Source organism: Opisthocomus hoazin, chromosome 35, assembly GCF_030867145.1.
Source record: "Opisthocomus hoazin isolate bOpiHoa1 chromosome 35, bOpiHoa1.hap1, whole genome shotgun sequence".
NCBI lineage: Eukaryota > Metazoa > Chordata > Aves > Opisthocomiformes > Opisthocomidae > Opisthocomus > Opisthocomus hoazin.
The window spans coordinates 3516913-3652539 of record NC_134448.1 but is presented as its reverse complement, the minus strand read 5'-3'; the positions used below and the strand labels follow the sequence as shown (position 1 = coordinate 3652539).

At 54.2% G+C, this 135627-nt stretch overlaps 8 protein-coding genes across 14 annotated transcripts in view; 6 read left to right on the top strand and 2 right to left on the bottom strand.

Annotated features, from left to right (window-relative positions):
- Positions 1–20472, top strand: part of GMIP (GEM interacting protein) — a 29307-nt gene extending 8835 nt beyond the window's left edge. For 2 of the 6 annotated variants that reach the window (XM_075445927.1, XM_009940844.2), the window contains 20 exons: positions 4969–5062; positions 5156–5231; positions 6217–6280; positions 7130–7255; positions 8177–8241; positions 8703–8813; positions 9057–9137; positions 9742–9930; positions 10049–10186; positions 11384–11574; positions 12116–12237; positions 12912–12998; positions 13124–13222; positions 13308–13447; positions 13740–13928; positions 14005–14142; positions 14250–14446; positions 14983–15277; positions 17757–17877; positions 18371–20472. In XM_075445927.1, the coding sequence (XP_075302042.1) occupies positions 4969–5062; positions 5156–5231; positions 6217–6280; positions 7130–7255; positions 8177–8241; positions 8703–8813; positions 9057–9137; positions 9742–9930; positions 10049–10186; positions 11384–11574; positions 12116–12237; positions 12912–12998; positions 13124–13222; positions 13308–13447; positions 13740–13928; positions 14005–14142; positions 14250–14446; positions 14983–15277; positions 17757–17877; positions 18371–18867 (3020 nt within the window). In that variant the 3' untranslated portion in view covers positions 18868–20472. Of the gene's footprint in view, positions 1–4968; positions 5063–5155; positions 5232–6213; positions 6281–7129; positions 7256–8176; positions 8242–8702; positions 8814–9056; positions 9138–9741; positions 9931–10048; positions 10187–11383; positions 11575–12115; positions 12238–12911; positions 12999–13123; positions 13223–13307; positions 13448–13739; positions 13929–14004; positions 14143–14249; positions 14447–14982; positions 15278–15350; positions 16706–17756; positions 17878–18370 lie in introns of those variants that run through there. The other 4 variants (XM_075445926.1, XM_075445928.1, XM_075445929.1 and 1 more) reach the window with 3 other exon arrangements.
- A 15165-nt stretch (positions 20473–35637) lies between these two features.
- Positions 35638–41078, top strand: LPAR2 (lysophosphatidic acid receptor 2). Its single transcript, XM_009940838.2, has 2 exons — positions 35638–36380; positions 40777–41078. The coding sequence occupies exons 1-2, from the start codon at positions 35648–35650 to the stop codon at positions 41076–41078; spliced, it is 1035 nt and encodes a 344-aa protein (XP_009939140.2). The 5' UTR covers positions 35638–35647.
- A 9813-nt stretch (positions 41079–50891) lies between these two features.
- On the top strand, positions 50892–67028 carry PBX4 (PBX homeobox 4). Of its 2 annotated transcripts, none has more exons than XM_075446042.1 (9): positions 50892–51178; positions 55371–55444; positions 62198–62439; positions 62799–62989; positions 63274–63409; positions 63666–63822; positions 64064–64170; positions 64767–64868; positions 66172–67028. In XM_075446042.1, exons 1-9 carry the CDS (start codon positions 50967–50969, stop codon positions 66262–66264), a joined length of 1314 nt encoding a protein of 437 aa, XP_075302157.1. In that variant the 5' UTR covers positions 50892–50966; the 3' UTR covers positions 66265–67028. The 2 variants fall into 2 exon arrangements, with proteins under 2 accessions (XP_075302157.1, XP_075302158.1); XM_075446043.1 differs by having other exon boundaries at positions 50894–51178; positions 64767–64853.
- Positions 67029–67295: 267 nt separating this feature from the next.
- DSN1 (DSN1 component of MIS12 kinetochore complex) lies at positions 67296–73833 on the top strand. The gene is made up of 11 exons (XM_075445989.1): positions 67296–67402; positions 67488–67533; positions 69692–70024; positions 70464–70537; positions 70741–70813; positions 71194–71281; positions 72870–72929; positions 73058–73129; positions 73211–73358; positions 73457–73544; positions 73651–73833. The coding sequence occupies exons 1-11, from the start codon at positions 67316–67318 to the stop codon at positions 73737–73739; spliced, it is 1158 nt and encodes a 385-aa protein (XP_075302104.1). The 5' UTR covers positions 67296–67315; the 3' UTR covers positions 73740–73833.
- Positions 73834–73939: 106 nt separating this feature from the next.
- On the top strand, positions 73940–75885 carry MVB12A (multivesicular body subunit 12A). The gene is made up of 9 exons (XM_075445987.1): positions 73940–74058; positions 74143–74238; positions 74337–74433; positions 74533–74659; positions 74738–74872; positions 75025–75107; positions 75417–75481; positions 75562–75612; positions 75684–75885. Exons 1-9 carry the CDS (start codon positions 73978–73980, stop codon positions 75744–75746), a joined length of 798 nt encoding a protein of 265 aa, XP_075302102.1. The 5' UTR covers positions 73940–73977; the 3' UTR covers positions 75747–75885.
- Positions 75250–99665, bottom strand: ATP13A1 (ATPase 13A1). Its single transcript, XM_075445986.1, has 26 exons — positions 99318–99665; positions 96125–96214; positions 95331–95521; positions 94898–94970; positions 94409–94564; positions 94183–94252; positions 93451–93557; positions 92686–92815; positions 90800–90855; positions 90063–90189; positions 89663–89800; positions 89034–89154; positions 88246–88403; positions 87271–87446; positions 86307–86417; positions 85088–85213; positions 84673–84781; positions 83115–83314; positions 81732–81828; positions 81117–81298; positions 80682–80796; positions 80206–80402; positions 79698–79840; positions 79070–79181; positions 77867–78010; positions 75250–76538 (listed from the first exon to the last, which is right to left on the bottom strand). Exons 1-26 carry the CDS (start codon positions 99657–99659, stop codon positions 76428–76430), a joined length of 3582 nt encoding a protein of 1193 aa, XP_075302101.1. The 5' UTR covers positions 99660–99665; the 3' UTR covers positions 75250–76427.
- Positions 99666–99782: 117 nt separating this feature from the next.
- CHCHD5 (coiled-coil-helix-coiled-coil-helix domain containing 5) lies at positions 99783–101435 on the top strand. Its single transcript, XM_075446039.1, has 4 exons — positions 99783–99860; positions 99973–100113; positions 100193–100344; positions 101303–101435. Coding segments are annotated over exons 1-3 (294 nt in total). The 5' UTR covers positions 99783–99858; the 3' UTR covers position 100344; positions 101303–101435.
- A 7708-nt stretch (positions 101436–109143) lies between these two features.
- LOC104335144 (LIM homeobox transcription factor 1-alpha-like) lies at positions 109144–114352 on the bottom strand. The gene is made up of 9 exons (XM_075445947.1): positions 114308–114352; positions 113965–114192; positions 113828–113922; positions 112685–113070; positions 111588–111745; positions 111420–111497; positions 110549–110681; positions 109719–109877; positions 109144–109298 (listed from the first exon to the last, which is right to left on the bottom strand). The coding sequence occupies exons 1-9, from the start codon at positions 114350–114352 to the stop codon at positions 109144–109146; spliced, it is 1437 nt and encodes a 478-aa protein (XP_075302062.1).
- Between the last annotated feature and the right edge of the window lie 21275 nt (positions 114353–135627).

The following is a 135627-nucleotide window of genomic DNA, read 5'->3' as shown; positions in this document are numbered from 1 at the left end:
CACCCATGCTCAGTTTCTGCTGTCAGACATCTCGGAAACATTTGCAGTGGGCACACCTTCTTTTGCAATTAATTACAGAATCTCAGAATCACAGAATGGTGGGGGTTGGAAGGGACCTCTGGGGTCACCCAGCCCAACCCCCTGCCCAAGCAGGGTCACCCAGAGCAGGGGGCAAAGCACCGCGGCCAGGGGGGCTGGAATATCTCCAGAGAAGGAGACTCCACAGCCTCCCTGGGCAGCCTGGGCCAGGGCTCCATCACCCTCAGAGGGAAGAAGTTCTTCCTCGGGTTCAGCTGGAGCTTCCTCTGCTTCAGTTTGTGCCCATTGCCCCTTGTCCTGTCGCTGGGCACCACTGGACAGAGCCTGGCCCCGTCCTCCTGACCCCCACCCTGCAGACACTGACCGGCATTTCTAAGGTCCCCTCGCAGCCTTCTCTTCTCCAGGCTGAACAAGCCCAGATCCCTCAGCCTCTCCTCCTAGCAGAGATGCTCCAGTCCCCTCACCATCCTCGTAGCCCTCCGCTGGACTCTCTCCAGTAGCTCCTCATCTTTCTTGAACTGGGGAGCCCAGAACTGGACTCCAGATGAGGCCTCCCCAGGGCAGTGTAGAGGGGAAGGAGAACCTCCCTTGCCCTGCTGCCCACACTCCTCTTGATGCACCCCAGGATCCCGTTGCCCTTCTTGGCACGCAGGGCACGCTGCCGGCCCATGGTCACCCTGTCATCCCCCAGCACTCCCAGTCCCTCTCCGCAGAGCTGCTCCCAGCAGCTCAGCCCCAGCCTGTGCTGGTGCCTGGGGTTGTTCCTCCCCAGGTGCAGGACCCTGCCCTTGCCCTGGTTGAACCTCAGCAGGTTCCTCTGTATTAAGTGGAAATTCTCCTTTCCCCCTCCCTGACACGTTTCGTTAACCCCCTCGTTAACACATGCTGCTATTTAAGACCTCTGACCTTGCCAGTATTTCCTGTCAGTTGTGGGCGATTGTACTGTCTGGTGGCGGTTCCGACCCCCTCAAAAATTAGCTGATTTGTAAATTCAGCTTTTTCCAGGGCCTTTGTTCCACTGAAGCAGGCAGAGAAGATGAGGAATCAGAGTGGCGGATGGGAAGTGGTCTCGGTTTTGCAAAATCGTTGTCAAGGAACTTGGATTATTTTGTTCCAAAACTTGTTCCTCGGACAGAGACGCCGATCTAGGCAGACGGAGCGGCGGCCTTTGCCGTGATCGGGGTCTCACTGAGAGATATTTTGGTTAAAGAGAGAGGATTTCACTCAGGAGTGGCAGATGACAATGTGAGAGTTTTCAGACTTCTTTGGTTAATTTGGTTCGAGCCGCGTTGTGGCTTAGTGAGCAGGGGGTTTTACGCGGAAGCTGCTCAGAACCGCGAGTGCTTTTCTGCCGAAACGGGAGATTCGCCCCGGTGGAAAAATTCAGAAGTTGTGTTGCAAAGTGCGAGAGCGAGCGCAGAGAAGAGGAAGGTGCTACCGGGAACAGGCTTGTGCTGCCGAGGTTTGGCAACGGTGCCAGGCTGAGTTAGGGTTTTGGACATTTGCCTCGTTTCGTGGTAACTGCGGCTGAAAGGGAAGCGATGCTTCTGCTGAACGGCAGAACGAGAGCTGCTCCTGCTAAAAACACCCCCGCTGCTCTGCACACCCACCGCCGTGGGACCTTGCTCTCCCGTAACGGCGGCAGAAGGCAGAGAAGGGCGCTGAGCTTCTGGGAGAGGGACACCCAGGTCCCTCTCTGCAGAGCTGCTCTCCAGCAGGTCCACCCCAAGCCTGTCCTGGTGCCTGGGGTTGTTCCTCCCCAGGTGCAGGACCCTGCACTTGCCTTTGTTGAACCTCATCAGGTTCCTCTCTGCCCAGCTTTCCAGCCTATCCAGGTCACGCTGAATGGCAGCACAGCCTTCTGGTGTGTCTACCACACCTCCCAGTTTGGTGTCATCAGCAAACTTGCTGAGGGTACATTCTAACTCTTCATCCAGGTCGTTGATGAAGAAGTTAAACAAGACTCGCGAGCATGCAGCTAATAACATCAGCAAGGCTAGGAAAACTTTTGATGTCCAAATTTTCCACCCTCCTACTTCTCAGGTATGACATATTCTCTTAGGGAGATGAAGCGCAGAACTTGGGAGCCTGAGGTTCTCGCTCATCTGACGGCACCTCACAACAGCCGCTTGTCAAAAGCGGAACGTCTCATTTTGCTCCTCACCAGCGCTGCTCGAGTTGAGTCACTTCTTCCTGTTGTACAATCCTCCGCCAGCGGTAAACAAGAGAAATTAAAGACGTCCGCCCGCTCAGAGTGCCAAGAGTAGTCAGGATTCAAATTAAATTAGCATGCGGTGGGTTTGTTATGTCTTGGATGACCAACAACTTCTGTCTTAAAAAAAACCAGAGATGTTTGGTAAACTGCCCGTGAGCCGTCCCAGGGCACAATGTTGATTTATCATGGTTAGGCAGGGCAGGCGCTGGGTTCGGTCTGCAGTTCCCTGTTGGCATCATCGGTGCTTTTCAATCCCTTCCCCCGGTCCCCCAAGCGTGGCAGGTCACTCTGAGCGGTTCCTCGCAGTTCCTTCAGACCTCGGTGGTTTATCACAGAATGGTTGGGGTTGGAAGGGACCTCTGTGGGTCACCCAGTCCAACCCTCCTGCCGAAGCAGGGTTACCCAGAGCAGGCTGCACAGGACCTTGTCCAGGCGGGTCTTGAATATCTCCAGAGAAGGAGACTCCACAGCCTCCCCGGGCAGCCTGGGCCAGGGCTCCGTCACCCTCAGAGGGAAGAAGTTCTTCCTTGGGTTCAGCTGGAGCTTCCTCTGCTCCAGTTTGTGCCCGTTGCCCCTTGTCCTGTCGCTGGGCACCACTGGAAAGAGTTTGGCCCCGTCCTCCTGACCCCCACCCTGCAGACACTGACCGGCATTTCTAAGGTCCCCTCGCAGCCTTCTCTTCTCCAGGCTGAACAAGCCCAGCTCCCTCAGCCTCTCCTCCTAGGAGAGATGCTCCAGTCCCCTCCTCATCCTTGCAGCCCTGTGCTGGACTCTCTCCAGTAGCTCCTCATCTTTCTTGAACTGGGGAGCCCAAAAAATGGCACAAAACCCAAGTGTGTCCTCACACACTTTCAGTGTCTCATTCTGCTTTGGAGTAAAAGGTTCAGAAAACTTTTTAAAAACAAGGCCAGTGTAAATATTAATTATCTACTCAAAGGCAAGCAAGCTAGGAGCGTTCCCAGCTCTCTGCGTGGTGCAGGAGGGAACGCAGCGTCCGACCCACGACTGCGAGTGGAAGCGTGGCTTCGGTGTCCCACCCAGCCTTCTTCACAGCTAGGTCTGTTTTCAAGCTGATGGTAGGCTGAGATGGGTTGGATGCTCACAGCTTGGACGCTGTAACTGGACGATTGCCAGAGAGCGCTTTTGTTTGACACCAAATGAGGAGCTCCGTGGAACAAAATCCCTAATATTTCCCCATCTTTCTTCTAATTGCATGTTCTGTCTCCAAATCCTTTCTTTGCATTGTCTGACATGCTCATAGAGTAAAAAAAACCCCGTGTATGCACATGTGCACGCTCACAGTGTCCCTTATTAGGAGCACGGACACGCCAGCGCTGAGCTTTTCGGCACCGTTGTGGCTGGAAGGGTGGAAGATGGCTGGGGTTCAAGCGCCCGGCAGCGGGGTCTTCCCCTGCGCGCTGGGAGTTTCCCAGAGTCTGGGGCTGGCGACGGCGCGATGCTGTTCGCAGGCTGAAGGGCGGGCCAGCTCCTAATCAAAACCTGACTTGGAAAAAATCTGTATTTTTCCAGACTGAGACAAGGCCCGGGAGTAGCTCTGAGACACAAACTGGCTTTTCCACCAAGCATCATCTGAGCAACGTTCGTGAGTACTCGCTGCTCACTAACCCAGCTACCAGTGAAGCAACTCTCGACTTAGGTCGACCACATCCTGTTTCCCAGAACGTCAAAAGGACAAAGAAGAGTGAAGTTTTCTTTTGGTTTTTTTTTGATTTTTTTTTTTTTTTTACCAATTGTGCCCAGTTTCATATTTCAAAACCTTTTTTCCCCTTTTTATTTTTTTTTCCCACAACAACTTTCAGCCTGAGTCAATTTTAGTTTCAGCTCTCTGACGAACGCATGACCGGGCGGAAAGCGAGATGAACACCCTCCATCACCCCACGCCAACCGCGAGCGCTCGCCTCCACCCCGCCACACGCGCGACCGCGGGCAGAAGGTGTTCAGATCCTCGACGCGTGGCGGGAGCGCACGGCCCCTCCGGTGGGGACAAGCCCATTTGCACGCCCAATAATTAGTGCCTGCTGGGGACTGACTAAGACGCAGGATTTCATCATGTAGATTATCACCATAAATAAGCACGTGTAATATTGAGACGCGGTCCCTGCGTGTGAAGCGTTGCGACATGCACACACGTGATGCACAAGGGACGGGCAGCTTCTCGGGTCTGATTGCAAGCCCTAAAGTCAGCGTAGATGTCTCCCCGGACACCTGCAGACTTGTTTTCTGGGGGTTCTGCCCAAGGAACCTCGATGAATTCACCATTCCTAAAGTTTTCTTTCGCATCATTTTCCATCTGAACATGAGGAAGAACTTCTTCCCTCTGAGGGTGACGGAGCCCTGGCCCAGGCTGCCCAGGGAGGTTGTGGAGTCTCCTTCTCTGGAGATATTCCAGCCCCGCCTGGACAAGGTCCTGTGCAGCCTGCTGTAGGTGACCCTGCTTCAGCAGGAGGGTTGGACTAGATGACCCCCAGAGGTCCCTTCCAACCCCAAACATTCTGTGATTCTGTGATCCCATCTCACCCTCGGCCTCACCTCGCTGTGCTTCACCAGGCTGTTGCAGTTTGTCGTGTCCCCATGAAGCTGCGCGGGATGGCAGGGCTCAGCCACGCTCGCCGGCATCCCGAGAAGCCATCCGGTCGATCCCAGGGAGCTTTGGGTCAGACGTTTCAGTGACACGAGTTCTTCTCCAACTCCAGGTCTTGACAGCCAAGAGAGGACACCTGAAAACAGGAAGAGGTACAGTGAGATATTCCGGAGCCTGGATGCCATCGAAATCTCCATTGGGAATGCGTACGTAGAGAAACGGGGCTGGACTGATTTTCTGGGTCTTTGGAACCTCGATTTATTTCATTGTTGGTTGGTTTTTTTTTTTCCATTCTACAGGGCGGTTGATATGTTCATTGGTGACGCTGACAGCACTGACGACACGGACGCGACAACGGAAAGAGAGGTCGTTCCGGTAGGCAAAGAACGAGATCCATTTTATTAAAGACATGATTGATGTCCATTGCCAAAGTGATTTGGCAATGGACATAATTATTCTACGTCATTAAATTCTATGTTATTAAAATTGGTTTTTTGGGTGATGATCTAAAAAAAAGTTACAGCTGTTAGCTGAATAGGCAGAAAAGACCTGTACAACGCTTCGTTGTATTGGCGATGGACATAATTATTCTACGTCATTAAATTCTATGTTATTAAAATTGGTTTTTTGGGTGATGATCTAAAAAAAAAAACAAGTTACAGCTGTCAGCTGAATAGGCAGAAAAGACCTGTACAACGCTTCGTTGTAACAGCGACGAGGTGGCAAGAGAGCAGATCATATTTTGTGGCAATGTTCAGGTATTTACTGTTGGGATTTCTATTTTTCTGAAAAAAACAAGATGTGGAAGTTGCTCGTTTAAGTTCTGCGTGCTAAGAAAAACGCTGGAGAAGACAGCAAACCCAAAATACATTCAAGGGTCATGCATCAAAAATCTCTAAAATTTTGGCCTTCAGAAACAGATGGCCTTCAGAATAGAACATGACATTTTCTCGCTTGCTTTGTGTGAGGCTTTTGGGGATAATCAGCCTCATTTCATGTTTTTCTGTACAAGCAAAGGGGCTAGGAACTTCATTTTTCACTGGCAGCGACTGTCCTCATGTAATCATGTTATTCCATGAGCTAAGCTTAAAAATAAAAACCAAATATTTTGTGATTTGTAGCCCAATAAGAGCTGCCAGCATTCAGCCTTGCAGCTCTTTTCCAGCCTCGATCGTGTCTTTCCGTCTGTGGTAGACTTCTGTGCCAAGCCACCTTCCTGCTGTCAAACCTCCGGCTATTTTAACTGCGCTGGCTTGCAAAATCGGAGCGCAAAACTGGCACTTCAGCTGGCCTTTTTCAAAAAAAAATCCTCCAAATTTCTCATTGCCCTTCACCTTTTTTCTCTTCTTCCCCGCAGCAGCTGAGTGAAAGTTTCTGCAAGAGCAAAACCAGTCCGGAGAGGCAAGTGCTGGCAGACATCACAGGTAACATCGCTCGTTAAAAATGATACGATAAGAGAACTCTTCGTCACCGGGCAGCGGTCCTGGCAGCCTCCCAACGGCACGGAGGAAAAATGCCGGCGTCTCTGCTGGCACCCAGCAAGGATGCCGACGTCTGTTTGAGCTCAGTAGTCCCGCTGCTTCCTCCAGCCCGCAGGCCTTCTCCTGTTTCTCCGTTAACGTCTCGTTAAGGAGCTCCTCGTGAAGCCTTAATTACTAAACACCGAGACTTCTGTTCCCAAAGGTCTGCAGGTTTTGGGCATTGTAAGGATTTACCCAGTGAAACTTGGGATACTCTGACACACCTTGTTGCCCACTGGGAGGGTTCTCACCGGCTCTGTACTTGTCCCTGGCATCATAAAATGCACTATAAAATTGCTTTTTTTTCTTTATATAAAGTCCCTATGAAGGAGGAAAATTCTAAGCTGCTTTCTCACAGATTTCAGCTTGAAATGTGTTTAGATTTGCTCCCTGCAGGGTGGTGGATCTGCCCTAGGTTCTGCCAAGGAACAAAAACCCTTCCTGCAGCTCCTGAGTAACCCATTAGGTCCTTCCCTTTTGGATTTAAAAACAAATTAAATCTAACTATTAATTAAAAGTGAAGGGCAGAGGAATACCTGTGTCTAATTTGCTTGGAACTTGTGTGGTTCCATGGGCAGGACAGCAAGGGACCACGGCAAATTAGATCATAACAACATTGTTCAGCAAAAGGCCTTTTTCATGGCTGTCAGAGTATTTCACAACACCAGCTCCCGAGACCCCAGTTTTGCCGCTCTTGGGGAGCCTCTGCCCATCAGCCGGAGCCGTTCCGAACCCGGGTTTATTCCGTTGCAGCTCCGGAGGCAGACGAAATGCTGATAAAATGCGAAGGCGGCATCGACGCAGCCCTCGATTATGCCAAAATGTGGTGTAAATACGTCAAAGAGCTGCTCAGCTGGATTGAAAAACGTCTGAGCTACGGTGAGTCTGTGCCTGGAACCAGCTGAGAGCCCCTACACTTCTCGATAGCTTTTTTTTTTTTAAAAAATCATAGCCAAGAACAGTTGCAAGCAAGAGTACACCAGTGAGCAACTGGCCAAACGGCAACCCTTCCAGTTGCTTTTGCCTGAAAATAAAGACAAAGAGTCAGAATTTCCTGCCAAGAAAGCCAATGGGATCCTGGGGTGGATCAAGAAGAGTGTGGCCAGCAGGACGAGGGAGGTTCTCCTTCCCCTCTACACTGCCCTGGTGAGGCCTCATCTAGAGTACTGTGTCCAGTTCTGGGCTCCCCAGTTCCAGAAAGATGAGGAGCTACTGGAGAGAGTCCAGTTCTGGGCTCCCCAGTTCCAGAAAGACGAGGAGCTACTGGAGAGAGTCCAGCGGAGGGCTGCGAGGATGGTGAGGGGACTGGAGCATCTCCCCTACGAGGAGAGGTTGAGGGAACTGGGCTTGTTCAGCCTGAAGAAGAGAAGGCTGCGAGGGGACCTTAGAAATGCTTACAAATATCTGAAGGGTGGGTGTCAGGAGGATGGGGCCAAGCTCTTTCCAGTGGTGCCCAGCGACAGGACAAGGGGCAATGGGCACAAACTGAGGCACAGGAAGTTCCGTCTGAACATGAGGAAGAACTTCTTCCCTCTGAGGGTGCCGGAGCCCTGGCCCAGGCTGCCCAGGGAGGCTGTGGAGTCTCCTTCTCTGGAGATATTCAAGACCCGCCTGGACAAGGTCCTGTGCAGCCTGCTGTAGGTGACCCTGCTTCGGCAGGGGGGTTGGACTAGATGACCCACAGAGGTCCCTTCCAACCCCTACTATTCTGTGATTCTGTGACTGCAATCACCTCTGGCTCTGACAAACCTACCTCTGCGGCCGCGAATCCGGCATCTAACCCACTCTGCCCTTTTACAGAGACGGAGTTTGCCAAAGGGATGGTGAAGATAGCAGAATCGGGACGGAACGCCATCTTCCACCAGGTACGGGTCCTCACGATGTCCCTGCTTCACTGCACAGGGTTCCCTTCGAGGAGGAGGATGGGAGTACGATGCAGAGCAAATGGGAGGCTGTCGGCACGTGTGAACTGCTTGTAGAGTCCAGCTTAAATCCTACAGCAAACGTGCCTCCAAAACCATCCCGAAGCCTCTCCGTCTTGGACCAGCTCCTTTTTCCCCTCTGTGGCTTAAAACCTAGAGGGATTGTTTGGAAAATTAGTCGAAGGGATGAACAGGCAAGGAGTCAGCACAGTACTGCCCAGCAGAAAGCTTTTCTCCTTCCAGCATCCTGCTGGGCTGTCCGAAATAACCCCACCTCGTTTAACCAGCGTCGACGCTCTCGCCTTTCTGTAACAGATCTTGGTCATCGCTACCAAAAGCTCCTAAATTTAGGAAAGCTGGAGTGATTATCCATCAGCTGACATTTGCTTTTTGTGTTTCTGCAGTCCAACATGCCTCTTGGGGCACTCTATACAATGGTCCTGGAGCATGACATAAAGGTTGGAAATTCAGCTAACGAGACCACAGGATTGCTCCAGCAGAAGGAATTCTACCAGGTACCTCTCCGGGGACAGGACAGCTTTGCTGAAAGATGAGGTGGGAGCGTCGCAGAGACCTAATGAAGTGATTTATCCTGGTCTGAGGGGGAGGACGGGAAGAGAGAAGGCAACGCACGCCAAGTTTAAGGGGAAAAGAGGCATCTTGCAAAGCTTGCTTTCTAATGCCATGCCCTCATCTGTCAGATACTTTGTCCCGCCTCATGAGGAACTGTTGCCGTCCTGACTGTCATTTCTCTGCAGCCTCTGTCAGCCAAGAAGAATGAAATTGAGAAATGGAGGAAAGAATTCAAAGACCAGTGGACAAAGGAGCAAAAGAGAATGGTAAGAGGCCGACAGATGGGGCTGACCTTTCTGCCAGCCACGGCTCAAAACTCTGAAAACCAACGTTTATGAACAAGCAGTAACTAAATAACACAATATGCATACTGCTATTGAATAAAAGCGCTTTTCTAAAGTGCTGGTGCCATCCTGCCCGTGCTACCTGCTAGATCCCACCACCTCCTGCCGACCGCAGAGGCTGGCAGCGCGGGGATGCCGCGCGGGTCGGCACACGCTGGCAGGAGGCTGTCTGCAGCAGAGAGGGATCCCCTGCAGAGGCAGGGTCTGTGCCTGCGACCCAGCTGCACGCGCTCTGCCAGCACTTCAGCAGCAGCCCTTTTATCCAGGGCTTCCTGCTGGGGAGGAAGATGCTCCTGGGCACCTTGCAGAACGTGATCCGGGTTCTCTACTCAGCTGCAGAGGAAACCCAGGGGCTCCCTTAGAGCTCCTGAACTTTGGGAGGAGCGGGACAAAGAGTACCAAAGCCCACTTGAATGAGAAGACCCATTTGAACCAAGAGACAGGCGCTGTCCTGATAAGCAGAGTACTGCTTGTTCATCCCACTGCCTCACCGGGCTTCCTCAACCTGTTCCTTTTCCTATCGAAGAACGAATCCTTGTCCTCCCTGCGCAAGTCCCGCCTGCAGTACATACAGCGCTGCGAGGAGCTGGAGAAAGCAAAGAACCTGAGTGCCAAGGCGGAGGACGAATACCAGAGCGTGGCCACCACCAACCCCGGCAGCGCCAGCAAGCAGCTGGAGAAGCGACGCCGTTCTTGCGAGGAGGCACAAGCCAAGGTGATGAGTTCAGAAGAAGCTGCTGGTGTTCGCAGCCGGCCCGTGCGTCACGTTACGGCATCTTCCCACCCGTCCCAGTGACCTTGTCCTCCTTTGCTCCATGTCTGGTCACGCGCAGGTTCAGGAAACGGAAGCTTTGTACAAGATGTGCATCAGCGACGCCAACTTTCGGCGACAAGAACTGGAGAAAGTACGAGCACGGATCGTCTCCCACATTCGGAAACTCATTTACCAAGGGGACGAGGTGCTGACGTGGGTATGTGTAGTCTTTAATTTCTCCTCTAATCCTCGTTTCAGGGAATCTGCTGTTTGGCATAAGACCTCCAGGCTCTTCACCGTTTCGCTGTCGAGCCTGTAACTGGGAATTCTCAAACAGGTGAAATTAGAGGAGTACTCCAGACATTGCTTTGCTACCAATGATTCCCAGATCTATCAGCCTGTTTTCAATTACCGCTGCTTTGAGGACAGAGATATCCACAAAAAAATTCTAGGGGGGGAAATATCCTCGAACAAGAAACAGTGACATATAATACAAGTGCAAGGTCCTGCATCTGGGTCGGGGCAACCCCTGCTATCAATACAGGCTGGGGGTTGAAGGGATTGAGAGCAGCCCTGCCGAGAAGGACTTGGGGATACTGGTGGATGAAAAGCTGAACATGAGTCACCAATGTGCACTTGCAGCTCAGAAAGCCAGCCATATCCTGGGCTGTATCAAGAGAAGCATGGCCAGCAGGTCGAGGGAGGTGATTGTGCCCCTCTACTCTGCTCTGGTGAGACCCCACATGGAGTCCTGCATCCAGCTCTGGAGCCCTCAGCACAGGAAAGACATGGACCTGTTGGAGTGGGTCCAGAGGAGGGCCACAAAGATGATCCAAGGGCTGGAGCACCTCTCCTGTGAGGAAAGACCTGAGAGAGCTGGGGCTGTTCAGCCTGGAGAAGAGAAGGCTGCGGGGAGACCTTATTGTGGCCCTTCAGTACCTGAAAGGGACCTATAGGAAAGATGGGGACAATCTTTTCATCAGGGCTTGTTGTGACAGGACAAGGAGTAATGTCTTTAAACTAAGGGAGGGAAGATTTAGACTAGATACAAGGAAGAAATTTTTTGCCATTAGGGTGGTGAAACACTGGAACAGGTTGCCCAGAGAGGCAGTGGAGGCCCCATCCCTGGAAACATTCAAGGCCAGGTTGGATGGGGCTCTGAGCAACCTGGTCTGGTTGAAGATGTCCCTGCTCACTGCAGGGGGGTTGGGCTAGATGACCTCTAAAGGTCCCTTCCAACCCAAAGCATTCTATGATTCTATGACCTGTTAAGTAGAACTATCAACAAATAGAAGTGCAGGCAACTGAGTTTAAGTTATACAAAACAAGACTGGTGAACGACTGAGAGCCAAGGGGGGAAAAAGCACCTGGACTTTGGCTAGCAATGATTATTTTCTTTTTCCTTCCCTGTCAGGTCACTTTAAGGATGTTTAAGCAGCGGCAGACTCAGTCAGAACAGATTCCAGTGGGATACCAGTACCTGGCCGAGGTCTGCAAGCCATACAAAGCGGGCGAGAAATACCTGGAGTTCATTCAGGCTCTGCAGAAGAAAGACATCCAGATGGAAGTGTTTGAATTCGAGCCATTCGCTTCCGGAGGGCAGAGGTAAAATAAAGAAGAAAAAGTGGAAAATCTACATCCTCTTGATGTAGACCTGACCTAGCTGAAAGGTCAGAAATGTGCATTGCACACACCAAAAAAAGATGTTTAAAAGGCACCTACCAAGTCACTAGCAACGCTGGAGCATCGCATTGGCTAATTACAGAAAAGCCCAGGTGTCGGGGTCTACAGGTCCCCAACGACGCGCTCAGTCCTTCCGCTGAGGGCAGCAGCAAAGGCAGGGCAGCAGGTCTCCTCTTCCCCTCGGTGATTTCTATCATTGGACAAAGATTTGGATCGCTCCTTTCGCACACGGGTGCCGATTTCTAAATTTTTCCTGCGGATAGAAAAGGTGAAATTATGTTGAACAAGCTTGTTTTCCTAGTTTTGTCCAAGCGTTTGTTGAAAACACTCCTTGAAAACCCAGCTTACACCTGAAAGCTGCCCGAAACAGATGCTTGGTCTCAGCTACCCGCAAGGCACCTCTGTGAGGCAACACTGTCTGTTCTTCTTCACTGCTGGAAAATTGTTTGCAATCCCTCCCCAGGTCCCCTCCCAGCAGCAGAAAGAAGATAGCGTTGCATTACAGCGGACCCTCTTCCGCAGCAAAGGACGTGAGCACTCCAGAAGATCCACCCAGAAAGCAGTTCTCCGCAAACGGTGAACAGAGTAGGTTGGATCTACTAGAGACGACCCACTTTTCCCTCGAGTCACTGCAGTTTAATCACAGAATCACAGCATGGTTGGGGTTGGAAGGGACCTCTGTGGGTCATCTAGTCCAACCCCCTGCCAAAGCAGGGTCACCCAGAGCAGGCTGCAGATGACCTTGTCCAGGTGGGTCTGGAATATCTCCAGAGAAGGAGACTCCACAGCCTCCCTGGGCAGCCTGGGCCAGGGCTCCGTCACCCTCAGAGGGAAGAAGTTCTTCCTCATGTTCAGCTGGAGCTTCCTCTGCTCCACTTTGTGCCCGTTGCCCCTTGTCCTGTCACTGGGCACCACTGAAAAGAGTTTGGCCACATCCTCCTGACCCCCACCCTGCAGATATTGATCGGCATTTCTAAGGTCCCCTCACAGCCTTCTCTTCTCCAGGCTGAACAAGCCCAGCTCCCTCAGCCTCTCCTCCTAGCAGAGATGTTCCTGTCCCCTCACCATTGGATTAGTAGCCAAAGAGGTGGCAGAGGTTCTCAGATTCTTAGGACAGCACTTACAGCTTTGCTCAGACTGGGAGAAAATATCAACAAGTATTGACAACTTGTTGTGGGAGCTTGGTTTGGACTTCAACCCCGTGCTGAAGTACCCCAAGAGCGCTCGGGATGGTCTGTTACCGTATCCACCTTCCGCAGGTGCGAACAAATCCCTCTGCAGTGACACAGAAAGCCTCGGCGGGAGTTGTGAATCCCGGTCCCTGGACTCTCCCAATTCTAGCCCAGGTGAGAGCCGCAGAAATTCTTGCCTGATGTTGCCCAGAAGCCTAAAATGGGAACGAAGTCTCCACTGATGCGCTTTGTGCGTCACGAGGACGAGAGCAGCTGTTTAGGTTTTCTGTCTTCTCAAGGAAACTCTAATAGGAAATTGTTGAAAGCTCCATCCACCGGCACCATGTCCTCCTCAGACGACTTTGAAGAGAGAGATTCCTTGCAAACTTTCGAAAACGGTGAGCCACGCACACATTGGACTCGCTAGGTGGAAACCATGCTTACGTGTCGGTTCCTCTTCACGCTTTCATGCTCTTTCCGCAGAAAACGGTGCATCTCCACAGCAGTTCAAGAACATCCTCCTCTCCAGCGCCGCGCAGACCCACCGGCTCAGGAAGCTGCGGGGGCCGTCCAAGTGCAGGGAGTGTGACACCTTCATGGTCAGCGGCTTCGAGTGTGAGGAGGTGAGGGCTAGAAGATGGCGTTGTGGATGCCTTGTGTAGGAGCCTGGAGTGACCATCGTCTCGCCGAAGGTTTGCGGGAACGAGGGGCTCCTCTGCAAAGCTGTTTTCCCCCTCTGCATTACACAAAGCGTGTTTGTCCATCCTCCAGTGAGCCATCAGCTGCCGCTTGGCTGAAACAACCCTTGGTGGGACTTTGGTGGTTGACAGAATGGGAGAAGTCCTCCAAGCTCAGCCACTGCCGCAGTGCTGGACCACAACCAGCCCATAACTTGTGTCGGTTTTGCCGTTTCAGTGCTGCCTGGCCTGCCACAAGAAGTGTCTCGAGAACCTGCTCATCACCTGCGGCCACAAGAAGCTGCCCAACCGAGTACCTCTTTTTGGCATTGACTTCACGCAGGTTCCTCGAGATTTCCCAGAAGAAGTTCCCTTCATAGTTGTGAAATGCACCTCAGAAATAGAAGCCCGTGCCCTCGGGGTGCAGGTCAGCAGTCAGTTATTCTTGCTTTGGTCTTCTCTGTCTCCAAAACTCCTGACCTCTCCCCTTCTGAACCACGCAGGGGATCTATCGGATCAGTGGATCCAAAGCTCGGGTGGAAAAGCTGTGCCAGGCGTTCGAGAACGGACGGAGCCTGGTGGAGCTCTCCGAGCATTCCCCCCACGACATCACCGGGGTCCTCAAGCATTTCCTGAAGGAAGTGGGTACCAGATCCCTGCCGGGAGGGCAGGTCTCAGCAGACCCCATTCGTCAGAGCCAGACCAGCAGGATGAAGTAACACGCTGTTTTCCTCCCCTCTCGCTGCAGCTTTCGGCACCGGTGCTGCTGTCCCAGCTCTATAACGATCTCATCGCACTTGCCAAAGATCTGCAAAAACTTGGGGAAGAAAAATTGGACTGCGGGGGCCTCGCTTCCGATCCCATCCAGAGCATGAAGGACTTGCTGAGAAAATTGCCTGGAAGCAACTACAACACTCTGCGGCACCTTGTTGGGCACTTGTACAGGTGAGGAGCATGTTGGTTGTCATGCTGGGTAGCGTCGGGTCCAACCACAGGAGATCCCCGTTGAGACCTCGCTGCCAGAGGAGCGGCTAGCGTACGGGAAGAGCGTCTGGGCTTCCTTGACCTGGGAGAGCCAAGCAGGCAGTTGAGGAGGGTAAAAATATTCACTCATGGAAAGGACCGTCTTGCAGCAGTTAGGAGAAAGTCTTAATGACCAAGAAGGACCAGAAGGTCCTCACTGATAAACGCAGAGCAAGAGGTCAAGGAACAACACGAATCGAGGCCTCTTTCACCCAGCTCTGAACACAGGTCACGAGAAACAGCCGCTCGCGTTAGGGCTGCGCCAGCCAGACAGATCCAGGCAACTTGTGAGGTTTTTCTCCGGAGTTTCCCTGCGCAGACCAGAGCTCTGCTCCCCATGAAAGATGGGGTTTGTCCCTCTGCTAGGAAACGGGGGTTTTGGTGCGTTCCATCTGTGTACTCAGTGCATTCGGGTTGAGAGCTGGGAAGCCCCTAACGGTCCTGTTTCCCTTCCCCAGGGTGGCAGAAAAATACGAAGAGAACAAGATGTCCCCAAACAACCTGGGCATAGTATTTGGGCCAACTCTGATCCGGCCAGGCTCAGGGAACGATGTCTCAATGTCATGCCTTGTTGACTCTGGGTATCAAGCCCAGATTGTGGAGTTTCTCATTCAGAACTACGAAAGGGTGTTTGGGATGGATGACCTGCCTTCATCCTTATCCCTTGGATGTGAAAATCCTTCGCAAGAAGCATCGACAGAAAAGGAGGAAGGACCCGAGAGCCCAAACACAATCCAGAATATAACGCTAGAGGTAGAGCTCCCAGACGCTGAGCTGGGCTTACTGACCCTGCTGTAGAGACAGGAAGGTGGACTAGCGATTAAAGAACTTTTTTTTCACAGATAACAAAACCGTTTCCTATCTGAGGGTTATTCCGAGAGGAAGGAGCAGAGAGCCTGTTGCACGTGGAGTGGGAGAAACAGAGAAAAATCATAAGCTACAGCTCACTCAGCAGCTTCTCAGACCAATCTGAATGGGGTTTTGCTCTGTGTTTTAGATCCCAGCCATTCCGGGAAATCGTGGGGTTCTCCATGCTAAGTTTCTCGGGACGCTGTTGTTTCTCTCCATAAACAGCTCCGCAGCTCTGGAATCAGCTACGGGCGTTTGAGAGCCAGCAGATGCCCTGGCACAGCCCTGCAGGGCTCTGCTGCATCCCCAGCAGCGGCCACGGACCCCGTTTTTTCTACCCCCTGCTACTGAGTGTTCTGTGTTCTTCCCCAGCTTCACGGCTCTTTCCTCACAATATTTCATGGCACTCAAAAAACACAAATAGCCGTAGCATCCCTGAGCTGGGACGCGGCGGTTTTTCCCCTTTTCACAGTTGTTTGATGAGCGAGAAAGAGAAACGACGGTCCTAAATTCAAGCCAAAGGGAGCGAGACGTGGGCTTGGGGATTCTCTGCCTCCTGCTTTTGGGTTATGGGTGCTCACGTGCAGGGCTGTGTGTCTCCGGTGACCACACGGCTGACACACAGCAACGCTGCTTTCTCTACAGGCCCAGTTCACTGAGGAAGCAGAAATTAGAATAACCGTGATCACAGTTGAAATCAAATCACCAGGGTGGGCACAACTCACTTCCTGCGTGCAGAAATCCTGCAGGGTTAATCAACCTTCGCAGAGAGCCCTTTGAGACACACACCCCTACGGCCTTTGGCTCTTTCCAAAGCCGTTTTTACCTACTCCTGCAGCACGACCCAATTCCACGGACCGTGGGGCAAACCTTGGAGAAGGGGAGTTGCTTCTAAGGGCACTCTCATTTTGCCATGAATAAAAGCGACCACCAGAGCCCCCGGCCAGGTGGGCCTGATCCTCGTGCAGACTCGCACTGGTTCCGTACCAGCTACGGCCCCCAGGCACTCCCGTGTCCTTCGCTCATCCTCCTACTTGCGTTTGATGATAATTACTGTGCTGGTTTCTGACGTTTCCCCTTTTGGTACTGACATGGGGGTACTTCAGCTTCCCATGGGACATGGGAATGGATCTCGGGACACTTCTGCTCCGCAGAAAGCAGCGGCTGCTTTCCGGGGCGAGTTTTGTCGCAGTTGCGGCGTGGATGCTGGAGCTGGCAGGTCCCAAACCATAATTTTCTCTTATGGCCCTGCCCTGTGACCTTCTGCAAGCTGCCTCCCTATTTCCCCCCCAGCTCCCTCCCTACTCCCCCCAAGCTCCCTCCCTATTTCCCCCCAAGCTCCCTCCCTATTTCCCCCCAGCTCCCTCCCTACTCCCCCCAAGCTCCCTCCCTACTCCCCCCCAAGCTCCCTCCCTACTCCCCCCCAAGCTCCCTCCCTACTCCCCCCCAAGCTCCCTCCCTACTCCCCCCCAAGCTCCCTCCCTACTCCCCCCCAAGCTCCCTCCCTACTCCCCCCCAGCTCCCTCCCTACTCCCCCCCAGCTCCCTCCCTACTCCCCCCCAGCTCCCTCCCTCTTCCCCCCCAGCTCCCTCCCTACTCCCCCCCAGCTCCCTCCCTACTCCCCCCCAGCTCCCTCCCTACTCCCCCCCAGCTCCCTCCCTACTCCCCCCCAGCTCCCTCCCTACTCCCCCCCAGCTCCCTCCCTACTTCCCCCCAGCTCCCTCCCTATTTCCCCCCAAGCTCCCTCCCTATTTCCCCCCAAGCTCCCTCCCTACTCCCCCCCAAGCTCCCTCCCTACTCCCCCCCAAGCTCCCTCCCTACTCCCCCCAAGCTCCCTCCCTACTCCCCCCAAGCTCCCTCCCTACTCCCCCCAAGCTCCCTCCCTACTCCCCCCCAAGCTCCCTCCCTATTTCCCCCCAAGCTCCCTCCCTATTTCCCCCCAAGCTCCCTCCCTATTTCCCCCCAAGCTCCCTCCCTATTTCCCCCCAAGCTCCCTCCCTATTTCCCCCCAAGCTCCCTCCCTACTCCCCCCTAAGCTCCCTCCCTATTTCCCCCCAAGCTCCCTCCCTATTTCCCCCCAAGCTCCCTCCCTATTTCCCCCCAAGCTCCCTCCCTATTTCCCCCCAAGCTCCCTCCCTATTTCCCCCCAAGCTCCCTCCCTATTTCCCCCCAAGCTCCCTCCCTATTTCCCCCCAAGCTCCCTCCCTATTTCCCCCCAAGCTCCCTCCCTCTTCCCCCCAGCATCAGAGAATCTAAGAGAAATCAAGGCATTTTCAGCTCGAGTGGTCGCCTCCTCTAACGGCATTTGGGGTGAAGCGGGAGCTGGCAGTATCTTCATCTCAAATAAGAGTCCTGTGTAAACACTCATGGCTTTTTCCAACAGAATTTCTCCTCGGAGCGAGGTTCAAACGCGGACTGTGCCTCTGATAACCCATCTCCCACGGAAGCCATCAATGAGCTGACTCTGGAAGGAGCCCACAGCCCGCTAAGCGCGGATGCCTTAGGTACCCCAAGTGGGGATCGCCATGCTGTTGGCAGGCTGTCTCCTACCACCTTCGCTGGTTTTCACGCTTCCTGCCTGCCTCCGCGTTACTCGGCGGAGAAAGCGTAGCCGGGCGCTCTCCGGCCTCGCTGCTTGCTCTTTGTGCAGCCGCCACGTCGCTTGCGCGAAGGCACGAGCACGTTTTCCCCGAGAAGGGCTTTCCCCCGCTGCTGCCTCGGCTCTCGAGCCCACAGCCACCTGATGGCATTCCTGGCTTTAACACACCGAGGAGAGCTTTAAGAATATAAGCCTGGTTGATGTCTTATAGCCATTTTGAACGCACACCTTGTGATTGCTCCTGATTAACGAAGCTGTTAGAGGGCGGCGTTTTAGCCTGTTAATGCAGAAGGGTTTTCATCATCCTTTCTAACAGGGAAAGGAGTGATCAGCCAAAATTGTTTGTCCTGGTAACCTCATCTCGCTGCTCTAAAATAACTGTCTGATCTTTTCTTCAGAGGTGAATACAAGTGTTGGCTCTGAGCTGGAGAACCCGGACGACTCCGTGCAGGAAAGGACAGACAGTGACTCGGACACGGTCCTCGGGACCCAGCCCAGGTGCCATTTCAGCCGACAGCCTGTAAAATACATTCGGACGCAAGCAAAAACGAAACCAGTCATTCCCAAGTCTCCCAATTTGCCCTTGAGGGCTACCACACTAGCCAACGTGGCTACGGAGCCCGACGCAGAAGGCCACCCTACCGACAGCAGCTCCACGACAAAGGACCTCCTGGAGGAGAGCAGCAGGAGCAGGAACAGCTCGACCGATGCCAGCGCACCCAAGCAGCGCTCAGGAGGGAGACAGCAGCTCAAACATTTTGAGATCACGCAAGAAACTGCCAGGATTGTCTCAAAGTTTAAAGCCAATGACGCTTTTGCATCCCCTGAGCCTTCTCTGGAGCGCGCAGGGTCTACTGAGAAAGCAGAGGACCTCAGCACTGGAACATACCTCTAGGAAAAACCCCAAGGGTAACAGATAGTGGCCATGGAAGGGGAGAGGGGACTGAAATTGCACTCTGCTGAGCAGAGGAACGGCGACGGGGTGAGAATATTTGTATTCACCATGGAGGCTGGAGAAAAGGCACCTGCTGTGAACTACCTGGCCGGCTTTGAGCTAACCCAGGATTTGCTCGGTAAGAAGCAAACCACGTGGCTCTGGAACATGCCCTGCTTAGCGTGAAGGACAATACGAGAAGTAGAAGGAACACAGATTACTTGGCTAGGAAGATCTAGCCAGGAAGGAGGCACCTGAAGCATAGGATATTGGACGGAAAACGTTCCCAAATGGCCATTTTCTGGCAGCTGCAACAAGCACCGATTTTTATCATTTTTATTTCACAGCATTTTTGAGCTTAACTCAGTGTAACAGAATAGGGCACGCAGGCAAAGCCCTGTACTCTGGATCTCTCCGCTTCCACTGCTGGAGCTTCAGCTTGCCAGTTAGCACAAAGCCGCTCTGCAAAAGGAAAAGCCACCGCCATACTCCGAGCCAGACACTGTTTCTCCAAAACGTTCGTTCTCTCTCCCTCAGAGCACGTTGAGCATCCGCAATACTTCCATGGGAAGCTGGCGAAGCCCCGAACCCCCAGCAGAGCGGAAGATTTCTGGGGTTGCTCTGACTTGCTGGGTCTCCATCTCACCTGTGGGTTACCCCAACGAACCTTTCCACCTCCCTGCAGCGGATTTTCTGGCCACCAGATTTTAAGAGGAGGCCAGGCAGACTTCTGTCCTGTAGTGCCATCTCATGCCACGTGCACGGGGAAGACAGGCTCCCTATACGCTCACCCCCGGGGACAGCTTTGCATTATAAGATGCGGAGGGTGACAGATTTCCTTGGTGCTGGGCCGTGTACGCAGCGTGGAATTCGGACCACAACGTACAAATTCCTGCACTAGGGCAGACTTCAGGGGTTGCCATCCGCTGCAGGGACAAAGGGTGGGTGTCAGGAGGATGGGGCCAAGCTCTTTTCAGTGGTGCCCAGTGACAGGACAAGGGGCAACGGGCACAAACTGGAGCAGAGGAAGCTCCAGCTGAACCCGAGGAAGAACTTCTTCCCTCTGAGGGTGATGGAGCCCTGGCCCAGGCTGCCCGGGGAGGCTGTGGAGTCTCCTTCTCTGGAGATATTCAAGACCCGCCTGGACGGGGTCCTGTGCAGCCTGCTCTGGGTGACCCTGCTTGGGCAGGGGGGTTGGACTAGATGACCCACAGAGGTCCCTTCCAACCCCTACTATTCTGTGATTCTGTGAGACACCACAGCTCAGTGCTAAAGGAAAACCTTACGCCTTCCCTGACCAGCTCAAGGTGTTCAGCAATCTATTTTAGAAACTCCTTTCGTCTCGTCCACAGGCCATATTGCGACCCGAGGCTGTAAAAGAAAAGCGATCCAGGTCCTGTTTCTGAACAAGGCTGCAAAGGAAATGCTGGGGAGCGATTCTCAGTATTTGTACAGTTCAGGCTAAAGAGAGCTGGCATCTCTGGAGCGATGTGTTTTTGTTAATACAGCGCTTTGAGTTCTTGAATACTAAATGATCTCTTACCGTAAGAATTTCTGTAATAAATTACCGGGTGCTTTATTATAAGCTTATCCTGTGTTTGCTAAACGAGAATAGGGAAGCCTTAAGTAAACACTTCTGGGACTATTATTAACAGTGCCAAATGCACCGAAGCCTCCACAAAACAAAGGTAACGCCTGCCCGCAAGAATTTGTAATTTGAGGAACCAGCAGAGCTAGAATAACATCCCTGGTACAACCCCGTGCCTGCTGCATACTTCAATCCTTCAACAGGAGATTTATTCGACGCAGGAGAAATCTTAGGGGCTTGTACGGGGCAGCTCCTGGCCTCTGCTTTTCCTTCCAGCAATCCAACACATACAAAACCTCTATGAGAGAAAATGGCCTTGCTCTTACCTTGTAACTCCTCGTTACTCGCTGCTTTCCACGGAGCCGGTAACTCGTTGTGGGCAGGAGCTGCCCATGGACGCTTCCAGCCCAAGCTGCGCGGCTGCCAGGTCCCGCTCGCGCGGGGAGAGCTCGGATGCGGCGTCCAAAGCATCTCCCCTCCTGCTCGGGGTGGGGATTTTCCATCACCCAGCCGCAGCCGACACGGTTCGGCTCGGAAACAGAGATGCTGGATTTCAGAAGAAACTTGGCAAGGAGGGAAGCGTCGTTTCCCTCCAGTCCTCCCACCTCCTCGCTCTTTACTTCGAAGGAACGGGCTCAGCTGTGTTTACACGCAGCAAGGGATGGGCAACAGTCCCATGAAGCACTAGCAAGGAGCAGCCCCATTTCCCCATTCCAGGCAAAAAAAAAAAAGCTTGTTTTTACCTTACGCAAGCAGCTGCCTGACCCTCCAGCTCGGAGCTACAGCACAGAGGATGGCAGCATTGCCTGCGTAATGGATATATAAAACCACAGCAACCCTCCCAAGGAAGCTTTTATCAGCCAGGCAACCAATAAACCCATTTCTTACTTCAAGTTTTTTTTTTTTTTAAATAGCCAATGTGAATTCAGAGCACAAATCTCAGCTGCTGAGCTTTAGTCATTAAGCAAATTAAAGCCCCAGGTCTCCACAAATGAGGGTATCAGCTGGGCTGCGTGCCCCGGACTCTGGACTGAATTGGGGAAATTCAAGCACCTCATAGCTTCAGGCAGGGACCAAGAGATTCCTTTTTCTTGGAGGAGGCAATCAGAGTCTGTCATTTGCTAATCACCGACTGTTTAATTGTGACCAGGCTAGGGACAAATTTTACCCCAATTTGCCTGCCCTCAGAAGAAGGAGCTCTTTAGTTTACCTCTCTCCTCCTAAAAAAAAAAATGAAAGCAAATAGGCCTGCAGCTACCCGGAGTCTGAAGGGGAAAACGTCCCGGGTTTTTCCAGCGGAGGCTGCTGAGGAATTACCTCTGCGATGCTCTCCCAAAGCAAGGCAGAGCAGGGCAAAAGGCTTCTTTTTCAAGGAGACTGAGGCTTTGGTCCAGTTCTTGATCCCCTCCTTCTCTTTTTCTTTTTGTATTTCCTCCACATTTTAACCTTTGTCCCACGCTGTGTTGTTATCTAATTGGAGAAGCTAAAAGGTGACTAAAACACACCTGCCAGCTATTTCTCAGAATTATCCCCAGAAGGAAAGTCTTTGCAGAAAAAAAAAGACAGTTCTGGAGGGAGGCTTCACCCACAGGTGCTGCCTGTTGAGCCATCAGCACTGCTTGGTGCCTCACCTTTGAAGCAGCATCCCAGAATATAAAGACAGGGTTGAGTGGCCTGCTTGCTGTTAGAGGCTTTGATGGGAGAACATGGGAGTTTGGTGGGGTTTATTACTGGTTTCCCTGTTTTTAAGGAGCTTTTATGCTCTGCAGAATCTCTCCTGGAAGGGTAAGAAGTATTCATTTTATTAGGCTGTGTTTTGTGAAATGTTATAGAGTCTTCATTATTTCTTAAAACTGATCTGAGTGCTAGATGGTGTCACAAGAGGTTGGTTTATAGGTTGGGGATGCTTTGCAGGTCATCTGCTGCCTGCTGTGAGAGGAGTCTCTGGGACAGATGTGCTTATGGTAAGCTGTGTGTCTCTGTGTAGTGTGTGTGTACAACACCCTTAGAATTCTTGCTAGGAGACAAGCTGTTGCAGTTCTGGGCTCCCCAGTTCCAGAAAGATGAGGAGCTACTGGAGAGAGCCCAGTTCTGGGCTCCCCAGTTCAAGAAAGATGAGGAGCTACTGGAGAGTCCAGTGGAGGGCTGCAAGGATGAGGAGGGGACTGGAGCATCTCTGCTAGGAGGAGAGGCTGAGGGAGCTGGGCTTGTTCAGCCTGGAGAAGAGAAGGCTGAGAGGGGACCTTAGAAATGCCGGTCAGTGTCTGCAGGGTGGGGGTCAGGAGGACGGGGCCAGACTCTTTCCAGTGGTGCCCAGCGACAGGACAAGGGGCAATGGGCACAAACTGGAGCAGAGGAAGCTCCAGCTGAACCCGAGGAAGAACTTCTTCCCTCTGAGGGTGCTGGAGCCCTGGCCCAGGCTGCCCAGGGAGGCTGTGGAATCTCCTTCTCTGGAGGCTGCTGTAGGTGACCCTGCTTGGGCAGGGGGGTTGGACTAGATGACCCGCAGAGGTCCCTTCCAACCCCAAACATTCTGTGATTTTGTGAATGCTGATGAGTAGAGGTAGGAAAGGCCTTTCCCCGAGTCAAGAAGGCACCAGCATAAGAAGCTGTTCCTGAAATGGCAACTGCTCCCTTCCTAAGGCTGGCTCTGGTAGAACTCAGCGTGTATTTGGGTGGGAGGTTTCATTCCTGGAGAGCGAGCAGCGCTGGCATTGCCCTTTGCGCAGGGTGCTTCCTCGCTCAGTTATCGCTGAAGATCAGCCTGGGCCCCTGCGTTCTGCCTTGCTGTTCTGGTCGGTACAAAACTTCGTTTTATTCCTCCTTCCAAGCCGTTTTGTCGCCTTGCGCCGCAGCGAGGGGTTTAGCAGCAGGAGTGGCTCTGTGTGGTGGTGTTCAGCGGCAAAGGAAATGATTCCTCTCTCTGCCTTGGACATTAATACATCTGGAACACTGCGCTGTATGAAATAAGTCAGTATTATTGCATTCTTGTTTTGTTTTACTCTGACAATGTCTTCCAGCACTCAATTAGCAGATCAGATGAGGCAGCGTGCAAGGCAGCTGAGGCAGTGAAAAGTGAGATCTTCAGCACGTCTTGCTGGGCGTTCATGCTGCTGCAGACAAACAGCTTTTGTTTTCTTCTTCTCTTTCTCTCCTGCCTCGGTGTGTTTTGAGATATTCTTGGTTTTGTGGATGTGCAGAGCGATGGAACCTATAACATAGGGAAGCTATAACATATGGAAAGCAAGCAAACCAGGTGTGTGAACTTCTGCTCAGCCAGAAATCGCGCGTCGGAAACCCAAGGAACGCTCTGCTTGGGGAATCCTGGCTCAAGATGCTGAGTCAGGCTGTGCCTCCATCCCGTCATCCGTACCTCAGCACACACGGGTGTCCCACACCTCGGGGTGTTCAAGGAAGGAGGCAGAGGAAGGTGTGGAATGAACCAAATCATCTGCTCATCCCGGCCCTCAGCTTGTGGCTGGAATCCTTTCGGGGCGCTGGCTGCTCTCCTCTGGCATTTATTTTATAAAAAGATGCGCAGAGTAATTGAAGCTTTGCTTAGGCAGCGAGTTTCAGGTGCTTGGCATCCAGGGCCCTGGAGACGGTCAGTTTGGTAGGTACCTTATAAACGAGTTTCAAGTTGTATTTTTCAGTATAAATTTGGTTAATAAATGAGCGTGCAGACTTCCGATGCCCTTTACTAGAGTGACTTAGTGAAGGGATTATTTTTCTTACAAGGAGCAAGAGCTTTCCTGTTGCTTTGCAGCAGAGGGAGGCATGGAAGCGAGCATCTGAAGGCTTTTTTTTTTCCCCCACTAGAGCTGTGCCTGGAAGTTCAAGGTTTTAGGACCACCAAAAATGATCATAAGTTCAGGAATTGAGCAAACAAAAGTAGAAAATACCTTTTCATTTGTAATGGAAGCCCTGAATGTTACGGGCCAGACCATGGCCTGAATATAACAATATCATTTCACTTGCCCTGTGCTGAGGAAAGATGGGGACAATCTTTTTAGCAGAGACAACAGTGACAGGACGAGGGGTAATGGTTTTAAACTAAAACAGGGTAGGTTTAGGCTGGATATAAGGAAGAAATTTTTTACTATGAGGGTGGTGAAACACTGGAATGGGTTGCCCAGAGAGGTGGTGGAGTCTCCTTCTCTGGAGATATTCAAGACCCGCCTGGACATGGTCCTGTGCAGCCTGCTGTAGGTGACCCTGCTTCGGCAGGAGGGTTGGACTAGATGACCCACAGAGGTCCCTTCCAACCCCTACTATTCTGTGATTCTTTGGTGGAGGCCCCATCTCTGGAAACATTCAAGCCCAGGTTGGACAGGGCTCTGAGCACCCTGATCTCGTTAGCAGTGTCCCTGCTCGCTGCAGGGGGGTCGGACTAGATGACCTCTAAGGGTCCCTTCCAACCCAAAACTTTCTACAAGTCTATGGAAGCGAGCATCTGAAGGCTTTTTTTTTTCCCCACTAGAGCTGTGCCTGGAAGTTCAAGGTTTTAGGAAGGTGACACCACCAAAAATGACCAGAAGCTCAGGAATGAAGCAAATGAAAGTAGAGAATGCTTTTTCATTTGTAATGGAAACCAAGTGTTATGGGGCAGACTGTGGCCTGAACCTAAGAAAATCATTTCTCTTGCCCCGTGCTGACGGACACGCAAAGGTCTTTCCTCTGCCTAGGAAAGACCTTGTGCTCAGGTTGTAGGACTGAAGCAGAACAGGAGAGGTTTCCTCGCTATCGCTTGAAGGCGTTCAAGGGGTTTGGTGGGGGAAAGGTCCGTAAAGGAAGGGTCGTGCTGAACGTACCTTTCACTTGTTTGAAGTGGGGGATGCTGTAATTTTTTCCCCATGACCTCACTCTCGTGGGAGCTGATGCTTGGGGAAAACAAAAAGGCGAGAAGAGTTGCTAATGTGATTCAGTCTGAAGCGGTCGTGGGCATGATGAAATGTCCCTGGAGTGAGCTGGAATCTTCCCCGAAGTGGGGGGAAAAGCTGTGTGGCTGAGGATTTTGCCCGACTGAGACCACCCCAAAGGTGAACTGGAGGAAGCCACGCGGCTTTGAAGGGGCAGAGACCCTTTTTGCTCGCTCGGGGAGAGTAGCTGTGTGTCAGTCCCTGATTGATCTTGTGCAAGATAAAGCTGCAGTTGTGCTGCATCTGCTTATTCCGTAGCTGGAGGCTTTTCTGAGTTGGTTTTGTTTTTTCTTTCTAGACTTAAGCAGAAAGGCATGTTAAAGGCTTTTTATGACTCTCCAGCCATAAGCTGCAGGCATCTGACATTAAACCGAACGGAGACACGGGGGGAAGCGGGTTTTCGGCAATAACCCCTATAAAAGCAAAGGCTGAGGCGTGTGGAGCTGGAGTGCCTGTAAAGTTCCCTGGCTTTCCAGCAAGTGCCAGCTAAACAGGGAGACTTCATCTCGCTGGGTGCCCGCCACGATCGGAGGAGTTCGGAGCAAGGCAGCGGGCAGCCGCCTCGCAGAGCCGGAGCGGAGGGCTGCCCGCATGTGGTTCCCAGGAAGGGAATTTTTTCCCCCCCCTCCTCGGTTTTGTTTTTATTGACAATAGCTCAAAGTGCCAGATGAAATTATCTCTGGGTGAAGGGGAGGCCGAGTCCTGCTCTGCAAACACAGCGTCCCGACTCGATCTTAACCTCGCCGCGGCTTCTCGTATCATGACAGCACTCGGGGGCCAAGCTATTCTTTCTCCGAACTGCTGCTTCTGCCTGCTGCCTTGCTGGTCTCCGTGTAGGATAATCTCCTTCTTCCTGTGTGAATTAGGAGGAGCAGCAGCAGAGGGGCCCCTGGACCATCCCGACTCCAAACAAAACACCGCTGCAAATAACCCTCTCTTCCCTCCCCTCCTTTCTCTCCCTTGCTGCGGAAGAAATGTTTTTCATCTCTGAGCGTGCTGGAACAGCCAGGCAGCAGGCAGGCAGCCCACCAAAATCCATTTCCAGGAGAGTTACCTGGGAAAGGGAAGGGTGGTGGTGTGCCGGGACCCGGAGGACTTTGAGGCGATATCCCAGCCGCTCTCTCAGATTTCCATCTTGTCACCTTTGCCTTGTGAGACAGGATCCCACGTTATATTTTGCTGCGGTGGTCTCCCCGCTGCAATTTAAGGTGTTGTCTACAATATGGAAATGCTTTAAGTGTCCAACCACAGCCAGAGCAAACCTCAGCCTGAAGAAGAGAAGGCTGCGAGGGGACCTTATAAATGCCTACAAATATCTGCAGGGTGGGTGTCAGGAGGATGGGGCCAAGCTCTTTTCAGTGGTGCCCAGTGACAGGACAAGGGGCAATGGGCACAAACTGAGGCACAGGAAGTTCCGTCTGAACATGAGGAAGAACTTCTTCCCTCTGAGGGTGACAGAGCCCTGGCCCAGGCTGCCCAGGGAGGCTGTGGAGTCTCCTTCTCTGGAGATATTCAAGACCCGCCTGGACAAGATCCTGTGCAGCCTACCGTAGGTGACCCTGCTTCGGCAGGGGGGTTGGACTAGATGACCCACAGAGGTCCCTTCCAACCCCTACTATTCTGTGATTCTGTGATTCAGGAAGGTGAAAGTGGGAGAGGAATTTTCCAGGTTCTTTGTGATTTGTTCTGGAGCAGTTGATTGTCAATGGCTGCTAACCCATCGGAGGAGAAGAAAATTCCTGTTGTAGGCAAGGCAGCGGCGGGCACGGATTTCTTCCCTGCCTCTTTGTTGAAAAGCGTTCTTTGCCGCTGTAGCCTTGCAAACAACAGCTCTGCTCCACCTCGGGGTTGGCTGCGTTTCAGCAGCAGTGGGGGTTATGAAATTCCTGCATTTTTAAGGCTGATGTATATGCCGCTTCGCATCGAAAGCGTGCGGCGGCGTTTCGGAGTGCTCCTCGCCGAGGGTTTGGAAATCGCTGGGCCAGTTGGGACTTGGGAAGTGTTCATCTGAGCAACTGGTTCTCTGCAGAGATCTGCTGGAGGGGGATGATGACATGCCTCCTTCCAGAAGGTTTTTAACATTCCTGGGATTCCAGGAGAGGGGTCTCTGGGGAAAAAAAGAAAAGGAACCAACTTCAGATTGTCATCCCCAGGAAGAGTCAGAGCTATGAGGCTTAAAGAAAAACCTTGGCTTTAGGTTTGTTTGAGAAGGCAAAGTCTACTGAAACAATTCACTTCGGTTTGAAAACAAGAAGTGTAATAAAGGGGAGGCAAACATCTGTTGTCTTTGGCAATGTTTCTCTGCCAGTTCTCTGCTGGGCACCAGAACGCGGTCGGATCTGCTGGCTGCCTCAAGATCGGGTTGCTTGGTGACTCTGCCCGAGCAGCCTTTCTGCTTGGGGGGGCACAGTGCTGCACAGCACCCTACCAACCCCTCCTGAACTGGTGGAAACGGGGAAACTCGCAGGGAGAGCCTGGAGGGGAAGGGTGGGCTGGGTGTGATGGTATCTGGTCTCCTCGAATCCTGCTTGTGCTCAGCATCTGGTACTCGCTCCCAGAAGCGTCGTTGTTGGAGGATATCAGAGCTCGCCCTTTCAGAAATCATTCCATGGCTGCAAAAGCTGACGTGAGGTTTTTGGGTGCAATGGCTTTTGGCTTTGCAGGTAGCACCCCGAAAGGCTGAGGCTGCGCAGGGCCCAAGCTTGTGTCTTGTGTGGCTGGAGAAGTGAACAGAGTGGGTCTCGATTCTTTCAGATATCCCCCAAACCTGAGAATAAACGGACTCCAAAACTTGTGTTACGCAGAGAAGTTTGGTTTTTTTAGACAAAGGGACTAGAAAAATTGCTGTGAAACCTGAAATCTTCTCTGTATGCAAGCAGATGTGGTCTGTGATGGGCTTACGCATGCCCTGGCCTGATCCAGGCTTGCAGCCCCCTTTGCCCCAGCCCTGTGTGCAGGGGCTGAGTTGCAAAAGCGCTTGTGACCCTGCGCCGGGTGCCCTGAACTCGCTGGGTCCGTCCGACGCGCGGAGCTATTGTGAGAACTCTTGACACTTTGGTTCCAGCCAGTTACGCTGGGCTCTTTTCCTGATTGCTCTGGGTGTTTCTTTCTGAAACCTCCAAAGCACTCTGCGAGTGCCGGTTTGGAACCTTAGAGGAACGAGTAAATCAAAAGTATTTTTAGACTGCTGCCATCCCAGACCGCGCAGCCGCAGAGCACGTGCGGCGTCGTGACTGCCCGAACCCTACCGAGGCCGGTGCTGCTCCCGAATGATTGCTCTGACCCGGGTTCTTCTTGTGTGCCGGCGCGGAGAGTTGGGTTGGTGACCTAAAAGCAGTGCTGGAGCCGGCCAAAGGGGGGGCTGGGGAAATGGGGGGGCTGGGGAAATGGGGGGGCTGCTCTACTGCAGCTGGGACTCGGGTCTCTTTGGTCTTAAACCAACAGTGTAACCAAAAGGGGTAATAAATCATGGGAAGGTGAAGGATCTGCCCTGTGTCACTGGGGTAGGATGCTTCAAATTTGACACAGCTTCTTGTGGCTATAGGGGTTGTAAACCTGTCTGGTTGCAGCTGGTTCTCTGTTAGGACTGGACTTGCTAGCTGGGTTGTTCTCTGCTATGAGAAAGCAAGCTTGTTAAACACTAGTTTGGTTCCCCCCCCCCCCAAGAAAGGACTCTGGGATACCCATTAGAGCAACTTCTTGCTACTTCTAAAAACGCATATGGAAATTTTGCGGAAAGCCTCTGTGCCTGGTACTGTCTCAGGGGTGGCATCACCGGTCTGAAGGTGCAGAATTTGTAAGCAAGTGGCAATGAGAGGTATTTTTTTGAGGTTTTTGTAGCCCCTGTGAGCTTTCCGGCGTGATTTTGGCCTTTGGAGGCTGCAGGATGTAGGGGTAGAATTCAGAATTTTCAGGTTTTGCAGCAGTTGGATTTGCCCCTCTGCTGCCGCAGCCTGTCCTGTTCATCCATCTGTCCTTCTGCCAGTGTCACTCCCGTTTCCATTTATTGGCTGCCCTGCTCTGTTAATGTGTCCTGGGATCTCTGGCCCTATCTCTCCCCTTTGTGCTGGGCTCTTTGCAAATCTCCTCCTTATTTTACATAACATTACCCGGCTCTGCCAAGCTCAGAGGTGTATCTGGCAGCGGATTAGGGCTGTGCTTGGTGATAACATTGTTCCTTGGGGAGCGGGTGATGGCAGGAGGAGGGTGGGAGCTGAGGAAATTGGAGTCGAATGGAAATTGCCGGGGCCTTTTGCAAGAGCAGCAGGCATAAATCAAAATGGATGGAGGTTGCGGAGTCGGTGGTTTTTTTTTTCCTTCATAATTTATACAGCTATGGCTTGTTAGCATGAAGTGTGCTGTTGGTATTTGTACAGTGCTTAGCAGGTCAGATATCTCCGACGTGTCACGGACTGGCTGGACTGATGCATCGGAAATGTGAGCTCCCTTTCTAGCAGTGACACAGACCTGCAGCAGGAAAATCCTTTCCAGTCCGTGCCTCAGTTTCCTGTGTCTCTCATGACATCATCTCCTTGCTTCTTACCCATTTCAGGTTCAAGAGTGGTACGGTGGATGCAGGGGGCTGCATCCTGACCTGCGGTGTGGGTGCTGTAGCTGTAGGCTAGGGAAACAGCTTTCTGGTGCTGAGGTGAGACAGCTCCTCCATCACGGGGTCACTCCAGGTGGTGGAGGTCCCATCCCTGGAAACATTCAAGCCCAGGTTGGTCGGGGCTCTGAGCACCCCGATCTCGTTAGCGGTGTCCCTGCTTGCTGCGGGGGGTTGGACTAGATGACCTCTAAGGGTCCCTTCCGACCCAAAACTGATCTGGAAGATCTTCCCTCCTCCTGCAGTGGGGTGATGGTTCTGGGGCAGCAGGCGAGCACAAACGAACCCTCGCCGTGGGGCGGTGGGAGCGTTGGGACCAGAGGGTGCCGGTTCCCACGGAGCAACACCTCGCCGGCAGGAACGGTCCAGGAGGGCGATGCTGGCGGATCGGAGCGAACTCGTTCCAGTCGGAACCGGAGGAGCTTGGAAAGTGGCTTTGGCCTCCATGAAGGCGGCGAGGACTCGGGTTACAGCTCCTGGGGCTCCTGCAAGGACCCGCCTAGGGGAGGACCCAAGGAGGGACGGGCTCGTCGGAGCTCTTGCAAACTTGCCTCCCAGGAGCCAGTGTTGCGAGCCGTCTGTGATGGACTCTGGGGTTGTAACGCTGGTCTGAAACTTTCCTGCAAGGCGCTTGGCTGCTGCTTTTCTGGCTTGGAAAGCACCTCTGCCCTCCAGAGATGGGGATCTCCTTGCTGGATAGCTGCGCTGGTTTCCTGCGGTGGGGAGACCAATGCTGAAGGTCAGGTTTGGAGGCGGTGGTCGTGCTTTCAGGTAAGAACGCGATTCTTTGGAGGAAAAGCTTGTCCTCTTTATGGCTTAAAAATCCATGAATGTTTGGCCAGGTAAATCCGTGTGCAGTGGCCATGGGTAAAACAGGTTGGATTTGAGTCCCTGTGAGCCCTTATAGATCCGTTGTTCCGTCTTGATCGACACCGACTGCGGTTATTGGAGGGAGCCTAAATTCTGCCGTTCGTCCCTGGTCACCTCCACGCGACGCTGGCTCCCCAGCGTTGAACGTCTTCCCAGATCTCAAGGAGCTGACGAGCATTTTCCACATTCACAAGCACGAGGAAGTGGAGGAAGGCGGACGCTTACACCTTTGCTTTCTGTGTAAAAGGACTCTGCCACGAACCCAGGGCAGCGATGAGCTGAGCAAGAAGGGAGACGGCGGATGCGAGGAGAAAAGACGTGTTCCCCGCTCGTTCTGCGTGGCAGCTCCTACCAAACTGCAAAAGCCGTGCTCGATTTTTAAGGGAGGAGAGGCTGAAGCGGGGTTTGAGGCGGCGTGACCGGAGCAGAGCCTGCGTTCGCGTATCGCTCAAGGAAAGGGGCCGCTGAGCCATTGCGGCACGTAACTAGGGTCTTGTTTTACCGAGTAAATAATGCTGGTAAGGGGGGAAAAAAACCTTGTAAGGTCCTGCTGAGGAGCGTAGGGCCGTGGAAGGGGGTTGCTCGGACACTGAACAATAGACTCGCCCGGCTCCTTTGTGCATCATGGCCCCAGCCCCACTTTCTCCCTGCTCGCTGCTCTGGGCAGGGTGTTTCCCTTCCCCAGCGCTGCCCCGTGGATTTTTTGTCATCTGTGGCGTTGTCTGCCCTCGATGCCGAGCTCCAAGGTCAGTTTTCTAATTGCAGGGTAGTAGTGGAGTGGGCACACCAGCTCCTAGGACCAGTCACGAGCATTAAGCTGTCAGTCCCGCCTGCACCCCGCCCAGCTCACGGCGTTGCACTGATTTAGTTTATAACCACGTTTCGGAGGGTTTAGCAACTCCCAAACTTCTCCCTGTCCTCGCACCGGGTCTGGTCTAAAGAAGCATTTCAGATGTTGTCATTGGGATTAACACTGAGGGGCTGTTTCTCTGGACTGGAGTGTTGCACCCGCAGAACACGGCTCTTTTGTGGGTTCACGCAGCTCTGGTCCCCTCCCCCACTGAACACACCATTGAACCACTACTCGTGCAACGCTTTGAAAAGAGTTCACCATTTGTCAGTGAGCTGCAGCCTTTCCGAGGAAGTTTACGGGGCCTGTGGTAGCTGTGGAACCTTGAATATTTGTAACAAATTAAGATTGGTCTCTAATTTAGCGGCGATTTTCAAGCTAGCCTTATCCGGATTTAATTTATCTTGGTGGCAGCTCAGAAATGACTGAGGATGAGACCTAGATCCATCAGTGCATTATTTCACTGTAGTTATTAGTTCAAGTGTGCAGTTATTATTTCACGTTGTGCTACACTGTGCACAGGCAAGCTTTTTTTTTATTATGATCTTCATTGTATCAGATAAATTTTATAACTGGGGGGAACACGTGCTGCTCCACAGCAAAAATGTGGACGGGATTAAGTGGCATTTTAAACCTGCTCGTGTGGCTGGGCAGAGGACGGGGTGCTCTGAACCACGGTGCCACTTCCATCTCTCTCTTCCCCCCCTGCATTTCTTCCCTTGGCACCCACCTGTGGAATCTCAACGAGGCGAGATGACTTTGCCGAACTTCAGCAGCAATTTCCTTTTCCCATTTGGGGTTCAAGCTTTCAAAACTGTTTAGAGGAAACTCTTTTTGCCTCGGAGTGGCCTGGCCCTGGATGTGGTGCCTCCCCGGCTACACCCTGTGAAGGTTGTCATCTACCTGCCCGTGATTCACGGCAGTTGCGTCCATCCTGTTCCTAGGCTTCCCTCCCTTCCTCCTCCTCCCATCGCTTTCCATTCTTCAAGCCAAAAGACTCCCCAGTTGCCTGCCAAGTCACCACAGGGTTTCTCTGCGGGACCCACTCGGTTGCTTTCATCCCCTGCGAGGCGTTTGGACCGCAGGACTCTCCTGAACCAGCTCTTCAGCTTGAGATCTACAAACCTCCCGTGACCTGAGAAGAGAGGAAAGAGGGACTTGTTACGCAGTACGAGCCCATGACTCCATCCCCTGGGGCAGGCTGATTACTCCTCTACCTCCTTTTCCTGTTTTTTTCCCCCCACCAATACTTGTAAAAATTATATTTCCCTATTCAGCAGATTTTAAAGTCAATTAGTTGAGTTCCATAGCTTTCTTGCCTCGTGGTAAAGACAGCCGTACGCTGAAGCTGCGGAGATCAAAAGTTCAGCTGCGGGGATGATAGGGTTTCCTGGCTCGGCCATCTTGTTTGCCCAACTTGGCGTGGGTGCGGTGCAGGTGATAAAAAGCTGCCTTGCCCGCCGTGATCCCACCTCTCTGTTACGAGCAGCAGCCTCACCGCTACGCCGAGAGCTCCTGCTGAAGCATCCCAGAAAATTCTCCTGGAGAGCGGAGGAACACGCTGCTAATTAGGGCCCCTGAGCTGTGTTTTGGTTTCGGGGGTGTTAGTGAAGGGTGAGTCAGGCACTTTGGGTTTTCTCCCTGCCTGAAGAGGATGTTACTCCTGGTGTGTGGTCTGCGTTAAGCTTGCTCTAAGGTGAGGATGGTGGCTGAGCTCATGAGAGCACGGGGAGAGCCATGACTTCATGTGCAGAACGCACCAGGGTGAGGAAAAACGGTGTCATTTTTCAGCACTTCGGTGCTGTGAGGAAGGAGGCTCCAAACTGGGTTTGCTCGTCCCAGCGGGGACAGCAGCCAGCCCTGACTTCAGATTTCCAGGCTCTTGGTTAGGAAAGGGAGATGAACATCTGCTGTGGGGTGTCATGAACAGGCTGCTTCTCATCGCCTGGGTTTGTTCATGGTGCTGTATTTTGTCACGTTTTCATGGACAAATAACACCAGTGTCAATGACTGGGTTTAAATTCTGACCAGTAAGGTAAAACATCCTTGAACTTCACCTGCTGCTTCATCAGGGTCCTGCACCTGGGGAGGGACAACCCCAGGCACCAGTGCAGGCTGGGGCTGAGCTGCTGGGAGCAGCTCTGCGGAGAGGGACTGGGAGTGCTGGGGGACGACAGGGTGACCATGAGCCAGCAGCGTGCCCTGGGTGCCAAGAGAGCTAATGGGATCCTGGGGTGCATGAGGAGGAGTGTGGGCAGCAGGGCGAGTGAGGTTCTCTTCCCCCTCTGCTCTGCCCTGGGGAGGTCCCATCTGGAGTCCTGGGTCCAGTTCTGGGCTCCCCAGTTCCAGAAAGATGAGGAGCTACTGGAGAGAGTCCAGCGGAGGGCTACGAGGATGAGGAGGGGACTGGAGCATCTCTCCTAGGAGGATAGACTGAGGGATCTGGGCTTGTTCAGCCTGAAGAAGAGAAGGCTGAGAGGGGACCTAATATCTACTTATAAATATCTGCAGGGTGGGGGTCAGGAGGGGGCCAGACTCTTTCCAGTGGTGCCCAGCGACAGGACAAGGGGCACCGGGCACAAACTGGAGCAGAGGAAGCTCCAGCTGAACCCGAGGAAGAACTTCTTCCCTCTGAGGGTGTCGGAGCCCTGGCCCAGGCTGCCCAGGGAGGATGTGGAGTCTCCTTCTCTGGAGATATTCCAGCCCCGCCTGGACAAGGTCCTGTGCAGCCTGCTCTGGGTGACCCTGCTTGGGCAGGGGGGTTGGACTGGGTGACCCCCAGAGGTCCCTTCCAACCCCTACCATTCTGTGATTCTGTTTGGCTGTCCCCAGGACAGGGAGTTAGATGACCAGAGATATATGGGCTTTGGAAATTAACGCTTGATGTTATGCTCCAGAGGAACACCTTGTCTGGTCTTGCTGCCAGCAGTGCCCAATGTGACAAAGAAATGTGAAAAGGCCTTCTTCAGGCTTGAACATCTTTTTCTATCAAGTTTTTCCACTGAGTTCAATGAGTTTTGAATTGCAGCCTTGTTCCAGAGCTGGAAGGAAAGAAGGGAGTTGCTTCCCTGCTTGCGCAGGTGGCTCGCTGGTTGATGCTCTGAAGCTGAAGGTGATACTCTGGGCGCTTACTCACGCACTGCTGGGTAGCCTGGAAGTGCTGCAGCGGTTGCAGATGATCCAGCTCTTCCAGAGACGCAGCCCCATGGTTGTGTGTGCTGACTTCTTGCTACTGTTAGCTTTTCTGGGCTGAGGAGTTTGTTTCTGCCCAGCTCCACGTGCTCTTTGCCCCTTGGCAGAGTTTGGGAAGTACTCACCTGTTCTGGAAGGATCAGGGAGAACTGTGTGTGAAGCAGCCGTGCGTTGCGTTATCCTTTACGCAACAAAACGACTCGGGAAGGATGAGATGCGTGTGCTGACTGAACCAGAAGCAGTGGTCCTGGGGACTGCAGCTGGCTCATGGTCTTCATCAGAGTGTTGTTTGGTGATTGACTGATAAACCTTCTTTGCTGCTGCTTTGTTTTTACATTTCTGAAGTAGGACATCTGGGGCAACAAAAATAGTTTTGTCTGTCATCCCCGTGAAGCTGCGTGGGCCAGACAGGGGGACGCTCTTATCAGATCTGGCAAAGCTTATCTCCTCCCATGGATGTTCAAGGTCTTGCTGCATCCTGGGGATGGCTTTGAGGACAGATGAGGACTTGGCCTGTGAGATGTGTAGCTCTATCTCAAGTACACAAGTGGTTTCCTGTTGCATTTGTGGTGGTTTCTGTGTGCTTCAAGCTCCTCCCTGCATCCATCTGTGTCAAAGGCATTATCATGCTGCTCAGCATCTCCCCAGCTTGTAATAATTGCGTGTGTGCAGGCCCGACAAGCTAACGATACTCTCGTCCCTCCAGGACAGCAGCGATGAAGCACTGTTTTTACAATGAGACTGTGGGGTTCTTCTACAACAACAGCCGCAAAGAGCTGACCACGTACTGGAGGACGAAGGATGTCCTGGTGGTTGCCCTGGGCCTGACGGTGAGTGTCATCGTGCTCCTGACCAACCTGCTGGTCATCACCGCCATCGTCATCAACAGGCGTTTCCACTACCCCATCTACTACCTGCTGGGCAACTTGGCAGCTGCTGACCTCTTTGCTGGCATTGCGTACATGTTCCTCATGTTCCATACGGGGCCCAGGACAGCGGAGCTCTCCCTGAAGACCTGGTTCATCCGTCAGAGCCTGCTGGACACCAGTTTGACAGCCTCTGTGGTGAACCTGCTGGCAATCGCTGTGGAAAGGCACCAGACTGTTTTCACGATGCAGTTACACAGCAAAATGTCCAACCAGCGTGTGATGATCCTCATCTTCTGTATTTGGGTCACGGCACTGCTCCTGGGGCTCATCCCGTCCTATGGCTGGCACTGCTTATGTGCCTTGGACAAGTGCTCCAGGATGGCCCCGCTCTACAGCAGGAGCTACCTGACCTTCTGGGCCATCTCCAACCTGGTCATCTTCCTGATCATGGTGGTTGTGTACACGCACATCTTCATCTATGTCAAAAGGAAGATGACACGGATGTCCAAGCACACTAGCTTCCACCCCCGCTATAAGGAGACCATGATCAGCCTCGTCAAGACGGTCACTATTATCCTAAGTAAGTTCACTTGCTCTAGTCAATTGAAAGGGTTCTTTGATCCTCCATCCTGGGCTGTATGGGGCTGGAGGGGTGAACGTGCTCGGGGAATGAGGAGGAGGACTGGGAGGTGATGTTCTTCTTCCCCGGTTTCTGGTGCTGCTGGGGTGATGGGTTGGCTGCTGAGTAATTCAACGGCTTCAAGACTTGTGAGCTGTACTGGGACCAGACGGAGGAGAGGGCTCCTGAACCTCCTCGCCACCATGGCTGCTCCTCTGGTCAGCAGGGGTCAGAGGGGCCATCACTGCTGTGACTTGGTGGGATCTGACTGCTCTAAGTGTGGGTGCCTTGGGCAAAGAGGCTCTGCTACGTGCCCAACTCCAGTATGCTTCCTCCATAGGAGGGTAGCGTGGAATTAGGAGCTATAATTAAGCCTTAATCAAGAAGTGCATCCTTGACTAAAGGATGGAGAGAGGTTTGGGGCAGATATCACAAGGTGATGGGGAGAGAACGAGGGGCTCGCAGCCAAATTCCTTCCTGTTTACTGGAACAAAGCGCTGAACTCTGTTTGGATTTGGTTGGGTTTTTTTTGAGCAGCTCAGTACTGGGGCTCGGTCTGCTCAGATAAATATATCCCTGGAAACTCTCAGCTTGGTTTGAGCTGCTCTCTGAGCACGGGATCTCCAGCAGAGTGCTAACTGCCCGTCGGTCCGTCTGCGGCCGCAGTCTGTCGTGCAAACAGGAGCAGATCAGCAGCTGGAAGAGGTTGGCACTGAGGATCTCCAGGATATTTAACTTTATTCAGATATGCGTTGTGCTTTCAGCAGCCTGTTGCTCCGTGATTTCTTTAATCTGCTTTTGCCTCGTGCTTTAATGATCTAACAGCCTTTTTTTTTTTTAAAGTGAAATAAATCAACGCACCCAGATCTTCCGCAGCCCGGCTCGACTCCGGGCTGACGGTCGCAACCCCTCGCTTGCAAATCTTTCCTGATAAGCACAGAATTTGCTCCGTCAGGGAAACCTCGTAGCTGCAAACAAAGATTTACTCCCTGGTGAACCAGTGCTGGCAAGAGCGGGGCTCAGCAGGGGAGGGGAGCAGCGGGGTGGGGGGAGGCTGGAGGGCTGCTTGGCGTGTGGGTGCTGTTGGAACTTGTGAGCATCGAAACCGGAGTCTTCCGTCTGTTCCTGCCTTTCCTGGGATGACTTCCCTGCCTCGCAATCTTTCCGTCTCCTGGGAGGTCGTTACTGCCTCGGAGCTGGTCTGATGCAGCAGGGGGTCAGCGGGGCTGAAGCGTGGTTTACTTCTCGTGCGTTTTGGACAGTCTGCAGCTGAGAGAAGTTGTTTTTGTTCCCCCTTTCCTCCCTGAAGAGCATCAGAGGGTCACCCTGTGGTCTCAGCAGGGCTGCTTAATTCTGTGGGGCTTCCCAACATCAACTGGAAGAGCGCTGGCAGGCTGGGGATGCTGGCCAGGAAGGAAAATGAGATTTGTGCTTGGTGCATCACCTTGTTTTGGGAGATCCCTTTCCTCTTGGTGTCTGCCTGCCATTGTCTTCTGCCTTGAGTGAGGGGGGGGGAAAAAAGCTTGTGAGGCTCCAAAAAGCTGCTGTGGCTTCACAGGGAGTTGGGACTGGTGTCTGAGGATGGACAGAGCAGGGAGGAACCTGATGTGGAAAGTTGAGACTCAGGAGATCATCAGGCCTTGGGGATCTTGTAACCCAAGAGTTACAGAATCACAGAATGGTAGGGGTTGGAAGGGACCTCTGTTGGGTCATCTAGTCCAACCCTCCTGCCGAAGCAGGGTCACCTACAGCAGGCTGCTCTATGGGGTGATGGAGAGGAGCAGCAGTCAGTTCCGTACAGGTCCCTCACGCAGCAGGGAACAGGGGAGGGAATTGCTCAACTTGGAGGAAAACACCTTTCTGTTCAGACTCAGCATACAGAAAGTTGAGGCTGCGGAGGGTTTTTCCCCTCCCCGTGAAAGCCCTGGTGTAATTCCTTCTCCACCCTCGTTCCCTGGCCTTCTGCAAACTTGGACTCTGCGCAGAGGAATACTTTGTGCCTTATGCATCAGAGGGCGTAGGCGCTGGTGAGCATGTGAGGAAGTCGAGGGTGTGGTAGGAGCTGTCTGTGCCACTTCATTGCAAGGCGAGGTGGCCATGGCTGATAATCCTGCAGGTCCTGGGCACGAAGAACAGGTCTAGGAGCTGACCTGGAAACCAGCAGTAAGTCCAAAGTACACTGGAAACCAGTAGCAAATTTTCCCATGGGCCGGTTGAGCGACACAGAGTGTGATGATGATGATGATGATGACCAAACCCACAGGGCAGAGTTGTTAGTGACCATTCTGTGTTAGATTAAGAGTTTAGGCTTGAATACTTTATCTTCCATTGAAGAGCAAGGAAATCAGCTGGCAGAGGCCCCAAACTTTAGGTACCTCCCCCCATCTTTAGTATTCCTCTGGCTTTACTTCGTGCTGCTGGGAGCCAGCCTCTAGAGAACCTGGCTTTCCTTGTGGGTGCTGAAAAAACGGCTAAAATAAGGTAAATCACTAAACAAGGAGGTCCCTTTCCTGCAGGCTCACTTGGGATGGAATTGATGGACCCTCCTTCATGACAGCCGGGAATCTGTCTTGCGTATTTGTTAAATTTAAAGGGGGTAAAGTCGTGTTTGCAAGTGTGGGGAAAGCTGGCCTGGATGTGGTGGCTGCTGTGCTGACCACCTGGGAGCAGGATGAAATAAAAAGGGTTCTGTGATGCAGTGGCCCGAAATCGGTGAGGAATATCCCAGAAAGCCAGGAGATCCCTCGCAAGGGTTCCTTTGACTCTTCACCAGGGCACTATTTCACTCAATGACAGCTTTAGGTTCAGCCTCTCGTGTTCGGTGCAGCTCCTCTGGCTGTTCTTTCCTGTCAGATGTTTTTCAGTAAAGGGTGCAGTTGCAAAATTCCCAGCCAATCTGTTTTCTTCCACCCTTTCCCAGAAGGCACAGCAGGGTGCAGCTCCTGTGCTTTAAGATCCAACCTTGTGTGACCTCCAGGAGCACCGAGGGGCGAGCGCTCGGTTGACGTCAGCCTTAAAATCATGCCTGTAAAAAAGGGTTTTAAGCAGCCACAGGCACCTCCCACTCCGTCATGCAAACAGCAATTATCCTCTCGCCGACGAGCTTTGCAGGTGGTGGCAAGAACATAGCAGCAGCCCAGCTGAATCAGTGGTGGAGCCCGTCCAGCTCGGTCCCGGGGTGGGCGAGCCTGTTGCTCGGCTGTTTTCAGCTCTGTGGGTAGCTGTGCGAGAGGAGCTGCACTGGGCTGCCCAGCATGTTGGCCAGGGCTCTGCTAAACTCACAGAATCACAGCATGGTGGGGTTGGAAGGGACCTCTGGGGTCACCCAGCCCAACCCCCTGCCCAAGCAGGGTCACCCAGAGCAGGCTGCACAGGACCTTGTCCAGGTGGGGCTGGAATATCTCCAGAGAAGGAGACTCCACAGCCTCCCTGGGCAGCCTGGGCCAGGGCTCCGTCACCCTCAGAGGGAAGAAGTTCTTCCTCGGGTTCCGCTGGAGCTTCCTCTGCTCCAGTTTGTGCCCATTGCCCCTTGTCCTGTCACTGGGCACCACTGGAAAGAGTCTGGCCCCATCCTCCTGACCCCCACCCTGCAGACATTGACCGGCATTTCTAAGGTCCTCTCTCAGCCTTCTCTTCTCCAGGCTGAACAAGCCCAGCTCCCTCAGCCTTTTCTCCTAGGAGAGATGCTCCAGTCCCCTCACCATCCTCGTAGCCCTCCGCTGGACTCTCCAGTAGCTCCTCATCTTTCTGGAACTGGGGAGCCCAGAACTGGACCCAGGACTCCAGATAGGACCTCCCCAGGGCAGAGCAGAGGGGGAGGAGAACCTCCCTGACCTGCTGCCCACAGTCCTCTTGATGCACCCCATGATCCCTCTCCAGTAATCCAGGATCCCAGGACTCTCTCCAGTAAACTCACGCTGTTAACTAAAATTAGGTGGACAGTGGAGATTTGTTCTGTTCAAGGTGCATCACTCTGACTTTCTTCCCTAATTTTTTGGCCTGTTCCCCTTTTTGGAGGGATTGGCATGGAAATGGGCAATTCAGACACTTTGTTGTCACTCTGGAAACGCAACGATGGGGACAAGGGGAGGGGAGTGAAAGTTCTTGGTGGTGTTCTGAGTGAATGGGCTGGGGGAAAAGAAGGAGAGGGGGAAGCCGTTCCCTCTGTTTTTAGTATTTGCTGGTTGGATCTTTGGCCTTCCTCCAAAGCAAAAAATATAGATTGAAAGTCAGGGGGGTTCCCCGTTCACCTTTTTTCTGCCAGATAAACCACCAGCGATTCCACTGAGCAACTTCATGGTGAGTGGGCAAGGCCAGGGACCTGCTTTTTTGCTAATGGGGGTTCTTCTCTCCCCAGGTGCTTTTGTTATCTGCTGGACGCCAGGACAAGTTGTGCTCCTCCTGGACGGCCTGGGCTGCAAGAGCTGCAACGTTCTAGCGGTGGAGAAATACGTCCTTTTGCTGGCGGAGATCAACTCGTTGATAAACGCTATTGTCTACTCTTACAGGGACAACGAGATGCGCAGCACCTTCCGGAGGATCCTCTGCTTTGTCTGTTATAGGAATTCCAAATACACCCCCACGGTGGTGAAGCTGAACACCACAGACCGCGGGACGCTTTCTCAGAACGGGCACTTCACTGTGGATTCCTCTATTTAGGTCTTGATCCTGGGGGGACGAGCACGGTGCTGAACGGCAACCGCTTTCCGAGCCAAAGAGCAGAGGCTGAGCCGGTTCTAACGCAGCAGAGACTCCTTTGATGCGCTCCAGCATAAATATTTCTATAGAATACTTGTTGAGAAAGGACAAGATGCTTTTAAGGAACTGCTGGACGGTGCGTTATTTAGGACAGACGTACTTTGAGTAGTATTCTTATTAAAGACTGCTATTTCTCATGCGAAGTTGGTTTAATTTAGCAGCATCTAGAAGCACGCTGCGTGCAGCAGGGATCTCGCGTGACCTCTCGACAGAGCAAAGTGTTTCCTTGGTACTTCAGCGTTACGGCCGTCGGAAATGGTCGTTCCCGTGGTAGCGTACTCCAAAGAGCCCGAGCTCTTCAGCTTTACGTGTTGCTTCCTAAACCGAGCTGCTCAGTGTTTCCCCCGAGAGCCTTATTCAGGTTGCGCTCCACACACTCCACAAACCATATTCTTCTGAAGGCCTCTTCCGAGAGGAATCGGTTTGAATTGCTTCCCAGGAAGCAGGCTCCTGCTTTCCTAAGTGTCTGCAGTGTTATTGGATTTCAAAGTGTTCTGGGCTCTTGGAGGATGTCTTAGGAGCACCTAATTCTTTCCTAAAATGGAGAGTGGTGCCGTAACTAGCCGCAGTTGTGTTTGTGTTCTGCTAAGTGATACCATGTGGTGCTCACAAGCTCATTGCCTATTCAGAAATGTGAGTCATGTTCCCATTAAAACATCTTTCTGTTTGCTGAAAAGCCCTTTGGGACAGGTTTAGGTTGGATTCCAAGGCAAGCAGTGTTTTGCCTTAGGTTTTACTGTGCGGTTTGGACCTCAATACTCAACTGCTCAAATAATGTGTTAACAGTCTGTTCAATTGGAGTCTCCCTTATAAGAAATAAGCAATATTAATTAATATTCCTGCCTGTAGGATCCAGTTTTCTGCTGCCTCTGACACGCAGTGTGAGCTGTCTCTTGATGTGAGGCCATGACTGGAGGGTAGAGGAAGGATATTCGCAGCTGAGAGACTGTAAATGCTTCTCCAGGTTTCCTTCACCTTCAGGCTGTTCACGTTTAACAACGGGAATGTGCCTGCCATGGTCCAAAATCCAGAGTGAGCTGTTCACCGTGGGCTTGTGGGAGAGTAGGGAGAGGTGAAGGGAAGGCAGGTTTTGGAATAGTGTCTAAATTTATAATTTCAGGGGTTTTATTTTATTTTATTTTTTTTAAAAAAAGGCCCTGTCAGATGATCAGCTTCCTGACTGATCACCTCAGCTGGCTTTGCAGAGGAGACAACTTACTGGAGGCCTTGTTACTCAGCTGTGTCTGCATGGACCTTTTCTTGCAGAACACAGTTGGGAAGTGACGGTGTTGGTCTCCTGGATTGTCTAAAACAGTCTTGGAACAGGGTTCTCATCTCTGCGTCCCAGAGACTTTTTGAATAAATCTGTTGTCCTGGGTTTTAGAAAAGCAGACTTGGCATTTTTTTCCCCCCTGTCTCCCCTGCTGCGAAGCCCTGGGATCGGTGACACCCTCTGTGCATCCCTGGGAGGGAGGGATGCTGGCCTTCAGGCTGGCATCTGTGGTGACTTGCTGGGCGGTGGCCCCGCTGCTGATGTGCCTTGGAGGTAGGTTATCTTTGAGGGCATCTCGGAGGACTGTGCAGGTGTGTCTGGAGGGGTTGTAGCCTCCAGAAAGACCACGGAGAGAACGGGAGGGAGTAATTTTCAGCCAGCCATCTGCAGCCAGAGCAGGGGGTAAGACTCCAGCCTCAGCCCGTTGCCTGCAAACACCAGAACTTGGCTGGTTTGGGGAAATCTCACCCTGTCAAAGCACGCCGGGTGGTGGGGCGAAGGGAAGACCTAGTTTTATTTTTGTTGCCAAGGAAGACTTCTGGTTACTCTTACTTCCCGTGGGAAATACCGTTAGCAGGGTATGGGTGCGCGCTGGGTGTACGCGCTGCAGTGGAAGCCGGCGGTGAATGAGCTGTCGCTGGAGGAAGACTGTGGTGGAGAACCCCTGGAAAGCTGTTACTGGGAGCGATGGAGCTGGGACAGGACACCCAGACCTTCTCTGCTTTCCTGCACAGCCCCAGAGCAGGAAGCGTTTGAGTCCTGCCTCGTGCAAAGCTAATTTTACGATTAAACACGTGCCGAGCTCTGCTTCTTTTTTATTAACAAAAGGGGGAAGGCGGAAAGCTGAAAGTTCGTGTTGCCTGGGACTGGGATTAGTACCAGTCTGGGTCAACCAGGGCGTGCGTGGGTTTGGGCGCGCTGCGTCCGGGTGTGAATGAATCTTTGTGGTGGGCGAGGTGACACTTGGCTCGTACAGAACTGCAGGTTGGCTTTTATGCCCAACTGAGCCTTTAATAACACGTTCTTCCCCGAGGGATCGGGGAACCAGCCTGACCTCGGCCTTCTGCTGGCGGCTCGGCAAGGCTGCCCAGGGAGGTTGTGGAGTCTCCTCTGGAGATATTCAAGACCTGCCTGGAGAAGGTCTTCTACAGCCTGCTCTGGGTGACCCTTCTTGGGCAGGAGGGTTGGGCTGGATGACCCACAGAGGTCCCTTCCAACCCTGACCGTTCTGTGAATGCGATCCCGCTCTGACGAGCGCCCGCAGCACAGGCGGACTTTGTCATTGCCAACAGACTCTTGGCCCTCCATGGTCACCACAGAGGATCATCTCTGAGGGGCTTTTTGGTATTTTAAATGACTTCATTTAAATGTAGACTAACTGCGAAACCGGTGTAAACTGACGGAGAGAATATCAAGGATTTGACCAGTTTGTACCAGGCAGAACCTCCCGACTACTGGGAGGATGTCAAGACTTTGTGTATAAAAATGGAGTCTGCTGAATAATGGTAACTGAATGGACAAATGCAGCTTGTAGTCTGGTGGTCTTCAAAATGCCTGACCTCAAAGGTAAATAGCAACTGATTAGCGTAAGGAGAAGGGGGGAAAAGTCCCAGACCTTTAACGGAGCTTGGTTCTGAGCGATGGCTGGCACCCATCAGGAACAGGGGAGGGCTGCCTGGAGTTCTTCAAGGAGATTTCTCTTCCCGAGGGACTTGGGACCCTTGGGTTTCCAGTTGTTTCCAGCTGGCTGTAATAGATGAGAGAGCAGGAACTTCGGAGTCGTAGAAACCAGCCTGGGAAGTGCTGTTTTCGGTGAGACTTGAAAAGAAATGGTGAATCGATGAGGCAGAAGAGATGGGAGGAGGATTTTAACAGCCCTCCCGGCACCGAAGCTGGACGAAGGGACAGGGGGAGGCATAAGTGGTGTATGTAGAACACGCCTCACCAAGCAGAGGGCTTTAGGCTGTTCAGTATTCCACATAACTTTATTTTCTAGTTTTATTTGGAAGCACAAAGCCCTGCCGAACCACACGGAAGCAGGAACCACGTTGCACTCTGGTTTGGGTCCTACACGAGACGCTGCAGCGAAGGGCGTGGTGTCACCCGATTACATGTTTGCTTCCCAAAGCTGCTTAGAAGACTTAAGTATAACTTTATCATTGTATGCAGAGCTGGGTGCTGCCAGGTTTATGGGATAGCTTGGTTTTTAATTTAAGATCCACAGCCTATGGATGGCCTATTAAATGTGGCGATATCCCTCTTCAGTTTGAGAAGATCCCCTGCCTTTTTAAAAATCACAGTATGAAACTGCCTTTGAAAGTTCATCACTGGTTTCCTCAAGCTTTTTTTTAAGAAGAAATCTCCCTGAAATTAGTCTGTGTGTTTTTTTTGCAGGTTTTTTTTTATTTTTTGAGGCATGTGAGATTGTTCTAGACTTGTTGTGTGTTGGGTGGGAGGAAGGAAGGGACACCTAGGAACTATTTTAAAGGGATCAAATGTGGGACAAGTGAGAACACACAACTTGATCAAAGATAGGCTGTGTGGTTCCAGGAATGAGAGGTCATGCCTTGCTGACTGGTTGGAATTCCTGAAGCGAGCTGCTGCCAAAAGTAATATGGATTGTGGTGTGTTTTTTGAGGAGGGTAGCACTGGAGACTAATACTGTAGGGACTGATGGACTCCAAAGGTTTATTTGATTGAAGGAAAATATCCAGCAAAACCCAAACCAAAACAAAAAGCACCACAAAGAAATAAAAAAACAACCTGCAGGAAGGGGAAAGGCAGAGCAAGAGGGAAAGTGAGATGAATAAGGGGAAGCTGGTGATGGTGGGTTTTTCTTTGTTTCTAAACCTCAGTGCATCATATCTCTGACCTACTGAGACGTGGAAAACGAAAATCAAAGTTTCTGCTAGACTGCAGGTGTAGCAAATGCAAAAGTTCAGCTCTTTGGAGTCAGTTGTGCTTTTCTGAGTCTTGGGCAATACTGGAATATCAGGGCTGAGAGTTGACTTTTAATGCGTGAGGTTGGTGTGAGGCTTGGGGTGTCCGGGCTGCGTGATGGTAGTAGATGGGCCAGGAGCCCACCCACGTGTTTGATCCATGCTGCCCCAGCCAAAGGCACCCAGCGAGCACCTAGAAGCTTCTACAGGTGAGTTCTTGGCTTAGGACACCCACGAGCACAGTTGTGAAGTGAAGCCTAGTTCCTCTCTGTGGTGGATTGGCACGTGCATAGCCAAGATAACTTAAAAAAGGTCACACTGATGGTGTAATAATTACTTCTTGTGGTATTTCTGTGCAAAGCTTTTCCATAAAAACCACAACGTTTGGCAGCAGCGGTGGGGTTCCACAAGCCCACGCTCCCACACCTGCGAGCGTAACTTCTGTGAGCAGAAGCGAGAAGAACCCATGTCTTGTCTCATCTGAAAGCTGTCACAGCCCAGAGTCCAGCTTCAAACGGAGTTTCTGGAAGATGCCGCTCTTCTGACTGGTAGTCTTGACCAAGTTTTGTCCTTGCGCTGTGACTGTCACAGGGAATACAGCGGGGCACCAGGAGGAAGAGGTAAGGAGGGGCTATGATTTGCCTGCCTTTCCCAGCAGGGAGAATAAAGCTGTCCTTTAGTTGTTCCATCTCCTGATAAATCTCCCCCCAGTCTCTTCTGTAACGGTGAGAGCGAGCACTCAGCTGACTTCTGCTTGGCTCGTGTCTGGAAAGGAGCATTTAGCTGAGTTGTGTTGACCCTGTTTGTGGTAGAACCCGTCTTACTCTCCAGGTTTTTCTTTGCTCGCTGAAAGTCAGGAATACAAACTGGAAAAAAAACATTCCTGTGATTTCTCAGAGCTTTTTCTGAATGTGCCTGTAGATGTCTCTGATGCTGCCAGGTGTCTCCATCACACCCTTGATGTCCTGAACACTACATGGGAAGGAAGTCCAAAGGCAGCAGGAGAATATCTTCCTCCTAAGTTTCATAATCATGGGCTCACCTAGATTTCGGTGCCACCAACCAGGAAGCAAGAGGAGCTTGTATGCTGAATTTTGCTCTGGGATAGTCATTTTTCACAAAAATATTGATTTGGTGCTACCCACCTCTGGTATTCTAGCACTCGCCACCCACTTTTTGTCTTGGTAGGTGTAACGCAGTGGGATCTGGAGATACCAGTGGCTAACTGGGTGCTGTGCTGCCTGGTGACAGACAGAAATGCTTCTAACTCTGCTGTGTTTCTGTTTCCTTGGGGACCTCCACTGAAGTGGTGCTTGCTCTTATTTTCTCTCTGGCTGTCGGGGAAACTGCACTTTTTATTGCAAGCAGTCAGAGATCAAAGATGCATCCTCGTATCTTGATGTGTTCTGGCATGGGCTGTTGGGAGCATAATGTGGCTTTCGGTGCTAGATCAGTTTTATTTTGCTTGATCTCCTGAATCTGGCAGTAAGAAGCAACTTTGCTCACAGCCCAAATCAAAGCAAAAACCCATCGGTCTTCGGAAAGCCTGCCCGACCATGGCGAGTCCAGGAAGGACTTCACAAATATGAAGGCCAGAGCATCCCAGCTGAGCGTGGATGGGGTATTCTTGGGGTGCTGATGGTGACCTGTGTCACCCCGGTGCTGCGTGTGGTGGGAGGCGTGGATTCATCTGCTGTAGCAGCACTTGATGTTCCCAGCCGTGGGACACACGAGCGACTTGAGGCTGAAGCTGCAGGACGTGCGCGTGAAGAACCCCAAGCAGGAGTCAGGACCGGCGTGATGCAACGGGACCCAGCTCTCCAGAGCCCACGGAGCTGGGTTGTCTTCAGCCTGAAGAAGAGAAGGCTGCGAGGGGACCTTAGAAATGCTTACAAATATCTGCGGGGGGGGGGGTCAGGAGGATGGGGCCAGGCTCTTTCCAGTGGTGCCCAGCGACAGGACAAGGGGCAATGGGCACAAACTGGGGCAGAGGAAGCTCCAGCTGAACCCGAGGAAGAACTTCTTCCCTCTGAGGGTGCCGGAGCCCTGGCCCAGGCTGCCCAGGGAGGTTGTGGAATCTCCTTCTCTGGAGATATTCCAGCCCCGCCTGGACAAGGTCCTGTGCCCCCTGCTCTGGGTGACCCTGCTTGGGCAGGGGGTTGGACTGGGTGACCCCAGAGGTCCCTGCCAACCCCTACCATTCTGTGAGACCTCTGCGAGTGGTGTTTCGAAATGGTGAATGTGTGATTCTCCTTGGAAGCAGCTCACGAGTGCCCTTACCGGCAGGAAAACCTTGGCTGCTGATGCGAGGATGAGGGTGGCTGCTGTGCAGCGTGCTGTAGCCTTCCTCCTCCGGGAGGCAACGTAAGCCAAGCTCTGCTTTCACCCTGTGTTTTCCTGCTCTGTCTGATGCTTCTTCGTGTCCCTTGCTCCCCTGAGAAGGGGGTATGCGTAGCCTCCCATCAGCCAGCTGTCCTACTAGCGCTTTTTGACACTCTCATGGGCACTTCCTAATGCTCCACGGAGGGGCTGTGCCACCCGTGCTGCCACCGGTATAGAATCATAGAAGGTTTTGGGTCGGAAGGGACCCTTAGAGGTCATCTAGTCCAACCCCCCCGCAGCGAGCAGGGACACCGCTGAGATCAGGGTGCTCAGAGCCCCGTCCAACCTGGGCTTGAATGTTTCCAGGGATGGGGCCTCCACCACAGAATCATAGAATAGTAGGGGTTGGAAGGGACCTCTGTGGGTCATCTAGTCCAACCACCCTGCTGAAGCAGGGTCACCTACAGCAGGCTGCACAGGACCTTGTCCAGCCGGGTCTTGAATATCTCCAGAGAAGGAGACTCCACCACCTCTCTGGACAACCCGTTCCAGTGTTTCACCACCCTCATTGTAAAGAATTTCTTCCTTATATCCAGCCTAAACCTACCCTGTTTTAGTTTAAAACCATTACCCCTCGTCCTGTCACTGCTGTCTCAAAAAGATTGTCCCCATACGCGCATCTACAAGTTGGGTGACATCAGTTGTGGCAGCGGAGCCCGTTGCCCACCGCTTCCCTGCTAGCTCTGGGGCTGAGCGAAGCTTCTGACCCATCTGTGGAACAAAGTGGATGAGCTCCAACTCGCAGGACGCTGCCAGCAAGCGACGGTCACAGCTGCAAGAGCAAGGCTGGCGTTTCGTCCCGTGCGGGGGAACCGGGCAGAGATCTTCACGCATGTAGACATCATTTACATCTCTTCTGGGCAGAGGCATTTACACAACTCTGTTGGCCCAGATGGACTCTGAAACAGAGCTGGGGAGCTCATCGCTTCTGCGTGCTGCTGCCTGCCCTCGCCAAAGCAGCCCCCGCAGCTCTAGCAGCGAATTTAATCCCATCAGGGTAGGTTTAGGCTGGATATAAGGAAGAAATTCTTTACAATGAGGGTGGTGGAACACTGGAACGGGTTACCCAGAGAGGTGGTGGAGGCCCCATCCCTGGAAACGTTCAAGCCCAGGTTGGACAGGGCTCTGAGCACCCTGATCTCAGCGGTGTCCCTGCTCGCTGCGGGGGGGTCGGACTAGATGGCCTCTAAGGGTCCCTTCTGACCCAAAACTTTCTATGATTCTATGAAATGCCCGGAGATAAAAGGTGTAGACTGCAGCAGGGTTGAATCTCCCTGTGAATTTCTGCTTTGTGGGCTTCAGGCTCAGTTTATAACTTGTCGGTTGGCAGCTGAAGTCCTGGCTTTAGTTCCAAAACGATCTCTTCCCCCCCCCCCCCCCTTTTTGTGCTGACAGGAGAGAACTCACTTGCTAATTATACCCCAGTCCATTTCCAATCGAAGCGCACAGGATGATTTATCAGAACGCTGGAGACGGCTCTCCCTGTTCCCTTGGCTGCCTCAGCAAGAACTTTTGCAAGACAATTTAATTTCTTGTCATCTTTTAATCCAGCTCCCTTTCCCCCCGTAGTCAGGCTGTGACTGAGGAAAGATGGTTTATTAATCATTTTAGCGAGAGGCTGAGAAATACAGGGTTTTTTTCAGGGGTGCTTGCCTGGTATCTCATCAGTCACCATTCCTGGAGCACTGAGAGCTGCAGGGTCATAAACATTCAGCCCTGTGACACGGGAAAATTGGTTCCCTCGTGGTGACAACCTGACAAGTGGGAACGGAGAGAGCCAGGTTTTGCCTTCTTTCGGGTCTTAATGGGCGTTATTCAGAACTGGACTTGATCCCCGGCATTTTGTTCAAGAACCTGCTTCAAATAAAGCCTGGGAAAAACAAGTGTGTGTGTGCTCAAAGTCACAGAGTGAGGGGGTCACTGCCTGCGTCGAGGGGGAACTTCCAGCTGGTAAAGCCAACCATGTGCCTAAAGCGAGGTCTTGAATCTGTGGTGTCACCTTGGAATCAAGGGAAGATGCTGGATGCTGTGGAACTTCTCCACTAAACACGGCCGTGCTAGCATCTCTCTGCAGCTGCGGGACAAACAGCGTTGTCATTGTCAGCTTGCTGATGGCACCAAACTGGGAGGAGGGGTGGATGCACCGGCAGGCTGTGCTGGATCCAGCAAGCCCTGGGCAGGCTGGAGAGCCGGGCAGAGAGGAACCTGATGAGGTTCAACCAGGGCAAGGGCAGGGTCCTGCACCTGGGGAGGAACAACCCCAGGCACCAGCACAGGCTGGGGCTGAGCTGCTGGGAGCAGCTCTGTGGAGAGGGACTGGGAGTGCTGGGGGACGACAGGGTGACCCTGAGCCAGCAGCGTGCCCTGGGTGCCAAGAGAGCTAATGGGATCCTGGGGTGCATGAGGAGGAGTGTGGGCAGCAGGTCAGGGAGGTTCTCCTCCCCCTCTGCTCTGCCCTGGGGAGGCCTCATCTGGAGTCCTGTGTCCAGTTCTGGGCTCCCCAGTTCAAGAAAGATGAGGAGCTACTGGAGAGAGTCCAGCGCAGGGCTGCGAGGATGAGGAGGGGACTGGAGCATCTCTGCTAGGAGGAGAGGCTGAGGGAGCTGGGCTTGTTCAGCCTGGAGAAGAGAAGGCTGAGAGGGGACCTTAGAAATGCCGGTCAGTGTCTGCAGGGTGGGTGTCGGGAGGACGGGACCAGACTCTTTCCAGTGGTGCCCAGCGACAGGACAAGGGGCAACGGGCACAAACTGGGGCAGAGGAAGCTCCAGCTGAACCCGAGGAAGAACTTCTTCCCTCTGAGGGTGACGGAGCCCTGGCCCAGGCTGCCCAGGGAGGCTGTGGAGTCTCCTTCTCTGGAGATATTCCAGCCCCGCCTGGCCGTGGTGCTGTGCCCCCTGCTCTGGGTGACCCTGCTTGGGCAGGGGGCTGGGCTGGGTGACCCCCAGAGGGCGCTGCCACCCCCGCCACGCTGGGAAGAGAGCGGCGGGGCCGGCCGGAGCTGGGCGGCGCTAGGACCCAGCGCGGGGCTGCAGGCGGCCCCGCCCCCGGCGTGCGGCCGGAGGGGCGGGGCACGTCGCCGGGCGGGGCGGGCCCGGTGGCGGCGGCGGCGGCGGCGGCGGCGGAGGAGGGGGGGGCTGCGGGCGCTGGGCCCTGTTGTGTGGGAGCCGCGGCGGAGCGGCCCCGCCGCCCCCCGCCATGGAGGACCCGTCGCGGCTGCTGGCGGCGGCGCACGGCGCCGGGGTGACGTTACCGGGCGGAATCCCTCCGCCCCCCCCTCCTCCGCCAGCCGCCGGGGAACCGGTCGCCGCGGCCGCACCGGGGCCGCCGCCCGCTCACCACGACACGGGCGACGTCCTGCAGCAGATCATGGCCATCACCGACCAGAGCCTGGACGAGGCCCAGGCCAGGTACCGGCAAGGGGAGGGGGGGTGCTGCTCGGTACCGGCCGCCTTCCCGCGCAGCCCGGCGCCGTGACTCAGCTCTGCGCGGGGGGGGGGGGGCCCTGCTGGTCGTTACCGGGGGGGGCTGCGGTCCCCCGGTGCGGGTCCGGCGGGGGGGAGCAGGCTCCGGTAGGGGTTCTTGGTGTTTCCGTGGCTTCGTCCGCCGGGAGCTGGGGGAGGGCCTGAGCACCGGGAGGGCCGCCGGGGCTCCTGGCCGTTCCTTTCCCGTTGGGCATCGCCCGGCTGATCCGGTTCTCCCGGTGGGAACGGGAGGACTGAAACGGCGGGAGCCGTCGAAGGCCGGAGCCCGCCCGGGAAGCGACACGTGGCGGGGGGCTGCCGAGGGCGCGGGCGCCACGTTCCTCGCCCCCGTCGCAAAGTTGCTTTTCCATCGGATTTGAAGGAAAAAAGAGAATTTAACGCTCGTGTTTTTTTTTTTTCTTTTTCCCCTTGGCCTCGTTGGCTCCGTTGGCCGAAGCCGGTTGGAAAGCGGCAGAATCCTCCTCGCCCCGGCGTCCGGCCCCGCTTGGCGCGGCCTCATTCCACGTCGTCAACGCGCTTCGCTTCCTCGGCGGGCGGCCCCCGCCACGAGGCTTCGAGAGCCGGTTTAGAAAAATCCTCAAAACGGGTTTCTGGCCTTTTTCTTTTTTTTTTTGGGGTTGTTTCGGCGCCGCTCGTCCGGCTCCCCGCGCCGCTGGGTGATGGCGGTTGCCGCTCTCTGCCCCGCGCCTCGGTGTCCTGCTCGCGGCGGTCGCCGCCGTGCCGGGAAAACCCTCCCAGCTTTGATTTCTTTGCTCGCTGGCGAAAGTTTTGCCGGTTTTGGGTGCTGTCGCGTGCCGGTGTGCCGAGGCGGCGGCGCTTCCGAGGAGAGGCACCGGATTCCCGACGGCTGAGTGGATTTTTATGAATAAAAGGGGGAAAAAAACCGGCCCGTTCTAAGAATGTCGCAGTTTGGGTTTGAAGGCGACTCTTTCGGGTAACTTGCGCCCGTGGCTTGTAGGGCGACGCGATCCGCGTGCCGTGGGTCACGGGTGGGACTTGCTGCTGCCCAAAACGGGCGTTTCTTGCTCTTTCCTGGCGCTGCGTCTCCGAAATCGCCGCCCGCAGCTCCCTGGTGGATTCTGCGGGCGGGGATTTGCCCGGCCGTTGCTCTCACAGCCTCGGATTTGAGATAGTTTTGAGCAGGATCAGTTCGTCGGGTGCTTTGGTGTCGAGTAAGAGTTGAGGAACAGGCTTAGAAAAAATGGCCCGAGCGTTGTTTAAACTCAATTCCGCGCTAGAAACGCTGCCAGGCTCCGAGCGGCCGCGCAGCAGGCGTTGAAGACCCCCAGATTTTACAGCGCCTTCGGTGTATTTTCAGGTATTTATGTGTAAAAGAAGGTTTTTTTCTTCTGGACGAGAAGTCCGTTGGGTTTACTTAGTCCGCTGAGAAAGCAGAACTCGGGCCTGGTTAAACCCGTGGCACGAGCGGTACGGGGACGTGGGTGGGGGTCCCGGGCCGCTCGGCAGCACGGCGTCGGCTGCTCGGTTTGTGGGCACAACTTTTATTCTTCTGTATTAAAAATGCGCACGGACGCGTTTTGTGTGGGTGATTTTAATGCCCGGCGAAGGTCAGAGGGTTCTTCCAGTGCACGCGAGGAGGATTTTTAAAATTAATCAAAATCTACGTTGAAAACTTGGGTGGAAGTTTTCGTTGAAAGGAGATGGATCTGCCAAGGATGAGCGTAACGCCGCCGTTAAACGCGTTACGGTACCACCTCAGTCTTCCTCACGAGTTAGTGGCCGTGTTAATTAGCCAATTACCTCTGGGTCTGGTCTCTCTACTGCCTTGTACCTGAAAACCGTGTTTTCAGACCCGGGTGGAGAGCACAGGTTGGAGGCTCGGGATTCATTTTCTCTCCCCGGCTCTCGCCCCGGTTTTTCCCTCGTCAGGCAAGGACAATAGACGCCACCGGGCTGTCTTCCCGGCTGCCTTTGTTCTCCGGCTGTCTGTCCTGGCGTTGATGTTCTCAAGCAGCTCGCTTGCTGAACGGGGTTTCAGGCGTCTTCTGGCCCTGTCGTGAAGCCAAGCGGCCCCGGTGACCGATTTTTTTTTTCTTTTTGGTAAAAGCCGGCGTTCCGCTAGCGGCTGGCAGCTCGGCAGGAGCTGCGTTAGGGGCTGCGAGGAAGCCGAGCACCTGGATTTGCGCCGTTCCCAGCAGCTGGAGAGGTGACCGGTGTGCAGGAGGGACGGCCCAATTATATCAATACAAAAACCATACCGAAACGGAGCTGTAAAAGCGATTTAAATATCATTTCTGAATTACGAAAGGGGTCACAAGGAGCAAAAGAGACTTCCTCCGAGGCGCACGCCGCAGCTGGATGCTTCTTTCCACCGATTTCCAGTGGGAGCTGGGCGCCTGACCGCTGGCGGCCCTTGGAAATGGGACGGGTAAAACGCTGCCCACCCTCCGTGGGAAACCCCAGCGCTCGCTGCTGTAACGCTCACCACGCTTCAAATGCGTTTTCAGCTCAGCAAAAGATGGAATTCTCCGTTTTGATTAGACGTTAGGACGGATTCTGTGCTTAATGGTGTAATTAACGTTGTCTCTTCCCGGAGAGAAAGGGGAAAACAAAGCAGCAAACGCTGGAAGAGCCTCAGAAAGGCAAAATCAGCACGTGTGGTCAGACTTGTACTGAAATGCTGTTAAATACGTCTGCTTTTCGCTGGGTCAGGCGGCCGCTCGTGGGGGAAGCCGGGCGAGTCCCCGCGTGGTGCTTGTATTCTGCGTCGTTCCTGCCGGTCGGGGTCTACGCGCTCTAAAAACACTGGGGGTTTTTTTTTCTACTGTTTGGGTGGATTCCATGATTCGATTTTATAGAAATGTGCCAACTCAGGAAGGAACTTTTTATCCCCACACATAAAATACGCATTGGGTAGAACTGCAGGCGCGTACAGTTCCTATAAGCGACGCAGAATGTTCGGTTTTGAGGCCTGCGTGTTTCCGTGGCAGTTTGCTCCCAGCGATGGCCGAGCGTGGCACTTAAATGTCACCACAACTTGCATGTTTCTTTCTGAATTCAGTGCGCTAACCTGCTGTTACTGAAGCATGGTCCAGTTCTCTGGAAGTCTTGGCATCTTCCACTGCCTTCCCCTCTGCTCTGCCCTAGTGAGGCTCCATCTGGAGTACTGGGTCCAGTTCTGGGCTCCCCAGTTCCAGAAAGATGAGGAGCTACTGGAGAGAGTCCAGTTCTGGGCTCCCCAGTTCCAGGAAGATGAGGAGCTACTGGAGAGAGTCCAGTTCTGGGCTCCCCAGTTCCAGAAAGGTGAGGAGCTACTGGAGAGAGTCCAGTTCTGGGCTCCCCAGTTCCAGAAAGATGAGGAGCTACTGGAGAGAGCCCAGTTCTGGGCTCCCCCGTTCCAGAAAGATGAGGAGCTACTGGAGAGAGTCCAGTTCTGGGCTCCCCAGTTCCAGAAAGATGAGGAGCTACTGGAGAGAGTCCAGTTCTGGGCTCCCCAGTTCCAGAAAGATGAGGAGCTACTGGAGAGAGTCCAGTTCTGGGCTCCCCAGTTCAAGAGAGATGAGGAGCTACTGGAGAGAGTCCAGTTCTGGGCTCCTCAGTTCCAGAAAGATGAGGAGCTACTGGAGAGAGTCCAGTTCTGGGCTCCCCAGTTCAAGAGAGATGAGGAGCTACTGGAGATCTCGAGTCCAGCGGAGGGCTGTGAGGATGAGGAGGGGACTGGAGCATCTCTGCTAGGAGGAGAGGCTGAGGGAGCTGGGCTTGTTCAGCCTGGAGAAGACTGAGAGGGGACCTTAGAAATGCTTATATCTCAAGGGTGGGTGTCAGGAAGATGGGGCCAAACTCTTTCCAGTGGTGCCCAGCGACAGGACAAGGGGCAACGGGCACAAACTGGAGCAGAGGAAGCTCCAGCTGAAGATGAGGAAGAACTTCTTCCCTCTGAGGGTGCCGGAGCCCTGGCCCAGGCTGCCCAGGGAGGCTGTGGAGTCTCCTTCTCTGGAGATATTCCAGCCCTGCCTGGCCGCGGTGCTGTGCCCCCTGCTCTGGGTGACCCTGCTTGGGCAGGGGGCTGGGCTGGGTGACCCCCAGAGGTCCCTTCCAACCCCCACCATGCTGGGATTCTGTTGGCCTTCACTCATTCTTTCTTCTTCCGTTCCAGAAAACATGCCTTGAACTGCCACCGAATGAAGCCCGCTCTGTTCAGCGTGCTGTGTGAGATCAAGGAGAAAACAGGTGCGTTGGTGTCTTTTCTGCCCTCAGCTTTCCAAAAAAAACCCCACTCCGTCACCCGCTCCGCTCTCATCCCGTGTGGCCTGTATTTTCCCTGGCAGATTCTACCACTCCAGGCTATTTTTTTTGGCTTGATGCTCTGCTGGAAGCTGGAGATTGTTTTGCTGGGCTTTCTACGATGCTGCCTGCGTGTGGGTTTGGAGAAAACATCGCTGCTTGCTTGATGTTTTGGCTGTGTGGACGCGAAGGATCTGGAGGCTGGGGGGATTTTGGTGTCTGGCTATTGTGACGCTCTTTTTTCCCTTTAAGGAGCTGGTGCTAAAATTGTGGTGGTAGGAGGAGTTCAAAGTTGACAAATAACTGTGTTACGGAGGAAGAGAGGCGGTAAGATGGAACGCTGGGGGGGTCCTGGAAAAGACAGAAGTAGCAGGACATGGAGTTGGTGACTGCGCAGCTTTGAGGAGCAGACGCACCGGGGGCGAATGGATTTCGGTTTGGGATCGCCCGGTGTGCGCTCATAGGTGAAGCACTCAAGCAGTGCTGTTTGAATATCTGATTTCTGTCACCTGTAGTGAATTCTGGTGGTTTTTTTAGAGAGTAACTGTCATTATAGGGCTACGAGGATGGTGAGGGGACTGGAGCATCTCCCCTACGAGGAGAGGTTGAGGGAACTGGGCTTGTTCAGCCTGAAGAAGAGAAGGCTGCGAGGGGACCTTATAAATGCCTACAAATATCTGCAGGGTGGGGGTCAGGAGGATGGGGCCAAGCTCTTTTCAGTGATGCCCAGTGACAGGACAAGGGGCAACGGGCACAAACTGGAGCAGAGGAAGCTCCAGCTGAACCCGAGGAAGAACTTCTTCCCTCTGAGGGTGACGGAGCCCTGGCCCAGGCTGCCTGGGGAGGCTGTGGAGTCTCCTTCTCTGGAGATATTCCAGCCCCGCCTGGACAAGGTCCTGTGCAGCCTGCTCTGGGTGACCCTGCTTGGGCAGGGGGGTTGGACTGGGTGACCCCCAGAGGTCCCTTCCAACCCCTACCATTCTGTGATTCTGTTTGGCTGTCCCCAGGACAGGGAGTTAGATGACCAGAGATATATGGGCTTTGGAAATTAACGCTTGATGTTATGCTCCAGAGGAACACCTTGTCTGGTCTTGCTGCCAGCAGTGCCCAATGTGACAAAGAAATGTGAAAAGGCCTTCTTCAGGCTTGAACATCTTTTTCTATCAAGTTTTTCCACTGAGTTCAATGAGTTTTGAATTGCAGCCTTGTTCCAGAGCTGGAAGGAAAGAAGGGAGTTGCTTCCCTGCTTGTGCAGGTGGCTCGCTGGTTGATGCTCTGAAGCTGAAGGTGATACTCTGGGCGCTTACTCACGCACTGCTGGGTAGCCTGGAAGTGCTGCAGCGTTGAGGCAGACGCGACGCGGTCGTCGCTGGGGAGTTTGGTCGCGTCCTGTTGCGTTCTCGTGGAAGGAAAACGTCGCGGTGGTAGGTGCGTGCGCGCCGTCTGGGCGTGTTTTTCTGTCTGGCCGTCCTCGGAGGATTGCTGTCCTTACAGAGGGTGCTTCATCTGGTTTTCCTTTCCGCTCCTTCTGTGTTTTATCGATCGAAACCGTGAGTTCTGGGAGCTAAGCACACTCGCAGGAGCAGACTCTGACACCGCGGCGGTGCTGGATTTGCTCGTGGATTGGTGTCTGACGGGCCGTCTATTCCTTATTTAAATGACGAGGAGCAGATGTTGTGGCTGCAAGCAAACAAAAGCCTGGACGTACTGCAGCGCAAGGTTGTGGGCTTTCTTTGTGACCCAGGCACACAAGCTGCTTTTCTAGCTCTGAAATCAGTTCCAAACATGTTCCCCCCCACCCCTCCCCATCTTCCTCTCGCTCTTTGTTGGGGCGCTGGTATCGTTCACAATAGCTCCGGATAAGCCGGGCGCCTTTGCAGCCGGCTGGAAGGTGCTGAAAAATTCTCCCCAGTCGTAATTAAAAAGAAATGACAAATGACTCTTTGTAATTTAAATCGATTTGGCCACATTTAATATTTTCTTCAAGCCCTGGCTTCCCCCCCCACCCCCCATGAATTTAATTTTTTTAATTTTCAACCAGTTATGGGAAAAACAAGTATTTTATTTCCAAGCCTTAAATACCTGCCTGGAGCACGTATAGCTATTTGAAGAGGCATCAAATCCAATAAAGCCTACTTAGGATTTTTTTTTTTTTTCTCAGAACTTACAGAAGGATTTGGAGCGTTTTTAATCTCTGCAGCAGAAAGGGGTTCAGCTGCTTGGGTCACCCTTCAGATTCAAGCTGTACGAATTCAAAGATGGCATCATTCTATCTTAAAATTGGAATTAAAACATCTGTAGTGTTAACAATGCGCGTGCTTTTGGTGCTGAATGTGAAAATTCAGAGTTTTTCTGATCGCACCAGGCTTGTTCCTCCGCACTGGAGCCCCGCTGGCTTTTGTCTTCTGCTGCCGTTCGCTTTCCTCCCTCCCTGGATTTGGAGAAAGCGCTCTGCTGTGACAGTGCTGTGAGACCAGCTGAACCAGCAGCCGTGTCGTTCTCTGTACTGGGACGCTCGGGAGGCTGGTGTCCCTGCGGAGGACGGGAACACGGGGTGTCTCGTGTGGGTGGAAAATCCGCTTGGTGCTACGCGAGGGGGAGATGTGGTACCTACCTGCTGTAGGTGACCCTGCTTGGGCAGGAGGGTTGGACTAGGTGACCCACAGAGGTCCCTTCCAACCCCGACCATGCTGTGATTCTGTATTTTGGTAGCATTAAGGAGTAGTTTGGAAGGGGTTCGTGGTTGCTTTGGGTGACCTGCTGTTACAAAAATACGCTCCTGCCTTCTCGCCTACCAGCTTGATTTGCGGGCTGCCAAATGGAGGGAACCCGTCTGTCGGAGCAGAACATCAGGAGTCGGTGTTTAGCGGGAGTTGTAGGAGAAATATTTGCAAGAATAACACAGGGGATAGGATCAGCTGGGAAAAACGGAGGCGTGGGCGAGGGGGGGTGCAGCACCCTACCGCCCTGTGCTCTCCGTGGGTGTTTGACACCTCGTACAGCACGGGCCGTGCATTTCCAGCCCCAACACGGCGGGTTTGGGTTCTGGCTTTGCATATTCTGTGCCAGAAAGATGGCGTTGGTCGGGCGCTTGTGCGTGCCTCGCGCTGCGAAGGGAAGTCTGGAAAGGAAAGCAAGCGTCAGCGGAGTGTCTGTCACTTGATTTTGATATGGGTGATCTTGTACAGTTCATTACGGAACTGCAAATCTTTAATTAATGAGATGTAAATATATTGTAATGGTTTCATTTGCATACCGAGTGAGGCTTCAGCACCTTAGGTTGTGATGTATTTTAATTAAAGATTAATTAGAAATGATGGGAATTTCATTTTGCTTAGTATAATTATTTTACATGAATATCTGGGAGGTGAGGTGCCAGAGAACGCACAATATTATATCGGCGCAGCTGACGGGAGTGACTCCTCGGGCTTTTTGAGCCAGGGTAGGGATTTTCTTCGACACCCATAAAAATGATGGATTGTGAAGGATTTAAGTGAGGGATTTAAGTGCGAAGGATTTTACCGTTACACAAGGACTTTCTAAATCATGCTTAAAACGCTGACTGCTGTAACTGGCTACGCCGTAAGTCCAGTCTCTTAGCGACTCGGCTCAAAGCCTCGGGCATTAATCGAGGCGTTAGATGTTCTTAAACTATTGTGGGAACTTCAAAAATTGGATGGCCAAAAGGCTACTGAAAGGGGTAAGCTTTTTAGAGAAGCGTTCTTCTCGGAGTATCGCCAGCCGGTAGGTAGTAAGCAGCGTGGAAGGACAGGCTCATGTGAGAAGTCAGTGTTGATCGAGAGGCTTTTTTTTAATTGTGGTAACTTTTTCCCCCTGTGGAATCCTTTTTTGGTTTCTGAAGTTGAGTTCTTCCAGGACCCCCGCAGACTGCAAACTCCTGCTGGGCTCATTTTCAGGACCGTACGCCGAAATGGATGCCGCCTGACCCATGGAGCATGTCGAAAGCTCGCAGGGTGGACGCAGCTACCCCGAGAAAACTCTTGGTGGGACGGCGTGCGCTTCGGGAATCGTTTTTAGCAGACTTGCAGAAGCTGGTGGGAGCGCAGCGTTCCTGCAGCTGCGGTGGTTTTGCTCTCCCGTCGGGCCATCGTTTGGGATTCTGAGCGTTGGAAGGTCGGTGGATGAACAACTGCAGCTCTTGGACTTAGGAACTGGGCGCTGCTCGCAGCGCACAGAGTGATGAATTCACTGAATAGGTAGCTCTGAGTGAATCTGGTGTAAGTTACTATCTGTATGGCTATTATCATTGGGAGCAAAAATAAAGCAAAAGGTATCCATTCCAGGAGATGATGGTTTTAATTTAAAAATACTGCCCGTGCCAGTGGTTTCTGTAGAGCTTGAGTTTTAACTGTCACGCATATTAAGACGCAGTTACGCCAAAAGTTTAAAATCAGCCTGATGGAGCAGGTTGGACAGAGACGGCTTCGTGCTGCCACCGACTCTTGGGTCTGCTCACCTTTGAGAGAGTTTATGAAAGAGAGTCTCCTTCTCTGGAGATATTCCAGACCTGCCTGGACAAGGTCCTCTGCAGCCTGCTGTAGGTGACCCTGCTTGGGCAGGGCGGTTGGGCTGGGTGACCCACAGAGGGCCCTGCCAACCCCGACCATGCTGGGATTCTGTGAAATACGAGTTTGAACTCCTAGGCTGGAAATGCAGGTTACGGTGTGTGGATGAGGGTGAAGTCCTTTCCAGTTTGCTGTGACTTACTAGAGCCAGCCAACCAGTTTCTTCCCTCAAGATTGGGCAGGGGCTTTATACATGCTTTTCAGCAGTCAACTTGAGATGAGCTGATGTGTAATTGATGATAACTAATGTCTAATTACCATAATTAGACAAGTGACATAAAATTAAGCTGCAGCTGGGAGCCTGACTTCAGCATGAGGTACTCTGATATGCATCATAATGTGGATAAAAAGATGTTTGGCAGAAGCACATTGATGTAAGAAGGTGACACCAAAATACCTGTTCCGCTGAATTTATGAATAGTTTAACGGGAGTTTTATCACAAAGAGCAAGAAGCAAGTGGCCACAGGTGAACTCTCTGCTGGGTCTCCTGGAAAAAATGGAGACCTGGCGATTTTTAAAAACAAAAAAACCCCACCAACAAATAAACCCCCCCTATTTTCTGTGTTCGTTTCATTTCTTGGTAACGTTCACTCGGTAAAAGGCGTACGCAGTAGATGGTCTGCTCTCGTTTTTAAAAGGTACTAATTTTAATTCCGTAGTGAGTTAGAAAAGCCACCAACTTTTAAAACAGTCAACGCTGTGCTCGTTGTTGTCTTAGCTTGAGTTCAGCAGTTACCCATGTACCACGTCACAGCTATTTTTGCCCTACCTCCTTCCGCTTGCCGAAAGATTGGGGATGCTCTGGAGGAGACCCGGCGTGCTGCGACAGAGCGAAGGTCCCTGGCTGCTCCAGAGCGCTCTCTTCTTCAGAATTGTGGAGCAATTTCTGTATAGCCTGCAAAATGTAAAGTTCAGCAGTGTGACTGTAAGTTTAGGCTGCTTGTGTGTTCAACTGGGTTTTTTTAGATGAGCTATTTTGCCTACAAAATGCTGAAAATGATTATAAATGCGTGTGTTTAATGTCTCTCTATGTATACATCGTTCTCCCGCCCTCACGCTAGAATCTTTGCAGAACAAGAGATGGTTTGTGCTTATTTGTGGGAGGCAACATCGCATCCTGTTAAACCTGCCAGTTACAGTTTGGAAAAGCTCGTTGGAATTTGGTAGCTTCACGGGGTTAAACCCAACTGTTCGTCAAACTACACGTTTAGCAATTAAAATCAAATGAAAAGGCGAGAAGCTGTTGGCATTTTTTGTATTGGCTCAGTTATCTTGTGAGTTCTGACACTTTTTGAAAAAGGAAGTTCGTAATAAATTGTTGAAAAATTTGGGAAATGAAGTTTTAAAAATAAATGTGCTTGGAATCAAATCTGAATAATCCGAGCATCCAGACTGCTGCCGTCTGGGTTGAACATAAGCTTAAGGAAACCGACTTCTGGTGCATTTTTTTTTCATGTTGTTTCAGGCTTTGATAGATTTTTAAATAGATTTGAATAGATTTTAAAATTCAGCACTGCGAAGACGTCGATTTGTAGCCTGCTGCTGTGTAGCGTAGTCGCGTCCGTGGCGTGTGAAGCGGACGAGGTCGGACTCGCGCCTCGCGCGCAGATGTCAGCAGCTTCTCGCCCTGCTGCAGGGTTCCTTCCCGGCCCTGGAGCAGGAGGCCCAGCGGTTGTCCCAGCGCTCGGGCCGTCTGTCCGTCCGCCGCAGTCTGTCTGCACAAGCCGGTGCTGACCGCTGCTGGGGACCGTGCGAGGAGCCGGGCTGCAGGCCGCTACGGGGACATCTGCTCTGTGAGAGCCTCCCTCTAATTTTTATAGACCGCTAAAGTAATTTTTAAACATGATATAAACTCGCAGGACCCCGAGTGGTCTCACCATCTGCGTGCTTTTGAACACTCGCCTTACGTTTTGGTGTTTCTCTGAACAATGTCCTGTTTGTTTCGATGTGTCGCCTCCTGCTTTCGCGAAACCCTCCTTTTTCTTGTTTCCCCTTGAGCTGAAGAACTGCTAAAACCTCTGAAGGGCGTTTAAATGCTTTGCCAGAATGGAAGCGGGCGCTCTTTCCTGTCTCGGAAATAACCTTTTGATTCCTCCTTTTGTATTTATCTAGTGTTAAGTATTCGTGGTATTCAGGAAGAAGATCCCCCAGATGCTCAGCTCATGAGACTAGATAACATGTTGCTGGCAGAGGGCGTCTCCGGGCCCGAGAAAAGAGGAAGAGGAGGACCGATGGCTGTAGCAGCAACATCAGGTGGCTGTCCAAATGACAATAGCATTGAACACTCTGACTACAGGGCCAAGCTGTCACAGATCCGACAGATATACCACTCTGAGCTAGAGAAATATGAACAGGTGATCTTTCTGCATGGAAGAGTTTTTATCATCTCAATTAAAAATAACCCTTTTTTCCTTTGGTGTTGGTTGTAAGAACAGAACAGGAAGTGAAATGGATCCAGGTGAACGCGAGGATATCAAATCCAGCTGAAAAGTTATCTCAGTGTTACAGAAGTAAGGTGAAGATAGAGGGACTGGACGTCAGACTAAAGATAATAAATGTCTCGTTTATCTTTGTTGCCGTTTTTAAAGAGTAAATAGAGTAAAAAACCATGGAAACTCCTCTAAAGTTTTTTTTTTTGGTATATATATTCTTGTTGGGGAAACAAATTCCTGGGCGTTTTCTCGTTTGTCGATACAACTGTGTGTGTTTCCAGGCCTGCAGCGAGTTCACCACCCACGTTATGAACCTGCTGAGGGAACAGAGCAGAACACGGCCCATTTCGCCGAAGGAAATAGAGCGCATGGTGAACATAATCCACGGCAAATTCAGCACCATCCAGATGCAGCTGAAGCAGAGCACGTGCGAGGCAGTCATGATCCTGCGTTCCCGCTTTCTTGACGCGAGGTACGAGAAAACGGAGTCTGGCGCTTAAAACTTGTAGCGATGAAACTTCTCTTGTTGCTCGATGCCAGCGGTTGTGTGAGGAGCCTCCAGGCCGGCGTTCCCGCTGTCGATCTAGTTTAAATATTAAGAACCAGCAACCCGTTGCGCCTGCTTTGACATCAGTTCCACTCAGCACTCACATTCTCCTTCACAGCGAAGGGATTTTAGAGGGGGTAAAAGCCAACGGTGTGCTCTGGTCTGCTCGGTAACACCCTTTAAAACGGGAATACCTCATCTTTTTGTAGGCGTAAACGACGTAACTTCAGCAAACAGGCGACGGAAGTACTGAATGAGTATTTTTATTCGCATCTGAGTAATCCTTACCCCAGTGAAGAGGCCAAAGAAGAGCTAGCAAAGAAAGGTGGCATCACAGTTTCACAGGTATGAAGTGTTTTCTCTGGAATTAAGTGATTTTTATTTTTTTCCTTGAACAGTGTTTTGTCTGGGTTTTTCCCCTCCGCCAGTTAGCAACAGGCTTCAGTTACTGGTACTTTAAATGGGATTTAGGTTATCCTGAAGGGTTTAGTCGCAGGTATTTTCTGCGTGAAGCCTGGTTTAAAAAGTCTCCTTTGCTGCCAGCTTCCAAATGTAGTGGAAAATAGCTTGACCAAATGCTAACACCGATACGTGTCTCCAGGTTTCCAACTGGTTCGGTAACAAAAGAATTCGATACAAAAAAAACATGGGGAAGTTCCAAGAAGAAGCCAATATTTACGCCGCAAAAACAGCGGTGGACGCAACCAACGTCGTGGCTCAAGGCAACCAGGCAAACTCTCCGTCTACGCCGAATTCAGGTGAGCGAGAGTGCCGGGGAAGGGGCCGTCTGCTCGGAAGTCTCTGATTATTTCTTGTGACAATTAGTACCACAGGCTACCAGTGTTTGAAACGGCCGGAGGTTTTCTTTTAAATAATATAATACTCATTAAGTGTAATACTCATTTCTTTTAAATAATGTAATACTCATTGAAGAAGCATTTTTGGTGGGTTTTACTTCTCATTAAAGCATGTACTATTTTTTTTGTTTTCCTCCCCTAGCTTCCTCTGGCTCTTTTAAGATGACAAACTCCGGAGATTCGTTTATAAACTTGCAGTCATTGACTTCCTACCAGAGCTCCCCAGTGGGAGCCAATGTGCAGTCCCAGGTCAGTAAGGAAAAAAAAGAAAAAAAAAATCACACAAACCATACTTTCAGCAGGGAGGTAAATGTTAAAGGACGGAGAAATGGGATTTTATATGGTGTGAACTGGTTGCCCAGTGAGGCTGGGGAGTCTCCATCCTTGGAGATGCTCAGAACCCAAGTGGACGCGGTCCTGAGCAACCTGCTTTAACTGACCCCGCTTTGAACCTCCTGCTATTCTTCTGTCCCTTTAAATTTACGTTAATGAAGCGATGTTTCCTCCTTTTAGTCAGTCTTGCTCCAGATAAGTAGAACTTTGCTTAGGATTTCTGGTTAACGGTATTGTTAAACTCATTTTAAGCTTTCTGCTGAATTTCTAAGTCCATCCGAACTGCGTCGCATCTCTATCTGTTACAAAAGCTACGGGTGACAGCCTCTAATTCTGTTTGCTAACGAGCTAGCTAGGTTCAAGAAGCTGCAAAGAAAGCTTGTCTTCCTGCAAGAAAACCTGCCCCTTGCTTGAAGAATTTTTGGCCCACTAGAGAAGTGCCACATCCTGCTGCATTTCCTTAACTTGACTTTTTACCCCTCTCCTTCTCTCTCCGCGGCGTCTTCTTCCAGATGGATTCCTTGCATCACGTCATACACCAGGCGGGGAGATACGACACAATTGTGGGGAATCCTTTGTACACGACGCAGCGCATCGATGTAAGATGTACTGAGGTATCGCTTACGGAATCCCAGCGTGGTGGGGTTGGAAGGGACCTCTGGGGTCACCCAGCCCAACCCCCTGCCCAAGCAGGGTCACCCAGAGCAGGGGGCACAGCACCGCGGCCAGGGGGGCTGGAATATCTCCAGAGAAGGAGACTCCCCAGCCTCCCTGGGCAGCCTGGGCCAGGGCTCCGGCACCCTCAGAGGGAAGAAGTTCTTCCTCGGGTTCAGCTGGAGCTTCCTCTGCTCCAGTTTGTGCCCGTTGCCCCTTGTCCTGTCGCTGGGCACCGCTGGAAAGAGTCTGGCCCCGTCCTCCTGACCCCCACCCTGCAGACATTGATCGGCATTTCTAAGGTCCCCTCGCAGCCTTCTCTTCTCCAGGCTGAACAAGCCCAGCTCCCTCAGCCTCTCCTCCTAGGAGAGATGCTCCAGTCCCCTCCTCATCCTCACAGCCCTGCGCTGGGCTCTCTCCAGTAGCTCCTCATCTTTCTGGAACTGGGGAGCCCAGCACTGGACCCAGGACTCCAGATGGGGCCTCCCCAGGGCAGAGCAGAGGGGGAGGAGAACCTCCCTGACCTGCTGCCCACACTCCTCTTGATGCACCCCAGGATCCCGTTGCCCTTCTTGGCACCCAGGGCACGCTGCTGGCTCATGGTCACCCTGTTGTCCCCCAGCACTCCCAGTCCCTCCCCGCAGAGCTGCTCCCAGCAGGTCAGCCCCAGCCTGTCCTGGTGCCTGGGGTTGTTCCTCCCCAGGTGCAGGACCCTGCCCTTGCCCTGGTTGAACCTCATCAGGTTCCTCCCTCCCCAGCTCTCCAGCCTGGCCAGGTCACGCTGGATGGCAGCACAGCCTGCTGGTGTATCTACCACACCTCCCAGTTTGGTGTCATCGTCCATTACCAGGGACGCAGATTCTGCCCAAGATGGGGTCGTGATCTGTGAATAAATGTTGACTTTTCTTGTCTGATGTGGTGGTAGGAAAAAGCTGGAAAAGATGTAGTTTAATACACCAGCCTTTCCCTCCCAGAGGATTTACAATTTTTAAGTCCCGGGGATTTAAAATTTTTGGCTTGGGTCACCAGAAAATTTGTGCGCTTCAGTTAATTCTTGCCGGAAGGAGATAGCGCCAGGAATGAGGGTTAATACCATAAAATCTGGGAGGGGAAAGAGGTTTTACGGGCTGTGCGTGGACTGGGCTCTGCCAGAGTTTGCGCCCTTCGAAAGCGCTGTCGCTTGTACGGCGCCAACAGGCGAAGGCAAACGTTGTCGTCCGTAAGTAGTTTCTTAAAGATTTAATCCATTTGCTCTCCCTCCAGGCTAACGGCAGCTGGCAGGATGCGACCACCCCTTCATCCATCACTTCACCTGCCGGAGACCCTGGGAGTGTTAATTCGGATGCGTCTAATTAAGTTTTTAGGACCTATCGATGAGAGGAAAGAGGTCATTAGTGTAATTTGTCCGTGTTGCTCTTTTGCCAGTACTCTTGTTTCTACAACTTGACACACAGCTAATTACCTCAGAAACCCCCTGGAACCAAGAGAAGATTGTGATTACAGCGATACCTCTCTACCTCTCAGCCTCACGCAGTTGAGTTCTTCTTACTTAACGCCCATCGGGATGTGGAATCGTTTTAAAAGGACTTGCTTCATTTTCCTAACCAAATTCATTTTTTTTTTTTTTAAATACGGATTTTACGGTAAGAATCGGGAAGTGTCTCTTCTAGAACTCGGCGTTTGTCGCCAGTTTTACAACGTAAGAAAATTGACTTATTTTAATTTCCATAAAGTTTTTTACGATGAAGTTTCTGTTCTAGTTGATAGCTACTAACAGTTAAGCCCCCCTGTATTGTAATTGTATGCGTTCTCTGTATTGTAATTTTGTATAGGAAAATAAGCTTTTCTTAACTAGGATTCATTCTGAGCTAATTAATCAGAACGTTGCTTTACCAAAACTCTCACTGGACTTTGCTCTCGGGTAGGACCTTCCATCCTGTGTCATTCCGCGTAATTCTAATTTAACGTCTAGCGAAAAGAAAAAACAGCAACAAACCAGGAAAGCCCGCCTGCCTTCCCCACGGATACTAGGTTTTTTTGTGCATTTCTGCAGCTGTGAACACAGAGTCCGCCCCTTTCAGTTGAGATTTTATCAAAGATAATAAACTTCCAAAGCCTTTTTTTCTTTTTTTTTTCTTCTTTTTTTTTTTTTTAAATCCTCCTGCTTGCTCCCCCCCCCCCCCCGCCTTTTCCTCAGCCGCGCTCCCCTGAGGGGAAGGCGGGAAAGGCGCGCGGCGCCGGGCGGCCTCTGCGCATGCGCCCCCCCCGTGCGCGGCGCCGGGCGGCCTCTGCGCATGCGTCTCCCCCCGGGCGCGGCGCCGGCGGCCTCTGCGCATGCGCCTCCCCCCCTGGCGCGGCGCCTTCCCGCCATGCCCCGCGCCCAACGGCCGCGCCGCGCGCTGCCGCCATGGAGGAGCCGCCGGCTGTCGGGGGCTCCGGGCCGGCCGCTCCCCCCCCCCCCACGCCGCCGCCGTCCGCCGGCTCGGAGGAGGAGGTGAGCGCTGGAAAGGGGCCCGGCTCGGCGGAGGGGGCGGCGGGGAAGGTTCGTTGCCAAGCTGGTAACGGTTTTTTCATCGCAGCGTTGCCCCCGCGGAGCCCGGCCTGCGGCCCAAGGGGTGGCGTCAGGTAAGGGCGGGGAGCGGGGGGGAGGGCACAGCCTCCCGTCACGTCCTCCTGGGGAAGCGCAGGAGGTGTGGGCTGGAGGAGCTGCGGTGAGGTGGGCTGAGAACGGGCTGAAGGGCAGAGCTCAGAGGGTTGGCATCAGCGGCGCTGGGTCCGGTTGGAGGCCTGGAACTGGTGGTGTTCCCCAGGGGTCGGTACTGGGCCCAGTCTTGTTCAACATCTTCATCAATGGCCTGGATGAAGAGTTAGAGCGTCCCCTCACCCAGTTTGCTGATGGCACCAAACTAGGAGGAGGGGTGGATGCACCGGCAGGCTGTGCTGGATCCAGCGAGCCCTGGGCAGGCTGGAGAGCTGGGCAGAGAGGAACCTGATGAGGTTCAACCAGGGCAAGGGCAGGGTCCTGCCCCTGGGGAGGAACAACCCCAGGCACCAGGACAGGCTGGGGCGGACCTGCTGGAGAGCAGCTCTGCGGAGAGGGACTGGGAGTGCTGGGGGACGACAGGGTGACCCTGAGCCAGCAGCGTGCCCTGGGTGCCAAGAAGGCCAATGGGATCCTGGGGTGCATTAAGAGGAGTGTGGGCAGCAGGTCGAGGGAGGTTCTCCTCCCCCTCTGCTCTGCCCTGGGGAGGCCCCATCTGGAGTCCTGGGTCCAGTTCTGGGCTCCCCAGTTCCAGAAAGATGAGGAGCTACTGGAGAGAGTCCAGCGCAGGGCTGTGAGGATGAGGAGGGGACTGGAGCATCTCTGCTAGGAGGAGAGGCTGAGGGAGCTGGGCTTGTTCAGCCTGGAGAAGAGAAGGCTGCGAGGGGACCTTAGAAATGCCGGTCAGTGTCTGCAGGGTGGGGGTCAGGAGGACGGGGCCAGGCTCTGTCCAGCGGTGCCCAGCGACAGGACAAGGGGCAACGGGCACAAACTGAAGCAGAGGAAGCTCCAGCTGAACCCGAGGAAGAACTTCTTCCCTCTGAGGGTGATGGAGCCCTGGCCCAGGCTGCCCAGAGGGGCTGTGGAGTCTCCTTCTCTGGAGATATTCCAGCCCCGCCTGGCCGCGGTGCTGTGCAGCCTGCTCTGAGTGACTCTGCTTGGGCAGGGGGTTGGGCTGGGGGACCCCAGAGGGCCCTTCCCACCCCCGCCATTCTGTGATTGAAGGTGATGTGCGGAAGCAAACTCCACGACTCACAGAGTTATAAAGCAGGTATGCTTATAACGGCGCCGGGTGCAAGGGGGATCACCCCTCCTGACCTGCACACCAAGTCACACAGCACGCACCTATTTATTACAAAGTTTACCTTAGTGGGCTGGATTATTACAATTAGTTCTGGGAACAGGTGGGATTATTAGAATTATTTCCAGAAATTCATTATCGTACTCCGCCCCTCTTTAGCGCTTGCGCATTGTCGTCTGGTGGTCGTCTGTGGGGGTCTTCTGGATGAAGGCTCGTAGTCTTCCTCACTGTGTGCTTTCACCTTTGGCCCAGAACTGCTGAGTTGTCTGTGTCAAGATCAAACTAAAGTTATAGCAAAATCAGACTAGACATCTGTTTCCCACATCAAAGGATTCCCGCGTTGGGAGGGGGAACCGGAGGCACCCCCAGTCTGGGCAGGCTGTGAAGGGGGGTGATCCGGCCATCGCACCTCAGCCCTGCTCCGAGTAGAAAGCAAAGCGTGAAGAGCAGGTTTGGTGCCTTTAACTCCCTGGGAGAGACCCTCTCTTCTCTTTCTACCCGGCTGACCTATTGATGGTGTCTTGTTCTTCAAGACAGGTCTGACCAGGAGCGGCTGAGGGAGCTGGGGCTGTTCAGTCTGGAGAGGAGGAGGCTGAGGGGAGACCTTCTCACTCTCGACAGCTCCCTGACAGGAGGGTGGAGTGAGGGGGGGTTGGTCTCTTCTCCCAATTAACCAGCAATAGGATGAGAGGCAGTGGCCTCAAGCTGCATCAGGGGAGGTTCAGATTGGATATTGGGAAAAATTTCTTCCCTGAAAGAGCAGTGAGGCGTTGGAGCAGGCTGCCCAGGGCAGGGGGGGAGTCCCCATCCCTGGAGGGGTTCAAACACCGTGTGGATGTGGCACTTGGGGACAGGGTTTAGCAGGCGTGGGGGTGCTGGGGTGATGGTGGGACTCGATGATCTTAGAGGTCTTTTCCAGCCTGTGATTCTGTGATTCTCAGTATCTGTCCCTGAAGAGAAAAAAGCGAATCCTGAGCAATTCCTAAAGCTTCCTGACGTAACTGCTGTTAGCAAGAAGAACATTAGTCCCCACGAGACGACCGGAGCGGCTACGAGGAAACCCAGCCTCAGGAAAAGCCCCCTCAGACCCAGCCCCGAGAGGCTGTCTCCCTGGAGAAGCAGTCCCAGGAAAGACCACACAGTGACTTCTTGCAGCTTGTCCCCGAGACCGCTCATCGCCTCTCCTCAAGCCAAGCGCCGCTCTTGGTGTCGTTCGAGCCTGAAGGGGACAAAGCGCCGGAAATCTCTGCCTCCTGTTCACCAGGATGTCACCGGTACGTGCTCCGCTGCTTCCCGTCACCAGGCTCGCTCGAGAAACTTGTAGGGCAGCCCGCAGCAAGTTGAAATTGAATTTCTTGGCACGCTCTTTAGGTTAATTAGTCTAATTGAGTTACTCCTAACTGGTAGCCACTGACGTCCGAGGTGGTGGTGGTCCTGGAGGTCCGGGTACTTGAGGATAGAAGGAGGTGCTGCGTTGACGGCTGCTGTAGACCGGTGCTTTGCTGTCTCTGCCTTTTTACTTCCGTGGCTGAGCCCTTCGTGCGACTTTTCCCTGTTGGCATCCCTGTTTCTCCCACTTCTCCCTGCTCCTTCCGTGTCCTGCAAACCACACTCGTACAACAACGGCTTTTGGTGTCTTTTGGGAACGTTCCAGCCGTTTGCAGCTTGCTGTGAATTTAATTGTTCTTAAACAATCCTGTTCTGACTTTGCAGAATTAAGCAAATCAATTAGCCTGGATCTGCCAGAGATAGACCGGCTTTCTGTGCTGCTGCTGTCCAGTTTCCAGGTAAGGCTCTGTCTTTTTAAAAGTGAATTACTTCTCTCTTGCCTTTCTTCCGCCGCTAAATGTACGTTTTGATTTGTGTGAGTTGTGAAATTACGTGTGAGGGGAGGAGGGACTCCTTTCCCCTTCAGTAACGAATCTTCCTCAAGCTTTTGTCGTACAGCGTGGGGAAGGGCGCTAAGACCTTCTGTTCTCTCTGCCCTCAGTTTTCTGCGCAGAAGTTCGAACGCGCCCTGAAGCAGACCGAGGGCTTTAGCCCGGAGGCTTTCAAAGCTAACGGTAAGGTGCGATAATACGCGTCAGCAAGGGTAGTCCTGAACTTCAAACCACCGACCCTCCCCTAGCATCCTCCCAAAATGAATCCAGCTGCCTCCTAGGAGGGGTGGGTGCAGCCGAGAAGATGGGGATGATGTTTTTAAGGGGCCGTGCGTGACCAGAGTTTGTGGGAAGGCAGGCAGATGGACACGCTGACGTAAACTGGCCACAGAGATGAGCTGTTCCTTTAGGAACGGTGCAAGCAATAACTAGAACGCCTTCTGGTGAGGAATCAGGGCAGCGTCTGCTGGTTAGGAACCAGCTTCGTTTCTCAGCGTCCCTGATTGCGTAGGCAGTGGGCACAAGCATTGTTTTACCCTGTTGCATTTTCTCTTCGGCTCCAGTGCACTCGGTTTCAGAAGACCTGAAGCGATACATGCAGAAGTTGAAACGAGACGGCACGCTGAAGAGCTGCGTGGAAGACCCTAAAGGGTAAGGACTCGTGGAACTCGTCTCGAGTGGTGAGTTCACAGAATCCCAGCGTGGTGGGGGTTGGCAGGGCCCTCTGGGGTCACCCAGCCCAACCCCCTGCCCAAGCAGGGTCACCCAGAGCAGGGGGCACAGCACCACGGCCAGGCGGGGCTGGAATATCTCCAGAGAAGGAGACTCCACAGCCTCCCTGGGCAGCCTGGGCCAGGGCTCCGTCACCCTCAGAGGGAAGAAGTTCTTCCTCGGGTTCAGCTGGAGCTTCCTCTGCTCCAGTTTGTGCCCGTTGCCCCTTGTCCTGTCGCTGGGCACCACTGGAAAGAGCCTGGCCCCATCCTCCTGACCCCCACCCTGCAGACACTGATCGGCATTTCGAAGGTCCCCTCGCAGCCTTCTCTTCTCCAGGCTGAACAAGCCCAGCTCCCTCAGCCTCTCCTCCTAGCAGAGATGCTCCAGTCCCCTCCTCATCCTCACAGCCCTGCGCTGGACTCTCTCCAGCAGCTCCTCATCTTTCTGGAACTGGGGAGCCCAGCACTGGACTCTCTCCAGTAGCTCCTCATCTTTCTGGAACTGGGGAGCCCAGCACTGGACCCAGGACTCCAGATGGGGCCTCCCCAGGGCAGAGCAGAGGGGGAGGAGAACCTCCCTGACCTGCTGCCCACACTCCTCTTGATGCACCCCAGGATCCCGTTGGCCTTCTTGGCACCCAGGGCACGCTGCTGGCTCAGGGTCACCCTGTCGTCCCCCAGCACTCCCAGTCCCTCTCCGCAGAGCTGCTCCCAGCAGGTCAGCCCCAGCCTGTGCTGGTGCCTGGGGTTGTTCCTCCCCAGGTGCAGGACCCTGCCCTTGCCCTGGTTGAACCTCAGCAGGTTCCTCTCTGCCCAGCTCTCCAGCCTGCCCAGGGCTCGCTGGATCCAGCACAGCCTGCCGGTGCATCCACCCCTCCTCCCAGTTTGGTGCCATCAGCAAACTGGGTGAGGGGACGCTCTGACTCTTCATCAGACTTGATGATCTTGGAGGTCTTTGCCGACTTTGATGATTCTGTGATTCTAAATGTATATAAAGATCCCAGGTGTACGCCCGTGGGGAGCAGGGATCGCAGACCGGGGGGGGGTTGCGCGTCGCTGGGGGGCTTCAGCCTGGAGCAGGGAAGGCTCTGGGGAGAGCTCAGCGCCCGTGCGCTCTGCGGGGAGAGACTTTCATCGAGGATTGCAGCGGCAGGGCGAGGGGCACCGGTTTTAAACTGAAAGAGGGTCGGTTCCGGTCAGATACTGGGAAGAAATTCCTTACTGGGAGGCACTGGAAGAGAGTCCCGAGTGAGCCGGTCAAGCTGGACGGGGCTTTGAGCAGCCTGGTGTGGTGGAAGGGGGCCCTCCAGTCTGGTTTTGCTTTCCCCAGTCATCGGAATTTGTGGAGCGAAGCCGTTGCCTGCGGCTACGGGGATTTTTGGGGCCGGTGTCCCTGGCCCGGCAGCGCTGGGAACGCTCGGAGCGGCGTTGTCTTCCCCAGGGGGGGGATTTTTCTCTTCGGTGTTCGGCGATGGGGAGCGGGGAGCGGTCGCCTCGCACGCGCTGACGTCGCGTCTCCGCTTCAGGACTGCGCTGGACTCGGCGCTGGACGACTCGGTGGCCCAAATTAAGGAGCACATCGCCAGGTACGGCCGCCCGCGTGCCGCGCCGAGACTCCCACCCCACCGGGCCCGCTCGGGCGAGGGGATTTTGGGCGTGGGGAAGGCGCGAGCCGCTTGGACGCTCGCGGACGGATCCTCTCCTCGCTCTGCAGATTCGCCGCCGAATGCCAGTCCTGGGATCAGCTCTTGCTGCGCTACCAGGAGGGCGCGGAAGCGATGGCGAGGTGGGGACGGTGACGCCGCGGAGCCGTCCGGTGCGTGGAAGGGAGAACGCAACGACGCTGACGAAGGGTTTGGTGTTGCAGGCGGCTGGAGGAAGGGCGGAGGAGCCGGGGCGCGGCCGAGCCCCCCGCTTACCTCCAGACGTCTCAGGGCAGCGTCCTCGGCAGCAAACCCGACTACCAGCAGATCCTGGATGACCAGGGCGAGGTGCTGAGCTCCATGGAGCTCGTGGTGAGTTGCTGGGAGGGAAGAGTTCCCCCTCGTTAGCGATTGCGGGGATTATTTTAATTGAATTTTTTAATTCCCTGGGGGTTGGGGTGGTTCTGCAGCTCGACGAACTGCAGCAGGCGGTGAAGCTGCTGCAGGCCTGCAGCGAGGACAGCCGGCAGTACCTCCGGCGCCTCTCGGAGCAGCTCGGTAAGCGGGAGCCCCCCGGGAGGGGGGGGCTGGGAGCCTCCGGGGGGGGGGGGGGGGTCGGTAACGGCGTTTAACGGGCGTTTTCCCCCTTCCCCCTCCGTTCCAGCTGCCAGGACCTTCCGGCAGCTGGAGAACTCCCCGGTGCGCAAGCTGCTCGCCGCCCCGCCGAGGAAGACGCCGCCGTTGGAGGGCTGAGGGGGGGGGGGGAGCTCCCGGTACCGCGCTCAATAAACGGGGAGAGCCCGGTGCCGGCTCCCCCGCGCTTCCGCGTTTGAAGGCGGCCCTGAGAGTCTCTCGCTTCTTATTGGGTGTGTTGCGCGTCGCTCACAGCGCGCCGGCCAATCGCCGCAGCCGCGCTTTGCGCCGCCCAATGGCGGCTCGGCGGAGGGGTGGGGCGCGGAGCGCCGCCGCTCCCGGGGCGGAAGCGGCGGCCATGGCGGCGGAGGAGGAAGCTCCGCTCACCGGGGTGGGCTGGGCCGCCGCGCCCGACGCCGTCCCCGCCGGCTGGACCGTGGTAGGGTGGGGGGGGGTGCCCCCGGGGAGGGGGTGTCCCGGTCCCCGTCCCCCGATCGCGGCCCGACGCTCCGTGTGCCCGCAGATCGCCGTTACCGTGGAGGGCGCGGCCGCCAACCTGGGCAAGGGCTTCGGGCAGAAGGGCGGCGGGTACCTGTGCGTCAGCACCGGCGGAGCCCAGGTGCGGGGGGGTCGGAGGGGGGGTACCGGGGCCGGGTGGGGGGCCGAGGGCACCGGGGTCGTGCCCCGGCCCGGTACCGATCTCCCGGCCCGGTCCAGGCCCCTCCCGGCCCCGTGGTGACCGACGTGCAGGTGCTGAGCGACCGGAGCCCGCCACCCGCCGGCTACACCCGCGCCCCCGAGTTCCCGGAGCCGCGTAAGTCCCGTCCCGTGTCCCCCAAACACCCCCCGGGAGGAGGGACCGGGGGGCGGCGGGGCCCGGGCCCGACCCCTGTTCCCCCCCCCCCCCCCCCAGGGCCCGTCGGTTCCCGGAGGAAGCGGCTCTACGTGAAGCTGCTGCCCGTGGCCGTCGCCGAGACGGCGGTGCTGGACCTGAAGCTGAGCTCCAAGAGCAGAGCCCTCCCGCGCTACCTGCGAGTCGGGTAGGGGGGCCCTGCCCTCCCTGCCCCCCCCTACCCTCCCCCCCAAAAATCCTCAGCGTTTTTCCTCTTTTTCCCCAGGGAAATGGGGAGTTTCGCCGTCTGGTGTAAAAAAGGGCCGGTTTCGAAACCCAGCCCCCCGCCCGTCCCCACGCCGAGGACGATCGGCGCGGGGCTGAGGCAGCTCTCACTGCAGCCCCCCGCCTCGCCCCCCAAGTACGGATGCCCTCCGCCCTGACCTGACCCAGTCCGGGACTGGGAATAACCCCTGCGCCTACTGGTGCCTCCTCGCGCTTCCCCTCCCCCTGGGCGTGGGGCTCGTTATCTGCCCCAGCTCCTTAATTATTAACGACTCCGATCTGCGCCAGGTCGCCCGTGGCGCGGTGCAGCGTCGGACGCGCGTCCCAGCACGAGTCTCTGTCCGACGCCTCCAACGTCTACGGCCTCTCGGGTAAAGCCTTTCTCCGGCTGGAAGCGAGCGAGGAAACCGCGTGAAAACTAAAAAATGAAATCTAAAAATTAAAATAGGGGCCCGCAGCGGCTGCGCCCGCACCGCGGTTGTTTAGAGACTGGAGTTGAGCTCAAAAAAAAAATTGAGAGGAAGGTTTTTCTGAAAGGTTTTTCCCTTCCTGAAAATTATCCCTTGCTTGAATGCGGCGCCGAGGCCTGGCTCGGGCTCTTCTCCAGGTGCCGACGTGCCCCTCGTCAGTGATTAATTAATCCATCGGCGCTCTCAGAGCCGCTCTTTTTCTCTCCCCAGCTATGGACGGAGTGCCTTTCACGCTCCACCCCCGCTTCGAAAGCAAGCTCAGCTCCGGCACCAAGGTGAGTCCTCCGTAAGCCGCCACTCTTCCTCCCACCTCCGGTCTGGGTCTTCATCAGCAATACTCGACGTCTTTTTTTAGGCTATCCTTGCCGACCTGACGGTGAAGTCCCTTGCTGACATCGAGAGAGAGGTAAGCGGGGCTCTCTGGGGCGGGCCGCGGGCGCGTTCTCCGTTTCCCAACCGCCTGGGGTTGGTTTTCAGTACGATTACGCCTTCGTCGTGGAAAGGACGGCCGCGGCCAGGCTCCCGCCCGGCGTCTGTTAGCACCGGCGTCGGCCTCGAGGACGCGAACTGGCGCGGCTGCGCTCTCGCCGATTTAAATTTCAGGGCACCCGAAGCCACGCGATCGATGGCTGCCGACAGGAATTGCTTAGGGAGAAAAATAAACCTGTTTCTCTCCTCACCCGCTGAAATATTTTTGGGATGGTTTCGAAGTAGAGGGCTGGGGGGTCGGCACCTACAACCACCTAACGTGTGGGAGCTCCTGGCTTTTTGTTCTCCTACGCCTCGTCAGCGCTAAGCTCGTTATTCTGAACGCCCCGCGGCCTCACCTTCCCCTCGCTGTTCTTCACGCCCCGCCACGCGGTGTCTCAGCTAAAAAAACCATCACAAAGCCCCACAAAGGACGCTCCAAACGCGTTTCAAAATAACAGCGATTCGGATTTTTTTTTTAGTTACCAAATTCTGTCAAGGTCTCCTGAAACGTTAGGGCAGTACAAAACTCCCGACGGTTGGTGGTAACGTCCCAGAAACGTTTAAAAAAAGTCAGGGTCTCGGTTCACAGAGGCGGGATGCGGAAGCTTCCCCGCGCCTCCTCCTGAACAGGGTCAGAGTTCTCGTCGAAAGATTTCAGGACGGTTCTTGCGACGGCGAAACGCGGCGCTGGGCGCTGTCCTTCGTGTCGCGCCGCGGGGTTTGGGGGGGGCGAGGGCCTCGCCATCCGTCTCAGGAAGGCACTTTGAGTTTTGCGCTCCCCAGCAGAAACTGCAGAATTCGGTCTGCTGACAAGGCGAGGAAGAAGTCAGCCAGCAACACTTCCGTGATCACCACCTTGAACTAGAACAAACGCACCCCGTTAACACCTCGCGGCAGAACAGCAGAGGCACGGCCGGCTGCTGCCGGACTAGAGCTTCACCTTCTTCCTTCCACAGCGCTGTAAAAGTTGCTAAATGGTAAAAATTGTAAAAAAAAAAAAAATCACAGCGCTGTAGAAAAATCATAGAATCCCAGGAGAGGCTGAGGGAGCTGGGCTTGTTCAGCCTGGAGAAGAGAAGGCTGAGAGGGGACCTTAGAAATGCCTCTAAATATCTGCAGGGTGGGGGTCAGGAGGACGGGGCCAGGCTCTTTCCAGTGGTGCCCAGTGACAGGACAAGGGGCAACGGGCACAAACTGGAGCGGAGGAAGCTCCAGCTGAACCCGAGGAAGAACTTCTTCCCTCTGAGGGTGCCGGAGCCCTGGCCCAGGCTGCCCAGGGAGGCTGTGGAGTCTCCTTCTCTGGAGATATTCCAGCCCCCCTGGCCGCGGTGCTGTGCCCCCTGCTCTGGGTGACCCTGCTTGGGCAGGGGGTTGGGCTGGGTGACCCCAGAGGTCCCTGCCAACCCCCACCATGCTGGGATTCTGTGGGAGGGACCTTCAAGCTCCCCCCAGTGCAACCCCCCTGCCACGAGCAGGGACATCTTCACCCAACCTGGCCTTGGATGCTCCCAGGGATGGGGCATCCGCCACCTCCCGGGGCAGCCTGCGCCGCTGTCTCGCCACCCTCAGTGCAACGAATTTCTTCCTCATCTGGTCTGAATCTCCCCTTTTTTAGTTTAAAACCATTCCCCCCCCCCCCAGCCCATCGCTGCAGGCCCGGCTACAAGGTCCGTCCCCGTCTTTCTGGTCAGCGTTGAAAGGCGCGAAGGTCTCCCCGCAGCCTTCTCCAACTCTCCCACCCTTCCCTCACCGCAGAGGGGTTCCAGCCCTCGGATCATCTCCGCGGCCTCCTCTGGCCCCGCTCCAACAGGTCCAGGAAGACACAGGACTCCCGGGGTGGGGGGGTCTCACCGGCGCGGAGCCGAGGGGCAGAATCCCCTCCCTCGCCCAGGGTACGGTTGCCTTTCCGGGGCCGTGAGCGCACGTTGTCAGCTCACATCCAGCTTTCCGTCCCCCAGTGCCCCCCCAAGTCCTTCTCCGCAGGGCTGCCATCGCTCCCGTCATCCCCCAGCCCGTATCGATAACCCCAGCGCTTCAGCGGGACGGCGACCACATCCTCTCACTTCAAGCTGTTTAGGTAGCGTTCCTGCGAGTTCTCGGCCTGACATTCTACCAAAAACCTGAAGATTCCCCCCAAGGACAGGCTGAGTCCCGTTCTCCCCGCGCGTCACAACTCGCTGCCCGCTCACCTCCGTAGGGATTTCCACCAAGCCAAACTGCTCGTTGAATTCCGGCGAAGAGCCCGTGAGCAGGCCCACGATGGCCAGCCCCGAAAGGACGATGCTCCACAGCAGAGGCTTGTTCTCCCGGAGGCTCTCCATGAAAGGATGGCCCTGAAACACAGCGGGGAGAAACCGTCAGCGGGGGCGAGGCTGGGCTCCTGCCGACTCGGGGACGCGGAGCAATTCCCGACGCTCGGCTCATTCCAGCTTGGGGCAAAACGAGGGAGATTTCCCCGCAGAGCGCTGACAAAATGTGGTTTGTGATGAGGTTCAACCAGGGCAAGGGCAGGGTCCTGCACCTGGGGAGGAACAACCCCAGGCACCAGCACAGGCTGGGGCTGAGCTGCTGGGAGCAGCTCTGCGGAGAGGGACTGGGAGTGCTGGGGGACGACAGGGTGACCATGAGCCAGCAGCGTGCCCTGGGTGCCAAGAAGGGCAACGGGATCCTGGGGTGCATCAAGAGGAGTGTGGCCAGCAGGTCAGGGAGGTTCTCCTCCCCCTCTGCTCTGCCCTGGGGAGGCCCCATCTGCAGTGCTGGATCCAGTTCTGGGCTCCCCAGTTCCAGAAAGATGAGGAGCTACTGGAGAGAGTCCAGTTGTGGGCTCCCCAGTTCAAGAAAGATGAGGAGCTACTGGAGAGAGTCCAGCGGAGGGCTGCGAGGATGAGGAGGGGACTGGAGCATCTCTGCTAGGAGGAGAGGCTGAGGGAGCTGGGCTTGTTCAGCCTGGAGAAGACTGAGAGGTGACCTTAGAAATGCTTATATCTCAAGGGTGGGGGTCAGGAGGACGGGGCCAAGCTCTTTCCAGTGGTGCCCAGCGACAGGACAAGGGGCAACGGGCACAAACTGGAGCAGAGGAAGCTCCAGCTGAACCCGAGGAAGAACTTCTTCCCTCTGAGGGTGACGGAGCCCTGGCCCAGGCTGCCCAGGGAGGCTGTGGAGTCTCCTTCTCTGGAGATATTCCAGCCCCCCTGGCCGCGGTGCTGTGCAGCCTGCTCTGGGTGACCCTGCTTGGGCAGGGGGTGGGGCTGGGTGACCCCCAGAGGGCCCTGCCAACCCCCCCACGCTGGGATTCTGGGATTAGAGAAGAACATCGCTCTGTATTCTTGCACCTTAATTACAAAATCTCTCTCTCCAGTGGTGCTGGAAATGTGACTTAAAACCCGGCTTGCCTTGTAGTTGATGGCAAAGGTGGCCATCTGCATCGCCATTGACATGATGTAGACAGTGCTGTTCACAAGGCTGGGCTCAAACTCCTTGTAGAGATCCACGAACTCCTCCTGCCTAGGAGAGAACAAGGCTGGAGATCAGGGCACCGGACTCGGAATCACCAGGAGCGTTCAGCTTCCCTCGCATAACCCCACCAGCCCCACGTTATTTCAGGTTTTTTTTGGGAAAAAACCAGTTTGCTCCCAGACAAGTGTGGGTAAGAGGCAAGAGCGGAGCTGCGAGCAATCACAGGGTTCTTTTTCACAAAATAAAAATCAAGTGGAAAAAAAAATCAGCCTTTTTTTGTGTGTTTGATCTTTCTAACCCTTCCAGTAATCCACCTCATCGCTGTTTCTCGTCCCTTCCCCTCCCGGTGCGGGGACAGCACCGTATCACAGAGCGCGTTCCCACCGCTTCCACCGCGACGCACGAGGCAAAAACGCTTTTTCCAGACGTGTCCAACACCTTAAACTCCCAACGCTCGGTGAAGCACTCGCAGAAAGAGCGCTGCGGGGAGGGAGGCCTCTCTCCACCCTCCCGCTTCGCAGCGGTCGGAGAAAACGTCCCGGCGCTGGAGGGACGGACGCTTACCTGGAGCGGCTGCGCGCCTGGGCGCCGCGGTACAGGTAGACGAGGCTGAGGAAGTGGACGAGGAACTGCAGCAGCACCGTCAGCACCGTGTAGAGGTTAAAGATGTTTGGCAGCGGGCGCTCCTTGGAAAGCGTCTTCAGAGGCTGGGGAGAGAGAAAAGCAAACGGGGGCGGGATGGTTTTGCCCACCTCCGGGCGGTTTTTGCAGCAGAATCCAATTAATTCGTGTTTCTCAGGAAATGCTGTCAAGAATTCCAGTTCCTGCGGACGTGAGGCCCACTGAAACACCCTTCCCACCTCTTCCAGCTGCTGCAACCTGAACAAAGCTGCCTGCCCGCCATCACAAGACGCTCCCTGAAGGATGCGCTGGCCTCGGGAGCCTCCCAAATCCAGGGGAATAAAAGACTGCACCCCCTCCAGCACCACGGACCGTTAACTTCGCAAAATCAACGGCTGTTTTTGCAGAGAGGCACTCTTTTCACCGTGCCAACGCGTCTCCCTCGCCTCACCTTCGACCTGGAGATGAAAAGGAAGCAGCCAGCCAACAGCAGACCCTGCAGGGTTGCCTGAAAATCGCTGAACTTCACCCCTTCCAAGTAGAGGACGCTCTGGCTGTAAGCAAGGATCAGGGCATTCAGGGCGAGGATCTTGAACATCTGGAGCGTGGTCACTAGCGTGCAACGGCCTTGCTTGATCACGTGGCAGACTAAGGAGCAAGAGGAAGCAGTGTTTGGAAATGGAACAGGTTCTGGGGCTTTGCCCCTCAGTCCTCGCTTTTTCTGAAGCAGCACAGAGGGAAGCTCAGCCCTCACTGCTTGCATCCCCACCCAAAGGACCCCCCCAGGGTTGCTCCACAAAACATCTGGCAAAGCCGTGGGTCTGGGGGTGTTTCTCACCACCCCACGCCCTCCCCCTTGGCTTCTTTCAAACCCAGACTTACTCCCCTGGGTAACTCCCAACTGTTCAGCTCCCGCCATGCACTTACTGCACTGAATGGAAGAGAGCTTGGAGGTAAAGGGGGCTGCAATGCTGGCATCGCCCAGCTTCACGACCGGCACGCGCTCCTCTTCCAGATCCTTCAGGACCTGACTGATCCGCTCCTGCAGGCGAATGAGACGGAAACGCACGGCTCACGGTCGCAACCCGGATCGAAGCTGACCTTGCGCTGCCCCCTCCCACAGCCCTGGCTCCACGCTGAGGCGGAGAAGCCTTCACGCTGGCAGCATCAGCTTGACAGCTGGCTGGAAAAGCAGCACCGTCTCTGCCCAAATCCATTCAGCTATTTCAGGATAAGAAGCGAAAAAGCCGGTCTTTTCCCAGCGCATCCCGGCATTTCCCGTTCTCACGAACTGGCAGAACACCAGAGGAGGAACAAAGAGCGAGGATAAATGAACAGGCTTTTAAACATCTGGTTACCGACCCTCTGGATGGCCAGCTGCTCCTCTCTCTGGGACATGACTCTGTGCTTGGCACCACGGGAGGTGGGCTTCACCGTCCCGCTCCCCATCGACGGCGGGGCCGGCCTCCCATCACCGGGGCCATCTCGAGCTCTCTTCTTCCGCTCGGGCAGTCTCTCGGGAGCGTTTGCCAGCAGTGCCACTCCTGTAGGAGCGTCAGAGCATTAGCTGGAGGAAAAAAGGGCTGCAATCCCTTTCCTGGCAGAGCATTTTCACCAAGTAGGGATCCCAGCTGTGATTTACACCTGGAGTTGGGTGGGCAAGCTAGTTACGCAGGGACTCTGGAGATGTCTCGCTTGCTGAAGGAAAGATTAGGGGAAAAAAATATACTTAGGGAGAATCTTTCTTCCAGAAAAATGTGTTTGCAGCTAATTCCCGCTGCCTGCAGGCGTGCTCACAGCGGGTGTTCCACCAGCACAGAGATCCTTCTTCTTTACGTTAATTGAGGCCACCAGATGACGTTGGTCAGATTGATCCCAGCCCTCCAAACACCAGAGAAACCAAGCTGGGTGTTGGGTTTAGGAACACAAGCCGAACCGAGACAGCGGCGCACACCGGAGCCCTGCCCGCGCACTCACCCACGTCTGCGTGTTTCAGAGCTCCGACGTCGTTGGTCCCATCCCCGCACATCAGCGTGACGTAGCCCAGGCTCTTCAAAGTGGTGATTACAAACTCCTGCAGAAAGAAAGGCGCAGTGAGAGCTGGCGGCCTGCGTGCTCTCACTCAAGAAGAGTGTGGGCAGCAGGACGAGGGAGGTTCTCCTTCCCCTCTACACAACCCTGGTGAGGCCCCATCTGCAGTGCTGTGTCCAGTTCTGGGCTCCCCAGTTCAAGAAAGATGAAGAGCTACTGGAGAGCAAAGGCAAATGCAGGGTCCTGCACCTGGGGAGGAACAACCCCAGGCACCAGTACAGGCTTGGGGTGGACCTGCTGGGAGCAGCTCTGTGGAGAGGGACTGGGAGTGCTGGGGGACGACAGGGTGACCATGAGCCAGCAGTGTGCCCTGGGTGCCAAGAAGGCCAATGGGATCCTGGGGTGCATCAAGAAGAGTGTGGGCAGCAGGGCGAGGGAGGTTCTCCTTCCCCTCTACACTACCCTGGTGAGGCCCCATCTGCAGTACTGTGTCCAGTTCTGGGCTCCCCAGTTCAAGAAAGGTGAGGAGCTACTGGAGAGAGCCCAGCAGAGGGCTGCGAGGATGAGGAGGGGACTGGAGCATCTCTGCTAGGAGGAGAGGCTGAGGGAGCTGGGCTTGTTCAGCCTGGAGAAGAGAAGGCTGCGAGGGGACCTTATAAATGCTTATAAATATCTGAAGGGTGGGGGTCAGGAGGACGGGGCCAGACTCTTTCCAGTGGTGCCCAGCGACAGGACAAGGGGCAACGGGCACAAACTGGAGCAGAGGAAGCTCCAGCTGAACCCGAGGAAGAACTTCTTCCCTCTGAGGGTGACGGAGCCCTGGCCCAGGCTGCCCAGGGAGGCTGTGGAGTCTCCTTCTCTGGAGATATTCCAGCCCCGCCTGGACAAGGTCCTGTGCAGCCTGCTGTAGGTGACCCTGCTTCAGCAGGAGGGTTGGACTAGATGACCCACAGAGGTCCCTTCCAACCCCTACGATTCTGTGATTCTGTGTCACGATACGCAGCAGCCTGGGACGCGTTACGCCTCTTGGTCAAGCGCTTCTGTTCTGCAGGAACTCGCCGGCCTCGCCCCCAGACCCCAAACGCTTCCCCTTCGGGCTCTGTTTTAGGAAAGCAGAGCTGGAACGGGCTCAGGGCTCTTTGGGAGAACAGCACGGCACATCCCGAGCTCTGATTCTTGCTGCCTGCTGGTTTGGGTACCAGAAGTTACGCTGCTTTGCCGAAAACAGTTTTGGCATTGACCATGTGCTAGCGTCTACGTGGATCCCCACGCCAGCCCTGCTGGGAACGCTGCTAAAACTGGGTTCTACCCGCGGTGGAGACCTCTCACCTTCTGCTTCGGCACCACTCTGGCAAACACCTGGATGTGCGGAATGAGCTTCAGCAGCTGCTGCCCGTCCACAGACTGCAGGTGAGAGAGCCCTTCCCCGGTGACGCACAGGTCGTATCGCCGCGTCAGCTCTCGCAAGGAGGTTGGCGAGACCGGGAGCACGACCGCACCGTCCATCGACTGCCACCGCCAGCTGGAGTCTGCCAAGAGAAGCACGAGCTCGACGCGAGCGTGCCGCCGGGCTGCGGGAAATGCTCCCAGCCACCCAACGCACGCCGACCCCGCTGTCTGCAGACACCAAACTGGGAGGTGTGGTAGATACGCCAGCAGGCTGTGCTGCCATTCAGCGTGACCTGGGCAGGCTGGAGAGCTGGGCAGAGAGGAACCTGCTGAGGTTCAACCAGGGCAAGGGCAGGGTCCTGCACCTGGGGAGGAACAACCCCAGGCACCAGCACAGGCTGGGGCTGACCTGCTGGGAGCAGCTCTGCGGAGAGGGACTGGGAGTGCTGGGGGATGACAGGGTGACCCTGAGCCAGCAGCGTGCCCTGGGTGCCAAGAAGGGCAACGGGATCCTGGGGTGCATCAAGAGGAGTGTGGGCAGCAGGGCGAGGGAGGTTCTCCTCCCCCTCTGCTCTGCCCTGGTGAGACCCCATCTGGAGTCCTGGGTCCAGTTCTGGGCTCCCCAGTTCAAGAAAGATGAGGAGCTACTGGAGAGAGTCCAGCAGAGGGCTGCGAGGATGAGGAGGGGACTGGAGCATCACCCCTACGAGGAGAGGCTGAGGGAGCTGGGCTTGTTCAGCCTGGAGAAGAGAAGGCTGAGAGGGGACCTAATATAGACTTACAAATATCTGCAGGGTGGGTGTCAGGAGGATGGGGCCAGGCTCTTTCCAGTGGTGCCCAGCAACAGGACAAGGGGCAACGGGCACAAACTGGAGCAGAGGAAGCTCCAGCTGAACCCGAGGAAGAACTTCTTCCCTCTGAGGGTGCCGGAGCCCTGGCCCAGGCTGCCCAGGGAGGCTGTGGAGTCTCCTTCTCTGGAGATATTCCAGCCCCCCTGGCCGCGGTGCTGTGCCCCCTGCTCTGGGTGACCCTGCTTGGGCAGGGGGTTGGGCTGGGTGACCCCAGAGGTCCCTGCCAACCCCCACCATTCTGTGATTCTGTGATTACGGACACAAGGCCCTCCACTCCTCAGGACGGTGACGTGCCCACCTCCCATCCACGTACACCCCGTTCCCTGCAGTCAGTGACACTGCTCTCAGCTTCCCTGGGCGGCCTCTGAACCCGCACAGCCCTCACACCGCCGTTATTTTTGTTATTTCAGCGCTCAATAGCTCGGTTTGGGAGCTGGCAGAGGAGCGTACGTATCCTGCACAGCACCCCAAGCGAGAGAGGGCAAAGGACAGAGGGTTATCTGGGATTCTGGAAAGCAAGTCATTCCCTTTCTCAGCATCAAGCAGCAGTGCTAACAGCACCTGGCTAACTCCAATACAATGCCCCAGAAGGGTTTTGGCTGCTGCCCTCCGAAACGCAGAGCCGTTTCCTGCCAGGGATCCGTTACCTTTGCTCGCGGGAGGCTGCAGGATGAGGGTGTGTTCCCTCTGGAGGAAGTGCAGCTCCCGGGCCACGTGGCAGGCAGTGAGCGGATTGTCTCCTGTTATCATCACTACCTGAGGGGAAAGAGAGAGGGGTCAACAATCAGTTGCAGTCAGATAAGCAGCACTTCACAGCAAGTCTTCTTGATGCCCAAAACCCTTCTGCCTAGCTTGGACGCTGGTGACATTCCCTGCGAGGCGTAGCTCTGCGCAGCACCCTGCAGGAAGGCTTTCCCTCTAGGGGAGAGCAAATCCCACTGCAAAAATAACATCGTGCCCACAAGGTCTCCCTGCCTTTGCCCTCGCTCCACAAAGGCTCCCGGTACGGACACTCCACATCCCAAACGCCGTGGCTAACGGCAGGACGCTGCCGACGCTTACGTGGTGCGATGCATTCTGGATCTCCCTGATGACGGATTTAGAGTCAGCTTTGAGAGGACAGGAAACCACAATGAATCCAACGAATCTAAGGTCACACTCCAAAGCTTCACGTTTCATCTCTCGCACCTGCCAAAGCAAAGCAGCAAGCGGAGCGTTACCTGCTGCTTTGTAGCAGCAATGCTGTTTCCCAGTGGGTGCAATCAAAGCATCACCAAAAACACAACCGGGGCTCCGAGAGGTTGTGGAGTCTCCTTCTCTGGAGATATTCAAGACCCGCCTGGACAAAGTCCTGTGCAGCCTGCTGTAGGTGACCCTGCTTCGGCAGGGGGGTTGGACTAGATGACCCACAGAGGCCCCTTCCAACCCCACCATTCTGTGATTCTGTGTGAAGGCCGGACACTGCGTAGCTGCTCGAGAAGAAAGGCTTCTTTGGCACAAAGCTCCGCAGAGGCAGCAGAAAACAATTACACATGCCCATCCCCACATAAAACCAGGCTCACAGAATGGTTGGGGTTGGCAGGGACCTCTGGGGTCACCCAGCCCAAGCCCCTGCCCAAGCAGGGTCACCCACAGCAGGCTGCACAGCACTGTGGCCAGGCAGGGTTTCAATATCTCCAGAGAAGGAGACTCCACAGCCTCCCTGGGCAGCCTGGGCCAGGGCTCCATCACCCTCAGAGGGAAGAAGTTCTTCCTCGGGTTCAGCTGGAGCTTCCTCTGCTCCAATTTGTGCCCGTTGCCCCTTGTCCTGTCGCTGGGCACCACTGAAAAGAGTCTGGTCCCGTCCTCCTGACCCCCACCCTGCAGACACTGACTGGCATTTCTAAGGTCCCCTCGCAGCCTCCTCTTCTCCAGGCTGAACAAGCCCAGCTCCCTCAGCCTCTCCTCCTAGCAGAGATGCTCCAGTCCCCTCACCATCTCTGTAGCCCTTCACAGCCAAGAAGCTCAGTGCAAAGCCTCTTCAGCTGCTAGAAGGAAGGAGCTGACCGCGCTTTACAAACAGGGAAACAGAAGCAGCAATCAATGACGCAGAGGAATTCAAAGCTGGGAGCACAACGCAGAGGCTGTGATCCTCCCAGAAGATCCAGATTGTGAAAACAACACGGTTACAGCAGCTTCGGGCAACCACATCTTGAAAGAGTCCTGCCCCTCTTCCCTGCTCACACCGCCTCCGTTTCCTTTAACGGGTGCTCGATTTCAAGGCTTAAACAGACAAATTTACCTGCTGGTGAGTGAGGTGCCCCAGTTCTTTGTAGCCAAGGGCCAGCACTCTTGCCCCCTCGTGTGAAATTTCCGTGTGGACAGCGTGATAGTTGCTTGGGCACTGAGACAGCTAGAGGAGGCGTGGGGAAAAGCATCATATTAATGCAGTTTCCAACACAATTCAGGAGCATGTTTCAGCATTTTGCATTAAATACACAGACAGGGGAAAGAGGCACCTTTGGGAGGGTCACAGAATCACAGAATGGTCGGGGTTGGAAGGGACCTCTGGGGTCACCCAGCCCAGCCCCCTGCCCAAGCAGGGTCACCCAGAGCAGGGGGCACTGCACCGCGGCCAGGGGGGCTGGAATATCTCCAGAGAAGGAGACTCCACAGCCTCTCTGGGCAGCCTGGGCCAGGGCTCCGGCACCCTCAGAGGGAAGAAGTTCTTCCTCGGGTTCAGCTGGAGCTTCCTCTGCTCCAGTTTGTGCCCGTTGCTCCTTGTCCTGTCGCTGGGCACCACTGGAAAGAGTCTGGCCCCGTCCTCCTGACCACCCCCCTGCACACACTGATCAGCATTTCTAAGGTCCCCTCTCAGCCTTCTCTTCTCCAGGCTGAACAAGCCCAGCTCCCTTAGCCTCTCCTCCTAGCAGAGATGCTCCAGTCCCCTCCTCATCCTCGCAGCCCTCCGCTGGACTACTCTCCAGCAAGGGCAAAAGAGGAGACCCCCCCCCCACATTTAGCCCTCTGCTGTAAGCAGAAGCAACAGGGCCAGGAACGCACACGGTGAGACAGTCGGATCTCACTGGGGTTAGATGGAAACCCCCCAGAGGAGTTTGTTTTCAGGCACGGGTTCACTGTGCTCTTTTGCAGGATGAAACCCCTGTGTCATTCGGGTTCCAGACTTGGCGGGGAGAAGCAGAGGAGCAAGGGGACGAGCACACGCGGGCGAAAGAAGGCCCTTGCTCTCCTCGAGATGCGCTCACCATTTTGTGCAGTGTCTCTGGGGCCCCTTTCACTGCTGCAATGTAACAGAGATCAGTCGAGCCGATCTTCTCATACGACGCCAAGACAGACATTCTTTTCAGGGCACTGGCAAAATGAAAGCGCTGGTGAATTTTCAGTCCCTGAGTTTTAATACTTCGGGGGAAAACTTTCTCATCTGGAAACAAACAGATCAGGAAATCCTGAAAGGTTTCTCGGTATCAAAAGCAACATCCCTCCCTTCGGGTCCCAAAGGAACCCACAGGTCACCGAGGTCGTATGAATTTCCTCTCCTTAGATACAAGCATACAGAGCTGGAAATTCTACTGCCAAGAATTCAGGGAGAGAACGGATCGGAACACCTCTGTGCATTAGTGTGAACACCCACACAGCAGGCTGAAGGCGCATTTATAGCATATACTATTATCTCAGGCAAAAATCCATAACCAAAACCCACAACAGCACGGGTTTCAGCGGGATAGGATCAGTATTTCTGGAATATTTCTACTTTAGTTACAAGCAAGCAGAGCAGAAAGCCTCCAGAGAGACTGCCCGCAGACCACGCTAAAACCCACACTGTCGTGTTTTCCCTGTCGTGATCTGCGCTGGTCGCGCCCTGATTTTACTGCGTCGGCACAATCAGAACTAGAAGACGCCAACCTGAGCAGGGCAGCTGCAGAACGCAGCATCTGCAGTCCTGAGAAGGGGCCTCTGCTGTTTGTTGTCCCTCAGACACGCAGTACAAGGATTTCCACTGCCCCAAACCAGTTCCTGGGATTACACCAGATGGAATTCACCCCTTGCAGAAAGCTGGCATGAGGCATCGGAAATCTCCACAGACTAGGTAATTTCATGTTCAGAGTGGACAAAACCAGTGCTGTCATCATCAGCCCTCCCGAAAAAACCACCCCACAACCCACAGCGTGGGTAAAGAGCGCTCAGGCATCAACCAGGGAGGATCTGGAGTTGGGTTTTACCTTTGGTCAGCGTCCAGTCCACAGCCATCAGCATTGCCTTCTCCAGCGGATCTCCCACCAGCGTCCCATCATCCAACTGCACAAGCGAGTGGCAAGTAGCAATCGCTCGGTGGGTTTCTACAGGAACGTCAGATACTGGTGTCACTTCCTTCCCATCCCTGCAGCACAAAAAAAGACTGCCCGTGTTAACAGACCCGTCCACGTTATCTCAGACACGTTCTGGATTTTTTCCCAGCCAAAAATTCCTGCTCTAAGACGGTAAACAGTGGAGCTTCTCATGGTGAGATCAAAGCCGTAGGAAATCTGGCGCTGTCTCAACTGCAATCAGTGCCAAAGCCTGTAATTTTTGCCAGTCCTCCAAAGCAAACCTGATTCAAGCAGAACACTTGAAGTAGAGGCCTGAACTAACACATTTAAGTAACCATAAAATCAAAGGATGCAGACGTCTCTGTGCTGCGGCGTCTGGCCTTCAAGCACAGCTCGTTACGGCAGTGGAATCAGAAGGCAGGATGCTGCTGCACAGAGGAGCAGCCAAGATCTCAGTTACACAAAAACCCTACGCAAGAAGTCCCCCAAGACAACTAAATTCACAAGTTCTGAGCCCATAGTCGTCGTCAGAGATCAACAACCCTCTCTCCCTCCAGTTCAATCCACTTCTTTCACTCTCTGAATCCCCGATTGTCTTCTCTACCCCACCGCACCGCGATTGCGCTCGTGCCTGAGGAGCTCCCACAGTGCCCAAAGCCCAGAGCACAGCAAATGGTAAGGAAAAATCACCCAGCACCTACCTGAGCCCAGCTACTCCTCTCACTACCAGGTGATCGCTGGTTAAAGTGCCCGTTTTGTCGAAACAGCAAACTTGAACTTTGCCCGCAAAGGGGATGCGGAAGGGCTCTGTACAGTACACATCTAGAAGAGAGCAGAGGAAATTCTGAGAGAGGCCGGCTGCAACAAAGCCAGGACAGGATGCTCGGCGGCTTTTATCACAAGACAGGAGCCCTAAACAGTCCTCTTGTAGTTAATGAACCCTGAACTGCTCATTCTGAATTTCCGTGGCACTTGAAACCTGAACAGACACCAAGTTGTAGCGGTGATGTAGTCCAACACTGAAGCCATCGACCTGCCTACTCCACATCTAGGAACCTGCTCAACGCAGAGCTGCAGGACTGCTGAGCAAGCAGGCTTTCCTACCAACACATTCCCTCCTACGCCTGATTTAGGACCCACTTCAAAGCACCCGACTCCCAGGTTCTTTGGGGTTTAGACCCCTCACCTACACCAGCTCCACGCCAGATACTGTCACTGTGTAGAAGCTGAGGACACCACAGGAATTTCACACTCGTTTGCTCACCAACGTCCTCACACTACGCAAGAAAGCACTCCTGGTTTTGTTTCTGCGTTTAGGCTTGGTACTTACAGAGCTTGGCCAAGGCGATGAGGGAGGTGTTGACAGCCAGAGAGAGCTCAATGGGAAGTTCAGGTGGAACAACTGAAGTCAGTATTAAAGTACACTCCAGGAAGAGCTTGTAACGGTTCCTGCTCGGATCCTTGGTGCCTACGGAATGAGACGGGAGACTGTATGCCTCCTCCTCCTCGGACTGCGTGCCCCACAGAACTAAGAGGAGTACCACAAAGAAGCTCACCTACCTAGGAAGGACAAGCAAAGCATCCAGAGTGCAGTGTGGGCCCCTACACTGAAACACTGGCGCAGCCCAACCCAGCTATTGTAACTCTCAGAAATTACGTCAACTGTCCTTCCCACAAGCTTTGGTACAAGTCCTGTGTAGAGACCTGGAAGAGGCAAGAAGAAATCTCACCTTCAATCCAGACGTATGCTGCAGCAGCAATGGCAAAGACCAGCAGGAACAGGATGAAAATGAAGGTCTCTAAGTTATTGGCTGTCACTCTCTTCACCCCAAAGAGGATTGTACGTAGCAATTTCCCCTGAGAAGAACAGCCTTCAGTGCAAGAAGCTACCTCTGTGGCATGCAGCAGTTTGTTAAAAATATGTATGAAACCCCATTCTAAAGTTACACTCTGGTGTTTTGGTGCCAGAGCCCAAAAACTATTCCCACTTCTGTGATCCTCTTAAGAGGCAGCAGCCAAGAGTCACCCACAATTAACCTGTTAAAAAACCCAATCTCATCGCTACGTCACTTAAGTGGATGATTCCTTTGAGCCAGTCTTCAATTTTCAACTGAAAAAGCTCACGTTCACACCTCCAGTCTCTACAAACACACTCAGTCGCCTTTTTCCAACAATTCTCACGACAGAAACAGGGATAACCAGGAGCTGTAGTATGTACACAGCGTGGTCAGTCACAACAGGAACCCCGACTCCTGACTCCCAGGCTTCCATGTCAAACATCAGACTACTTCTTTGACACACAGAGACGAACCTCACTTCTTCCTCTTCCAAAAAAACTCCAGAATATTGATGCCCTGATTTATATTTGCCCCCTGCTGTACTTCCTAAGGATTTCCCCGACAGCGAAGCGCCAGACAACACAACCAGCATCATCGCCAAGAGGCGAGAAGTCACGTTCCCACCTTACCTGAGACGTGTTGAAGCCGGTCCGCAGAGCGTACGCCACGCATCCATTATCGACAGCTGGAATGAAGACAGGAAGCTTAGTCTAAATCACAGAATCACAGAATAGTAGGGGTTGGAAGGGACCTCTGTGGATCATCTAGTCCAACCCCCCTGCCCAAGCAGGGTCACCCAGAGCAGGCTGCACAGGACCTTGTCCAGGCGGGGCTGGAATATCTCCAGAGAAGGAGACTCCACAACCTCCCTGGGCGGCCTGTTCCAGTGCTCCGTCACCCTCAGAAGGAAGAAGTTCTTCCTCGTGTTCAGACGGAACTTCCTGTGCCCCAGTTTGTGCCCATTGCCCCTTGTCCTGTCACTGGGCACCACTGAAAAGAGCTTGGCCCCATCCTCCTGACACCCACCCTTCAGATATTTGTAGGCATTTATAAGGTCCCCTCGCAGCCTTCTCTTCTCCAGGCTGAACAAGCCCAGTTCCCTCAGCCTCTCCTCGTAGGGGAGATGCTCCAGTCCCCTCACCATCCTCGTAGCCCTCCGCTGGACTCTCCCCAGTAGCTCTTCATCTTTCTTGAACTGGGGAGCCCAGAACTGGACACAGTACTCCAGATGGGGCCTCACCAGGGCAGTGCAGAGGGGAAGGAGAACCTCCCTCGTCCTGCTGGCCACACTCTTCTTGATGCACCCCAGGATCCCATTGGCTTTCTTGGCACCCAGGGCACACTGCTGGCTCATGGTTAACCTGTCGTCCACCAGGACACCCAGGTCCCTCTCTGCAGAGCTGCTCTCCAGCAGGTCCACCCCAAGCCTGTACTGGTGCATGAGGTTGTTCCTCCCCAGGTGCAGGACCCTGCACTTGCCCTTTGTTGAACCTCATCAGGTTCCTCTCTGCCCAGCTCTCCAGCCTATCCAGGTCACGCTGAATGGCAGCACAGCCTTCTGGTGTATCTACCACACCTCCCAGTTTGGTGTCGTCAGCAAACTGGCTGAGGGTACACTCTAACTCTTCATCCAGGTCGTTGATGAAGAAGTTAAACAAGACTGGGCCCAGTACCGACCCCTGGGGGACACCACTTGTCACCAGCCTCCAACCAGACTCAGCGCCCCTGATGACAACCCTCTGAGTTCTGCCATTCAGCCAGTTCTCTATCCACTTCACCGACCACTCATCCAGCCCACACTTCCTCAGCTTCCCTAGGAGGATATCATGGGAGACTGTGTCGAAAGCCTTGCTGAAGTCAAGGTAGACAACATCCACGGCTCTCCCTTCGTCTACCCAGCCAGTCATGTCATCGTAGAAAGCTATCAGATTGGTCAGGCATGATTTCCCCTTGGTGAATCCATGCTGACTACTCCTGATAACCTTCTTTTCTTCCACTTGCTTCATGATGGCCTCCAGGATAAGCTGCTCCATCACCTTTCCCGGGATGGAGGTGAGGCTGACCGGCCTGTAGTTCCCTGGGTCCTCCTTCTTGCCCTTTTTGAAGATTGGAGTGACATTGGCCTTTTTCCAGTCCTCGGGCACCTCTCCTGTCCTCCAGGACCTCTCAAAGATGATGGAGAGTGGCTCAGCAATGACATCCGCCAGCTCCCTCAGCACTCATGGGTGCATTCCATCAGGGCCCATGGATTTGTGGACGTCCAGATTGCTTAAGCAATCCCTCACACAGTCTTTTAGAGGCTTATCACAGAGAGAAAAACGCTTGGAGCTACACCCTCCTCTCACTTCCACGGGGGCATAGGCAACTTTAACAGAATACCACAGCAGTTTAATAATCAAAGTAAACCATCAGCGACGGGGTGAAGGAGACTGACCCAAAGTTGTACCAAGCCCTTTAAAATAAATCTGTGAGTGCACCACACACCCCCTCAGCGGAAATTCATGCGGGTACGTACGTTTCAGCCCCGTGCTGGCTTTCTGGGGCGGGATGTGCTGCACCACTTTTGTTCCCCCAAATATAATGTGTAGGCGGGAATCTGTCTGCATGTCCAAGACGTGCTCCGGACTGAGATCCTCCACAGGCTCCTGCAGGACAACGTTCAGGTCTCAGATGCGCAGCTATCAACAAGTAAACTCCCAGCGCTCCTTTCTGCTCTCAATCTGCAAGATGCTCTCAGTTTCACGTCAGCCAAAGGTGGCCTGAATTGAATCTAGACCTTAACACACCATTCAGCTCCCGATCGGTCTGGGTTTAGAGCCTGGAAGCTGTGGAAATTCCAGTTTTGGGAGACTAGTTCACCCCTGGCACACTGAATGCAGCAAGGGAGGCTCCGCAAGCATTACTTTATCATTTTTAAGTCACCCGCTGGCACACAAAGAAGGAAGATTCAGGGTTTTGAAGTGCTCTACCCTTGTTCCTCCTCCCACCTCTACCCAGCCAAAGGAATCCAGACTGGGGAATGTGTAGGAGGGCGATGCCATGCCCACAGGACGCTCTTCAGACCCAAAGGCTGGAGACCTTGCCAGACAAAACAGACATTTCTGTTTCTCATTTACCAGAGACCATCAATCACTGATAGGGAGCCGATTAACAGACCAGGTTGCCTGGGCCAGCATTCGTGTAAAGAGATTAATTCACCCTAGCAAACGCTACAGTGGCTTGAATATTTTTACTTTTCCAGGCTGCAACAGAGGGAGAGGACAGAGAACATTTCACAGACCTTCATCTGCGGGACAGACTCTCCTGTCAGCATAGCTTCATCTACAATACACCTTCCACGCAACAGCAGCACGTCACAGGGCACTAGATTTTCATGAGGAGACCGGCCTGCAACGAACACATTAAAACTGAGAAGCTCGTCGAAGGCAGAAGCGACTGCTGTTTGGCTGGCAGGGCACAGCTCTCCTTCGCTTTAGCCGAGATTCCTAAAGCTTCAGACCTCCCCTGGGGTGCCAAGCCTACCACAGCACGTACTCACTCAGCCTTGCTGAGAACCGAAAGGGTTTGAAGGTTGTTAGGCCTCTATTAAGAGCAGGGAAGGTTTAAAATCAAGTCACTGCTGGTCAGGCTTCAACAGCTGGGACCACATCCTGGGGTAATACAAGCTCAAAAGGGAGAGCAGGGCTACAAGACAGATTTGCTCTTCCCGTTCTAGCCAGGGACTGTGAGGAGGAAGGGAACTCTTCATCTTCACAACCCTAAGCTGAAGAATCCGAGGCCGATTTATCTCAGTATTCGCCTTTCTAGCAGGTTCAGGAGAGCCAGCCCAAGGATTAATCTCCCGGACCCCTGAACTGTGGCATCAAAGTCTAAAGTCTACGAATCAAAGTCTAAAGCACCCAACAAGACCATCAGGTTTTTACACCTAACTCAACCCACTGCGCAGCTGAAAGCACCAGAGAAACTTGATTTTAAACGAGCTTTTGAATGCAACCATCACGCAAGTCATTACCAATGGAAACGATATCGCCTGGAATAATCTCATCACTGGAAATCGGGCGCCACTTGCGGTTTCTGTAAACCTGCAGGAAAAAAAAACCAACCAAAAAGCACTCTGAGAAACCCTGCACGCGTCAGAAAAGGATCAGAGGAAAAGCATGGGAAAAAGGAAGAGGAAATAAGCTAAAAAGCCAGATACTGCAAAAATTTCAGGCACAACCCTCTCTGGTTCTGATTACCTGGATCATGTACGGCTTGTTGCCCATCTTTCGAATCTCCGACATGTTCCTCATCTGCTGCTGGACCAGAGAAGCTTCAAACGCAACCAGCATGGAGAGGGTGAAAACACTGTAGTACCAGTATTCATCCAGGCACCACAAACCCACACAGAACACCTGCGGGGAGAACAGGACACAGACGTTGTTCTAATCTCGCTCAGGAAACAAAAGCCTTCAATTTCTAGGAATTTGTATTTTTTTTTTTTTAAGCTAACTTGGTATGCATTTAATTGTAGCAAGTCAGAAAAACAGAAAATCACAGTAGCTCATTAGGGAGAAACGGGGTCACTCCCAGAAGTAAAATCAATGTTACAGGGTAAGAACAGCATCTGCTCCTGATTTTAGAAAGCTGCCAGCTGACTTCTGGCGCTCAGACCAGAACTGTAAGGAATTTTCTTATTTTTATAGCAGGGAGAAATATTTGCAGCTCGTTTTCTTTGTTTGTTTTACCTGAAAGACGAAGAATGGAGCTGTAGCTCTTTCTTTAAAGAGTTCCAAGAACTCCGGCACCACCATCTCGGCCCTGGGGAAGAAGCGAATCCTTATTAACCTAACCATTTTAACCTAAATGCTCCAGATTCTCCCCAAAAGCCCAAGCCACAAGCCACCTGCAGCCTCGGGTGTCAGACCAGGCTGTACACCAGAACGTCCACAATCTCCCCATTCTCAGTTACTTTGATTCAGTTAATTTGTTACGTGCAATTAATTTGCATCCATCGCCCACCCCTCGGTCCCATATCGTTCTCTGCCCTTAAAGGAATTTGAAGCAAGCGCTGGGAGTAACTGAAATTTGAAAACCAGGACTAGGACTGTGGTTCCACACCACTGTTCCCGACGCACCGGGATACTTCGGCACAGGGAGACCTGCACCCGGAAAACTTACTTGTTTGTACCATATTTCTTCTCAGCTGCTCGGATATCTTTGTCCTCCTGATAGCCTCGGGCGTTCTGGTAGTAACAAAGGGGATGTTCCACGGGGAAGGCGACAGGAAGAAACTGTTTCTTGCCGTCTATCTCACACGAGTATTTAATTTTCTGGAATTCAAAGGAGAGAGCCTCCTGCCCATTCTCACCCTGCAGAGAAGGGGGAAAAAAAAAACCCCAGCTAGTTAAACACACGGCAAAGGCTTCACTCCACACACAGTCTGGCCTGGAGAAAGAAAGAAACCCCAACCCCTTACATCTTTAGTTATTGCACTGTTCTGCTTGTGGTACTCACAGCAGGAAACGCTGTGCAATCGTTAACGTCCCCACTTTTGACTGACTGCAGCTGATTTTTCCATGATTACTTAAGTAAAAGCTAATCAACTGCAGGCTGATGGAGTGAGGCAGAAGTCAGGACAACGGGGCCAAGCTCTTTCCAGTGGTGCTCAGCGACAGGACAAGGGGCAATGGGTACAAACTGGAGCAGAGGAAGCTCCAGCTGAACCCGAGGAAGAACTTCTTCCCTCTGAGGGTGACGGAGCCCTGGCCCAGGCTGCCCAGGGAGGCTGTGGAGTCTCCTTCTCTGGAGATATTCCAGCCCCGCCTGGACGCGGTGCTGTGCAGCCTGCTGCGGGTGACCCTGCTTGGGCAGGGGGCTGGGCTGGGTGACCCCAGAGGGCCCTGCCAACCCCGACCATTCTGTCATTCTGTGATTCCCGGGCGTGTGACAACCACCAGGCAGCAGAGCCTTACCTGGTCTCTGTGGAGCGGCACTAGTTCCACCGATCCGTTATTCGGCGTTGGCACGACTTTAGCCAATGTGGCTTTCTTAGGACACGGCTCCTGCAACACAATCACGACACGCTTCGTCAGGCAGATCACAGGCCCCGCCTCCTGTGGGGATCCTTGCCGGATCGCGTTACGAGACACGGAAAACAAAGCTCTTTGCAGCCGGGTGCTTGTGCAGAGCCGTCGTTTGAATCAAAGACATTCCAGTTATCACAACGCACCCCCAAAACTGCACTCTGTCACTAAAGGAAGCATATTCAGTACTTCATTTGCACTTAAGATGTATATAGCTACCAATAGAATCCTTAAGGTTGGAAAAGTAACTTCTTCATCAACAACCTGGATGAAGAGTTAGAATGTACCCTCAGCAAGTTTGCTGATGACACCAAACTGGGAGATGTGGTAGACACACCAGCAGGCTGTGCTGCCATTCAGCGTGACCTGGATAGGCTGGAGAGCTGGGCAGAGAGGAACCTGATGAGGTTCAACAAAGGCAGATGCAGGGTCCTGCACCTGGGGAGGAACAACCTCATGCACCAGTACAGGCTTGGGGTGGACCTGCTGGAGAGCAGCTCTGCAGAGAGGGACCTGGGTGTCCTGGTGGACGACAGGGTGACCATGAGCCAGCAGCGTGCCCTGGGTGCCAAGAAAGCCAATGGGATCCTGGGGTGCATCAAGAAGAGTGTGGCCAGCAGGACGAGGGAGGTTCTCCTTCCCCTCTGCACTGCCCTGGTGAGGCCTCATCTAGAGTACTGTGTCCAGTGCTGGGCTCCCCAGTTCAAGAAAGATGAGGAGCTACTGGAGAGAGTCCAGCGCAGGGCTACGAGGATGGTGAGGGGACTGGAGCATCTCCCCTAGGAGGAGAGGCTGAGGGAGCTGGGCTTGTTCAGCCTGAAGAAGAGAAGGCTGCGAGGGGACCTTATAAATGCTTATAAATATCTGCAGGGTGGGTGTCAGGAGGATGGGGCCAAGCTCTTTTCAGTGGTGCCCAGTGACAGGACAAGGGGCAATGGGCACAAACTGAGGCACGGGAAGTTCCACCTGAACCCGAGGAAGAACTTCTTCCCTCTGAGGCTGACGGAGCCCTGGCCCAGGCTGCCCAGGGAGGCTGTGGAGTCTCCTTCTCTGGAGATATTCCAGCCCCGCCTGGACAAGGTCCTGTGCAGCCTACTGTAGGTGACCCTGCTTGGGCAGGGGGGTTGGACTAGATGACCCACAAAGGTCCCTTCCAACCCCTACTATTCTGTGATTCTGTGAAAAGACCTCTAAGATCATCGAGTCCCACCATCACCCCAGCACCCCCACGCCTGCTAAACCCTGTCCCCAAGTGCCACATCCACACGTTTTCTGAACCCCTCCAGGGATGGGGACTCCCCCACTGCCCTGGGCAGCCTGCTCCAACGCCTCACTGCTCTTTCAGGCAAGAAATTTTTCCCAATATCCAATCTGAACCTCCCCTGACGCAGCTTGAGGCCACTGCCTCTCATCCTATCGCTGGTTACTGGGGAGAAGAGACCAACCCCCCCCCTCACTCCACCCTCCTGTCAGGGAGCTGTCGAGAGCGAGGTGGTCTCCCCTCAGCCTCCTCTTCTCCAAACAGCCTCAGTTCCCTCAGCTGCTCTTCACTAGACTTGTTCTCCAGACCCCTCCCCAGCCTCCCTGCCCTTCTCTGGACACGCTCCAGCCCCTCCATGTCCTTCCTGGAGTGAGGGGCCCAAAGCTGAACACAGCACTCGAGGTGCAACCTCACCAGTGCCGAGTCCAGAGGCACGATCCTTGCCCTGCTCCCGCTGGCCACCCCATTCCTGATCCAAGCCAGGATGCCGTTGGCCTTCTTGGCCACCTCGGCACACTGCTGGCTCCTGGTCAGCCGGCTGTCGATCAACACCCCCAGGTCCTTTTCCGCCAGGCAGCTCTCCAGCCACTCCTCCCCAAAACTGTAGCGTTGCGTGGGGCTGTTGTGACCCAAGTGCAGGACCCAGCATTTGGCCTTGTTGAATCTCAGTACAGTTGGCCTCTGCCCATCGATCCAGCCTGTCCAGATCCCTCTGCAGAGCCTTCCCACCCTCGAGCAGATCGACACTCCCACCCAACTTGGTGTCATCTGCAAACTTACTGAGGAAGCACTCAATGCCCCCGTCCAGATAATTGATAAAGATATTAAAAAAGACTGGAATATAACCGCAATAAGCCACGGTTACAGCAGCGACGGCAAAATGGCAGCCAGGCGGTCCATCCTCCACAGACGGAACGCTCGACACTAGCAGAGGCAGTCGGCACCTGCCCTGAACACTCCGCTCATCCCGTCCCCCTGCCTGCAGTCATATCCCCGGGCTCCCCAACACCACCCTGGGGCTGGGCCCTGCTGAACGCGTGCCCCTCTCCCCAGTTCAAGAAAGATGAGGAGCTACTGGTGAGAGTCCAGCGCAGGGCTGCGAGGATGAGGAGGGGACTGGAGCATCTCTCCTACGAGGAGAGGCTGAGGGAGCTGGGCTTGTTCAGCCTGGAGAAGAGAAGGCTGAGAGGGGACCTTAGAAATGCTGATCAATATGTGCAGGGTGGGGGTCAGGAGGACGGGGCCAGGCTCTTTCCAGTGGTGCCCAGCGACAGGACAAGGGGCAACGGGCACAAACTGGAGCAGAGGAAGCTCCAGCTGAACCCGAGGAAGAACTTCTTCCCTCTGAGGGTGATGGAGCCCTGGCCCAGGCTGCCCAGGGAGGCTGTGGAGTCTCCTTCTCTGGAGATATCCAAGCCCCGGCTGGCCGCGGTGCTGTGCCCCCTGCTCTGGGTGACCCTGCTTGGGCAGGAGGTTGGGCTGGGTGACCCACAGAGGGCCCTGCCAACCCCGACCATGCTGGGATTCTGGGATTCCTCGCCGCGCTGCCCAAGCCCAGCCAAAGGGAGCACCGTCGGTGCCCGAAGCGGCTCCTCACGCCCCTCACAGCTTCCCTGCGTGGCCGATGCGGCTCTGCCACGTCGCAAGGAAAATCCTCCCCCCCCTCCCCGGAGACCGAACGCCCCCCGCCTCCTCAGCCGCCCACACGCGAGAGGAGAGGCCGCGGGAAGCGGCAGGAGCCCCCCCGCACTGCTCGGGGGCAGCCCCGGAGGGATCTCCGGCGCGGCCGGGCCCCGCGGTACCGGTAGCCCCGGGACTCACCCGGACGCAGGTGAGGGCGCAGTGAGCGTGCACCGACCACAGCCCCGAGAGCGCCGTCAGCAGATGGACGACAGCGATGGCGGCGAGCGCCAGTAACGCGGCCTCGGGGGGTGCGGGGCCCGGTCCCGGTTTCGGGCCCTCTTCCTCCTCCGCCGCCGCCGCCGCCGCCGCCTCCCTCCACGCCGCCCACACGCGCGGTCCCCACAGCCACAACCAGGCCGGGTAGAGCCCCGCCACGAAGGGCAGCACGGTGCCGTGGAGGAGGCGCGGCCGCCGGCGGTACAGCGTCACCGACGAGACCAGCTCGTCCACGGCACCCGGAGCCGCACCGGCCGCCGCCATCTTGGGAGAAACCGCAACCACTCCACTTCCGCTTCCGGCCGAGAGGGCGGCGCCTGCGCAGTTGGCAGCTTGAGGGCGGCGTTGGTGCGCATGCGCCAAGCCCAACGGAGGGGGGGGTCGGCTAGGCGCATGCGCACAGCTGCTAGCGGTGTCCGCGCATGCGCACAGCGGCGGGAGCGCCCGGTGGTCCGGCGGCGGGATGTGAGTAGGGGGCGGCGGGCGCACTGGGCCGCGCTAGGCCTCCCCAGGCCTCACTAGGCCTCACTAGGCCTTGCCGCCCCCCATCCGCGTTAACGTTACCGTGTCCCCGCAGGCAGGCGGCCCTGGAGATCACGGCGCGCTACTGCCGTGACGAGATGGAGCAGTACGGGCGGTGCGTGGCCTCCAGCCCGGCCTCCTGGCAGAGCGACTGTCACCGGCTCCGCCTCAGCATGTCCCGCTGCACCGCCGCTCAGTGAGTGCGGGAGGGGCGGGATGGGGCCGGTTGGGCCGTGCGGCTGGCGGGGAGCTGAGTGCCCGGTGTTGTCCCGCAGCCCGATCGTGCGGCAGATCCGTCAGGACTGCGCGGAGCCGTTCGCCGCCTTCGAGCAGTGCCTGAAGGAGAACCAGGCCTCCGTCGTGAACTGCAGCGAGCACGTCAACGCCTTCCTGCTCTGCGCTGACCGGGTGAAGCTCTCCACGTGAGGTGAGGGATGCCGAGTGGCGGCGTTTGCCCTCTAGACCTGTGGTCCGGAGCCTTCCTGCTCCTGCTCTCCACGGCTGCTCGGGAGCTGCTCCTTGAAACAGCTGGAGTGGCACAGTACAGCCCAGAGTGCACACCCACCCGTGGTTTCCCCCCCCTCCACCTCTCCTACTTGCCTCTGTGAATTCAGACCTCGCCTCTCTTCCTGTCTCAGAAAAATACAGAGCGCGGCCGGGAAGTTTTATCCAGGCTAAAAGCGTAATTCAGTGGCGTGGAGTGTCAGGGGATGGAAGCAGTGTGTGCGTGGCTTGTTACAGGACAAGGGACAACGGGCACAAACTGAAGCAGAGGAAGTTCCAGCAGAACCCGAGGAAGAACTTCTTCCTTCTGAGGGTGACGGAGCCCTGGCCCAGGCTGCCCAGGGAGGCTGTGGAGTCTCCTTCTCTGGAGATATTCCAGCCCCGCCTGGACAAGGTCCTCTACAGCCTACTGTGGGTGACCCTTCTTGGGCAGGGGGTTGGGCTGGGTGACCCACAGAAGGCCCTGCCAACCCCTGCCATGCTGGGACTCTGGGATTCTGTGACAGCGGATTTCTCCAAATGTGCCGGTCCTTCTCAGTGTCGGGCTAAGCTGAGACCCTGTGGCAAATGGCTCTGGGATGAAAACGGCCTTGTTGAGCTGAAGTCAGGGTTTTTGTCCAGATCTAGTTGTCAGTTCTGTAGAGTAATTACACAGAATGATTTTGTTGGGGTAGGTCAGCTTGCAGTGCCCTGCTAAAGATTTTGTAAACGTCTACGGAGCAACATTAAAGTAAATAACGTGTTACTGTGCACGTAGAAATCACCCAAATGTGATGCACTCGCATACCCTGACGTGGTAATCTGCTGTGCCTCCTAACTGGGGTGCTGCACACGCACGGAGCCTACCTGATGCTTTAATTTCTGCTGGTTTTTTTTCACAGGGGAGCCTGGGAATTAAAATTCGTCTTCAAGAGCGAATGAAAAGTCTTTCGGTACTCTGGAATATCGTTCCAATGCTTGGTTGGGTTGGTTTTTTCCCCCTCTGAAAAACGAAGTGCAGCCCTGCCGTGTGGTTCTCTTGGTCCTGGTCACGCTACGCTTGCCTTCAGCAGAGAGCTGGACGCTGAGCGGGGTGTCGGAGCGTTCCTGATCCGTCGGCACTCGCGTGCTGATCACGCTGGGTTTTGTCTGCTGAGTTGCCTCTAAAAACTCGACGAGTAAATAAATCACAGAACTGTGTCGAAGCGGCGCCAGAGGATCAGCAGCAACCTGCAGATGTGCTTGAATAAGAACCGAACGCTGAAACCAGCCCGTCCCTCTTTTTCTGCAATCTATTCTTTGACAGTTCCTTTGATAATTAAGCACAATATTTTCCATCGTCCCAATAAAAAAAACACCCCACTTTTCAAGACCCAAAGCCGCTTCTGGCTTTTCCCACTGAGGACAGAAGCTGCTTTCTGAGCTGGACCTGCTACGGGGACGTTTCCTTGATTATAAATGTCCTGGCTTGACCCACGTGGACACATCCCATGCAGCTCCCGATTTTGGGGGTGCCGTGAGGGGCTGTAGCCCCAGGCCTTCTGCTGGTTTAGAACAGCAGAGGGAGTGTTCCTGCCAGCAGAGGCGGCAGAAAAACTGCAGGTTTCGGAGCGCTGACTGCTCTGTCAGCGGCGCAACAGGGGTCTTCCAGTGCGGGGGGCTGGGGGGCACCTCTGTTGTTCTCCCACGGGGGAACAAAGAGCCCAGGTCTAAGAAGAGGTTGTTTCTGGGCTGTAACTAGTGGAAAAAAAAATATTAAAACAATACAAGAACCGGTAGATGGTCAAATGAGGAGCGGATTGAGAGCTGGGGCTCGTGAGATCTGGGAGCGCGTCTGCGGAGGGAGAGCTTTGGGTCTGCTCCAGGGTCCTGCGTCTGAAAATCGCTGTAGGCCAGTTCAGTGCTCGCTCTGTTAAGTGAGGACTGAAAACCTCTCCCAGCAAAAGTTAAAACCTTGGAAAGTCCTTTGGGGTACTCGAGAGTGGGTTCGAGGAGGGAGAAATGAGCTGCTACGACCTAGTTACACGAAGGCAGCTTCAGAGGAGCAGCTTTGCTGCTGTCCGGGGTAGGAACTTGGTCTTCCGGAAGAGTTACGGGGAACCAGACCCCAAAATTTTCCAGGGGTGCGCAGGGAGCAGCTGACAGGCGGAGAACTGTTGTGTGCAGAGCCTTGCTCTGAAGGCACAGCACAGCTTTGCTGTGTTTGTGAGGGTTTTTTGTACCTCCACAAGAGGGGGAGGCGTGGACCGGGGAAACTTGGCTTTGACCTGGTTCCCAGGGGTTCGTACCCCCTTCCTGGGACGCGTTAATCCTTCTCCGTGTTTCAGCCAGGCGTGAGTCCAAGCGTTCGCCGCTGAGCCCGTGGTGGTTGGCAAACATCGCTCGGCATTTTAACTCCTTTGGGGAGAGGGACAGCAGATTTCGGGTGATCTGTTCCAGCTTCTGGCAGAGCCCGAACCACACAGCTGGCTTGCGGCGTTGGTTGTCGTCCGTCTCACAGAGGCGGCTGCGTTTCAACAGCGATGGGAACGTAGGAAGGTGCTGGGGTCATGACTAAAAAACATAGGTAGAAAACTCTTTTGTTTCTTTTTATCAAATGCCATGTTTGAAACGTAAAGAGCCGGTTTATCTCCCGGCAGAAAAGTTGGGAGAAAAAAAGTGACGGTAGCTTTGCTTCGTGATGAATTTAGAGAGGGGGCAAGTGCTCCCAGAAAAGGAGGAGAAATCTATTTTCAGTGAGTTTTCTGAGTTTTATTTATACCAGGCAGCACCCCGGTAGTCATAAATGCCTGTGGTGTGAATAGCTTTATTAAGGATGCCGTTATACAGGAGCGAAGGTGCTTTACATGTTGTTGACATTGTATTGAAATGTCAGCCTGTCAGCAGAAAAGCCATTTTTCATTATGTTTAAGGTGCCCTGGGCCCCCTCTTAAGCCCGGTTATGCCTCCTCCTCCTCAGGAGCCTGAGCTGCTCTATTATTACTTGCTCTTACCCATTAACCGCTGAGCTGCCAGGCACTTGCTGTTGTCATCGACGAGCCAAACTCTCACAGGGTTCGGTTAATTTGTTACTAGGGAGAGGGGGGAGAGGAAGATGCTGCTCCGTCCTGTTTCCGTGTGCAATGGAGAAGAGAAATGATTTCTGAGACGGTATTAGGCAGCTGCAAGTTTTATTCTGAGTAAAGAATGTCCTTGTACATCTTTCCCTACACGTGTAATGGAAATGTAAAAGAACTTCGCGTAGCAGAGAGTGACGGAACCTTCCCGTGGAGGGAAGCATTGTGGTGGTGGTCGCTACCTGAAACTGTTGCCTTCCTCAGCTTACCAGCTCCCTCAGTTTCTAGGTTAAATCAACTTGTAGCCCTGGCAAATTTGGCAAATTCCTTTGTGAAAAGTGAAAGGAATACTAACAATTTTCTTTCTTCCGACTGGATGTGCTGGAAGAGGCCCGGGAGTACTCTCCTGCTTTCCTCTTAGCCTCGAAGGAATCTGTAGCTGTATGTGCGGTACTGCATGATTAATCTGTTTAATTCTCACTTAGGCAGAGGGGCCTAAAACCTCGTTAAGTGAGAAGCACGGAGCAGGAGTTTCGCAGCTCTTTCTCCTTTCGAACCGCACGGGCTGCCTGCTCGTGCTGGAATAAAAGCAGAATGGAAGTTACAGCTATTTCGGGCGTCGACGAGCAGAAGGGAAGGGCTGCCGTGGGTCTGGCTTGCTTGGGCGCGTGACAGCAGCTGGAAATAAGGCAAAGCCGTGTCCACAGGGCGAGCGAGCGTCCCCGGGAGCGCCGGGAAGAGCTGTTAGCTCCAAACCCAGCTGCTGGGTTTTTGGTCCTGTCACTAGAAACATGTTTAGCCATAAGAGGTAAAAGGAGCATCGCTTGCTCTAGTATCTTCCACGAGGTGTGAGCTGGCAAAGGAGACCTCTGAAAGCCTGAGAACGAAACAAGAATTGGGAAGCCGCCTCTGAATTTTTTGTGCCACGGGGTTATGTTACTCATACCTCTTAGCTTGGTTAGGACAGGCTCGTGGAAGCAAGTGCCAGAAGCCGTTAGAAGTAGGACGGTTGCGGGCATAAAGCTGAACAAGGGGGAAAAAGTCCTCAGGCAGTCAATTAAACTGGTAGGTTCAGCTTTATCTCCAAAGGCTGCGAAGAGGTTCAGCTGAATTCACGCCAAGTGGCTGAAATCAGTAAGTGCAGAAGCCTGTATTTCCCAGAGTGGGAGACTCAGGGTTAAAAAAAAACAAATTAGAGCAGGGCTCGGATAGATTGGTCCTCCCGCATCCTCCCAAACCGAAACCAGACCAGAAATAAACACTAAAGCCCTGCAGGACCGAGGAGAAGAACCCAAAGGAGCAAGTTCTCGGATGGTTGGGAACTGTTGAGCGAGCAGTGTCAGACCTGTGTAGGCATTCTCGCTGGGGGGTTAATTATTGTGAAGGACCCTTCATTCACACCCTTTTTGTGTCACTGTAGTCCTGTTTCTTGTCTTCTGGCGTGGGCTTTGCCATTCTCTGCTTGGTTTCCACCTCCTGGTTCTATGTTTTCCCCACTTGTCATGGTTCTCAACTCTTGTTTTCAGTCAGATGTGCATTTTGCCTGGTAGTTAAGCAAACTGGATGTCAGGGTTTTTTTATTTTAACTTACCCACTGTCTTTCTGTGTGGCCTTGGAAGCTCGTCCTAACACATTCGGTGTCTCTGTTTACTCATCTCTGAAATAAATAACACCTACTGGGCTGGGGAGTAATGAGGGGTAATCAATTAATGCATGCAGGGAGTTCTGAGCTCCTTGACTAGGAGAAAGCCAAGGATCATTAGGTTGGTTAATTCTCTGCTTTGTTTTTCCTCCATTTCTTCGTGGTTTAGATCTCTCAGAAAGTGAAGTTAAGTGTGTCAGGACTTTTTTCAGCCTGTTGCTTTAGCTCCTGTTGATGTCACTTTTCCTTTCAAGTGGAACTTTAAAACCAATAAGGTAAATTACACATGATCCTAGAATGAGGAACTAACAAAAAGAGCTCTTTAATTTTTCATCCAGAAAATATTCTCGTTTTACACTCTGCTTCTCTTACTTAAAGGAACCATAAATCAGCGTGTTCCTTTGGTGTTTGCAGTCACAGGGAGAGATTTAGTGCTGCTGGCAGGCCCGGGTCTGAACTGGGCAACTGTCGAGGGCAGAGAGCTGTGCGGAGCCACATTCCATTCACACACACATTTGCTTTCCTTGGCTGTCATCCAGACGAGTTTTTGAGCCACTCGCGAGCGCTAGGGCAATCGTGGCGGGCAGAGGGGAGTGTTTTTCATCCCGTGGTCAGTCTGTCACCTCAACTCGCTTTCGTTCACCTTCGTTCTCCTCTGTCTGCAAAGAGGAGAGAAGCAGATCTGGGCATTTCGGAGAGCGGCGGGCGTTTCCCCGGCCCTCCTGCTCAGCAGATAACGTTGGCGTGCCGCAGCCCAGGACCCGCACCTCCCTGCTCGGTGGGAGCCATTGTGCTGCCTCTTGACCATGCAGAGCAAAAAAGGGAAAGCCAAAAAGTGTGGGTGTTGCTCGAGGTGCATGTGATTCTGTTCTTCACGCTGCTGCGGAGCGAGCTTAGCCTCTTGCTGCGATTATTTTCTCTCAAGTACACATTCCCCAAGTCCTACGATAGCCGTGAGACACAATTCCCTGATGTCCATAGGTGCTTTGGGATGCACGTTGACAGCCCTGGGTTGCCAAAGGCTCAGACCCCTCCTGCATCCTTACACAAAGCTGCTTCTGCCTCGTCCCACTTAGCGCTCGGCGGCACTCCTGTCGCGGTCTCCCGGAGTCTCTTGTCCCTGCAAGAAGACTTCCAGCTGCGAGATACGGTTGGGAGTGGACTCGCCCGCAGTCGCTGGACTCTGATACCTGGCTGTTGATGCTAGGAGCAGCTCTGTCCCTCGCTAAGAGCAGCAGCAGGACTTGCTTGGCAAGCCCGTTAGCTTTCGGGGTCTGACAGTGTGGTTCTGACATCTGCCTTTTGGATTTCTCCCTGCTCGTTTCGGGCAGAATCTGGACTCTAAATTGGAGAGCGCCTGGAGGGTTGGACTAGGTGACCCACAGAGGTCCCTTCCAACCCCTACCATTCTGTGATGCTGTGATTCTGTTTCTTTGCTGAACCATAGAGTATGAATCTCATCAGCTGCTCTTCTACTTGAACTCTCTTGTTACCATCAGACTCCTTTGCAGGAGTAGCTCCAAGTCTAGCATGGCTCTTCACCGTGTTTATTTATTCACCTTGGGATTCTAGTTCCTCTCGTGACTGTCACTCCTGCTATTGAGTTTGCTGACCCCGTTATGAGCAGCCACCAGCGCTCGTTGCTCCTTTGCTCCAGGATACCTCGTACCTGGGAAGGGGAACGGTTGGGCTGTCCTGAGGAGCCCAGGCCACCCTTCGCGGGACCGCGGGGAGCCGGCTGACTGCTCGTGCGTGCGGTTCGTCTGACTGTGCTGAGGCAAGCTTCAGATTTCCACTTGGTTTGGGTTTTTTTTTTATTTTCAAATGTACATGCAAAAAAAAATAAAAATAAAAAGCCATTGGCACATCACAGCACTGGATCACAAGGAAGGAAGGGTGGGGTGTCAGTGGGTGAAGCTGGCTCTGGTAGTTGGGAGAAACATCAATCTGCACATAGTTCACTGTAACATTCTCTTAAAACTTCATCTAAACTGAGCCTGTCTCTAGTGCCAGAGCCTCTAGAGGTAATGCACGGCTCGAGGAGTTTTTCCGTTCGGGTTCTGAGGGGTGGATGACCCCACCACAAAGGTGGAAGTCACCCCACCGCAGCAGCTTGGTCTAGAACTTGTCTATCTGGGCAAACACACGTCATAATTAGCTGTTTCTGCAAAAGGCTCCCCCTTTCCCTCATCAAAAGAAATATCTGCAAACTGTGTACACAGCTGCCTTCTGGGGAGGGACGTTGTCTGACACTGAGAGCAAAGGCAAGTCCAGCTACGGAACGCGGCCCTGGAAACCCAGCGGGAAGCGACTGCACATCAGCACGTGGCACGTTCACACAGCTTTATTAAGGGTGAAGCAACGGTGGAGCGATCTGTGTAAGGGCTGTGGTTCTGTTACACATCATTTCTTTATGTCCATTCTCTATAAGTGGTCGGGAAGGTGAGAAAGTCCGGGTGGAAAGCAAAACGCACCAGGACTGCACCTCCTTTCATCCCCGAATCCAGGATTATGTGGTTACCGGGAATCTTCCTCCGTAACCGCAGACAACAAAAATTCACCTTTTCATTTGAAAGGCTCCACACCTTTAAAATCAGACCGACAAGCCTGGGGAGGTTTAGAAGCAAAACATCGCATACAGAAACATCAGTCAGCCAAGTTCTCGGGTCGCACCGCTGGACTCGCAGCTCTGGAGGTTTAAAAGTCAGTCGTTTCCTTTCGGAACTGGTTGTTCAGTTCACATAGACAAGGGAAGGTTAGTTCTGGAGGACCGTGCTCCTTCGGCTGGCATGCTGTAAGCAGGCTCCTGGGAAAACCTGACCTTTCCAGGAATACCGGCTGTCCTTCACGTAGATAAAGAACCAAATCCCAGACTTGGGTCCTAGGCAGGAGAGTGAAGAATTTCCCTTTGGTAATAACTCAGACTTCCAGTCTCTGTTCTCTTGCTCTTGCCCTTTTTGTGGGTACACGTGTTGGTGCCCACGTGCTGCTCGTAACTCGCCAGCCTCGTGGCGTGATGGTGGGTACAGAAAACGGATTATTCCTTCCTACCCACAGCAGAGACGTGCTTTTCTCTTGGCCGAGTCCTGATGTCGCCCCTGGGTTGCCCTCGAAGCGAAAAACCAAACGTAGGTTGTAGGACAGACCTACAGAGGAAGAGCTTTCTAGCAGGAATATTTTTAGAGTAAAATTGTTTCGCTTTGCTGTTTTAAAAAACCAAACAAACAGAAATTAGCGTGGCTGGCAGCTGTCATTTTGTGAGAATAAGTCTGTGTTCTGTCCAGAAAGTGAGTAAAACTGCTCTTTTAGAGACAAACGGACGTAAAGGTGATAGAGAACTCACTGGGTGTGTTACACTGCTCTTGGCATCCTTGAACATGGCAGAGGATAAATATTCTGCTGATTCTCGAAGCAGATACCCGAGCGTGGCCGTTTCAATCAGGGGCCAAACTACCGTGCGCTTCTGAAATGTCAAACATTAAAAAACTGTCCTGGGCCGACTGATCGACAGCCACGTAGAAGTCTCTGGAGCAGCAGTGGCGTCCCTTAGAGATGCCTCAGGACCTTGGATTTCGCTGTTGAAAATTAACCTTGTCCCGTGAAGTCTGCATCTGGATTGGGAAATGAGGCGAAACCGCACAGCGAGCAGCTCAGCTGCAACCAAGACTTAAATAAACCGAGTTCGTGTCACCTCCTGCTTCTAGGGGCAGCTCTGGTCAGCTTGGCCAGTCTTTGTTTGCAGGACATAATGCTCAAAAGCTTAAACACTGGACAAACTGCTAAAGTTACAGCTAAACAACATCGTACCATCGATCTACTCGTGGCTAGAAAAAAGGAGAGAGGTGATCCGAAGTCCTTCAGGCCGTGGAAGTTCTCCATGAAGTAGTGCTTATATGTGTGGCGGACCTAGTTGCCTCCTCCGTTGTGCAGTGCTCAAGGAATGTCTCTGAAGGTCTCAGATTTGTTTCTTCTCCCTCACCCTCGTTCCGAATTTGAAGCAGCATCCATCCGCGATACTCGTGAAGAGCTGGGAGCTTTTCTATGGTCAGGACGTGAAGTAGGAGCTCTGCATGGAGTAGAGTCGGTCAATGGGGTTGCCCACACGGGCTTGGAGGAGGTTGGCTTCAGCTGTGGACAGCAGGCAGTCTCCCAGGTGGCTGATGCTGTCACTGTCCATGTCGTGAAAAACTCCTTCTGAGTCTGGAAGAGGAAGGAAAAGGAGACGAGTGTGAACGTGGCATGAACATGGTGTGAGCATGTCTCATGGGGAGCTGCAGGACAGAAGAAGGGTGACAGCAGGGCCGTGTTTTACCTGGAGCTGTGGTCAGCAGGGCTGGTATGAGGTGAGCCCCACACATAAGACCAGCTTTAGGCGTAACTCTTTCCTCCCTCACCCCAATGTTTCACGGTGGATGGAGGGAAGACCCCAGCCTCGCTCCCCGGCCCCTAGCAGAGCTCAGAGGCTCTGGCCTCACCAAGCTGCTGAGAAAGGCTCAGCACAAAAACCAAGTCCTGTGGAGCACTTCGTCAGCAGCCGCAGCAGAGTTGGTTTGTCGTGACTTGGACCGCTGCGTGCGGCTTTGACGCAGAGACAGGACCATCTCCCCACCGCTCTCCTACCGTAGGGGTGCAGGTGGTCTCCCGGCAGCTGGGGCGGCGTCAGCCCTTGTCTGTACAAATCTGTGCTGTAGCCGTTCTGATCCAGGGGCAGCAGCTGCTGCTGGGGGATCCTGGGGTAGGGGACCATGAGCCCATCCAGGCCGTGAACGCTCGCGCCGTCTAAAGACACAACCGGTGGGATGGGTTGAAGCGAAGGGTGGGGGAGATACGTGCTGCGTCACAAGCACCCGCTCGCCTGGCTGAACGTTACAGAATCACAGAATCACAGAATGGTGGGGGTTGGAAGGGACCTCTGGGGTCACCCAGTCCAACCCCCTGCCCAAGCAGGGTCACCCAGAGCAGGCTGCAGAGGACCTTGTCCAGGCGGGGCTGGAATATCTCCAGAGAAGGAGACTCCACAGCCTCCCTGGGCAGCCTGGGCCAGCGCTCCGTCACCCTCAGAGGAAGAAGTTCTTCCTCGGGTTCAGCTGGAGCTTCCTCTGCTCCAGTTTGTGCCCATTGCCCCTTGTCCTGTCGCTGGGCACCACTGGAAAGAGCTTGGCCCCATCCTCCTGACCCCCACCCTTGAGATATTTGTAAGTCTATATTAGGTCCCCTCGCAGCCTTCTCTTCTCCAGGCTGAACAAGCCCAGCTCGCTCAGCCTCTCCTCGTAGGGGAGATGCTCCAGTCCCCTCCTCATCCTACTAGTTACTCCAGCTTGTACGTACCAGTTCAGTTACAACCCGTGTGCTTTTTGCTAAGCTCCTCCTCTCTCAAATCCATCCAGGTCGATCCCCTCCACCCCAGCCTGCAGCCCCCAGAGCTGTCACCCTGTGTGGCATCTCCTCACCTTCGCTGTCATCGTTGCTCTGCCTGCTGTTGCGACCGGTCCCTCTCCCGGTCCCTAAGCGAGGGTTGCCCAGCTGGTCTTGCTCCTGCTGTTGCTGCTGCTGTTGTTGTTGCCTGCGAGCAATTTTCTTCATCTGCAAGGAGATGGAGAGCCTGGATTTGGGGTTCTGACTGGGAGAGGAGGGGAGCGGGTTGCGTTTAACGTGGCAGCGGACCACTGCCGCTTGCGTTGCAGAGACCGAGCACTGCCGTGATATGGAATCATAGAATCATTGAGGTTGGAAAAGACCTCTAAGATCATCAACCATCACACAACCCTGCTCAGGCTCCTCTGGGTGACTCCTCTGCAGTCAGTGCCCACTGCAGTCGTCCCTGCGTGAGAAACAGGGCTGACAGAAAAGGCTAAATTATCTTTGTGGGAGGTGCCATTTGCAGCTTAAAAAACAAAAAAGGGCTTCGTTTTACTACAAAATGAAGTTTTCAAAGCTACGTATTTTCTGTTTTCACCCTTTAAGTTCTGCAAAATAAGAAATGTTTCAACTCCTAGGAGGAAGAAGTAAGAAATCCTTCTAGTCTTTCTATAGCGAGGGGTGAAAAGCGAGTAGAGAAAGGAATTTAAAATGAAAAAGTGAAAAATGTTAAGCCTTGCAAACTTGCGTAATTAATCGATTTTTGTATTTCTCTTTAAGCTTTTGCTACTCCTAGATACACGTTGTAGGATTAGGTGGACCTGTGATTTGGTCCTGCATAGTTCTTCTGTTCTTCTAGCCGTTTTTTCCTTCTCCTAAGCTATTCTACGTTTCCTTTTAACTGAGCGAGCGCATGTGGTATCCCACAGGCACGCAGAACCCCGCTGTGGAACCGTCACTCACCTTGGCTCTTTGGTTCTGGAACCAGACCTGCACCACCCGCACGGTCAAGCCCGTCTCAGCTGCCAGGGTCTCTCTCACCTGTCCACAAAACGCAGAGAGCTGCATCAGAACTGAAGCTGCACTTAAAAGGGTCCGAGCCTGCAGCTGTGCTGAGTGGCCTCCTTATACCTTTCTGCAAGGTTTGGAGGAAACCTCGAACGAAGCCTTGAATGCCCGACGCTGCTGCGTGGTAAGGATGGTGCGCGGGCGTTTGGAGCGCTTGTGGTCTTTGCTCTCCTCGCTGCCTTTGCCGTGCGAGTGGCTGCCGTCTTCGTCCTCGCTTTTCACTGCAATGGAAGATGGGTAGCGGTGATTCAGCAGAGAGTGGCTTTTTTGGGCCATCTCCCTGGGCAAGGATTCAGAGAAACTTAAGAGTTTTGCTCTTTCCAAGGCACAATTTAGAGCAGAGTGAAGCCAGGAAAGCTCATGGACTGAGCTGTGGCTCAGGGGAACGCTGTCAATTCATAGAATCATAGAATCATTAAGGTTGGAAAAGACCTCTAAGATCATCAAGTCCAACCGTCAACCCGTTACCACCATGCCTTCTAAACCATGTCCTGCCCCATCTACATGTTTTTTGAACCCCTCCCGGGATGGGGACTCCCCCATTTCCCTGGGCAGCCTGTTCTGATGCTTCACAACTCTTCCAGTAATGACATTTCTCCTAACATCCAATCCAAACCTCCCCTGATGCAACCTGAGGCCGTTATTCAGCCAGGCCGGTCGTCTTCCCCGCCGGTTCGTCTTGCGGTACATGGGGACAGCCTGCTCCCATGCCTTTAAGACTTCCTCCTTGACAAATGTCAAGCCTTGCTGGACCCCTTTGCCCTTCAGGACTCTCTCCCAAGGGACTCCCTCAACCAGCGTCCTCAACAAGCCAAAGTCTGCCCTCCGGAAGTCCGTGGTGGTGGTTTTGCTGCCCCCCATTCTCTACTTCACCAAGAAGAGACAGAGCTGATGGGCCAGCCTGGCTCCACATCGTCCATACTGTAATGTCTGAGATCAGCCCATCCAAACCTCTCTGGATCAGTTGCGTAGATCTCAGCAGCCTGCTACCCCCTTGGCTGCCTGTCACCAACAGGAAAAGATGCTACGACCTCCACCTACCTACATCTCCTCCCTCTGAAGCCTTCCCTATCATTAATTAGAGACCAGGCAGTACCTGCCCTCTACAAGGTTCACCCTGGTTCCCCACCCTCAGCACCGCTCCAGCCCTGGACCCTCACCAGACTCAGTGGGTGCTGGGCTGATAGCGCTGAGCATCTCCTTCTCCTTCTCATAGTCACTGCGGCACAGCAGCTGTCCCTCTTTGAGCACAAACTCGTCTCCCCGCTGCAGACGCCGCTCGCACTCGCAGCAGTAGAAGCAGTGGACGTGGTAGACGTTCTCCAGCACCCGCATGATGAGCTCGGAAGGGGCGATCGCCTTCAAGCAGCTGCTGCACTTGGTCTGGAACAGCCTGAAAAGAAGGTCCTGGGGGTTAGATGCTTGGGCAGGGAAGATCAGCGTGGGTTGAAGCTCAGGAAGCAAAAGGAAGAAGGGGGTGGATGTTTGGAGCTCTGCTAGCACATCCCAGCGAGACGTGTACTTCCCAGCTGGGCTTTGGGGCTTTCTGAGGAGGAACACAAACTCGCCTGGCCCAACAGCACAGAGCTCTATGTCCCCTCTTCCTCTTTAGGGCTGTCCACTGCCTGGCTTTGTTAGGTTGCTCCTAGCGAGAGGGCTTTACGGACCTCTCCAGGACCATCCCCAGGGCCTGGAGGAGCTGTAGGCAGGGGGTCCCACGGGGGAGGCTGTTTGTGCCCCACACCATGTCCAGAGAGAGGAATAAACAACTGCTGAGCGCCCCGCGTACAGAGCAGATGGTTCTGATGAAGTAATTTGGGATCTAAACAAATGTGAGCGGTGGTGGCTGCCGGCTGACAGCTTCTATTTAGGCACTTGACAAGAGAAAGTAATAAAATAGGGATTAATTAGGCTGTTGTTTAAACACACAGGATCTTCCCCACCAGCAGGGAACTCATAAACTGGGATTGAGAACAAGACTGGGTTAATCCTCCTGGCAAACTCTGTGGAGCGGGATGAAGAGGCTTACAGGGGTGGGCTCAGCGCTTCCAAATACCACCATGGATTTGTGCTGTGCGGTGGCTTTCGGCTGAAGTGTCTGGGACATTCCAACTGGAATGGTGTGGGATTTCTCCCTCCTTTGTGTGAGTGTGTTTGCGTGCATGTTCCTCTCTCCCTCCTCGTCTCTCTTTCTCTCCGCCTTTCCTCTTTGTCTTTCTGTAAGCCACACTCGAAAAATAATAATCGAATTTGAGTTGAAAAAGCTGAGAGTAAAGAGCGGCCTTTTAACCACAACCTCTCACTGTCTTAGCAAAGGAGTAAACTGGGAGCGTGTTCCAGGCACGGTCCCGGTCCAGATCTGGGCTGAGTCCAAACCTTTCCTAACGCCGACATCCTTCTATTACAGCAGAAGTGAAACCGTAGAAAGAATAAAACCCACCCTACAACAGAGCCAGTCGGCGATCGTGGCTGGCTGGGATCGGTCAGGAGCACGTGGCGTGCTGGTCACTGTCTGGTTATCGGTGTTCCCGGACCCTGAGCCCAGACAGACGGCAGCGGTGATGCCGCCTGACCCCGTGTTCACTGCAGCCCGGAGCCTCTCGCCCAGGGGTTCCCACCTCCAGCCTGTTCGCTGGTGGTAGCTGCCCACCTCCGAGCTCTGCGGGCTCTGGGGCAAGGAGGATCTGTCCGCATCCATTTAGAAGAGGTTCCAGAAGCGAACGAGCTCCTCGTTCCTTAGTTCCGGTTTGAATCTTCCTTTATTCCATGCCCAGCAGCTAGACCTTGTCACATCTTGATCTTCTTGAGAACCACTCGTAATTAGTCATGCCAATTGTGGGTAATCAAACTATTCTTTCCAAGTTTCTGTCCCTTATCCTTCAAACAACCGGTTTAAAAGCGAGTACTGGCTTTTCTTTGCATCTCGGCTGGGAGAATCACAGAATCACAGAATCACAGAATAGTAGGGGTTGGAAGGGACCTCTGTGGGTCATCTAGTCCAACCCCCTTGCCAAAGCAGGGTCACCTACAGCAGGCTGCACAGGACCTTGTCCAGGCGGGGCTGGAATATCTCCAGAGAAGGAGACTCCACAACCTCCCTGGGCAGCCTGTTCCAGTGCTCCGTCACCCTCAGAGGGAAGAAATTCTTCCTCATGTTCAGACGGAACTTCCTGTGCCTCAGTTTGTGCCCATTGCCCCTTGTCCTGTCACTGGGCACCACTGAAAAGAGCTTGGCCCCATCCTCCTGACACCCACCCTTCAGATATTTGTAGGCATTTATAAGGTCCCCTCTCAGCCTTCTCTTCTTCAGGCTGAACAAGCCCAGCTCCCTCAACCTCTCCTCGTAGGGGAGATGCTCCAGTCCCCTCACCATCCTCGTAGCCTAAGTAATTCCTTTGGGGAATTACTGTCCCCAAAGAAAGATCTTCCCTGCTTCGTTATGTGCTGAACGTGGGGACACAAACATCATTTCACTTTGAGACAGGCTGGCCCCAAGCTCCCCTCTGCTCCTCCCGTGTCTTTCAGAGACAGGTTTACTCCTGTAACGCACCCAGGATCCGCCCCACAGCCCCAAATCCAGGGGCAGACACGTTGAGAACGTAGACCTAACAACCAGAAGCTTTCCTGCAATATCCCGACCTGTCTCCGAGTCAGGAACGGGATGGTTTAGGAAAACACTGATGGAGAACTCCCTGTCTCATTTCACACTTGTGTTTCCTTAATTATTTTTATCCATATAGATACCAGAGCATTCCCTGGGTCCTTTTACATTTCTAGCTCAGTGATACTGCTGGTTGCTTTAGGAGAACATCAGGGCATTGCTTAGTCAGGGCAGGTCAGGGAAAGCTTTGAGTGTGATGTGCTTCGAACTGCGGGCAGGGCTGATGCCAAGAGGGATGGAGCAGGACAGGGAGACGTGGAAACAGATGTCAGAGCCGGGAAAGGAGACCTGTTCCCCTGCAAGGCACCAAGGCGGTTCCTCCCGCCGCTGTTGGGACGAGGCAGTTAGCAAGCCTGGTTTGAAGATGCCAGACTTAGGGCTACGAGGATGATGAGGGGACTGGAACATCTCCCCTATGAGGAGAGGTTGAGGGAACTGGGCTTGTTCAGCCTGAAGAAGAGAAGGCTGCGAGGGGACCTTATAAATGCCTACAAATATCTACAGGGTGGGTGTCAGGAGGATGGGGCCAAGCTCTTTTCAGTGGTGCCCAGCGACAGGACAAGGGGCAATGGGCACAAACTGGGGCAGAGGAAGTTCCGTCTGAACATGAGGAAGAACTTCTTCCCTCTGAGGGTGACGGAGCACTGGAACAGGCTGCCCAGGGAGGCTGTGGAGTCTCCTTCTCTGGAGATGATCAAGACCCGCCTGGACAAGGTCCTGTGCAGCCTGCTGTAGGTGACCCTGCTTGGGCAGGGGGGTTGGACTAGATGACCCACAGAGGTCCCTTCCAACCCCTACTATTCTGTGATATTCTGTGACTTCCATGAGCAGGGCTTTTTTTGCAGCTGTCAGGTGAGGGAAGCGCCGTTACGGCAGCGTAACTCAATAACGCTTTCGGCATCGGAAGGCCTGCGCCCTCCCATCTCCCAGCCAAGCCCCGAAAACAAATCCGCTCTGCTTTGTACTAATTGAAGAAAACATTCAGCAAGCAGCTCATAAACACGGTGTCAGCTCGCATTACACAAAATTAAAATTCTCAGCCCCTCCAACACCAGGAATTCCTAAAGAGGCTGGTTTTAATATTGCCTGAATCCGTTTAAGTCAAGGTAATATTGTTTGGGTTACCATAGGAACAAAATACGTCTCCGTTGCTGGCAGTGGGTTACAAGGAGGTTTGGGAGGCTGTGCCGTGGATGCGGCTGCACGACGTCTAGGAGCATCTTCCTGCCGAAACCACGCTGAGGGACGGTCCGAGAAACAAGCGCGTCCCCTGGTTCGTAATGAAAAGTGCATTTAGGAACAGCAGAGTCAGGAGCGAGATCTCTGCACGCTCCCAGAGAAGAGCAGAGCCTCGGCAGCGGCAGGAGCACCTCCAAGTGCCTGTAGGTCCCGACAGCTACATCCCGTGTCTTTGGAGGGACCCTTACGCTGCCTGAGCCTCCCAGTCCACGTGCTTCCACTTCTGTTTTGACCAGGTCTCCCCACGTCCTTACTCAACACTTTGGTTTCCTCAAAATCCCACCTGGAGTTTGATTTCTGTTCAAGATTTCCTCGCTATCAGCTTTTATTCCTGCAAAAACTCAGAAGCTGCCCAGCAAGCAGAGGCAGGTGCGTGCACACAGGTACACGTCCCACGTCCCACGTCCTTCTTACCAGCTTGCCCCTAATTACCTTTGCAAGTGATAGAATTTGATTTTCCTGCCGGGGGATTGCTCACCTTGACGGAAAAAGCGTCAGCAGCGGGAAGGCAGATGGGCTGATAGGTGGGAACATCTTTGGGGATATCAGAGAAGGTGGCTCTGGACCGAGCGGGACGGTTACTCCCAAGTCAGCGTCGTGAGAGAGGCTTGGGGCTCCAGGAAGGGTTTTTGACAGCCGGTTCTTCGCGCTGATGGGCTCTCAAGGCGAGAGGACCGGCGGCGTGGGCAGAAGAGCAGCCTGGCAGCTGCCCGATGGAGAGCAAGCACATCTGCACCGTCTGCCAACTCGGAGACAGCACGTGTCACCCAAGCAAGGATGAAGATACCCGGTATCTTAAGGAGAGCTTTGACGCTGGGCTGGAGGCCAAATTCACGGGCTGCCCGCACTCTTCCTGCCAAGGATCTATTTGAGGCCAGCTCTGGGGCCAGACGGCTGGCAGGAGCACGGGCAGCAATGCCCCAAAAGTCCCAATGCTATTTCTCTATTTCTTTTTTACACCTGGACACTACAGCAGCACCCAACATCTCGAAGCTTGCTGAAATCTCGGTCACACCAGCATCCTGCAGCAAGGAGTTACTGAACTCCGTGAAAAACAATTCCTTTACTTGATACCCTCACCCTACCTACAGCTTGATACCCTCACCCCACCTACAGCTTCACTGGCCCCTTTTTGCCATCAACAATTTGCTTTTCTTCTAGTGACATTCACCAGCAGAACAGCTGAGGAGGACCCGGCGTGTAATTAATTTCCCCCGGAGAAGTTCAGTAAAGTTTCCAGGTGTGGAGCAGCGGGGAGAGGAACCGCAGCTGCCATTCAGTGTGACCTGGATAGGCTGGAAAGCTGGGCAGAGAGGAACCTGATGAGGTTCAACAAAGGCAAATGCAGGGTCCTGCACCTGGGGAGGAACAACTCCAGGCACCAGGACAGGCTTGGGGTGGACCTGCTGGAGAGCAACTCTGCGGAGAGGGACCTGGGTGTCCTGGTGGACGACAGGGTGACCATGAGCCAGCAGCGTGCCCTGGGTGCCAAGAAAGCCAATGGGATCCTGGGGTGCATCAAGAAGAGTGTGGGCAGCAGGATGAGGGAGGTTCTCCTTCCCCTCTACACTGCCCTGGTGAGGCCCCATCTGGAGTACTGTGTCCAGTTCTGGGCTCTCCAGTTCAAGAAAGATGAAGAGCTACTGGAGAGAGTCCAGCGGAGGGCTGCAAGGATGAGGAAGGGACTGGAGCATCTGCCCTGTGAGGAGAGGCTGAGGGAGCTGGGCTTGTTCAGCCTGGAGAAGAGAAGGCTGCGAGGGGACCTTATAAATGCCTACAAATATCTGAAGGGTGGGTGTCAGGAGGATGGGGCCAAGCTCTTTTCAGTGGTGCCCAGTGACAGGACAAGGGGCAACGGGCACAAACTGAGGCACAGGAAGTTCCGTCTGAACACGAGGAAGAACTTCTTCCCTCTGAGGGTGACGGAGCCCTGGCCCAGGCTGCCCAGGGAGGTTGTGGAGTCTCCTTCTCTGGAGATGTTCAAGACCCGCCTGGACAAGGTCCTCTGCAGCCTGCTGTAGGTGACCCTGCTTGGGCAGGGGGTTGGACTAGATGACCCACAGAGGTCCCTGCCAACCCCTACTATTCTGTGATTCTGTGATTCTGTAAAACGACCACGAGTGTCTGCCTGGCTTTTGCACCCAGTTGAGGAGCTCCGAGATCTTTCTGCATCCTTTCAGACATTTCATGGGCTTAATTTCTCAGGCTTCAGCCCTGGTAAAACGCCCCAGCGCCTAACTGGCCGTTAATCCTTGCAGAGCAGCCGTGCCGCAGCTCGGGGCACCGCTCTCTGTGCCGATCGATGGCTCTGGAGGAGAAGCTCTCCAGATGGGGCTGGGCTGAGGAGCAAGTTATTGGAGAACTTGTCTGACCTGCCATCGCGCAGAGAAGACGCTGACCCAGGCCTGGGAAGGGTAAGATGGGGGGCGTACGATTGTCTCGACGGGATTAAAAGGTGTTAATGAAGCAAGGAATAAGCTGGGAGGCCTGTGCTTCGTGGAACTGGCTTATTTAGTTAGGGTTTAGCCAAAATGAAGCAGTCCAGGCTTAAGCAAGGTCTGTTTACTTAACACTGAGCTGCAAAATCCGTTGTAGCTGTCTGAAATATTGAAGTGGAACTCACAAAGCCCCTTTCCAGGTTCGGGGCTGGGGGCTAGGGGCGTGATGGCGAAGGGGACGCACAAGGGAAACGAGGAGGCAGCGGCAGCACAATGTGCTCTTTCATTCCCTACCCCAACAGCCATTTCCCCCAGTTCGGCGACACGGAGCGGCACCAGGAGATGAAAGGGGAAAAAAATATCCTTCTGCTTAATTTCTGCCTTCTTCCAGCAATGGTTGGGTCCGAAAGGGAGGGAGGAATTTGGGGGCAACAGCTATGTTTGCTCTCCGTTCCCTCCAAAGCTCGCTGTGGGTTATGTGAATAGATTTACCCCCAGAAAGGAACTTTCTAAGTGTGTAATTACGTAGCTGTGCCTCCTGTCAGGAACGGCCGAGACTCAGACGTACGCAAACCTCCTCTGATCTGAGCACGTCCACCGGACAAGGAGTCTTCAGAAGTCAAAGCCTGCCAAAGCCAAGCTGCCTGCTGCGGGCGAAGTTCTCCCCCGAGGAGTGCAAAAAGCCAAATTTAAAATCACAGCTGTTAGTCACAGAATCACAGAATCCCAGCATGGTGGGGGTTGGCAGGGACCTCTGGGGTCACCCAGCCCAACCCCCTGCCCAAGCAGGGTCACCCAGAGCAGGGGGCACAGCACCGCGGCCAGGGGGGGCTGGAATATCTCCAGAGAAGGAGACTCCACAGCCTCCCTGGGCAGCCTGGGCCAGGGCTCCGTCACCCTCAGAGGGAAGAAGTTCTTCCTTATGTTCAGCTGGAGCTTCCTCTGCTCCAGTTTGTGCCCGTTGCCCCTTGTCCTGTCACTGGGCACCACTGGAAAGAGTCTGGCCCCGTCCTCCTGACCCCCCCCCGCAGACACTGACCGGCATTTCTAAGGTCCCCTCTCAGCCTTCTCTTCTCCAGGCTGAACAAGCCCAGCTCCTTCAGCCTCACCTCATAGGAGAGATGCTCCAGTCCCCTCCTCATCCTCGCAGCCCTCCACTGGGCTCTCTCCAGTAGCTCCTCATCTTTCTTGAACTGGGGAGCCCAGAACTGGACTCTCTCCAGGAGCTCCTCATCTTTCTTGAACTGGGGAGCCCAGAACTGGACTCTCTCCAGGAGCTCCTCATCTTTCTTGAACTGGGGAGCCCAGAACTGGACTCTCTCCAGTAGCTCCTCATCTTTCTGGAACTGGGGAGCCCAGAACTGGACGGAGTACTCCAGATGAGGAGTCGGAGAAGAGCCACCATCGCCCTATTGCTGTCGCATCGTCGCAGTCCCACAGAGGGAATGACCTGACCTTCTCTATCCATTGCTGGACATACAAGGATGGGGGCTGCCCCGCAGTCACGTAAAACAGAAGGATTTTGGGACGGGGAACGCAGCCCCGGAGTTTCACATCAAGCACCATGAGCAGCATTTGATGTAACTGCGCTTGGTTATAAAAAATAACCAAGAAAACAAAAAAAAAAAGCATGGGTAAACGTGGTCCTGCTTGACTGGACACTGTAAATGCCGTTGGCATCCACCCAGAAGGTGCGAGGTGTGACCAGCTCTGCTCCCTGGGCTGGATCCCGTTCGTGTCAGCCGTGAAAACTGATGCTGAAAAAAAGAAAACAAAACCCCGACCACTACCGCTGCCGAAAACCTAACCCACCAGCAAAAAACCAGAAAAGCAAAACACCGCCAAAGAGGTTCCCAAAGCCGGGGAGATTCATAAATATTAAAGTGACACGAGTGAAACGCTACTGAAAGATTTAATACTGTGCGGCTGCTCTGTCCCTCAAGGGGTTAAACCCCCCACTGCGAGGATATTACTGCCAGCACGGTGGCACTGAGCCATCACCATATAATCTGATGAACTCTTTTATTAAATTTCACGGGCCTGTCTTCTTTATTAAAATCTCCCAGAATTCATAGGGCGCCTGTCATATCGCTGCTGAATGCTAACAAAAAAATGTGGGGTTTTTTTTTGTCAGGTTTTTTTTTTCTTTTTTTTTTTTCTTTCACCCCCCCCCCCCTCTTTTCTCTGAGTTCTGCCAGGGAGGGATTGCGTTGCGGTGAGCGTCAGGTGAAGGAGAGCTGGGAGGGACGGTGCTACTGGCTCAAGAACAGTGGGAAAAGGGGGCTGTGGGCTTTTGCAAGCACGTAGCCCCCCCCCAAACCATCTCCCTTCACACCCCACAGCCGCTCCCCGCAGACAGAGCTCAGCGGCGGGGAAAACAGGTCCCCAGAAATGAGTTTTACCTCTCTCTGCCCAAAGCCCGCTGTGCCCTGAGCTTCTGCCGCGATGGAAGGAGCATGGCAGGACCACGCTTGCCAGGCATCGCGGCTCTCGGTGGGAGCCGGCACCCACCGCTGCTTCCGAGGGAGAAAATGAGCAGGCTCCTTCGGAACACGTCCAGAACAGGGGGATGACAGCCATACGTGTACCGTGAGCTGTTCCCTGCTGCCCTTCACTCCGAGCTGCTAACACCCCATTTACCATCCCGGCTGCCTCGCACTCGCAGCCCTGCGAGAGCTCTCCTAAGCTGAGCGCAGTCTCTGTCGCTGGGGTGGGGTGGTGGAGGGGAATTCGGCTTCTGCCATCGCCCTCACCTTTGCAAAGCGGAGGTAGAAACGTTCCTGCTCCCTTTAATCGCACATTAGCCTGTCTCTGAGCTGCAGGAAGGTGGGATCCAGCCGCTGAATCTCCACAGACCTGCGCCGGGCTGGGAATTGGGCTGCAGCTTTGGCTTTAGGCTCTTTAGAGTACGCTCTAAATTTATTTTTTTTTTTTAACATTTCCATCAGGAGACCGTGGGAGTCCTGCCCTGAGCGGAGCGGGCACGGGCACAGCCGGAGCGTGCAGGTGCCGCGTTTGATTTCTCTGTAGCCCGTGCAAAGTTCCCGCCGTGATTCAGAAGCTCTCGTGGAGTCCTGCACTCGGTGCTTTTTAAAGGATATTCTGCAAGCTATCAAAAGCCTCTTGCTAGTGAGGGATAGAGGCGGTGGGTCCTGCCCCGAGCCAGCCACCTCCGCCTGCCTGCCCGCAGAACGGCGTTGCCCTCTGCTTTTTGAAATGATTTTTCTCTGCCAAGCGCAGAGAGCTGGTGTCGTGCCTTGGCAAGCTGCCCCACTTTTGGATTTAAGCTGGCTCTCACTCCACACCGGGCTCTTACGAAGCTCCAATCCCTGGTTCAGAAAAAATGGGAACTGCATCTCTTATTTACGGGGATCCCACCTCTTGGAGAAGAGATGGAGTTGCTGGTCCTGCACCCCCGAGACAGCACCTTTCCGCTGTCCCCTGAGAAGGGAACCGTCAGCTCCTTTCCCTCTCCTCTCGTTTTCCCCCATCTCCCCTCAACAAGGCACGAACCAAAAGCTCGCTCCAGGTCTGCGGGTTTAAAGTTGGGAGTTATCAATCCATATTGATTTTGTCCTGCCTTATTGCAGGGCTCCGGGAAGCCTCCGCATCTCCATTAGTATGCCTGGCAGGAGAAGGGTTCCTTCGCTTAGTAGCTAGGGGTGATATTACCGATCCAGATAGTATCCCAACTCAATATCCTGTTTCTCCTTTTCTCATTTCCTGTTTGCAGGTCTGAATGCTGGCGTTGTCACAGCGAGAGGGGGGAAGGCAGGGAAAAAGGGAGACAGCAGGACAGTGTGTGCACGGGAGAGGGAGGGCTGGCGGCGGGGGTATTAAGGGGGGGAAGTGAGGGGGAGGGAGGTAGAAGGGCTGCAGACACTTTTATTACAGATTTAATAATGACAAAAGAACATCATTAAACATTCATTAGAATTATTTAATTAAATTTTACTTTGGATGGGGGGGGGAGAGAAAAAAAGAGATTAGATATGATGTAAAAAGCAATATTGATTGAGAAAAGAACAAGCTGGGGAGATGTGATTTAAATTAAACTCCGCGCTCTCTCCCCCTTCTCTCGGTTTTAAACGAGGAAGGAGGCGTGCGGTGGCACAGGGGACGATTCAGTAGCACACAGTGGTAACAGGGCAGCGTGGCCAGGCAGGGCCACCAGCACTGACATTTAGCTCCATCCCACCCTAATGCGGCCGCCGGAGCCAACTTCCCTGGCGAAACCCCTCCGGGACCTCCGAAGGGTTTCGGAGCTCTGCGCCCCGGGGCTGAGCTGGAGACAGGCTCTTGGCGATGCGAAACTGCGGTCCCTGTCCGTGCCCTGCTGGGCTTTTTTGGGTGGCTCTGGGCATATCCTCTCTGTGCTGTGGTTCCTGTGGTGGGTTAGGAATAACAGAGCATCCCCAGCGCAAGGGCTGGGAACAAGCCCTCCTTTAAAGCAAGACTCTTTTTAGAGAGAATTAAAATGCTCGTAGAAAAGAGCCACGGCCCTAAATCACAGAATCCCAGAATCCCAGCATGGTCGGGGTTGGAAGGGACCTCTGGGGGTCACCCAGCCCAACCCCCTGCCCAAGCAAGGTCACCCACAGCAGGCTGTAGAGGACCACGTCCAGGCAGGTCTTGAATATCTCCAGAGAAGGAGACTCCACAACCTCCCTGGGCAGCCTGGGCCAGGGCTCCGTCACCCTCAGAGGGAAGAAGTTCTTCCTCGGGTTCAGCTGGAGCTTCCTCTGCTCCAGTTTGTGCCCGTTGCCCCTTGTCCTGTCGCTGGGCACCACTGGAAAGAGCCTGGCCCCGTCCTCCTGACCTCCACCCTTGAGATGGTGGCCAGGACAGTGTTTCAGCGAAAAACTAAGCCTGTGTTAAGGATTGAGAAGAGCGACCTCAGGAAAAAAACCTGAATATAAAGCTGCCTTGATGAGTGATCTACTACAGAGAGCACTCTGAGCTGACGCAGTCCGCTTCTGAATCCCTCTGTGGGCATGCTCTTAGGCTAAACGTCAGTTAAGCGTAAGTTAAACACGCTCCAGCAGTTAAACATAATCCAGATTTTAAAAATCTAAGGAGATTTTTGAAACGGTGAAAGCTGTTAAGCTCTCACGTAGTAGGAACCCGCCTGTTTAACTCGAGAAACGGGCTTAGCGAGGGAGATCTCCCTGCCTGACCAGCCTGAGTTGTGATGGAGGTGGTGGGAATAGAGAGAAGGGAAGTTAAAAGCTGTGAGAAGGAAGAAAAGAACGGGGAAAAAAAAAGCAAGCCAAAGCCTCGGGGACCCGGTCACACACCGCAGCGCAGGCTCTCCTGGTCCACAAAGCCACTCGCGAGTTGTACGCTTTCCGGCACGTCCAAGACTAACTGGGATTACTGGTTTGAGCCCAAGTCTGGATTATTGGTTTGAGCCCAAGTCTTTGTGCCCAAGGCACCTTCCGTGTTGGCAGCAGCCGAGTGAAGGCTGCGTGGTCGTGCACAGGCTCGTGAAATGGGAGCAGCGCTGCGTGGCCGCTCGTTCCTCTGCGTAAACTGTGGCCCTAAATTTGCTCTGGAACTGAAAGCCAATTACACTGCATTTTGGGATGAATTAACCAGCTCAAACACAGACCGGTAATTCAACTTGTCCATCTCTTTTTTTAGATGCCAAGCTGCTTTTTTGGCTTCATCTTCCTCCTGGCACCAGCGAAACCACATCCAGGAATCGGGAAAGGGATTTGGGACGGTGCTTCTCTGCGCAAGGCTGACCGGCTCCGATACTACCACGGCTGGATCGGCGAGACCTCAGTAACGGAAAAAAAACTGCCTGAGCAGTCAAAGGTGTGCGAAGCTGCCACCGGGATAGTTAGGATAAACTGTAATTAACCACATTTAAGCTTAATTGCATTAAAGGGGAGGGGGAAGTGAAAGCTGGGAGCAGATTATGGATCTGGCTTATAATTCAATTTGTGCAACAGCTAGGAAAGAAGGGGCCACATTCTCCAGCAGCGTGTTAGCAACGCGGGAGGAGTGGAGCTGCTAGGACCCCAGAGCCGATCGGTGAGCGGGAGCAGCAGAGGGAAAGAGGGAGGACTGAGAAGCAGAAGGTAGGAAGATGCCCTGGGAGAAACAAGGGAGAAGGAGCAGCTTAACTGCCCCCAGAGGACTGGGAGGACAGGTCGGAGGGTCCCGTTTGCAGGGTTCTGCGTGACACCAACAACGCTCGTTCAACGTCGCCAGCTGTCACCGCGGTCTCTTCAGCGTCCGGTCTCCCAGAGACCTCTCAGAGAAGGGGACAGAGGATGAAGAAAGCGGGTGACAGATGCTAAGTGCTACGCTTGCCGCGTTAGGCGAGCTTAGAAATAAAAGAAGCGCGGTCATTCAGGGACGGTCGCACCTCTGTGTTTCATAAACCACTTAAATCCTTGCAATCAGTCGCACCAGCCACGGGCTCTCTACCCTGGGGCAAGCTCTTTGCTGAGACCGAGTGCGTGTAAACACCTGCTGGTGCATCCTCTCTAAACCGCTGCTGATTGTAAGAGAGAAGAACAGGCTCTGGGCTCCCCTTGCCACGCTCCAGGAATCCCCTAGTCTGGGAGAAAAATATTTTTTTTTAAAGTATTAACAGTTCAGGGGTGCCTTTTGCCCGTCTGGATGCTCGCGCTGCGTGGGAACAGCTCCTGCCTGCCTGTCTGCAGCGCTTGCAGCCCCTGGCACTGCTGGAAGCTGGCTCTCAGGAGTTCATTTCTGGCACCTTCGCCTTCGCGGCTGCCCTCTGCTGGTCCCTGGTCCCGGACTGGGAGAGATGCTGCAGCCAAAAGCTGGAGCACGGTCCGGCCTCCAACTCTTCAACGCCTTCAAAACCCCAGGTCTGTGTCCCAGAGCCCTTCCCAGTGTGCTGCTTCAGGAGCCGGCGCTGGGAAAGCCGACGGAGCAGCGCGTCGAGCAAGCGAGCTGCAGTGCTCAGCGCGTGCACGTAATCTCCAGACTCCCCTGCACTAATTGTACCTGCTGCAAGGTGCTGGGATGAATCGTAGAATCGTGAAGGTTGGAAAAGACCTCTAAGATCATCAAATCCAAACGTCAAGCCATCACCACCGCGCCGTGAGAACAGCACCGGCACCCACAGCTCTGAGCCCGCTCCTTGCCTGCTTCCCCGGGCTTGCAGTGATCACCACTCCTCACCCAGACACCGGTTCTCTCAGGGTAGGAACCCACAAGCCCAGCTGGACTTGTGCTGGGTCTAAACCGAATGAAATCTTGGGGGAATCCTGCCAGCCACGCTGCCAGGACACGGCCAGGTAGTGTCTCTGCGGCAAACCCTCCCTCCTCCAGCCGCCCGAGCAAAGCTTCCCTCCTCCTTCCCCAGCCCAGCGACCCGTGGCCAAGCCCCAAGCTGGCTCGGGGAGCTCTGCAAGCAAGGCTGGGCGCGCGGGAAGGCAGAGGTTCCGCACGTCTGTCAGCGCCGCGTTAATGAGCTCAGCCCCGAGAAGCGAGCTGTCGAAACCTGCGCTGCTCCGAGACCGCCTGCCCGCTGGACCACGGCCGCCTCCCCGAACCCCGGTGCCGGGCGGTGGCATCCTCGGCGGGCAGAAATCGCTGCTTCGTGCCCGTGAAGTCACCTGCAGCCTGGGAGGGATAAGAAATGTCTTTCACTGGAAGAGCCGAGCGTCCAAACCGTGCACAACCACTCAATTCTTAAGATACATCTGCATCCCCTGGTTGGGGGCAGACGATACCTTGAATTATGGTTGTTTACTTTGATATCTAAGTCTCCGTGGGCTCATATTTTCCTTTTCCTCATCAGAAGAGAAAGCAAATTATTTTTACAGGCGGGCATAGCTGGTGTTAGACTGTGGCCACAGTGCTCCAGGAGCTGGGTGGTGAAAAAAAACTGCCCAGTAATAGAAAGAAAGTTGCTGACATGGGTCCAGGAGAGACTCAAAGCCATGGGACACAAAACACGGAAGGAAAAAAACAGCCCAAAAGAGAAAGAATATCTATCCAAGTAAATTACATTTAATTAAACTAGAAAAATAATGTGCCGCGCATGGGAAAAAAAAAATAAATAAAGTTCTTCCTCCCGCATGTATTCCCCCCGTTAGAAAAACGATCCAACAGCGATGGGGAACAGACAGCACGTGGTGGCTGGTCTCTTAATCACGCTCAAGGCGCATCTGCATATTTCTTTCATTTCGCAGTGATTATGGAGTTAGTGTTTAATTTCCTGGGCCCTGTGAACAAACCAATGCGAGGGAACAGTGAGAACCGGGGTAGGAATGGCTTCGTGTAATTAACGTCGTTAATCATCAGACGGGCTTCGCTCTCAGCAGGAGACGGGGCTCAGCCACCCACCCGACGAGGAAGGAGGAAAGATTTGGGATGGGGGGAAAAAGGCACGAGGTTTCGCGATCGGGTGGTTTGCTGAAGCTTCGGGGAACCGGTCCTACTCCACGTGTCCACCAGAGACACAAAGCTGCGAATCTGCTGGGGCTGCCCTGAAAACAGGACACCGGGCTCCTTCCGAGGCTCAAGGTGCCCAACTTCTGCACTACTGAGGTCCCACTGGTCCCTACCCGTGGAGCAGGGATGGCTGCAGTGACCTCCCCAGTCTGGAGGACCAAAGCACCCGAGATAACAGCCATGGATGCTCCTTGGAGGAATGGCAAGGAGCACAACTCATCCTGCTTATGGGTGCTATCATCCCTACCAGTGGAGAAGGGATGGCTGCAGTGATCTCCCCAGCCTGGAGGAGCAAAGCACCCGAGATAACAGCCATGGATGCTCCCTGGAGACCAGCAACAAGCACAGCTCACCCTGCTTGTGGGTGCTGTCATCCCTACCAGTGGAGAAGGGATGACTGCAGTGACCTCCCCAGCCTGGAGGACCAAAGCACCCGAGATAACAGCCATGGATGCTCCTTGGAGACCAGCAACAAGCACAGCTCGCCCTGCTTATGGGTGCTGTCATCCCTACCAGTGGAGAAGGGATGGCTGCAGTGACCTCCCCAGCCTGGAGGAGCAAAGCACCCGAGATAACAGCCATGGATGCTCCTCAGAGGACCGGCAACGAGCACAACTCACCCTGCTTATGGGTGCTATCATCCCTACCAGTGGAGAAGGGATGGCTGCAGGGACCTCCCCAGCCTGGAGGAGCAAAGCACCCGAGATAACAGCCATGGATGCTCCTCAGAGGACCGGCAACGAGCACAACTCACCCTGCTTATGGGTGCTATCATCCCTACCAGTAGAGAAGGGATGGCTGCAGGGACCTCCCCAGCCTGGAGGAGCAAAGCACCCGAGATAACAGCCATGGATGCTCCTCAGAGGACCGGCAACGAGCACAACTCACCCTGCTTATGGGTGCTATCATCCCTACCAATGGAGAAGGGATGGCTGCAGGGACCTCCCCAGCCTGGAGGACCAAAGCACCCGAGATAACAGCCATGGATGCTCCTCAGAGGACCGGCAACGAGCACAACTCACACTGCTTATGGGTGCTATCATCCCTACCAGTGGAGAAGGGATGGCTGCAGTGATCTCCCCAGCCTGGAGGAGCAAAGCACCCGAGATAACAGCCATGGATGCTCCCTGGAGACCAGCAACAAGCACAACTCGCCCTGCTTATGGGTGCTATCGTCCCTACCAGTGGAGAAGGGATGACTGCAGTGACCTCCCCAGTCTGGAGGACCAAAGCACCCAAGATAACAGCCATGGATGCTCCCTGGAGACCAGCAACAAGCACAACTCACCCTGCTTATGGGTGCTATCGTCCCTACCAGTGGAGAAGGGATGACTGCAGTGACCTCCCCAGCCTGGAGGAGCAAAGCACCCGAGATAACAGCCATGGGTGCTCCTCAGAGGACCGGCAATGAGCACAACTCACCCTGCTTATGGGTGCTATCGTCCCTACCAGTAGAGAAGGGATGGCTGCAGTGACCTCCCCAGCCTGGAGGACCAAAGCACCCGAGATAACAGCCATGGATGCTCCTTGGAGGACCGGCAACAAGCACAGCTCGCCCTGCTTATGGGTGCTATCGTCCCTACCAGTGGAGAAGGGATGGCTGCAGTGACCTCCCCAGTCTGGAGGACCAAAGCACCTGAGATAACAGCCATGGATGCTCCTTGGAGGACTGGCAACAAGCACAACTCACCCTGCTTATGGGTGCTATCGTCCCTACCAGTGGAGAAGGGATGACTGCAGTGACCTCCCCAGCCTGGAGGAGCAAAGCACCCGAGATAACAGCCATGGGTGCTCCTCAGAGGACCGGCAATGAGCACAACTCACCCTGCTTATGGGTGCTATCGTCCCTACCAGTAGAGAAGGGATGGCTGCAGTGACCTCCCCAGCCTGGAGGACCAAAGCACCCGAGATAACAGCCATGGATGCTCCTTGGAGGACTGGCAACAAGCACAGCTCGCCCTGCTTATGGGTGCTATCGTCCCTACCAGTGGAGAAGGGATGGCTGCAGTGACCTCCCCAGTCTGGAGGACCAAAGCACCTGAGATAACAGCCATGGATGCTCCTTGGAGGACTGGCAACAAGCACAACTCACCCTGCTTATGGGTGCTATCATCCCTACCAGTGGAGAAGGGATGGCTGCAGTGACCTCCCCAACCTGGAGGACCAAAGCACCCGAGATAACAGCCATGGATGCTCCTTGGAGGACTGGCAACGAGCACAACTCGCCCTGCTTATGGGTGCTATTGAAGGGTACCCAGACTGGGTCCCACCGGAGGAGCTGGAAGGAGTTGCAGTTCCTTCCCACCTCCTTCGTCCCCTCATCTCCCGTTGTCCTCCTCGTGGAGGTACCCGCAGGGTCTGTTAGCCGGGCACGCGGGCTCCATTCATCACTGCCTTGTCGAGGGTGCTCATTATCTCATTTATTTCCTCACTTTTCAGAGCGCTGTCACTTCTCATTACCTCCCTCCAGCCCGGCGGAGAGGGAGGGCCGGGAGAAGACACGACTCGGGGGGGACCCCGCTGCTTGGCAGACGGAGAAGCTGCGCGTGGCCGAGCGGGGCAGGAGGGACGGATCCTGCCGGCCGCTGCCTTCAGAGCGAGAGGGCTGGGGTGCCCAGCGCAGTCGGGAACAGCGGCGCTTGGTAGAGCAAGGCTGGACGGGCAACCAGAAACTCCTTTGAAGGAGTGGTAGCTATCACCAGCTCTTGCAATCCGTCACGTTTTGGCACTGTTTTGTCCTCGAGTCCCTGTTTTTCAGGTTATAAATCCATCTCAGGCGCCATTTCTTAACGTCCTCGTGCCTGGGAAGCGCTCGGATAATTTCTGAGCTGACTATATCTAAAGGTCCCAAGCGCAGCAAAGGGGAGGGAGAAGCTTTTATACTTCAAAGCCAAAAAAAATCCTGCCACGAGAAAAAAAAAAAAAAAAGAAAGAAAAAAATCCCAAATCCTTCTGGTTTCAACACCAATTTCATCACGCTTAGGGCCTGACTCCTGCTCCTGGAATGCAATGGGGTTTGCACACCGCGCCTGGGCTCGCTCTTGTCCAACTCCTGTCCCGGCTTCTCCTGCCCGGGAGATCTTTGCTCGGAGCAGAGCCCTCCCACGTGGCTTTAAACATTAACCAGCTCGCTCAGAGGAGTTGCCAAGCTGCTTGGTCGGGGTCAGTCCCCGATATTCGGGCGGGGAGAGCCACTCCACTGCCTCTTCAGGAGGGAGGAGCAGGGCTGCTGGCTACTCCTTGGTCTCACAAGAGACTTTCGGTCCCCTCCGCTCTCCCTGCACTCCCCAACCACGCCTGGACCTCAGATCCTTCACCTCCTTACTCCACCTGATGAAAAAAGTCAGCTCCTATTTCCCATTTTTCAAGCAACTCCATGCGTATCGCACCGCTTACCTCTCTGCTGGGATTTTCCTAACCTGCCCAGCCCAGAAAATTGGCCAAAACAATTAAAAGTCCCGACAGGATGATGTTGGATGTCACTCCAGGATGCCAAAATGGCAATCTGGCAGCTGCGCACCGAACGCTCTGGTCTCGGAGCCCAACCTTCCCATCTCTGCTCTCTGAGCATCCCCGCTCGACGCGCAGGGGTAGCTGAGGTTACCCGTGGTGGGTCTCAAAAGGCAAACGAGATGCTCTCGGTTCAGAAGGATCTCCCTGAACCTTGGCCACTGTTTCATGGGCTTTCAAAACCCTCGTGGCTAGGAGTATTCTCTTGACTTCCAGTTCTGCACATCTCACCCGGCAAGGATGAGAATATCTCCGAGAGGACCCCAAAATGGATACGGGCTGGGATGTGCTGGTCAACCCCTCCTCAACCCTCTCATTTCTACAATGAGATGGAGAAACCACGACGATTCGGGCAAAGACCGAGGTCCAGGAGGGCACTCGGAGGACTCGGGCTGTGCTCAGCTGTGCCGGTCACGTGCCAGCAGCCGCTCGGCGATGGAGAAGCTGCAAGTCAGGTTCGAGCCGAGTTCACCCCGTATCTCTACAGAGGACGAGCAAATCATCTCCACATGGGCAAAGGGAGAGTGTGGAGGAGAGGGGGAAGGCTGCCAGCGCAAGGCTGCGGTTCAGATCCCTCTTGACAGCTCCCCAGCAGCCCCCACATCGCCTGTCATTCCACAAAACAAACTTCAAAGTAAACAAGGCGCCCAGGACCCGGCCATTGCAGCCACTCCATCATCGTTCAGGAGTATTTTTCCTTCCTCTCCCCCCCACCTCCTCCTCGGCCGTTGCATTTACGCGAGCTGCCCGGAGCTGGATTTACAGGGCAGGTGCCTGAGCGAAGCGCAGGAGAGCTGGCTGGGCCCCAGGCGAAAGGGGAAGAGGAGAGCTTCACAAAAGCCTTCAGACCGTGGTTTTATATGATAGGGACTGCAGAACAACATCCATCTTCGGGCTTAACATTTCATCTCTAGATCAACAGTCCGTTCCTTCCCCCACGTTCAGCTGCAGCTGCTGGCTTATCTCTCCATTAAAGCATTTTCCTCTTATTGCGCAGTTTCACATGAGGAGGAATAAATGCCAGATGGGTCTCCCCTCCAGGTCACCGCGCTGCGAGCCCCGGTCTACGCCGCAGCCCGGGGCGACGCTGGATTCTGCGGGCGGGGGATTCATCGCTGGCCAAAACCACGAACTTCGAAAAGTCAAGGCCAGGAATGAATACTCTGGGGGGGACAAGATTTCCAAACAGGAGGACTGAGAGTTTGCCTCCCTGGAAATTCCCATGCTGGAAGCGCGAAGGTGCCGAGCGTAGACGCCTTCAGAAGTGCCCAAAGCACCAACTTTCAAAAGCACTTAAGGAGCTGGAGACCCTGAGGGGTGTTTCTGAAACCAGCCGCGACGCTTTGGAGCGCAGAAGCGGGACGGAGCGGACCGTGCCGGGGTCCTCAGCCCTGCTGCTGACGCCGGATGCGGCCACAGTGCTCGGGGGAAAATGGCACGGCCGCACCGTCCTGCCCAAAAATCGAGAGCGGAAAAAGCGGTGTTGGAGGCTGCCACGGGGAAATGGCGTCGTTGGCCTCGGGTCAGGCACCCGGCTGCCCGGAGGAGGAGACGATGCTCCTTGCAGACCACTTTTTCAAACACGTTTTTATCTGGTTGCTCCTAACCACAGCGGTCAAACCCGCTCCAGCGCCTGTCTACCTGCACAGCAGCCAAAGCCAAGACCTCATGAAGGTCCACCTCCTTCTCTTCGGAGCGTCCCGGGACCCTCACCCTTTGCCGGGGCGGTGTGGGTGCTCACGCAGCCTGTCCTTGCTTTCCACGTCAAGCTGTGGCTGTGCCTGCCCGGTTCCTTGTCCCTGCCTCTCCCAGCCACCCTGGGGAAGTGGGCAAGCCCCGGTATTTTTATTACCATTCCCATCGCTGCCAAGCGCTTGCGTCAGCGGCCGGGAGGAGGCTGCGCTCCCTCTTATGAAGCCCGGGGAAGGGAAGATAAGATTGGACCATAAAGTCTTTAGAGGATGCTGCCAAACTTCAGGGAATTGATGGAGCGTCTTCCCGGCGGCAGCATCCTTGGATGTCTGTGTGCCACCAGCTCTTCCCAGCTGCACCAGCTGCAGGAGGTGACAACCAGACACGGCTTGGTGCTCACAACCAGACATGGGCTTGGAGGTGGCAACCAGACATGGGCTTGGAAGTCACAACCAGACATGGGCTTGGAGGTCCCAACCAGACATGGGCTTGAGGTGACAACCAGACATAGGCTTGGAAGTCACAACTAGACAGGGGCTTAGAGCTCACAACCAGACATGGACTTGGAGGTGACAACCAGACACGGGCTTGGCGCTCACAAACAGACATGGGCTTGGGGGTCCCAACCAGACATGGGCTTGGAGGTCACAACCAGAGACGGGCTTGGAGCTCACAACCAGACACGGGCTTGGAAGTCACAACCAAACATGGGCTTGGAGGTCCCAACCAGACACGGGCTTGGAAGTCACAACCAAACATGGGCTTGGAGGTCCCAACCAGACACGGGCTTGGAGCTCACAACCAAACAAGGGCTTGGAGGTCCCAACCAGACATGGGCTTGGAGGTCACAACCAGACACGGGCTTGGAGCTCACAACCAAACAAGGGCTTGGAGGTCCCAACCAGACGTGGGCTTGGAGGTCACAACCAAACACGGGCTTGGAGCTCACAACCAAACAAGGGCTTGGAGGTCCCAACCAGACACGGGCTTTCCGGGCAGCAGCACCATTCCTCCCCCTGATATTTCAGTGGCAGTCTCAGCACGGGGAAGATGAGCCGGGAGGGATCAATTTGTGCTGTGCCCACGGGAGATGCCTGTTCGATAGAGGAGGAGAACCGAGGAAGCATCACCGTCAGCACGAGCCACCAACCGAGCCCAGCCCATCCCCTCGGTGCCTGGCACCGTGGGGTTGATGGCATTGCTGCGGTGACAAGCAGCGCCGTCAGGGAGCGGCTGAGCTCCGAGGAGCTCCCTGTCCCAAGCCGTTCAAAGTCCTGCTTGGAGGAGCGGATCCTGCACTCCCTCCGGGCTCTTCCAGCTTATGTCTTGTTCCTGAGGTGCTGAAGGAAAGGGGGTGGCCAGTGGGATGGGCTCTCAGAGCCACGGATCAGAACTTAGGGGATGGGAATGGCTTGGTGTGCCACACAACCCCCCCAAAAAATGCCATCTGGGGCTCGTGGTGGCTGCCGGGGAAGGCAGAACTGGGGACACGACATCCTCAGAGCTCAGCCCCTTTCCCTGCCCTCCCGAACTCATTTTTGCTCTGTTGCAAAATGCTTCCAGGCTGCGAAAGATGTGGGTGCACGAGCAGGCTCCCCGATGCCCCGTGGCCGAGGAAATCACCGGCGTTTGGAGGAGAGCGAAGGGGGAAGGCTCCGGTTTGCAATCGGAGGGGGTCAGGGTGAAGGGGAAAGGATTTACCTGTGGCCACAGAGCCAGGCAGTGGCAGAGGGAGGGGATTTTCCACCCCGTGCTCACCTCCCGACGGTGTGAGAAAAGCCAACAGAAGCCCCCGAGTTGCTTCGTTAACAGAAGTGCTTTTATGACCCCTAAAGGCAAAAAACCCTTCCCTGCTGTAGTGCTGGGACCGGGTGCGGCCACGCCGCCGGCTCGGGTGCTGCCAAAATTCAGGGACCCATCTCCAGCGCCGCGGGAGATGCTGCTCTTCCAGCTCTGCAGGCAAGGCTGAGGTTGGGATCGATCTAAAAACCTGAATTTTCCGAGTGTTTCACACGCAGCAACGGCTAAATCTGACCGAATGACGCAGCCACACGCAGGGCGGCCGCTTCCCCAGCTGCCCTGCAGCCCCTCCAGGTACCTGCCCTGCTTTCGCTTTGGGGATGTCACCTTCCACGTCACGCCACCACGACCCAGCCTTTCCGCTGCAGCCCCTCCAGCTGCACGGGCCGCTCCCCTCTGTTCGGCTCCGTCTGGATTCGCCAGCACTCTGACACCCTGTCTGTTCTCTATCCTATCCTATCCTATCCTATCCTATCCTATCCTATCCTATCCTATCCTATCCTATCCTATCCTATTCTATTCTATTCTATTCTATTCTATTCTATTCTATTCTATTCTATTCTATTCATCTATTTCTTTTCTATTCTATTCCTTTTTCAATTTCTTCTCTTCTCTCCCCTCCCTCCTTTCCTTTCCTTTCCTTTCCTTTCCTTTCCTTTCCTTTCCTTTCCTTTCCTTTCCTTTCCTTTCCTTTCCTTTCCTTTCCTTTCCTTTCTTTCCTTTCCTTTCCTTTCCTTTCCTTTCCTTTCCTTTCCTTTCCTTTCCTTTCCTTTCCTTTCCTTTCCTTTCCTTTCCTTTCCTTCCTTTCCTTTCCTTTCCTTTCCTTTCCTTTCCTTTCCTTTCCTTTCCTTTCCTTTCCTTTCCTTTCCTCTCCTTTCTCTCCTCTCCTCTCCTCTCCTCTCCTCTCCTCTCCTCTCCTCTCCTCTCCTCTCCTCTCCTCCCTCTCCTCCCCTCCCCCTCCCCTCCCCTCTCTCCCTTCCCTTCCCTTCCCTTCCCTTTCCTCCCTTCCCCTTCCCTTCCCTTCCCTTCCCTTCCCTTCCCTTCCCTCTCCCTTCCCTTCCCTTCCCTTCCCTTTCCCTTCCCTTCCCTTCCTTCCCTTCCTCCACTTCCCTTCCCTTCCTTCCCTTCCTTCCCTTCCTTCCCTTCCTTCCCTTCCCTTCCCTTCTTTCCTACCACCCCACCCCATCCCACTCCACCCCACCCCACCCCATTCTATTCACTCGGTGGTGTCCACCCTCCTGAAGGCACAGGATTCCCACCACGAGCAGAGCCGAGCCCAGCGCCCTGCCCACGGCACAGACAGGCACAGCCACGCGGCGTA

Coding starts and splice junctions, on each gene's coding strand:
- DSN1 (XM_075445989.1), top strand. CDS start 67,316: ATGGAGGAGCCGCCGGCTGTCGGGGGCTCCGGGCCGGCCGCTCCCCCC. Junction 67,403..67,487: donor CCGCCGGCTCGGAGGAGGAG/GTGAGCGCTGGA, acceptor TTTTCATCGCAG/CGTTGCCCCCGCGGAGCCCG. Junction 73,130..73,210: donor GGCGCGGAAGCGATGGCGAG/GTGGGGACGGTG, acceptor TTGGTGTTGCAG/GCGGCTGGAGGAAGGGCGGA.
- MVB12A (XM_075445987.1), top strand. CDS start 73,978: ATGGCGGCGGAGGAGGAAGCTCCGCTCACCGGGGTGGGCTGGGCCGCC. Junction 74,059..74,142: donor TCCCCGCCGGCTGGACCGTG/GTAGGGTGGGGG, acceptor GTGTGCCCGCAG/ATCGCCGTTACCGTGGAGGG. Junction 74,873..75,024: donor CCCCCCGCCTCGCCCCCCAA/GTACGGATGCCC, acceptor GATCTGCGCCAG/GTCGCCCGTGGCGCGGTGCA.
- LOC104335144 (XM_075445947.1), bottom strand. CDS start 114,352: ATGACTAATTACGAGTGGTTCTCAAGAAGATCAAGATGTGACAAG. Junction 114,193..114,307: donor GAAGATCAAGATGTGACAAG/GTCTAGCTGCTG, acceptor TCCTTGCCCCAG/AGCCCGCAGAGCTCGGAGGT. Junction 109,878..110,548: donor GAGCAACGATGACAGCGAAG/GTGAGGAGATGC, acceptor TTGTGTCTTTAG/ACGGCGCGAGCGTTCACGGC.
- PBX4 (XM_075446042.1), top strand. CDS start 50,967: ATGGAGGACCCGTCGCGGCTGCTGGCGGCGGCGCACGGCGCCGGGGTG. Junction 63,410..63,665: donor GTGGCATCACAGTTTCACAG/GTATGAAGTGTT, acceptor ACGTGTCTCCAG/GTTTCCAACTGGTTCGGTAA. Junction 64,171..64,766: donor GAGCCAATGTGCAGTCCCAG/GTCAGTAAGGAA, acceptor GTCTTCTTCCAG/ATGGATTCCTTGCATCACGT.
- ATP13A1 (XM_075445986.1), bottom strand. CDS start 99,659: ATGGCGGCGGCCGGTGCGGCTCCGGGTGCCGTGGACGAGCTGGTCTCG. Junction 85,214..86,306: donor GGCACCTCACTCACCAGCAG/GTAAATTTGTCT, acceptor TTGCTTTGGCAG/GTGCGAGAGATGAAACGTGA. Junction 84,782..85,087: donor TCCAGAATGCATCGCACCAC/GTAAGCGTCGGC, acceptor CTTTCCCCTCAG/GTAGTGATGATAACAGGAGA.
- CHCHD5 (XM_075446039.1), top strand. Junction 100,114..100,192: donor TCCCGCTGCACCGCCGCTCA/GTGAGTGCGGGA, acceptor GTTGTCCCGCAG/CCCGATCGTGCGGCAGATCC.
- LPAR2 (XM_009940838.2), top strand. CDS start 35,648: ATGAAGCACTGTTTTTACAATGAGACTGTGGGGTTCTTCTACAACAAC. Junction 36,381..40,776: donor GACGGTCACTATTATCCTAA/GTAAGTTCACTT, acceptor TTCTCTCCCCAG/GTGCTTTTGTTATCTGCTGG.